The sequence below is a fragment of the Hermetia illucens genome, chromosome 1 (assembly GCF_905115235.1).
Source record: "Hermetia illucens chromosome 1, iHerIll2.2.curated.20191125, whole genome shotgun sequence".
Taxonomy (NCBI): Eukaryota; Metazoa; Arthropoda; class Insecta; order Diptera; family Stratiomyidae; genus Hermetia; species Hermetia illucens.
The window spans coordinates 88749767-88871662 of record NC_051849.1 but is presented as its reverse complement, the minus strand read 5'-3'; the positions used below and the strand labels follow the sequence as shown (position 1 = coordinate 88871662).

General features: G+C 40.9%; 2 protein-coding genes and 1 long non-coding RNA gene across 4 annotated transcripts; 2 read left to right on the top strand and 1 right to left on the bottom strand.

Annotated features, from left to right (window-relative positions):
• Window positions 1–953: 953 nt before the first annotated feature.
• On the bottom strand, window positions 954–121263 carry LOC119661124. 2 transcript variants are annotated; one of them, XR_005250555.1, is made up of 3 exons: window positions 120840–121263; window positions 1465–1636; window positions 954–1391 (listed from the first exon to the last, which is right to left on the bottom strand). It is a non-coding gene; the product is annotated as an uncharacterized LOC119661124 (long non-coding RNA). The 2 variants fall into 2 exon arrangements; XR_005250554.1 differs by lacking the exon at window positions 120840–121263 and adding an exon at window positions 1905–2044.
• Window positions 65802–99910, top strand: LOC119661121 (protein yellow-like). Its single transcript, XM_038070319.1, has 3 exons — window positions 65802–66275; window positions 84839–85342; window positions 98324–99910. The coding sequence occupies exons 2-3, from the start codon at window positions 84847–84849 to the stop codon at window positions 99370–99372; spliced, it is 1545 nt and encodes a 514-aa protein (XP_037926247.1). The 5' UTR covers window positions 65802–66275; window positions 84839–84846; the 3' UTR covers window positions 99373–99910.
• On the top strand, window positions 119378–120098 carry LOC119661123 (histidine triad nucleotide-binding protein 1-like). The gene has a single exon (XM_038070321.1). The coding sequence runs from the start codon at window positions 119533–119535 to the stop codon at window positions 120022–120024; it is 492 nt and encodes a 163-aa protein (XP_037926249.1). The 5' UTR covers window positions 119378–119532; the 3' UTR covers window positions 120025–120098.
• Window positions 121264–121896: the final 633 nt, after the last annotated feature.

The following is a 121896-nucleotide window of genomic DNA, read 5'->3' as shown; positions in this document are numbered from 1 at the left end:
AAGATTTATTTGGATTGCACTCAAATCATCAAACTTCGTGTTACCAGCAAAGTGAATGACTTTCTGTTTTCGAAATTTCCATTGCTTTTAATTTATAGTTCATAGAGATGTAGCAAATTACAGTAAATCTTTCTTTGCATTGTATCTTTTTGGAAATAAATGTGTGAATGATGTTGACACACAAAACAGCCTACCAAATGCGTTACAGCATGTTACATAATATTATTATTACATAGGAACTAAAATCTTTACAACTAAATCAATTTTCGCATAATTTTGCTTACTATTTTTTCCCATAGTCGATGCTGCCATTATTTACATAAACGGAACACAAAACGTTTCACTGGAGTGTGTAACGAGTAAAGCTAAGTATGCAAGTTGCTTTCAAGTATACTTTTAACTGCCTCGAGGTGCAAATGAAAACTTGGTTAAATAAAATTTATTGTCAACAACGTTTGTTGCGGAAACCAGTATAGTTTTTGACCATCCAATATGTTTATTGATACGTTGTGAATAGATCTACAAAGAATGGATCCAACCAGTGTTCCGAGATAGAAATTTGGTTACGTTATAAATGCTTTCATCTATTTGTGGTTGTCCTGCAGATGCAGGCCTATCACACATACAACATTAAGTGTAATGATAATGGAACTGAAGTAGGAAAACTTTAAAGATAAGCGAAAATTAATGAAAGCGATATGGTAACCTTGAGGCAAATAATGATGGCCAGCATATTCTGTCGAGTCGGATGAGAGATACGATATGGGATATCTACAAAGAGATGGGATGAAGCTCAAGGACTTTGGGATAAAATAATTTTCTTAATTGAAAAAACTGAAGAAATTTTAATGTGGTGAAAAGTCAATGTGGCAAAAGACAAGCAACCAAGAAGTGGCACCGCAGATGGTAAGGTGGCGGGAAAAAACCAGGCGGATTTCATGTCAATCGGGAATAAAAAAAAATGGGAAAAAGGGTCTGCTGTATTGTAACATTGTGATGCTAATGGCTACATTCCCAAACTACAATACGTAACTAGACAAGAGCTGTGGCTGGCAGTGGTAGGGAAATGCAAAGCAGCAAAAAGAAACGAATTCAGCGAACATGAGGTCTTGCAGAATTTTTTTATTTATAACTTTCACTCTTCAAATATACGCTAAAGCTACTCAATATGTGAATTACAATGAACATGTATACGTGATGCAATAATGTAATAATTTTACAATCACTGTTAGGCATTATTAGGATTTATTCTGTTTATTATTGATATGACATATTGGCCTTGAACTTGACTTTTAATACTCTTTCTGGTACTCGCTATAAACTCTATAACCTCTGATTGTTCGCGTAGACAATAACATCTAAACCACCCAGCCATGATGTTATTTTCGCTACTAGAATATAAAATCACGTCTTCATCATTATCTCTCCCATTCTTTTTGAAATAAACTCATTTAAATATCTTACTTATGTTCGAACACTTAAAACCAATTTTCCATTATTGTAGTCACTGTCATGTCACCAACCCTTTGCTGTTCAAAATGCTTTCAAATGGCGGCTTCCTAGTTTTTCCGCTGAGACGTGTTGCTGTTATTATAGCTGCGTGTCGCATAACTCGAACAATTTAAAAGGTACAGTACTGAAACAGAAACAAATCGATTAAGCATCACACAAATTCAACACTACGTAGGTTTTTTTTTAAAAATTTATTTATGCAGAAATGGCGTGTTTTCGAATAAAAGAATTGGGAAAAAAGCAAACAAATTCTATAGAGATCAATGAGAACAATAATTGTTCGAGATATCGAGTCGGCTGGCTCTTAATTTGCTGCTTTCGGAAAAACGAATTTTAATTTTTAAGTACTGAAAAAATATGGGTGAGTGCATCTTATATTTAATCTGCAATACCTGGTTTACACGAGTGGCTTTCTATATTACCGTCCCCTTGACTTTCCTTTCTTAACAGTTTCGAGTTTTGTAGCGTCGGACGAGTAACCTTCCGTTTTGCTTATGCGTTTTGAGTCAGCTTTATGTCCATTGTGTTCAATATTCGCATTATGGTCTCTAAACAAAATTTTATTTTCATTGATTGCGCAGTTGAATTGATGAAAACAATAGAAACAATTATATTAATGACCCACTTATTACAAAATAAAAGCTAAGAACCAATTTAGCACCACCCATAGAACAGAGGTGATCAAAGGGTAGTATAGGTCCCAGGGCGAAACGCCTGTTGAACACACCAACACCAACAACTCTACTACCGAACCCTATTTCAACCTGCATGTGGTCACAGCTAGGAGCTCTTTTTTAACGAAAAGCTGCAGACGGAGAAGGATGTAGGTGAGTCTCCCGCGCCTGAAAATGGGACAAATTGTACCAACCAGGCCTTCAGATTGGGGGTTGGGTAGGGCCACAACAGGAGCCTCGGACTGGACGGATAACACAACGACGAACCCGCCAACGGCAAAGGAATAACGATTTGCACATTTTCTCATGGAACGTGCGCTCCCGTGCCACCCTGAGCTGGCAACCAACTAGCCGATACCCTTTTTCAATATAGGGCTGATGTAACAGTGTTGGACAGGGACGGGTTTCCTGGAGAAGAGTTGCTACACCATATATTATAGCGGCTATCCAATAAAGCATGTGCTAGGAGCAGGTTCCTTAGTCAGCCAAAAAATTAAACCTGATGTTATCGACTTTGAAAAAATAAGCGAACGGCTCTGCACTTTGTGCTTGCGAGGTAAATTTAGAAATATAAGCCTCATTAACGTTCACGCCCCTACAGAGGAGACTGCAGAGTCGGAGAAGGATACCTTCTACGAGACAGAAGAACGAACCCTCGAACAACCTCTTGCCTCAGATATAATATCAAAATCATACTTAGAGATTTTAACAGCCAAATAGGGAAGGAGCCCGTATTGAGGCTATACGTTGGCTCTCAAAGCTTACATTGGGATATCAATGATAAAGGACTGCGGGTCATTCAATTAGCAGTGTCACATGAAATGGTTGTTGGAAGTACCTGGTTTGCGCGGTAATCGGTCCACAAATATACGTGGGCCTCTTCAGGCGGGACCACTTTCAACCAAATTGACCAATTGATCGAACGCCTCCATCTCTCAGCCTTGATGAATGTCAGAACATATAGGGGAGCCAATATAGACTCGGATCACTATCTCGTTGGCATGGTGCCCCGAGCTCAGATAACAACATCGCCCAGAACCTCCCCTGACAACCAGGTGAGAGTTAACACTGAAGTTATCCACAACACAGGCCTCCGCAACACCTATAAGAGGGAAATGGATGCCGCAATAACCGCAGTCAACAGAGATCTTGGCGATGAAGCACTAACAAATGATCTTCACAATCACCTGAAGAACGTTATCATAAATATGGTCACAACCATACTTAGCCCCAACCGTAAAAAGAGTCGAAACGACTGTTTTGACGATGAATGTAAGCTAGTAACAGAACGGAAGAATGCCGCATACCCTTGTCATGTTACATTCTCAAAGGACTCGAGCACGCGCGGAGACTTATCACGAACTCAGTCGTCGAGCGGAGAAGCGACTTCACAGACGGAAAAAGGAAGCGTGGGAGAACCAACAAGTCTGTGAACTAGAAAAGTACAGGGAGTAACTGCACTAGGCGCGGAAGTTTTACCAACAATTCAGCGGAATGAAGTCTTACACATCTCAATGTGTAAGTGGAAATTAATGCCTGACGACTGGCAAAGAGGCATTATCTGTCTCATAGATAAAAATGGAGATATCACGCAGTGCAGCAATTATAGAGGTGTCACGTTGCTGAGTACTATCTATAAGATATTCTCCGCTATCTTGCTGGATAGCCCATAATATGATTGGCCCATACCAAAGGGGCTTCGCTCCAGACTAATCACCAACCGATCAGATTTTTTGTTTGCGGCAAGCGATGGAAATTATTGGAATATGGACATCGGTTGCACCATCTTTTCATTGACTTTAAAGCCGTCTATGATACCATAGCCAGGGTAAAATTGTAGAGAATTCGGTATCCCGATGAAATTGGTAGGACTGACTAGGCTGACCCTGACCAACGTACGAGGCCAGATAAAAGCAGCAGGACCACTCTCAAGACCATTCGACATCAACAACGGTGTACGACAAGGGGATGCCCTATCATGTGTCCTCTTTAACCTGGCCCTCGATAAAGTGATCCGTAATGCTGAGGTAAATGCAAGAGGTATGATCATCTTTAACCACCCGAGACGTACAAACTGCCTTCATTCAAATCGAGCACGAGATCTTGGGCTGCACATCAATGAAAGCAAGACAAAGTATATGGTGAGAACGTCAGCAGCGAAAACCAACCAACCAACAATATCAAACCGCACTTGTCAAATGAAAACAATGAAGATAGGAGAATACAACTTTGAGACCGTTGATAATTTGTCCTATCTAGGGTCAAAAATCACAACCGATAACAGCTACAATGATGAAATCCGTGCACGGTAGTTGGCAGCCAACAGAGCCTATTTCAGCTTAAAACGGTTTCCCTCGAAATGTTCCACCATAGGGTCAAAGCTCTTACTATACAAGACAATGATCTTACCAGTCCTCATGTATTCCTCGGAGACTTGGGCTATTAACAAGAAAAATTGGGAACTCTTGTCCGCGTTCGAGAGAAGAATCCTTCGAAGAATTTTTGACCCCCCACATGAGGATGGACGATTCCGTAGCCTACATAATGACGAAACCTATCTATACCACGACCGGCTCAATAGGTTACGGTGGGCGGGTCACTTAATCCGTACGGATGAGGATGATCCCATCCGGAAAGCCTATAAGGGCAAAATCGATGGTAGAAAAAGAAGACGAGGAGACCCTGCCTAAGATGGAGCGATGGTGTAGGTCAGGACGCCAGACAGCTTTTAGGGATATCGAATTGGTGGTCCTCGGTGCAAACCGGGATGTTGAGAGTTCCTTATTAAGGCTGGCCTAGACCGGATACTGGTTGTTGCGACGTTGACGATGATCATGAATAGAACAGAGCAGACGTCCAATTCACGAAACCAGTTGCGGCACACTACACTACTACCTTAACCAAGTCGGAATACCAGAAACTGGGCGCTTCGATTATAAAGATTTTGTGTTCATCGTTTGTGACAGATTTCCTATGCACGCTTCTCCATTCGTACACAATTAAAAATTGAAACTGTTGCTTGATATATCCAACTTCACCGTTCACATGATTTCACTTTATATACTGATGACGTCATATGCGTGTTAGATTGCGATAAATTCATGTAAAATACAAAACTTTATCCTTCTATAATTTTGTTAATAATAGTTGGATTTCCTTCAAAATTTCCAAAATGTTGTATCATATTATATAATAACTTATTATAGTGTCAGGACTTTTGCAATACTTCTAGGATGAACTTAGAGGGAATTTTTGGATAAATTTCTAAAATATGCTATTATTAACTTCATTTGACCAGGTATGGGAATAGAATGTAATTTGAGGTTTAGATTTCGTATGCATGCGCCATTGTGAATTTTTTCAGGTTTTTCGATTGGATAGGTTCTGAGAATGAGATCGATTACACTTCTCGGGGCATACAGTTTTGTTAACAATTTTTGTTTTTTCGAACTTATGAAAAAACTTCATCTCCAAGGAATCATATTTTTAGATTTGTACAAAATTTCAAGAGAACTGGTTGAATAGTTTTCACGCTATCGTACACGCCAATTTCAAAAATGTTGATGCGGTTATTAAACAAAGATTTAGGTAACTGCCCTTCAAAATTAATAAGACTCGCCGCGGTAATTAACAGGTAATTAGGTTGATAGTTTAAGAATTTTTTTTAAAAGTAATTTAAGTAATTAGTGATTAAACATAAAATACACATATAATGGCAATTGTTTTTATTACCTTTGTACTGATGAATGGGGTAAGTTGCTCCCGAAATATATATACATTGAAAACTAAAAATTGTATTATAGTTTGGAGGAAGCTACTTGCCTATCAATTTTCGAAGATGTTTTAGTGTAACCGCACTTACAATTTCGGCTGATTTTGAGGGGTAGAAATGTGGGGTCTAGTTCCTAAGATACATGTCGCCTTCTTCGATGCTTAGGTTTGAATTAGATCCAAAATTGTCGAAAATGAGTTAAGCATGGTATTGGATAGTCCATTCCAAGCCGACTCGCATAAAAACTTTTTTCTACTTTGAAATAATAAAGCTTATTTTTTCTATTCGTTAGTGTAGAATTTTATTTTGCAAATACGGATATTTTGGGAACCACTTGTTCACATCATCAGTGCTAACAAGTCCCTTTGTTCTACGGTTCTCCTTCAGGGTGAAAATATCCTTCAAAGTCGACTTTAGAATTAGGCATTGTACTATCGGAGTTGCAATGTGTAAAGACTGCCCAAGAAAGAAGTGAAAATGCTATTAATCGAAGATTTCGGCGGCCCTTTTTACAAAATTGCAAAGCCGCGCCGATTCGGTGTTCAAGAGGAAGAGTTCTGCATAGATGGTAAAACGTATGAATTGGAAGAACTAATCGTTTAATTTAAGATGTCCAGTTACTTTATTCTATTCTTATGTAATGTAAGTGACATTATACATACATACATACATTTCTTTCGTATTTGCAAACGCGATGATAATGTAAACGATTTTTGGAAAAAATAACAGCCTTGGTATGGAAGCTCTTATGATACCGAATCCCCGTGGGGGTCGAAAACAAAAAGAAAATCTACAACAACTTTTTTGGTAAATTCAAACTGCAAATAGTTGCGCGTTTCCAACAATTTTTTTTGGTTTAAAGAAGTTTCGGGTTAGTTTGGTACACAGGAGTTTATCGCGTTTCCTGAAAAAAAGATGCTTTTGTAACATGTGAATTTTGGAGCTAGCCCCCTCAAATGTCTCTCTGACTACAGCGGATATATAAATCCAAACGTAGCTTTAATTCTTTGAAGTGCACAATTGCTTACGTTGGAAAAATACTCTTGAAGACTGGACTCTATTGGGGCCCAATAATCATTTCAAAAAGTCCCTCGCTGAGTGCGATGGTTGAACTGCAGTGTTCAAAGGGCTGTAACTTTTACAATTTTTCGAATTCCAGTTTGAAATCTTGGGAAAGATTCTTCAAATATAATACTATTGATAAAATTTGTTGATTTTTTGGAAAGTTCTAATTGTATATCTCTCCTTAAGGTTTTATGTGAAGTAAACAGGTTCATTGATGTCTGTCGTTCTGCCTGTCTGTCACACTTACTTTTCTCAGAAATGGTCGTACTCATTGACATGAATTTTGGTGTGAACGTTGGAACTTTGAACGCTCACGCATACAGTGAATAACATCATATACCTTGAGTTGATGGGGTGGGGGATACACATACATGCAAAAGGGGGAGTATTTTTTCTCATCGAATACAGTCATGTGGCTATCAAATGAAGGGTCTGGATTAGTATAACACGTTAATTGGAAATGCGAAGTGCGGGGCTGGAAAGTCTTAATTTTTTCACGCACCGATTCTCAGAAATTAAATATGAAAAATCTTTAAACTACCCCTAAATAATATCTACGCCGCAAAATACCACCATACCGACATCGGCAGAAACAAAGTTAAAGTTAAGTTTTCGGGAAATTGACTGGAAGTCTCCCTTAAGTTTATCCTAGAGTCATTATAGTGCTATAATGTATGCTTTAATATTAAGCATAATATCATCAAGTTTGGTGAAAATTGTGCTATTATTGACAAAGGTCAAAATGATTTCTTTTATGTAAATTTACTGCAACTCAAAGAAATGAATATCAATATCATACTAAAGTGAATTATTTGAAATACTAAACTAGTTAGCTATGTACAAATGAATCTACTGTGCATTCGAATTTTCTTCCGCAGAAATATACAAAACCTTTCATACCTGAAGCGCTGGCTTGAGGTTTTCGGCTTGTCTACAAACATAATTTATGTAAAAGAGTCGATTCGTTTAAAACGGCGACAATCTTTACAATATAAAACGAAATCGAAAGCTTTTCCCATAGTGGTATCAAACCCGTTGACTTCTTGTCGGAAAACGAGTCTAAAATATTGGAAATTTGGAATTTCCAAAAGCGATCCGAAATGTAATAATTTGTCGTGAATATTTTACTTAGTGTTGGTAGTAAGCTTATCGGTCGGTAGCTGCCACCGTCGGCAGCAGCCATGCTCCATAGATATACAAATTGATTGACGCTTTTGATGCGCTGCCCATTAAGGAGTCTTCTACCGTTGTGGTTTCAGCAAATCGATTCCTGCTTTTGCGCCCAGTGGCATGCAAGTGGCGTCAGGCTGAGACCCAAGGAACTTTCACAAATTTTCAGCATGACAGAATTCCTATCAATCCCAGCTTGCACAATTAATGAAGTCAACATACGAATTTTTGCCTCCTGATAATCTATTATTATAGAAAGGTGCTTGGGTCACACACTCAAAACAGCATCAAATCCCTCAAAAGCTGTATTTGGATTTTGGCTCTAAAACATTTGCATTAGGGCAAACGGTTGGTTGAAATTGCTACCCATTTAGCAGTAACGATCTTCAACGAAGGATTTTTGTCCGTTTTGCAAGTTATGGATATGTTGGTGATTACTTTGGGAGATAAGAAACGCATCGACTGTTCCGCGCGTAAGGTCAGTGACTCTACATAAAGGGCGCGGATTCAACACAGAGAGAGGAAAATGTAGCTAACCGAGAACATTTTTAATAAGGTAGAAGGACTCTACGGCCCTGTCAGTGCAGATTGAATCGTACGTTTCTGGAATCATGTTTTATACCATACTTTATCTTCAACTTTATCTTTCAACAGGTTTTTCCGAAAGTTGACTTTTTTGTTTGATTTTGACAGCGTCTAAAGGCTTAAAAAAGTGAAAAAAGCATTTTTTTTATAAAATGATGTATATCTTTGCCGAATTTCAAAGTAAAAAAAATACCACTCGGGAAAACATAGCCAACCACTTATTAATAAGAAAGATAATTTTTTGATTTCCGATAGATAAAATGACCCTTCAGGTGTCGCCTATAACATTTCGACAAGGACTATTGTAAGGACGTTTCGAGGAGATAAGAAAAACGATGGGTATTTTTCAAAAATATTTTTGAAAAGTAAAACATGTGCAAATTAAATAAAAGAAATTCAGATTATTTTCAGTGGTTGCTTTGAAATTAATTCCCAAAAATAGGCCTGAAATTTACGTTTGACGGTAGAAGACCATAGATAAGGAGAATGCGATGACCCGTCAGATTGACAAACTTGACATATATCGCTCTGATAATAACAATTAGTTTCTCCGGAATTCCCCTCTAGTGTAGGGGTAGGGTGACTGGTCATTTCACCTACAAAAGGCGGAACTTCACCGCATGTGAAACGGCTAAGAATCGTGGTGAAATGCTCTTTACACACAATCGTCCAATATCGTGGATCACGATTTGATCCTTGACGTCCTTCATATCATCGACCATCGAAAGGTTTGCGACCACATACCAGCTAATTTGTGATGAAGTATACACTTCTGAAAGTTTTGCGATTTGCAGCATCTTCCGCTTCTCTGATAAGCGCAATAGTAAACTCTTCTCGGGATTTCGCTCGGCATCGGAGTTCGATCGCGTTACAACCGCCATCACTCGTAGCAGTCAGTAGAGCCTTCAAACCCTTGCGTACATCGATCCGCTTCTACGATTCCGCAGTAAGCCAGATCTTATGAGGACCCTTCGTGGCTGACGACCTATGTAGCACCCGAGAAAAGAATGATTTCGATGGCTGCCCAATGCTCATCGCTATTCTCAGGCGGATTATTCAGTTTATCTGCCGTCTGATAAGATAAGATAAAATAAGATAATTCTCCCAATGTCAAGCGACAGCAGGGTTATACAGGTCGTCGATGTAGAACGTAAGCGACCATCAGATGGTGATCCCACGCATATCCAGGAGAAAATACCTAAATCTACTGCTGATCGCAAAGTATTCGATCTAATTTCTCATACAGTGTCGGTCAGTGGAAACCTAACTGACCTTATCGCAGGCTTTGTGCTCGAACAATGTGCCACCAATGATGGAGCGGTGGAAGTTACAGAGATTCACGAACCTCCCCCGAACTTTAATTGCTCGTAGAAAGCTTCCTTTTTCACTACATCAATAGTCTCCGTTGTTGCGTAGCATTGTACAATTGTGATGCTCCTTAACCTGTACCGGAATCTCGCAGTTAGAAGTCTGTCAGAAACTGGCACCCAGGTCAAGAGAGCACACTTTGCAGTAGCCATCCGAAGCAACCCGACATCGGATTCGCGTCTGCTGCCGCTTGGCTTTGCCGAGAACAAAAGCACATGGCCGCAAGAAAGAAAGGAGTACTCTCCAGAGTTAAACCATCTTACTTCGCTTAGGCCCAGAACCGCATCATTTTTAGGGAAAAGGGGAACGGCATAACCGACATATTGTAGGAAGTGGTAAATGCCCGGAATTTAGAAAGACGTCAACTGCAGTGAAAAATAACATTAATATAAATAAACGTTAATCATTGCAGAGTCGCACAGGTTTGCTTGCGCATACTACTTACGAATCCGCGATGGAGATTGCCATCATAAGTGAACCGTATAGAAACCTTAACGGTGGTGTATGGGTCACAGATTCCACTGGTGGAGCAGTGATATGGGCGTGCGGTCGTGTGGCTTTCTGTAGGCAAAAATAAGCGGTATATTGGTATACAGCCGCTACGCCCCACCGAGCTTCACATTGTCTTCGTTTGAAGACCTGTCAGACGACCTTGTTCTTAACGCAAGGGGACGAGGTCCAAAGCTGATAGCTGCTGATTTTAATGCGTAGATCATCGAATTAAGCAGCAAAGAGACTAACGCAAAGGGCCGGTGCTTATTAGAAGTAATCGCCCAGTTGGATTTAGTTCTGGCCAACGAAGGTGATGTATTAAACCTATCGGAAAGGAGGATCCGGTACGATTGTAGATTTGACTTTTATCAGCTCTGTGCTGGCATGTGAGCGTATCACCTTTGAACTAAGGACCTTTGAACTAAGGACGCAGGGCAGGAAGCCAAAATCAAAAAATGTCGCAAAACCGATGGATGAAAAAACATGCATGGAGGTGTGGCTAGCTTTCCACACAATCCATCTTTAAAGCATGTGGCGCATCGATGCCTACGAGATTCTTATTCCCCACTAGAAGGTCCAATTACTTGTGAAATAGTGAACTGGCCAGCCTTCGATCATTTGTCTCCCAGTCAGATGAACGTCTCAGAGGACATTAGGTAGAATAGATCAGGGGCAAAAAACATGCTCGTAGAGAAGCTCACAGGAACCTCAAAGTCTTTATTCAGCAAGAGGGAATGTTTTAAGAAGCTCTGTTCTGAGACGGACATAAACCTGTGGAGTAGCGCCGCTGAATGTGATCATCCAGTCAACAGGGAGGAGCTGCTGGAGATCTGCAGTCGAATAGGCGACAGAAAAGCCCCGAATCTGGGCGGCATACCGGAATAAGGCCCTCAAGCTTGCCATCAAATCTAGACCGGATGTGTTCGCGGGGCTGCCTGAAGAATGCATGTCTGAGGGTATCTTTCCTCGTGCGTGGTAGTGATCCTGGACGTGAGGAATGCATTCAACTCGGCCAATTGGAATCTTAATCGAAAGTCTCTGGTGACGATTGGTGTTTCGACTGACCGCGTTGCTATTGTCGATAGCTACTTACGAGAACGGACGCTCTTTTATAATATCGATGATAGACTCAAGGAGTATGTTGTCTCCGCGGATGTCCCACAGGGCTCTGTACTGGGCCCACTAGTGTGGAACATCATGTACAATGATGCACTGAACCTTCCGGTTCCGAAAGAGTCTACGGTGGTAGCACTGGTTGTAGTCACAAAGCATCTTGAAGGTGCTGGTTTGTACTCAAACAAAGCAATTGGTGCTGTTAAGGCTTAGTTCAGGAGCGGTGGACTGGCACCCGCGGAGGAAAAGGCGGAAGTAGTTTTCATCACTAAGCGTCGCCAGAGAAATTACGCCTGTATTAGAAATGGGTATTACATCATCACTTTCAAGCTGGCTATCAAATACTTAAGGGTAATGATAGACAGAAAATTCAATTTTAAGCAGCACATAGAGCATACTTGCGAAAAAGCATCCACCGCGAGTATGGTTCTGGTGAAGATAATGCTGCGGCATACTTATAGGCTGCTCATAGTCAGGGTGGTGCTGTATGCAGTCCCAATTTGGGGAAAAGAGCTGCATGTTTGAGACAATGCCCACGCCAGAATCTTTCGAAGATTTCCACCTCCTTAAAAAAAAGACAGACAGACTGACCGACGGACAGACAGACATCGAATTGATTCTAATAAGGTTTTGTTTTACACAGAACCTTACAAATGTTTCGAGGGTTGGATGATGTGCTGGCATAAATACGTTGCAGTTGATGATGATTTTGAATTTTAAATTTTCTGTATAAATTCCTAGAATTTTTGATCAAGGTAGTATATCGACGGCGACAATTGTTAAAAATTAAATTGGTTTAAGGTATATTTTCAGGAAAAAAAGTTCTATACTGTTCCCCAGAAAAAACATTGCGGTCTCTCAGCCCTGCATATATTAATTCGAATTTCGTAACTGCAAATAACTTGATTGCTATCATATTCTATGATAGCTGTCTGTCACTGTGCTCTTCCACTAAAATTTCAAAAAAAAATTATAAGACAAACTGGCAATAGCGCACCAAAATCCACTACTTTCCTTATTTCACAGAAATTAAAATTCCGCTGTTCATTAGAGTCCTGATTATGTTAAAGGTCAACAAACCTTGCTTTGAACATTCTCCCTGACGAATAATAATTTGCAGTCAATCGAGAAAGACGGATTGTTTGTTTTTTAGCATTCATGACCATTTTTGTGTGCTCCCCTATTGAATCTTTAAATTAGCGACAGTAATAACTCCATCATGGTTGATTGCTTTCAACACAAAACCCAAGTTTTAGCATGAATGCATTTTCTCAAAACAATCCGAAATAATGAGCTATTCGAATGCAAAAACCATCATAACAATAAAAGATTTATACTTTATGAGTACTCAACATAGCAGCGTTGTAGTAGTGTAGTAAGCAGAACATATCATTATTTGTTAAACCACTTTGTTCTCTCATGAATGACCCAGATACCTTCTATTTTTACTGACAGTGCTTACTAATTTTATTTTTTTGTTAAACAACAGAAGACTCATTGTTTAAGAGAAATCCATAAAATGAGGTCAGAGGACGAAAATTGTGGTCCATTCTTGTTAAATGGAATTAAAATAATATATGCGCTCGTAGAGAATATATAAAAATTATTCGTAGCTTTTTTTTAGTTTTTCAGTTTTCTATATTCATGGACATTATGATTATGATATAACAATACCTTTTTACAGAAAAGGAGACAAATACATAAATGATCGCCTATTTGAACTGTAGTAAAACCAAGAAAGAATTTTATCAGAAGGCACCAGCAGCTACAGGAAGGCAGGTATTCTCGACGAAGCAGAATAGAAGCGGCTCAAGTGAAGAGGTGGCTGAAATGGACCGGACGTAATATGTACGTATTCCAGAATGCAATAAAAATAAAATAAAACGTTGAAGAAAGTCCTAAAAGAAAAATTTTACTCAGAGAAATGCAATTCCAAAACGAATGGATTAGATTGAAAGGATTGTCTAGGGTATCGTAGGGCATGCTGCGAAGGTTCACGTTTCGGTAGAATGGGCTAAAAAACTCAGCCAGTAAAGGAAAACTCGATATACTATATTAGAATGTATTGTTTACTTGGAAATAAAGCTTCGAATAGTGGGTAAATTTTTCAAAACAATGTATTTCTGACGTGGTGTTATTCATTAGGTCGTTGTAAAATTTGGAGAGGACACACATCTTTGTATGTAGGTATGTAGGTACATAGCTGCAAATTTAAAATATTTCTTCATGTATTTCCAAACTTCAAGATATATGCGCCTATTAAAGATATAAATATTGCCTATTACGCATACTGACCATACATACACGAGTCTATACACATCTAAATTGATCATATGCATCTGACTATTTCGATTGGGAAGAACAACAACAAGAACAACAAGTCTTCTCGATCCCTGATGTTACCGAAGAGGAACTTTGGGAAATCTGCAGACGTATTGGGGACAGCAAGGCTCCGGGATTGGACGGAATTCCGAACAGAGCTCTGAAGGTGGCAGTCAAGGCCAGACCAAGGTGGTTCGCAAGCACATTCGAATCGTGCATGGCGGAAGGAGTGTTTCCCGCCCAGTGGAAGAGGCAGAAACTGGTCTTGCTACCGAAGCCTCGAAAACCACCCGGCGTGCCCTCTTCATATCGCCCTATTTGTCTCTTAGACACCATGGGGAAGATGTTGGAGAGGGTGATATACAACAGGCTGCTCCCGTTCATCGAGCTTGCGGGTGGTCTTTCAGAGCGGCAATATGGGTTTCGGCGAGCCCGTTCTACGGTCGATGCAGTAGCAAAGGTCGTGGAATTGGCTCGAAATGCGATGGCCATGGGCAAATGCTGTGCTCTGGTGACGCTGGACGTCAAAAATGCTTTTAACTCAGCCAACTGGGGCTGGATTAAGGGCGTTTTGGCCAAACTGGGTGTTCCTAGCTACTTGGCTCGGCTCATCGAGAGTTACTTTTCGGATAGACTTCTCTGGTACGAGACGGACGACGGGCCGAAGGAGTACATTGTGACAGCAGGTGTGCCTCAAGGTTCTGTACTGGGACCGCTGCTGTGGAACATAATGTACGACGGAGTGCTTGGCCTTCGCGTGCCGGAGGAGACAACGCTGATTGGTTTTGCGGACGACTTGGCGGTAATTGCAATTGCAAAGCATCCCGAGGACGTGGAGCTTTATGCAAATGAAGCCATTCATACCATCAAGTCATGGTTACGAATGGCCAAGCTGGACCTGGCGGACGAAAAGACGGAGGCGGTCCTCATTACCAACCGTAGGAAGAACAACACGGTTACCATTCGGGTTGGTAATCGTGAGGTCGTCTCAAAATCGGTTGTCAAATACCTGGGGGTGATGATCGATGCCAAGCTGAGTTTCAAGGGACACTTGGATTATGCGCGAGAAAAGGCAGCAAATGCCAGCTCATCCCTTGCAAGGATGATGCCTAACGTGGGAGGGCCGAAGTATAGTCGCAGACTACTCATCGCGGGAGTGGTGAGGTCGATCCTGCTATACGCGGCCCCTGTCTGGGCGGGAGCGTTGAACCACGCGGTCAACCGGAGGAAGATATGTTCGGCATACCGGCCAATTGCGCTAAAGGTGTGCAGCGCATTTAGGACGGCGTCGACGGAGGCAGTGTGTGTTATCGCAGGAATGATCCCTATAGATCTTCTAGCGAGCGAGGCACACTGGCTCTACGAAAAACGGAAGGCAAATCCAGCCGAGGTGAATGCGGATTTCCGAAAAGCCATCAGGAGAGAGTTGTGTGGCAAGTGGCAACAACGATGGGATAACTCCGACAAGGGCAGGTGGACCCATACATTGATCCCGTGCATCGAGAAATGGGTCAACCGAAAGCACGGAGAATTGAATTACCACCTGACACAGTTCCTTACGGGACACGGTGGCTATAGGAAGTACTTGCATCGCTTCGAGTTGGACGAGTCTCCCAACTGCCCTGAATGCGGTGCTACACTCGAGGACCCGGAGCACGTTATGTTCTATTGTCCCAGATTTCTACAGCAGAAAAGGAGGTTGAACAGCATCTTAAGGGCGGACATCGAGCCCTCCAACCTGGTGGAAGAGATGTTGAAGTCGGAGGAAAACTGGATGGCGGTAAATGAGACAGTAGCCGTGGTGCAGACAAAACTCCTGGAGTTGGATCGAGCTCGGAAGGCGGCGCGACGGAGACGTGACATGGACGAGCTGGTATAGCGAACCAGAGCCTCCCCCGCGAAGTAATACTTCACGGTGGTCCCGCGGGGAGGGGCGGAAGAGTGGGGGTGGTTTTAGTGGGTGTGAATCCCACACACTGCTGCAACCTGGCGCAGCAGCGTCTTTCTAAGATTTCCACCTCCATCCATAAAAAAAAAAAAAAAAAAAAAAAAAATATTGCCTATTACGCATACTGGCCATACATACACGAGTCTATACACATCTAAATTGATCATATGCATCTGACTATTTCGATTGGGAAGAACAACCCGAAATGTACAATCTACCTTCTTCCAGATGCAGTAGGCGTGCGAGATCTTGGGCTGCATTGAAGACACAATGAAATACATGGTGGCAACGTCAGCAAAATAAAAATAGAGAAGCAGCAACATCAAATCGCACTGGTCAAGTGAGGACAGTAAAAATAGGAGACTATAACTTTGAGTCTGTTGAAAATTGGGCTATCGAGGGTCGCAAATCAGTTACGATGATGAAATTCGAGCACGTGCGCTTATTTCAGCTTACAAAAACTGTTCCACTTGAAACGTCTCGCGGTAGGGTCAAATCTCTTACTAAACAAGACAATGGTCTTTCCAATCCTCGTGTATTCCTTGGAGACTCGGAGAAAAACTGTAAACCCTTGGCCGTGTTCACGAGAGGATAAACGGTTCCGTAGCCTGTATAGCAACGAAATTTGTGGGCGATAATAGGTTGTGGTGGGTAGTCAGTCAAAAAAACCCAGAAAGGAGAGGGATGGAGTGATGGCGCCGTCTAGGACGCCAGATAGCTTTTATGGATATTGAATTGGTTAATGTCTGGATTTCCTAACTAAGGCAGGCTTAGACTGGATACCCACTGTTGTGCTGTTCATGATGACGATGATGATTTCAATATTTCCGACTTCTCTTTCTGGAAAAGCATATGTACATACATACATATGTGTATGTACGTAAATTGAATTTCGCTTCCATACATATATCAATTTAAATTGAACACTACTCGCAAACTTCATTAGCATATACATGGAAACATATGTCAGTTTCGAGTAATTGACATTGATGAAATAGAGACCACTTTTTGGGGCACACATTCTGAACCCTCGCTACCTTATGTATCGTATGCAATATCGTTAACAAAGTAATTAGAAACTAGCTTCTTTACGATAGACGGTTTTGTAGGTTGGTTTACCATTCGCTTCTTCTTTTTCGCAGCTTTACAGCAGTTTGGGGCTTTGGTTCCTTTCCAACAGTCTCGATACATTGACTGCACTTTCCAATTTCTTGCATCTCAGCGTTAACGTTGACTGCATCTTCTCATCTTTTTCTTGGTTCGGGATTAACTTGTTTTCATTAATTTCTGCCCTGAATACCCTCCTGGGCATTTTCGTGTAAGCCATACGCTGTGGATAACCAGCCTAGTGAAATTTTTGCACTGGGATCATACTCGAGACTTCTGGTTCACTATAGATTTTGTACCCCTGACTTCCACGCGAACTGTTCTCAGCATTCTGGGTAGAATCTTCCCTGAAGGCATTCAGTACTTTTATTGCCTCCTGAAACAAAGCTTCGCCGCCATAACATAGATTGTAGATGTGTACCTTCGTCTTCGTGCTTATGCATTTTGACTTTAGAATTAGAACAACTGAGTAAGTTCTTTTCGTCAGCCGGATTCTTGTCTTTATTTCATCAATTTCATTTGCGATCTGTAGTGACCGCGGCTGCGCGACGGGAGCGGAATTTCATTCGGCTCTTTCTTAATCAATTTGCTTAAACAATGCATTTAATAGTGTGCAATTGCCTTAAAATTCGCCGCAGATTGCACATTATTCAATGTATTCAAGCGAATTGATCTTGACAGGAGGGGAATGATTTGCCGCATCCGCAGGCGCATGCGCATGTTGCCGCAACATTGCCTAGCGAGTGAGAAAGGCTATGTAGCGGGAATAGAAGCGGTGCACGAACAAAGGCAGCGAGAATGTTGCTGGGAGAAGGTTTTTGGCGGGAAGGAAAAACGGGGAGTTTGGTTGGAGAGCTGGTGGACAGCGGTTCGGAGAGCTTCTTGGTGGAGGACACAAGAAAGAATCGAGGAGGAGAAAAGAATCGAGGAGGAGAACGGGTTTGAATTTTGAGGAAAGTGAAGACGGAGAAAAAAGAAGAGGATCATTCATCCGAAGGTGTGAAGGTTTTCGCGAGCAAAATAAAAGAATTCGACCAAGAAAACTAACACCACATGGTGCTAACTGAAGTGTATTTTAAACGAAGATTCCGAGAATAAGTTAAAATCGTTTAATCGTTAACAAATGATCAATGTACAGAGTTTTAAAGCAAAAAGGAGAAAAACAATTGAAATAGGCGAAATAGCAACGGAAAGAAATTAATATTTAATTGCTGAAGTTTAGTGTCGAAATTTCCGCGCTGTGTATAAACAAAACAACCTCATAAAAGCATGAGGAACGAAATTATAGAGAAGAAGTGAACTAACGTTAGTTTTTTTTTGTAGGACTATATATTTGTTAGTTATAAATAGTTTGAATTTAAAGAAAAAAGAAATAGGTACCCGAAGGATCGGTCCGAGCTCGGAGTGACATCTGGGTAAGTGGTTTGTTTATTTTCTTTTCTTTTTTTTTTTTTTATGATTTTTAGTTTATTTCCATTCGCGTTGGTAAATTTTACATTTTGGTTATTTATTGTTTCTTTTTTTTCTCTTATTTTATTTTCATTTTCTTTTTCTTAAACTTACATTTTAGTTAACTTTATTTTAATTTCTCTTTGGTTGTAATAATTTTTTTTTTGTATTATGTTCTGAAGCTTGAAAAAGTACATTAATGTGTGAATAATCAAAGGTGGTTTGAGGACTTCCTCCCCTTAGTTCCTCCTTACTCCCGCGGAATTCTTACATAAGGGACATCCTCTAAAAGAATAACTGGCTGGAGGATGTCGAGGAAGGGTGGGAACCTCACCGGCCGCGCCTCGTTCAAGATCTGAGGCGGAAGGGACGGCAATCGGGAAGGTGATCCGTCGTGGATTTTCCACTACTTGATCGCGGCACTCGGGTCCGGAGACAAACGGCTCCACGCGCGCGGTCGAGCCGTTTTTTTTTATTATTTTTATTTTCCAATTTAGCTCGCGTTCTGGTTTTATTCGATAGGCCGTCGCGAATTCCTACGTAAAATTCGATTTTAAAATCCGGTGCGGACCCACGCACCGGTAAAGACACGTTGTTTTTAGTAATGAAACGTGAGGGATCAAAGCGCTCAAAGGACCCCCCCACATTCCCGAGCCTGGCTAGCACAGAGGCGTGCAAGAACGTGTCGACCGAGAGCTTTGATAGAGCTGCAATCTTCGTGGGCGGACCTTCACGGTCAAATTTTGCCAAATTGTTTAGCTTTTTGGGATAGCTCTGCCCTCTAGGTCGTTATCGGCCACTCAAGGAATCGACTTGATCTCCTATCTCCATATTTATCATTACAAATGGCGCCCAACGTGGGGCCCAACATATCCTATTTACAGGTTACTTGAATCATGTGGAAGATAGCCTATTCCGGCTCACAACTTCGTTTGGTGGTGTCGGATAGAGAATCAATAGATTCTCAATATTGTTCCCGGCTAGGCTCCACGTACACTTGTCTTCAGATTTCTAGTTTTAGGTTTCACGCCTTTTTCCCCAGAAGCAAGTGTTCCTAAGCCTCAATTTCCTTTCCCCCCCTTGTAACGTAGAGTTTCCTGCCCTATCCTTGGTAGAATACCAAAAGAGCTAGTCGTTTGTTGTGTTTGTCTTGAGACTTCACGTCTCGTAGGTGATTGCCTCCCAGAAGTCTCTGGATCTAGGGCCTTTGCGGCTATAAGCTGAAAGGTATTGCCGTCCGAGCTTCTGAGGAGTGTCCTTCCCTACCTTCTTGTGAAACGACTATCTCTTCGTTTCGGAATTTTAAAGAAAATTAAATGTTCTTTCTTCTTCGTAGGGATGAAGTGACGGGTGAGATGGATTCTTGATGGAATACGGAGGTAGTCGGCTATATGCTGTACCGTTCCGTCCTCAATGATTCATCTTCACTTTGTTCTCTGACTCCAGACGAGGAAGATTGAATTCTCGCGATTTCTTTTTGCTTGTGTTCTTTTATTTAATATTCTGCGACGGGGAGCAACTCGATTGTTGCCTTTTCTTGGAAAACACTGTGTGTGCAAGTTCTGCACACAGAGGAAAAAATTTATGAGGTTGGGATGGCATTTTAGTCATCCGAGAGTTCTGCGGGAGTTGACTATGGAGTCGACAAATTAGAGAGAGAGGGAGGAGTCCTCGGAATTCGTTTTTTTTTCGTTCTTCTTTTTTTTCACTATTTTCTTTCTTTTGCCTTGTTTTTTTTTTCTCTTTTCTTTTTCTTTTCGATTAATTAGATTATTTTAACTTTTCCTTTTTTTTTTAACTTCGTTTATATACTTCGTTTTTTTTTCTTTTCGCTTCTTTTTCTTTTTTTTTTTCTTGGACTTCCTTTTGGTCGCTTCCAATTTTATTTTTTTTTTTTTTAAATTTTAATAACGATATGTCCCATCAAAGAGATCACGGGTCTCGCGACCTTTATCGCCTTCCTTCCACGTTACCTCCAGGTCAGTGGAGCTCAGCTGAGCTTGACCTGCCAGCACGCCGTGACGACTGACGGTGGCATGAGGCGGCGAGGAGAGATCCTGTGGGTTGGGTTGATCCTTCCACGCGGGATGTTAGGGCGACGGACGCTTCACGAGTTGAAGGATTGGTTCGAGAGCAATGTGTTCCGCTTCGAGACTCGAACCAGAACACGCACTCAGTGCATCAGGCAGCTCAACACCAGCCTGCTCCAACTCGTGCAGTGCATTTTAAAGGCAGACGTGACTATGGACAGAATAAAGATAATTTTTACATACATGATCATAGACGTGACATTGATTTTTACGGACTAGACGACAGGTCCGGATCCGAGAACTTTCAACGACATGACGACAGATCCGGACCCGACTATATGTACGATTTTACTGTTTCTGACGATGACGATTCGCCGTATGGATGCCAGGCACGACCGCTTAGTACCATGTCAGCGGATCGTGTTTATTCAATTTTGGCATCCTGGGACTTGGTTTTTGATGGCACATCAAAAACTTTGCCCATCAACCAGTTCCTGTTCCGCGTGGAGGCTTTGACCAACACAACCTTACAGGGGGATTTTGGCCTGCTGTGTACCTATGTACACACCCTTTTCAGAGGCAGAGCAGCAGATTGGTACTGGGACTATCACCAGTCTGTCGAACGAATCGAGTGGACCTCTTTTCGTGAGGCTCTTCGCCATGAGTTTAAGGTTTCCCTAGATGACTGGGATATCCTTGAACTGATGCGAGACCGCATGCAAGGTCCATCCGAAGATTTCGACAGTTACTATAAAGCTGTGCGTTCGCTAGCCAATAGGCTAGAAAATTCCTTAACGGAAGACAAGTTGGTAGAGTTGCTACGTCGTGGTTTGAGACCCGATGTTCAGAGGCAACTTCTCTATTTTTCGGCTAGTACGGTTCGCGAGCTGCGTAAGTTAGTACAGCAAAGCGAAATTTTAGAGGAGCGTCTCTCAAGCAAGCTCTCTCACCAATTACACAGCTATTCTGCTGAATCTGAAGAGGGACATCTCAGGAAATCCTCAGTCTGAGATTCATGATCGAGATTTGGACTTGGTCTGCTGGAATTGTCGGCAGATTGGACATTTGTTTGAAGACTGTTGGGAGGATCCCAAAGTCTTTTGTTTCGGTTGCGGGCGCCCGAACACTCGTAAGCCCGTATGTCCAAATTGTCGAGTTCCAGAGCCCAGCCCCAGTCATCAGGGCGTTCCTACATTGGACGCACGTGACTGCGCAGGCGTTGCGACAACATCTTCCACAGTAACTCCGAAAGTTACCGTGTTGAAGCGGTCCGATAACTTAAACATGACCTACCCGGATTTGACCCCACCACCAATTGTTTCAAGGAAACCGATGCTTTCGGTTCTGAGGCCGTTGCACGTAAGACTGCAACAATACCAAGCGGCCAGAGAACGGATTTTCGGAGTAGCAGAGGTGGCGACGAAAAAACCGAAGCGCTCTACTCTTCGCTTACGGCACTATTGGATGCGAATAATGCGCAACCGTCGTCTTTACTACTCTGCCATTCTCACGAGTCGGTCCAATAATGATATTCGCCCGTATGCGGATGTCACAGTCTTGGGTGAGCGTGTTTCAGGACTGATTGATACCGGAGCCACTGTAAGTTGCTTAGCTTCGGATTTCGCCCGGAAAATTATTAACGACGGTCGGTACAAGTGGGAGAGATTACGCATCGATCTCAGGACAGCTGACGGGACTAGCCACTCGACAGTAGGCAGAGTGTCAGCTGACATCACGTTTCGTGATCGGACGGAATCGATGTCGTTCCTCCTTATCCCGTCGTTAACACAAAATCTTTACCTTGGAGCTGATTTTGTGCGCAAGTTCGATCTCGCACAGGACTTATTTGTACCTTCCATTTGTTCCATCGAAAATGTTGAGAACGTCAATCAACACCAGTTGACGACACACCAGCGAGCAAGGCTCGAGGCTGTCATTGGCAGTTTTCCATCTTTCGAGTCGGAGGGCTTAGGACGTACAAGTCTTACGACACACGTCATCGATGTCGGCGGTAACAAACCGATTAAACAGAGACACTTCTCAGTCTCTCCCGCCATCGAAAAGCTCCTCTACGAAGAGATTGATAGGATGCTGGCTTTGGGAGTCATCGAAGAATCGCAAAGCGCCTGGTCTTCGCCAGTTACCCTTGTGGTGAAACCTGGTAAAGTGCGACTTTGCCTTGATGCACGTGAAGTGAATAGCGTAACAGTGAAGGACGCTTATCCTTTACCTCTCATCGAGGGGATTTTCAGTCGTCTCCCGAAGGCTAGATTCATTACGAGTTTAGATCTGAAGGATGCGTTCTGGCAAATTCCTCTGGATGAGGCGTCCAAGGATAAGACTGCCTTCACCGTCCCAGGTCGGCCACTCTATCAGTTTGTGACCATGCCGTTTGGGCTCTGCAATGCACCTCAAACCATGCAACGACTGATGGATAAGGTCATCCCTGCTCACTTACGTCATCAAGTCTTTGTATATTTAGATGACTTGCTGCTTATTACAGAGACCTTCGACCAGCACCTGCTGCTCTTAAGCGAAGTGGCTCTCTGTATGAGACGCGCTGGCTTGACATTGAACATCCGGAAGAGCAAGTTTGTCATGAAGGAAGTTCGATACTTGGGGCACATCATCGGTAACGGGACGATTTGTACCGATCCCGACAAGGTACACGCCATCAAAGATTTTCCGCGGCCGAAAACCGTCAGGCAACTGCGGCGGTTTCTTGGGATGTGTGGGTGGTATCAGCGATTTGTGCCAAATTACGCTTCGCTGACTGCACCGTTGACAGACATGCTTCAGAAGAAGCGTCAGTTTTGCTGGTCTGAGGAAGCTATCTCGGCCTTCGACGCTCTGAAAACGAGTCTCTCCTCGGCTCCAGTTCTGCACAGCCCCGACTTCTTCAAGCCTTTCGCCATACATTGTGACGCAAGTCAACATGGCATAGGAGCGGTGCTGATGCAGAAGACAGAGGAGGGACATGAAGTTCCTATAGCGTATATGTCGAAGAAGCTTACACAGCCTCAGCGAAACTACACTGTCACTGAGCAAGAATGTCTGGCAGCGGTGGAGGCAGTGCGCAAATTCCGAGCGTATGTTGAAGGCACAACATTCGAAGTGGTAACTGACCACGCTTCGCTCAAATGGCTGATGAACCAGTCCGACCTTCACGGCAGACTGGCCAGATGGGCATTGAAGCTTCAAGGATTCTCGTTCATCATTAAGCACAGGAAGGGATCACAACATCTGGTCCCGGATTCTCTATCTCGAATGTATTCACCAGCGGAGGTGGATGCTTTGGAGAGAAGTGGGAACAACGCAGACGTGGATTTTAATTCACCACATTTTCGGTCTGCGAACTATTTGCAATTAATAGAGCGTATTAGGGAGAATTCCAACAAACTCCCTGATCTGCAGGTGTGCGATGGATTGGTATACAAACGAACCAATCATGCTTCAGGAGATGAGATGCAAGAACAACAGGCTTGGAGGCTTTGGATTCCGGAGGAGCTGACGATGGAGGTGATCACCCGTGCCCATGATCATCCTTTGAGTGCACATGGGGGGGTTGGTAAAACCTTGGGTAGACTGCGGTTGTGGTTTTATTGGCCTAAAATGGTTTCACAGGTCAAGGACTATATCCGCAATTGTGAAACGTCCAAGACGTCAAAAGCTCCCAACCAAACGCTCCAACCTCTAATGGGAAAAGCGCTCATCTCCGATCGGGTATTTCAACGTTTGTATATCGATTTGATCGGCCCATACCCCAGATCTCGCGCTGGAAATATCGGAGCAATAGTCGTTCTCGATTCTCTCTCAAAGTTTTCATTTGTGGAGCCGATTAAACGGTTTACCGCAAACGTGCTGACCGAATACTTGGAGAAGAGAATCTTTCATGTGTTTGGAATCCCTGAGTCGATCACATCTGATAATGGGGTACACTTCAAATCTGTGGCTTTCAACGATCTTCTGAACCAGTATGGCATTCAACACATTTACACCGCTTTATACTCCCCGCAGGCAAACGCCTCGGAGCGAGTGAATCGCTCACTGTTGGCTGCTATACGCGCTTATATCGGTCCTGATCAAAGAGATTGGGATAACAAGTTGTCATCCATCAACTGTGCCTTGCGTTCAGCGAAACACGTCTCGATAGGGACATCACCCTATCACGTCGTTTTTGGGCAAAGCATGGTCACCCATGGGAGTACCTATGCCCTCTTACGACGCCTGAACGCCTTGCCTGATGCTACCTTGGAGATCTGTTCTCAGGATAAACTTGCTATTCTGAGAGCAGAGGTTCAAGGGCGAATCCTCCAGGCAAGAGAGACACATGAAAGGGGTTACAACTTGCGATCCCGAGCTCGTGAATTTCAGGTCGGAGATATCGTGTATAAGCGGCTCTTCAACTTAAGCAGTGCAGCAAAACGATATAATGCCAAATTGGATCAGAAGTTCGTGAAGGCGAAGGTCATCGGTCGAGTCGGAACGGTTCAATACGAGCTGGAGGACATGGAGGGTCGTAACCTGGGCATCGCTCACGCGAAGGACCTCAAGGCCTAATGTGGGTTTGGATCTCGGTCTACCTTTCCTTGTAACCGCCAACACCCAGCCGCTATCAGCAGTGAGGCCCTCACTGGTCTTCAGCTTTCTTTCCTCGAGCGGGTCTCGAAAACCCAGCTGCCCTGTAGTGACCGCGGCTGCGCGACGGGAGCGGAATTTCATTCGGCTCTTTCTTAATCAATTTGCTTAAACAATGCATTTAATAGTGTGCAATTGCCTTAAAGTTCGCCGCAGATTGCACATTATTCAATGTATTCAAGCGAATTGATCTTGACAGGAGGGGAATGATTTGCCGCATCCGCAGGCGCATGCGCATGTTGCCGCAACATTGCCTAGCGAGTGAGAAAGGCTATGTAGCGGGAATAGAAGCGGTGCACGAACAAAGGCAGCGAGAATGTTGCTGGGAGAAGGTTTTTGGCGGGAAGGAAAAACGGGGAGTTTGGTTGGAGAGCTGGTGGACAGCGGTTCGGAGAGCTTCTTGGTGGAGGACACAAGAAAGAATCGAGGAGGAGAAAAGAATCGAGGAGGAGAACGGGTTTGAATTTTGAGGAAAGTGAAGACGGAGAAAAAAGAAGAGGATCATTCATCCGAAGGTGTGAAGGTTTTCGCGAGCAAAATAAAAGAATTCGACCAAGAAAACTAACACCACATGGTGCTAACTGAAGTGTATTTTAAACGAAGATTCCGAGAATAAGTTAAAATCGTTTAATCGTTAACAAATGATCAATGTACAGAGTTTTAAAGCAAAAAGGAGAAAAACAATTGAAATAGGCGAAATAGCAACGGAAAGAAATTAATATTTAATTGCTGAAGTTTAGTGTCGAAATTTCCGCGCTGTGTATAAACAAAACAACCTCATAAAAGCATGAGGAACGAAATTATAGAGAAGAAGTGAACTAACGTTAGTTTTTTTTTGTAGGACTATATATTTGTTAGTTATAAATAGTTTGAATTTAAAGAAAAAAGAAATAGGTACCCGAAGGATCGGTCCGAGCTCGGAGTGACATCTGGGTAAGTGGTTTGTTTATTTTCTTTTCTTTTTTTTTTTTTATGATTTTTAGTTTATTTCCATTCGCGTTGGTAAATTTTACATTTTGGTTATTTATTGTTTCTTTTTTTTCTCTTATTTTATTTTCATTTTCTTTTTCTTAAACTTACATTTTAGTTAACTTTATTTTAATTTCTCTTTGGTTGTAATAATTTTTTTTTGTATTATGTTCTGAAGCTTGAAAAAGTACATTAATGTGTGAATAATCAAAGGTGGTTTGAGGACTTCCTCCCCTTAGTTCCTCCTTACTCCCGCGGAATTCTTACATAAGGGATATCCTCTAAAAGAATAACTGGCCGGAGGATGTCGAGGAAGGGTGGGAACCTCACCGGCCGCGCCTCGTTCAAGATCTGAGGCGGAAGGGACGGCAATCGGGAAGGTGATCCGTCGTGGATTTTCCACTACTTGATCGCGGCACTCGGGTCCGGAGACAAACGGCTCCACGCGCGCGGTCGAGCCGTTTTTTTTTTATTATTTTTATTTTCCAATTTAGCTCGCGTTCTGGTTTTATTCGATAGGCCGTCGCGAATTCCTACGTAAAATTCGATTTTAAAATCCGGTGCGGACCCACGCACTGGTAAAGACACGTTGTTTTTAGTAATGAAGCGTGAGGGATCAAAGCGCTCAAAGGACCCCCCCACATTCCCGAGCCTGGCTAGCACAGAGGCGTGCAAGAACGTGTCGACCGAGAGCTTTGATAGAGCTGCAATCTTCGTGGGCGGACCTTCACGGTCAAATTTTGCCAAATTGTTTAGCTTTTTGGGATAGCTCTGCCCTCTAGGTCGTTATCGGCCACTCAAGGGATCGACTTGATCTCCTATCTCCATATTTATCATTACAGATCTTTCGTAGCTTACTTCCCAGGTACATACGAGTATGTAAAATTGTCAACATTTTCAAAATTGTGTTCACCAATAATGATATTCTGCTTGGATGGCGTCCTTTCTCTGGTTTGTATTATAACCCTCATATAGTTTTCATTTGTCCTAAGTTCGATTTTTTTTCGCTGCTATATTAAAACCTATCAACGTGCCTCTTGAAAAAGATCCAAACAAAATGGTATTCACGAATTAGATTTTCAGGGTAAGGTCTGAGTCACTTCTCCAAAAATGTTTGTGAATACTCTGTAGCAAGTGCAAAGTAGCGAGTTTTCATTGGTTTTGGTTTTTAAAAATCACTTTATTGAGAAAAAATAATTAACGACAATACACAGATTGGAAAATGAATAGAAAAACAATCTTATAGACTGTAGAAATATTATGGTCACTATGGGCTCTCAAAATTTTTAAATAATAGTTGGCTAACCATAATTGATATAAGAAGAAAGAAGAAGAAACCAGTAGATCTCCTAATACAATGAATTTTTTATTACGTATCATAGATAAAGGTACTTTCAAGCTAAAGCGAAAACAAATTTAAACTTAAGCTAATACAAAAATTCCTATATTTATTCATGAAGGACATACATACAAAGGATATACTGCGAAATTCCATGTATACAGTGAGGGGGATAAATTCAGGTGAAGGTTAGGGAGACGTTTTTCATACATGCGAAGGGTAAATATTTTTCTTAGTGTAAGGTCTAAGGTTTGTGCAAACTTGAAGACAGATAGGGCTCACTTTTGGAAATTACCCAATTCCCCAAAAAAATCAGTCAAAATGTATCTCATTCAGATATTTGCTCAAATAAACTAAATAATAGTACATTACCAGCCTTTCGAAATTGACTGAAACCCCTACTTAAGTTCATCCTAGGGATACCGAATTTTGCAGTAGCATAGAGGAAAGTATTTTGAATAATATTGGAAGGTTATGTGCAAATCCGGCAATTAGCATCAACGTTATCAATTTCGCACCAATTTACTGTTTCTTATGCCATAGAAATAAGATTCTGACGTCATACGTAATTAACAAGAATAATTGACTTACGAGTTAAATATTGAAGCTTCATATGCATATGAAAAAGCTACATTTCTACACTCATTTTCAAGGTGTTATAGAAGGGGTCTCCTTATATCCAAAAATGGAGTGTGCAATTTTTTCTTTAAAGATAGCCTTATGAAGTGAGAGATCTCGGCTAGAACTTTCGACTACCCTCCATGTCCCGTGGAACTAACTTTAGGAATTACATCACAGGGGAACGTGGTTTCACTTTAGTTAGATCTGGTTTCTTCAATGCGCAATTTTCATAGCCGCGAAGGGTTTTCAATAATGAAGTTTATCGTCATGCTTGCATTTCCCAGACAAAAGTATTTCACCTAAAGTTTTCACTATCTTTCTCCTTTCTCTTGCCTCATCGCAGTTTGAACAATCTAGTAAAATATCCAATTTAAACCTGTACAGTTGCTGGCGATATCCTCCTTGGCCCATGAGAAACTGGGTGAGATTATAATTGACCCCCCCCCCCCCCCCCCCACCCCCTTCCAGTCACGCCTCAATAGCAGGGACCAGCCGTTGCCCAACGACTCCATCGGTGTTGCCATCTACTTTAACAGCCCTTCAGTTGTTTTCATCTCCTAAGATGTCAGTCCCACAGTCCTAAGAGTAAAACTCACCTTTAGGGCTGTCTATGTGTAGACTGCACTTAGTTTATGTGCATTACACAAACTGGGCCTGCAAACAGCAAGATGGAACTCGTCATCTCGTCTATAAGCACCCTGTAAGTATGCCACGGCTCTCCTACATTTCGCATCATTCTTACTAGAACCATAGTCGTAGTGAATGCTTTCTCGCACGTATTCTGTACTTGCTACTTAAAATTGAGCTTTGCATCTATTATCTCTCCCTTGGCTTAGATCCCAATTCTAATGTGGATGTAATTTCTCTTACAGCGCTTGGTGATGAGAGCTACTTTTGTCTTTTCACCCCATAATAGCAGTTCAACTCGGTGTCGTCGTCAGCAGAAACCACGCTTCCTAGATGTATACATAAATTAATCAACGCTTTCGATGTTCTGCCCGCTAATACATAATGATAGTACAAAGACCCGTCAGATTGGGAAACTTGGTTTTATTGGTGTTAAACTTCAGTCCAAATCTGCCTACTACTTTTTCTAAATCCAGAACCATTTGGCTAAGGTTCTTGATCCGGTGAAAGAGCAAGCAGATGTTGTCATGGTACTCGAGGTGTTTAAGGAAAGATGTCATCGTTCCTTGAACTTCTCCACGTCCTCCGTGGCAGCATGAAGAACGTCGCCCGATAGCAAGAAGAAATTAATATCGATGGCAAGATGTAACCCTGATTGACTTCGATTTGGATTTTAAAGTCCTCTGAGATTTTATCTCGATGCACCGCATGAAATTTTGCTCTCTCATCTGTCGCTCTAATGTTAGCTATTAGAATGCTCTGCTTAGAGCACCCCAGATACACTTCCTGCAGCAGACCGGCGGTACCCGCAGGTACAGCGATAAATAGCTGTCTCTGTGGGGAGACTGTGCAGCTCAGTGGCTTTACTCCGTTTGAGTGCATTGATAGCCGAAATGATTTCTCTAGAGGAAGCGGTGAAGTTTCTTTTTTACTTCTTCAGTTCCTTGTCATTGTGGATGAGAAGTCGACCGTTAACGTTCTCAACAGAACCATCGATAGAGTCTTTAAACACTTAGTCACCGTAGTCAGTCAGATCTTATGATTCCCCTTCGGGATGTGGTTGACAATCTGTTAACATCCAAGAAAAGAGTATTTTTAACGACCGCCCAATGCTCATCGATGTTCTCAGGCGGGTTGTTCAGGCAATCTGTCACGCGATGAAAATGATAGCTCTCCCACTGTCGAGTGATAGCTGGATCATACAAGAAGTCGATGTTCAACTTGTGGGTATCATAGATAAAGGTACTTTCAAGCTAAAGCGAAAACAAATTTAAACTTAAGCTAATACAAAAATTCCTATATTTATTCATGAAGGACATACATACAAAGGATATACTGCGAAATTCCATGTATACAGTGAGGGGGATAAATTCAGGTGAAGGTTAGGGAGACGTTTTTCATACATGCGAAGGGTAAATATTTTTCTTAGTGTAAGGTCTAAGGTTTGTGCAAACTTGAAGACAGATAGGGCTCACTTTTGGAAATTACCCAATTCCCCAAAAAAATCAGTCAAAATGTATCTCATTCAGATATTTGCTCAAATAAACTAAATAATAGTACATTACCAGCCTTTCGAAATTGACTGAAACCCCTACTTAAGTTCATCCTAGGGATACCGAATTTTGCAGTAGCATAGAGGAAAGTATTTTGAATAATATTGGAAGGTTATGTGCAAATCCGGCAATTAGCATCAACGTTATCAATTTCGCACCAATTTACTGTTTCTTATGCCATAGAAATAAGATTCTGACGTCATACGTAATTAACAAGAATAATTGACTTACGAGTTAAATATTGAAGCTTCATATGCATATGAAAAAGCTACATTTCTACACTCATTTTCAAGGTGTTATAGAAGGGGTCTCCTTATATCCAAAAATGGAGTGTGCAATTTTTTCTTTAAAGATAGCCTTATGAAGTGAGAGATCTCGGCTAGAACTTTCGACTACCCTCCATGTCCCGTGGAACTAACTTTAGGAATTACATCACAGGGGAACGTGGTTTCACTTTAGTTAGATCTGGTTTCTTCAATGCGCAATTTTCATAGCCGCGAAGGGTTTTCAATAATGAAGTTTATCGTCATGCTTGCATTTCCCAGACAAAAGTATTTCACCTAAAGTTTTCACTATCTTTCTCCTTTCTCTTGCCTCATCGCAGTTTGAACAATCTAGTAAAATATCCAATTTAAACCTGTACAGTTGCTGGCGATATCCTCCTTGGCCCATGAGAAACTGGGTGAGATTATAATTGACCCCCCCCCCCCCCCCCCCCACCCCCTTCCAGTCACGCCTCAATAGCAGGGACCAGCCGTTGCCCAACGACTCCATCGGTGTTGCCATCTACTTTAACAGCCCTTCAGTTGTTTTCATCTCCTAAGATGTCAGTCCCACAGTCCTAAGAGTAAAACTCACCTTTAGGGCTGTCTATGTGTAGACTGCACTTAGTTTATGTGCATTACACAAACTGGGCCTGCAAACAGCAAGATGGAACTCGTCATCTCGTCTATAAGCACCCTGTAAGTATGCCACGGCTCTCCTACATTTCGCATCATTCTTACTAGAACCATAGTCGTAGTGAATGCTTTCTCGCACGTATTCTGTACTTGCTACTTAAAATTGAGCTTTGCATCTATTATCTCTCCCTTGGCTTAGATCCCAATTCTAATGTGGATGTAATTTCTCTTACAGCGCTTGGTGATGAGAGCTACTTTTGTCTTTTCACCCCATAATAGCAGTTCAACTCGGTGTCGTCGTCAGCAGAAACCACGCTTCCTAGATGTATACATAAATTAATCAACGCTTTCGATGTTCTGCCCGCTAATACATAATGATAGTACAAAGACCCGTCAGATTGGGAAACTTGGTTTTATTGGTGTTAAACTTCAGTCCAAATCTGCCTACTACTTTTTCTAAATCCAGAACCATTTGGCTAAGGTTCTTGATCCGGTGAAAGAGCAAGCAGATGTTGTCATGGTACTCGAGGTGTTTAAGGAAAGATGTCATCGTTCCTTGAACTTCTCCACGTCCTCCGTGGCAGCATGAAGAACGTCGCCCGATAGCAAGAAGAAATTAATATCGATGGCAAGATGTAACCCTGATTGACTTCGATTTGGATTTTAAAGTCCTCTGAGATTTTATCTCGATGCACCGCATGAAATTTTGCTCTCTCATCTGTCGCTCTAATGTTAGCTATTAGAATGCTCTGCTTAGAGCACCCCAGATACACTTCCTGCAGCAGACCGGCGGTACCCGCAGGTACAGCGATAAATAGCTGTCTCTGTGGGGAGACTGTGCAGCTCAGTGGCTTTACTCCGTTTGAGTGCATTGATAGCCGAAATGATTTCTCTAGAGGAAGCGGTGAAGTTTCTTTTTTACTTCTTCAGTTCCTTGTCATTGTGGATGAGAAGTCGACCGTTAACGTTCTCAACAGAACCATCGATAGAGTCTTTAAACACTTAGTCACCGTAGTCAGTCAGATCTTATGATTCCCCTTCGGGATGTGGTTGACAATCTGTTAACATCCAAGAAAAGAGTATTTTTAACGACCGCCCAATGCTCATCGATGTTCTCAGGCGGGTTGTTCAGGCAATCTGTCACGCGATGAAAATGATAGCTCTCCCACTGTCGAGTGATAGCTGGATCATACAAGAAGTCGATGTTCAACTTGTGGGGTCCCAGTTTTCCAAACCCGAGGGTAAGCTACTATCAGATGGTGATTGCTTTCGAGGCTGTTGAAATCTGCAAACTTACCACCATTACCATTATGGTCTCCAAGACCATGTTTCCTCAAGTGTTTTTCCAAGTAGGGTGTTGTCAAATTCTACCTTGGCATTCGGACCACTCATTACGATCACAATGTCACCTTTAGTAAGCCTACTCTGAACTGCGTGTAGTCGCTCGTAGAAAGGGTCTTTCTTCATTATATCGGAAGTCTCCGTTGGTACATAGCGCTGTACTATTGTGATGCTCTTTAACCTGGACCGGAATCTTGCAGCCAAAATCCTGTGAGAAAGCGGCACCCAGGTCGAAAAACAGGGGCTTGTGCTTAGAAACAACTCGACACCGCAGTTTGCTAGGACTTAGTTTTCTAGAGTACAAAGCATGGTGTCGCAAGAAGGAGAGGAGTACTTTCTAGAATCCCATCATCTTAATTCGCTTAGGCTTAGAATGTCCAGCTTATATCGTTGGAATTTTCACTCGAGTTGAAGATGTGAGCATTCTGGGGACCTTCGCTACCATTGTCGAAGAGAATGAGCACATTCCGGTAGCCAGAGCTCGTAGCCGTGAGGTCATCCCAGACTCCCCCTATCCCAGACATTGTTGACGTTTCGGTAGCAGTAGAGTTTCTAAATTTGTAAGTAAATTTTTATCCCTTTAGTCGCCTCTTACAATCTGCAGGGAAGACTGTGTTCTTAACTCCATCATCGGTCTGATATCAGAACCTCTGCCGTTGCAGTAGCGAATTGTCATGTTGAGTTCGACTCTTTGCAGCGTTACGACTTAAAATGTATCCTCATCCTCAAAACTTATCCAATCGAAAAATCTGAAAAAAAAATCACAAAGATGCATCTTCATAAAATCTAGGTGTCAAAATAGACCCCATATTGAATCTCGCAAATAAAGTTAATAATGGTGCACAGTGGAACCCCCATAATTCATACATTGACTCTGGACCAGTTACCCCCTTCCATAGTGAGTTTTAGTCCTGGAAATATTCGTATTTGATAAATAATTTTTTTTTCCCTTTTTTAAGAAAATTTAGTTCTTTTTGGTTTTTCTTCCATGACTTGTTATTTATTCATATACCCTACGCTTCATACATAAATATGTACGCACAAGTACCAATGCTGGAATTCCATGATTCGTGGTTAATTTCGGATAAATTCATCGCAGACTATTTCTGACAATAGAATTAAGGTTCATTTACCGATTATCTGTTCATTTAACTCCAATTGAAAACTTCAATCATTAAAATCGAGTACTTAATTGAGAATTAAACGGCGTGTTCTCAGGAGTAATTGCAGGAAAGATTAAATGTGTCTGGAACAAGCGAATTATGAAAATTATAGGTGTGTTTTGGAACCCTCTATTAGGGGCTATCATTCTGGTTAGTAATACTTTCTGGATTGTTTTCAATGGAATTTCCGAAAAAGATTACAGCCCCGTCTGTTGACTGCTGACCGCACGGTCACATCTCACCTTGAATCGTTTACTGCATGTGTCGATTTGTTGTTCACAAGTGACTAACAATTTGTCGTCCAATGTTTGTTCTTGATACGACGTCCAAAGCATCCATTGTCAATGGGAAAACTCATACGCATTCAGACGTGTGGAGTCTGAACGAAATGAGTGTCAATTTGAGCGTTCGCTAATTTGAGTACTTCCATTTATTACAATGGGGCTAATTGTTGGTTTAATGTTTCCTAACAATAAAGAAAAACATCTCATACCCCTCGAGGCGAACGGATAAAATCCATTATAGCATCGCAACCTGATAGTGTCTGTTGACGATTTTTCGAGAATATCACAATGACCTGGACGTGATCGGATTTTCAAATGAACTTGTTGGGGACAGTTAGGATACATTATTCTCGTACGATATTCCTACAATGAGCATTGAATGCGGCTGGTACTTGGATTTGCAATTAGCGGTGATGCCAAACAACCAAACGTGGAGCGTATGTGGAAATTGTGAGTACTTTATGAAGGTTATAGTTGAGTGAAACTCCAGGTATGCATTCGAAAATATTGTATAATTCAACACAAGGGCGCATAGATATCTTTGAGTTTCCCAAAATGAATGGTTTCCTACAATCCTATCTGATAGCTTCAATACTGTTCTATTGAACTTGAACATATCTTAAAGTACTTTACGTGTTGATTCGAATCCAAAAGATTATGCGTTGTGAGCCTTAACTACTCACGTAAATCTTAAAATTATAGACACTTACTGCGCGCATAATAATTGCATTTGTGAAATAACTTTCCAAATACGCTACCGAGCTAAGCCGAAAAGGAGTAAGGAAGATACTAGAATAGGCATGAATGACAAATCCTAGGTAAATCTCGGTTTTATAACTATGAAAGGATTTGTGTATTTCTTATATAATATACGAAACTTTGAATGCATTTAGTGAACCCTAAAAATTTAATCTCTAGATAGTGTTGGAACTTGTCTTGGGTTCTTTTTAGTTCCGCGTCAAAGGTATTTTTCTCCGACTGCAATCTCCTCTGCAGGGGCGTGAGTATTAATGATGGTTATTTTGACATTTGGCTCGCAAGCGTAGAGTGCATAACAATTTGTTTATGTTTTCAAAGTCGATAAGAGCAGGTTTCATTGTTTGGCTGAATAGGAAGTATGGTTCGAGCACATGGCGTACAGTGGATCTTCTCCATTAAACCGGTCCCTGTCCAGCGCATTTCTTACAATGCAGTTTTCGGTCTGTGCAGGGAGTGCAAATCGTTTGTTCTTTTTGTTGGGTCCGTTGTTTGTAATAATGATTCGTAATAATGATATTCCTCCTCCCCCTACCTGGAGACCATTTATAGCATAGCTTATCCAGTTTTTAGCCGCGGGAGACTCACCTTGGTCCTTCTCCTTGTGTAGTTTCTGGTCACGAAAAATTCCTAGCTACAGTGAAGCCTGGTTAAATGCAATCAATTGTGCGTTTAGCTCGAACTCAGATAAATGCGGTATTGTGCTATCAACCGTTTTTTAAGGTTTTGTTTGCAAAACAAAATCGGTTCAATGTCTCTCTGTGTGTTTCGTTGCTGGCGTTCTGCTCACTAAAACCACCTCCTTCTCATTCCTCTCGTCCCATGGAATTCCCTATAAAGTATTACGTTGTGGGGTTGAATCGACTTTTAACAGCGGCTCATTTTGGTTCTCTCCCGTTATTTTTTTCGTCGTAGATTTTCTTACCTAAGCTGTTGGTTAATAGCTTGCAGTTCCTTTACAACCTGGTTCCAAGCATCCATTGACTCCAGCATGAACGTTACAGTATTTTCGGATATTAAACGCCTGTCTGCGACCGCTTTCATTCTTGTTCGGTGTGCGGTAAACCTGAGACAATATGACATGCTCCACATGCTAAGCCACGTTACCACTTCTTGGGCAGCATGGTGACTCGTCGTGACAAAATCTTATACCGAAGTACGATAATGTCCATGTCCACCTAATAATTGCATTAACTCGTAGCTTATTTCCTCTGGGCTTCGTTCAAACCATCTCCGAATATCCGGAATGATGCGGTATGTCCAACGACTAGTTTGTGATTCCTCCCATCTTTTCGATAGATTCCCACCGTGCCAGCTGCCGTCGAAATAGGCTAGACTCCTCAACTGCATATGTTTTTTCATAGAGTCGCCGACCTTATTTGCCAAGATGTCCATGGGGAACATCCCCTAGTACAGATGCTGCTTCTACTGATGTTGTCCGATACGCCTTGCATAACCGGACTGCTCTTGGCCGATATGGCAGTCCCAATTTTCGGCAATTTACTTTGCTATCCAGAACAGTTGCCCAAATTAGAACTGCGTAGAGTAGCGCGGAACTGACTACTCTAGAAAGCAGAAGACGACGATTTTGTCTTGGCCCACCAATGTTCGGTGGTATCCTCGAGATCGTTCCAGCGATGGAAGATGCTTTAGTTGTGGCGCATTCAATGTGTATTTTGAAGTTGAGCCTTCCCTGAATCATTACTTCCAAGTATTTGAGCGATGGTTGGGAGTGAGTTATAGGTTCACCAACTTTGATTTTCACGGTTGTACTCTTTCTTCTCTTACTGATGAGAGCTGCTTCTGTTTTATGTTCAGAAAGTGAAAGGCTAGAATTTCTCAACCAGGAATTGATTTCCCATGTTATGTTATGTTATTCCGAAATTATCGGCGAACCCAATGGTAGTAGCTTGTCGAGTGCCTCGAGGATTTTTTTCTATTTTGTAGTATTGAACGCAATTTTAAATGGAAAGTTATTACTGTACAGCATTTTCTTTCTTGTATTGTAGCCTGAGCCAACCCAGTCACCGTGCTGATTGCGTCGACAGTTGATTTCACCTTACGAAATCAAAATTGTTTGTCGGAAAGGCCTCCTTCCTTTTCCGCTCAAATAGTTTGCCAATGGAATTGACCAGACATATCGGTCTATATGAGGAGGGTTTACCCAATGGTTCATCTACCTTTGGAATGAGTATGAACTTTTGTAGGTTCCATTGCTTGGGGAATTCTCCTTCACTAAGGCATGCCGTGAAAATGTCCCTGGCACTGTCATTGCGCTTACCCTGGAGTCTTCTTTTCAGTGAATCTTTTTGCTCCGTCCAGAACCTCCTCATTTAGCACTACCGGAACATCGTCGGGATTTAAATGTACTGCAGGAGGACTTGTATAGTTCACATCTGCTGGGAACAGAGTGCTCACTATATTCTGCAACAAATCTGGATAAGTAATCGGAAGGGAGCGCTTGCTTTTTAGTGATGATATTACCGACCTGTATGCGCCAACCCATGGGTCAGAGTCAGCTTCGGTACACATCCGCTTGAATTTTTCGGATTTGCTCTTCGTGATAGCTACTTGTAATTTTTTCCTTGCATTTTTATATTGCACGTGTAGCTCCTCGAACTCAGGTCGGTTTCTTCCGCGCTGGGAGCGTCTCCTAGCTATGAGGTATTTTTTCCGGCATTTCTCAATTTCTCACAGTGAAGCTGCATTGAGGGCGTTGAGCATTCCTTTGATCACTTCAAAAATCGCTCAGGAATGTAGAAATCAATTAAACTCTGTTTCTAGATTCAATATAGTGAAACTACTCTGGGTACCTGGTCATTGTGGTGTAGAGGGAAATACAATCTCGGATGCTTTAGCAAAAGAGGGTTCAATTTCCCCCATGCCTGGACCGGAACCAGCAGTTGGGATGGGAAACAAGCTTCACATAATGACAGGTAGCTGAGCTTTAATGCTGCTAAACACACCAAATTCTTCCTGTCAGAATCAAACAAACATATGGAAAGTTATCCCGTCGAAAAGCAGGAAGACTTGCAGAAGTATTGTGAGCATTCTGACAGACCATAATTCACTAGCTGGGCGTATGTTCAGAATAGGAATTTTCCAAGATGATACGTGCCCATCCTGTAGCGGAGGAAGCCGAATCCTCGGAACATTTTCTATGTTAGTGTCCCGCCTATGGACCGATCAGACATCAGATTTTTTGTGCTGATGTGCTACAACTGCAGCGGCATCACATGCACTAATGAAATCCTGGGATACATAAACGAAACCGGGATATTAGTCGAGGGAATCCAGTCTGGGTGCTCAGAGGCTTTGCAAGTCATTACGAGTCTTTTGGGATTACAGACTTAATACACTTCACCGAAGGTTTCCTCTTGGAAGTCGAATGGATCGAATTCAGAGGCGTTTTGGGAACGTGAATATGGAATTGGCCCGACCTTTCGCCATGTAACGACTACATTTTAGTCTGTTTCGATAGTCAGACAGGGTTTTCAACATTAAGTACTAAAACAATATCAAGCCTGCAGGTATGGAGTTGGCACCCGTTGTTGCTAAAACTGACTGACTGAGCGAAATTGATGTTAACTGATATAGATGCCAGTGTCGGTAAGTAAATATCTTTGTGAAACCGATGAAAACCGGTGGCTCCAGAGCGGCGTGGCTTGGACAATAGGTGGCCAATATGAGGGAGAGGGATGACGATCCTGCATTTCATACGCTGCTCCCCGGCCTTCTCAGGACTTAGATGAAAATATCTTGGAAAGATTTTCCTTTCCACAGATAGTCAGAGACCTGAGCAGGTCGCAGGCGGAAAACCGTTGTATAGACCTTTTTACGGCGGAGTGTAATGGGCTTAATAAAGGGACTAAGTGCTTAGAGCTCCAGTCTCGCACTTACTCCCACCAACCTATTTCAAAGATCCATGCTGTACTTATTAGGGGAAAGTTCAAAGCACATTGTCCACTATTATGATAAGAAAGGAAGATCGGTATAAATGAAGTATAAAATTAGTAAAGTCGAGTAGCTTCGAAACAATAGGCCAATATTATACAAGGTTATGTTGCTTTTTTACTTCGAGGTAGATACAGTGCGTGTTCAATCAGCCATTAGGGGTATCTCAGGGATTTAGTAGCAAGAGGAAGGGAATAAAATTATTCTGGTGCCTTTTGTGATTGACGTTTCAAAGAACGTCCAAAGGCTGAAATGTACAGCAGTGTAGTTTATTCTGTTGCATTCTACAGTTTCGAGTGCTGATTGGTTACTAAGATAATGAATGCCCGCGGTAATTAAGACGAAAAGATAATGTTGGATCAATGGCTTAACACGTTGTGATCACGTCCAAAATGAGGACATTCATGATCGATATGGGGTTGCAACCATCGTAGAAAATTGTTACAGTCACCTGACGCTCGTCGACGAGAACCCACTAAGTTTGGTCTGAATATTGAAGTCAAATAGAAACGATCAAAATCTAGAGCGATAAAATAAAGTCTCGATACAGTAAATGGAGATTTGAGAGCTCATTCACTTCACCTGAACCAAGTCTATACCAGAGGAAAGTGGCGAATTCGATCTTGATGATCCAACCTTGCTACCGTGTGGGATGAAGGCTAAAAAAAGAAGATGTGAGGTTTTCTCACTTGTTAACGAAATAATATTCATGATTCTTATTGAAGCTTATGCTGAGAGGATAGGAGATGTGATGTTTGATCTTTAGTAGACAAAGTTAAGAATACTTTGTTTGAGGATTGAGGGATCTTAAGTCCGCATCCACTTGATGTCGGATCGGACCAAATGGGGAGCAACTTATTCCTCCTTTTTCGGTCCAAGTATTATATTTTTGGAAGTATTTTGCTCGTTTGGGCTTAGCAACCCAAGCTTCAAAAATAAAAAGCGATGCGGGCAAAGGTGAGGCAGCGTCTGAGGAGTTGCCTCAGGCATCAAATCATCGACGATGAACTCAACAAAATCGCAATATAGTTTTGACAAGTTGGCAATAGCGAATGAGGAAGATGTGAATATGAGACCACTATGAGACCAATTTTTAGAAAACAGGTTTCTTATGCTCCTGACGTATTTCAGGCATTAATTATCCACATGGCCCGTGAGAACAGAATTTATAAAGGTGTTGGCAGATTTATTAATGGAATACTTGGATTGGTTTTGACTTTGAAATTTAAAGCAACTTGTCTTCAAACCAGAATTTTGATAAAAAGTAGTGAGTTTTATAACTAAAAACGTTTTAATAACGTTGCAAACAAAGCATTCATTAAAAATTCATCACAGAAAATATAGTGTATTCCAACTTTTCAACCCCGAGGTATCACCCCCTTGTTATCAAAATTTGGAATGATGCAATTAAAGATCTATAACGATGTATTGTATAGTTTATTATTTATAGGTACTTTTCAACCATTAACTACTAGAAGTTGCAAAATTGTTGACAAAGTATTATTTTTGTGATAAACTTATGAAGCATTTGATTTGTTTGTAATAGTGATATTTTTACTAAAAGTTATAATAAATCTTATTTGCGGGTTTACAATTTAAGATATGTTGCATTATAAAGTATGGAAAAATACAGATAAAAGTTAGATGATACATTTTTTAATTTTCACGAGACAAACTGTCATCGCTGTTCGCTCCGCCTCGTCTTTCTCTATAATTATAGCATTATTTTTAGTGCTGTCTCCGGAACATGTGTTGCACAGTATTGCAAAACAAGCTAATGTGTCGCCAACGACACATCCGTAAATTGCCTTTTCATCCTCCCTTACATAAGAATTTACACGCCCGCTGTACGGTTTCCCAAAATTGATTAAGACCTGTTGGATTAACATTAGCAACTATTTCCTTCACGTCGCACTACAAGATTAAGATCTGGAGACTGTGCACATCATTCTATGACCACAACCTCTTTGTGTTATTCCCTTTACATACAGTAAGTGGCGCCATTCGTATTAGGTTTAATTGAGGCCATGTGTGAAATCAAATGAAAGGGCTCAATTAGTATTTTTTGAAATTGGTGACACGTTGGATATCGTTTGGTACATAGGAGAGTGAAGGCTCAAAATATGACCCCCAAAAAAGTGGAACAGGTCCCGTTCTCAGAACCTATCCAACCGAAAGATCTGAAAACAATCACAGTGGTGTATCTAAACGAAATCTAGGTCTCAAAATATATCCCGTTCCGAAATCTGGACCAATAAAGTTAATAATAGTATTTTAGCATATTTTATAAATTTAGCCGGAAACCCCTCTTAAGTGAATGTTATAACCACAAAATTTGACACTTCCATAAGGGATAGCATAAGGCATAACTTTGCGAAGTTTGAAGGAAATCCATCTATTATTAACAAAGCTATATAAGGTGAAACTTTTACATTTTGCGTGAATTTGGTGCATTTTAAAACGTGTATGACGTCATCATAACATATCAATTCGCCAATACCACAACAAAGGGAGCTCACATGAATGGGAGGTCGAAGTGAAACATTTCGTTTTAGTTTTCTAATCATTTATATATCAATCACTTGAGTATATATTTATATGAATATGTAAATGTAATTCGGATAAATACATTTGCACAATGAACAAGGGTATTGAATATACGTACTTTATATGTATGTATGCATATTTTATGTATTCTAGCCAATAGGCAATCTTTGTTTGTTAAGGGTGTCTGTAATATGTACGTATCTCTTTTAGTTTGGAAAAGATATGAAGGAATATTTTGGGTTTTTAGCCATATACGAATGGAAAAATGTGTGTAGAAAGTTCCTCACATAAGATGAACACAAAACCTTTGTACCCGAAGCACCAGCTTCCGGTATTCCGACTTCTTTTTGACCACTGCTCGATCACCTTCCTTGTATGCATTTGGTCATTACTGTGTTGGAAGGCAGCATTTCTTTGCGGTCATTTGGTAGCATGATATCCTCCATAATTTGAACATACCAATTATAATCCATGGTTTTCTTTATCCAGTACATCGGTTAAACAGCATAAAATGAAAAACATGATTAAATTATAATAGTGGATTGCGCATGTTTAATAGTTTTTGTTGCGTAGTTTGGCTGGAGTTAGTTGGTCTTTTGACGTATAGCTGAGATCCTTTTACACCATGCAGCATGAATCTAAATTCATCTGTCCATAAACTACATTTCAATTCTCGAAAGACCAACTCAAGTGTTCTTTCGCGAACTTTAGTGTTGGGCCCATATGTCTTTTTGTTAGTAATGGGCCCTCTTCTTGGAATAAATCTCCCGCAAATGCTTGCAAATATTTTCAACGCTTACGTCGTTTCAGTTTCCTTTTTAATTTAGTGGCAGCTGTGAAGGATTCTTCTTCGAGTATCTGAGTACACTCAATAAATGTAGTTTTAAGGTTTCGTTGCACCCTTCGTTGGTGTATAGATGGTAGATATGAAATTTACTTCTAAATGCAACAATCGTGAAATTGGAAAATTTTACATTTTGACAACCAAAATTGATGACTTTCGTGTGTTAGTTTCTGCTGTCTGTTAAGATTTACTTTTATTTATTGGTCATGAAAAACTGAAACGAATTCTGAAAAATGGAATTTGTGCTAGAATGCTACCTGAAGTCGCCAAAAAGAATAAACTCAAGCTTATAAATAAATATTTCAAAATATCGTTTCAATTGTTGTTGTGACCCATTTTCACCGTAGCTCTGGTCCCATTCAAGTTTACTTTATTTACTTCGAGAATACTTTTGGTAAGGTCTGCAGCAAGTACGTCTCGAGTTTAGATTTGTAAAGTTACCCAAATTGCCTTTGGTTGCTCTTTATTATTTAGAACTATTGACTTTAGGCGGACCACTTTGAAAAGAAAAGGAGAGCTCCACCATACTATTAACATAGTACCTATGCTGGTCCCAAGCCCCGGTAAAAGAGGACGGTTTGATGCAATGTACTTTGTACTATCCTCAGTAAAACAAAAATAAAATGCTGAGATCAGGGAAAGTGGTAAATAAAGTATAGTTGGAGTTATTCCACTATGCTAAATCCTACCTTTCTCTTGGTGCCAGGTCCCACGACAGGCTGACCGAGAAAATCCATCCAATTTTGTTTGAAACAAAAGTATCAAATCGAGTAATAAGCCTCGGAAAAATGCTAGGGCATCCAATTCAGTCGACGCGGCGGGATGGGCCCCAGTTCTGTCAAGAAATGGGCAAGGGTTCTTGACGCATGGATGGCGTCAGGGCGTAAGTAAGTTAGTCCTTACAAAACAAATACGTGTCTGCACGCTGAAAAGACCGAGGAACTCGCAAAAGCCCTTCGGAAAAGCGCATTGATATCTGCAAGAAACTCGATGCTCTGGTGCCAAAAGCTGCGGCATAGAATGCGAACGCGGGAAAAGTCGCTATAAACTTCTCTATTTTGGTAGCCCATATACTGAAAACGTTGGCGACGTTGCCATCTCACAGGGCAGGTGTCATCGGGTAAAAGGGTTTAGAGCGCGCAATCAGGGTGGCGAGGGTATAGTGGATTTTGCGGACACCTATGACCTTGCATTTATGAATACATGGTTCATCAAACGGTTGTCTCATCTTCCTGTATTTTATAGTGGGAACAGTAAAAAGCAAATCAACCATATCCTCATAAGACGCCGACATTTTACCACCGTCACTGATTGCAAAACCGTTCCCTATGAGAACATCAGTCATTGATTGCCATCCTGCGAATTAAGCCTCCGCTAAAACAGCGTGAGGAACGCACTGCCTCCGCGCATTAAATGGTGACGGTTTGGTGAGATGAAAAAAGAAGTGCTAACATTTACGCGATTACCAACCATTATGAATGATGAATGATGCCAAGAGCCGAAACAAACACACACAAGATATCGAACACTTCTGTTGCGTTAATGACAAGAACGGTACTTTGCTTACCAACCGTCGAGCCGCAACGGATAGATGCCGAGAATATTTCAAATTTGCTTATCCTCCACTTCCACAACATTTGAACCAGTTCCACCTGTCAGCGCAATTCGTCCCCACGTACTCGAGGAGGGCGATCAGACCCAAGTCTGCGAGGGACTCATCTGAAGTGGGTCTGGCCACGAAGCCTCACTGGCGGTTATCTGGTACCATGGGAACCGGGACGGCCCTTTGAGAGCATATGCTCCAGGAGAATTCCTGGAGGATGTGCTCACGGCCCGGTTATTTGCAGTTGGCCCCTTGTGGGAATTAGGAGGGGGGGGGGGGGGAATTGCGCTGTATAACTCGGGTGCCATGCCCCTTAGTTACGGCAGAGCTGTTAGATAGGCCTTGCATCCACTGGTATAAATGCTGAGCCTGCACTCAGTATAAAGCAGTACCGCTGCGCTAGTCATGGCGGGGCTCTGATTGTGGTCTCCACATCAATCAAGGTTATTGACTGGCGAGAAAGTACCGAAGTTCCAATATGGAAAAAGAAAAGTAGTCCAGCATTCGATGCGAGTCCGATGCGGTTACTTTCCCATACCATGAAGATTTTTGAACGCATCGACCTCTTCACATTGCACTTCTGGATCTGGAGAAAACATTTGGAACTCATCTGGTATGTTTTACGACAACACTTAGTGCCGGAAAAACTCGTGCGCTCGCTTCGTGTCTCTGTTGGTGTTCATCAAGGAAGTTCCCTCTTACCGCTCCTCTTTGTTCTTGTTATGAACACCGTCACACGGGACATCCAACGCCCAGCGCCCTATACACTGCTTAATATAGATGATATTTTGGTTGGGTCTAATAGCAAAAATGATCTCGAGCAACTTATCCAAAAATGGAATGATCGCCTCATGCAACACGGTCTCAGATTGAATCTAAATAAAACTGGGTTTTTGACGATCGATCCCCATGAAGCAGGAACAATCACTGTCAGCGGCAGTGACCTGACCAGAACTAAGCGATTTAAATATCTCGGATCAATGCTATCAGCCAATGGAGAACTGCGTTATGAAAGTGTTTCATGCACTAACCCAACCTGGATGAAGTGGCGTTTCACAACTGGTGTTCTTTGTGATCGACATATCAATGAACGTCTTGAATCTAAAATTTACCGCAATGTCGTTCGTCCTGTCTTTCTCTACGGTTCTCAGTGTTGGGCGACTATAAAAGCAACAATGCATAGCATCTTGCGGTAATGGAGAAGAAGTGCGTTGGACTAGTGGCGTCACACGTTTTGATCACATCCGAAATGAGTATATCCGCGGTCGATATGGGGTTGCACCGATCGTGCAGAGGCGTCTTCGACGGTATGGTCACGTAATTCGCGCTAACGAGAATTAACTTACCAAGTTTGATGATAAGCGACCAAAAGACCGGCCGAAACAACGGTGGCTTGATACGCCGATGGGGATTTAAAAGTCTCGCGATTGCAACAGATCAGGCACTTTAAAGAAAAGGAGGTTTAAAGATAAAAGGCGAAAATGCAGCTGTCTTCATTCACTCCGTTTTCCCCCTTCTCGACGGTGATATTATAAACGATGATTAAAATATAATATATCGTCCTATCTTCAACTTATCGAGAAATAATTAGGTTGTTGGGCTGAGATTATTAGGACCTAATGATTCGGTTGTAACTCAAAAGCAAGCTAGAAGAAAGGACGACAGCCTAATAAAATTATTTAAAAAAATCGTGCACACTTTTCAAATTTTCTGAATCTGCACGCAAACGCTACAGCGAGTTGGTTAAATTAGTTGACCCTCGACCTTTGGGTCTCGTTGTCCCGGGGTCGAATCTGCATTCGTTTTTGTATTTACCTCATGCATCACTTGTAAAAATTACTAATTGGGAAAAAATTACTAATCTTGTAGACTCTTACGCTACTAAGTACATCCACCGAGAGATTGTTTATAAACTCTCCTATATTTGACGTATGTATCCTCTGAGAAGAATACGACTACAGCCAACAGAGACTGAACTTTTCGAAAGACTCTTCAACGGAAAGATAGTTTGAGTGAACAAAATATATTCAAATGAAAAGTTCTGAAAAGAAAGAGGATTAAGGAAAAGCGGGACAACTTATTCCCTTCATCGATGCTGGGAATGAATTGGAATTTTCGCTTTTATTTGAACCTTGAATAACATTTTAAACCATACAACCGGAAAACTGGATTAGTATTTTGGCAGTATTTTGAAGTGAGCTAGATATATTGAAATAATGACATTACGTCCTGCTTAAAGAACGCCGGCATCTCACAGAACATAAGACGGAAGTAGTACTTATCACAAATCGAAGAAAATACACGTCTATGAATATTAAAATGGGAACAAAAAGCAATACATTTCCAGCTTGCTCTCATGTATTTAGCTGTAATGGTCGACCAGAGGCTAAACTTCAGTATTAATTCTGATCCAGCCCCGGGGCGTAATTCCATATGGGAATCACTCTGGGAGATTGGAACGATAAGGGAGTGGTTTTAGTGGATAAAATTCCCACATAACCGTCTGGTAAGAGCCAACGGTAGTTTGTGACGCTTTCCACCCATCACCCAAAGAAAAAGACAGACAGACAGATGGACAGGTAGACGAACAGACCAATATCGCCCTAATATGGGTTTTAATTTGGAGCAGCATACTAGAAAGTTTGATGGAAATCCTACCATTATTAACAAAGTTACAGTAAGTCCAAGTTGCCTCTTTTTTCAACTTATTAGGCCCTAAGAGATACAATTTCAGTACCACATCGAATTGAATATCAGGTATATTCAACGTATATACACTAGATGTAGATAGAACCATCATGTACCCAAACATTCTTATATAAAAAATCACCAAAACCTTTCATACTCGGAACGCCGAGCTTGTTTTATATGAGCTTCTGAACCCTTGCTAAATAATGTTCAGATCTTAATGTAAAGCCAGATATTATGGAAGTGGACTATTAGCAATACAGTAATTTTAAGAACAAGGTAGTTGTTCAAATAGTTTTCGAAAAATGTACACAATCGGGTTTTAGCTATGTATGTACAGTACAGAACCGCTTTGGGAGCCCAGCCTAAATTAATAGGAACTTACTCAACTTTATCCCAGAATTAGAAAATGTTATGATAATGTGAGCCCTTATATAATACTATTTTGCGAAATTTGTTGAAAATACGACTATTATTTACAAAGTTGTATATTGTTATCTGCAACCTGTTACCTCTAAATATGGCATAGTGGTCAGTCTCGCCTCCACGTCACCGTTGACGCTATGACAAAATGTGTCTCAGCTGCTCCCAGCACTTCCCGAGAAGTTTGCACTATTCGTCCACCGTTCTGCGCATTCCGATAGTAAATTGAATGGAGTGGGCAATTGAGTTATCATCATCATCATCATAATAAACGGCGCAACAACCGTTATCCGGTCTTGGCTTGCCTTAATAAGGAACTCCAGACATCCCGGTTTTGCGCCGAGGTCCACCAATTCGACATCCGTAAAAGCTGTCTAGCATCCTGACCTACGTCATCGCTCCATCTCAGGCAGGGCCTACTTCGCCTTCTTTTTCTACCATAGATATTGCCCTTATAGACTTTCCGGGCTGGATCATCCTCATCCATACGGATTAAGTGACCTGCCCACCACAAACTATTCAGCCGACAGATTTCATCGTTATGTAGGCTACGGAATCAGCCGAAAATTCTTTAGGGGATTCTTCTGTCGAACTCAGCCAAGAGTTCGCAATTTTTCCTGCTAATAGTCTAGACTTAGAGCCTATGCTTTTGCTTCCCTGTTCTTCAAATACAGGGCCATTTGCCCAAGGCCTCCACCACAGGGCAAATATATAGATGGAGGTGTTTGAAAGAAGTTATCTGTTCATCGAATCCTTCCAAGTCTTTTGGACAAGATAAAGAAAAAATAATACCAATGGGAGACTGCCGTCCTGATGGACTCTACTTGCACTTCAAATTCCTTGGAGATTTTACCTCGATAATCTGCGTCATGTGCATTATTTTTTGCTCTTATAATAACTATAGCTTCCCCGGAAGGCTCCTTTTGCATACAGTGTTTCAGATACATATCGTGTTTACGTTGCCGAAAGCGGTCTCGAAATTGATAAAGAGCAGGTTAAGTAGAGATCTGAAGTCCACACATTGCTCCAAAATGCGCTGCAAGTTGTTGATGGGCTGGAGGATCCAGAACGAAAAAGGGAAACTGTTCTCCGTCGATCAAACTTTTGAGGTGTTCTTTGTTGCGTTCCAGGATAATATTAACAATTATTTTCGCGATGGCAGATAGCACGTAGTGCTCACGTGAATTCGATTAGCAATGCAATATGGGAATATTTAGATCAGTAGAAAACATGTGCAATTTTGGTTCTTTTACCAAACTATTTTCCTTTTCTATTGTTTTCAAACTTTTCTAAATTATTATTATCCCGAGTTATCACTATCTCGGCAGATGCCGGATTTTACCTAATACTAGCACTAAGTGCCAAGCATTTAGGCTCGGACGATCCTACCTACTTAAAAACTAAAGGGGCGCTGGTGGTGGTGGTACTCCCCGCAACATCGAGCACGTATCCAGAATGGTGTACTTCTGCATGGTTTGAACCAGACTGTGCGAAAGTCCCAGGACATCAAGGGAAGCCGTCAAGGATTTAGGTACAATACCTGTAGCTGACAATATTATGGGAACTACAACCACCCGCTCGAGACGCCAAATTTCTTTGATTTCACGAGCCAATGGCTCATAGTTCACCTTCTTCTCCACGTATTTCCGTTCAATGTTGCTATTATGGGGGATAGCAACATCAATAATATACGCGGGGCGACCCGTCTTGTCAACTAGCAATACGTCAGGCTTGTTGTGTGCGGTATGGCGATCAGTCAGAACTTGCCGGTCCCAATACATGCTGTAAGCAGAACTATCAAGTACTGCTTGCGGCTCATGTCGGTAAACCGGACATGTTCCTGTGATCAGCCCATGCTTATATGCAAGGTTTTGATGGATAACCTTACATACAGCATTATGCCTGGTGATGTATTGCACCGGTGCCATAACAGTACAGCCAGAAATGAGATGGTCCAACGTCTCTAATGCCGAACCACACATTCTGCACTGGTCGTTCTCCACCCGTTCTTTCATGATGAGCTTTTTATAAGCTCGGGTGGCGACCACGCCATCCTGAATGGAACACATGAACCCCTCCGTCTCCGCAAAGAGCTCCCCAGCACACAGCCATCTGTTCGACAGATGCAAATCGACAAATGGCTGCCAAAGACAATTCACGTGTTTACCGTGCATTGCCTTCGACTTCCATTCCTCGATCCGCTCCTGGTCCGACTTCACCCCACTCAGAGGATTGAAAGATCGATCCTTCAAGTTAAATGGAGTCAGTCCACAGTCTGCCTTACAGACAGCCGCACGCAAGGAGCTCGTCTGCTCTTTACTGTAAAAATAAGCGCGCAGCGAGTCGACTTGGCGATGATGTTGTGCCGCCACGTCAACCACGCCCCTACCTCCGATGTTACGAGGCAGGTTCATCCGCTCCACGGCAGACTTTGGGTGATGCATTCGGAATTTGGACATAGTTGTCCGTATCCGCCGCTGGACGTTTTCCAGGTCGGTCTTCGTCCACGGCAATATTCCGAATGCATAAGCCAGTGAAGGGATAGCGAATACATTCAACGCGCTTATTTTATTCTTCCCCGAGAGATGCGATTTCAGCACCAGCTTTACACGTCGCAGGAATTCGGACAGCAGAACTTCCTTCAGATCACCAACTCGAGCATGGGTTCCTTGCAGAATTCCTAGGTACTTGTAGAAGTCTGTCTCGGTCGATGTGGAGGTCACCAATGCTATGTCCGGCATGCGGCTCGTGATGACCTTTGCGGATGGCTTGGATTCGACATTTGTCTAATCCAAACTCCATCCGAATATCACGGCTGAACATGTCTATTATTCGCAACAGACTTCTAAGATGGTTGTCAGTACCAGCATACAGCTCGATGTCATCTAAGTACATCAAGTGTGTCAGTTCGCACTTAGCACGTAGGCCATATTTTATTGCAAAACCATGCCCTCTAGCATCATTCAGTAGCCATGAAAGGGGGTTCAGTGCCATACAAAACCAAAGAGGACTCAATGAATCCCCCTGGAAGATGCCCCTCCGTATACGGATGGGCTCTGAGGTATTAGCACCCTCAGATGTACGGACTGATACGGTATGCCACCCTTCCATGACTGTCGCCAAAACTTTATTAGTTTCGGATCAATGCGATACAGATGTAGGATGTCGATTAGCCAGGTATGCGGAACGCTATCAAAAGCCTTGGCATAATCGATATAGCAACTGAAGAGGTTTCTTTGGCCTCTAGTTGCTTGTCCTACAACTACCGAGTCGATAATGAGTTGCTCTTTGCAACCCCTTGACCCAACTCGGCAGCCCTTCTGCTCCTCGGACAGAACGTTGTTGGTCTCGAGGTGCGCATTGATCCTTCCACTAATAATGGACGTGATGAATTTGTAGAGGGTTGGTAAGCAAGTGATCGGTCTTGTGTCTGCGGGGTCCTGCACCGTGTCCTTCTTAGGGATAAGGTAGGTAATCCCCGCGGTGAGGAAAGGTGGAAATTCCTCCGGCCGACTCCTGACCTCATTTATACTGCGTGCCAACCGACTGTGTACGCTGGTAAATTTCTTATACCTGAAATTCTGCACCCGATCCAGACCTGGGCCCCTCCAGTTCTTCGAGCTGTTTATGGCTCGTCGAACTTCCTCTTCGGTAACATCCGCGAAATTCATGCCAGGTGTATTGGCATGGCGGGTGCCTTCGGCGGTGATCCACTCAGCATGCTCAGTATGCTGGGCAGGTAACCCCCAAAGTCCACCCCAATACTCTTTCGCTTCCGTCACCGAGAACTGTATTGTCTGGGCGCTCTGTTGGGATTCGTTGAGAGATCTGAAAAAGCTCCGCTGGTTCCTCGCGTATGTTGCATTCTGGACACGTCTGGAATAACTTTCGCCATACCGTCGTAACCGACTGCATATGACAGAAAGTTTCTGTTTTAGTGTGTCCAGAATTTCAACTACGGGTGTCTCACAGGGGATGGCATAGTTCCGGTAAACCCTCTGCACTTTATTTCTCATCCGTCGGCTGGCATTGCCAGTGCTGATCTGAATCAGTCTAGCAATGTCCTGCCTTAGTGAGTCCCGCCGACGTTCCAGACGAATTTTCCATGGTGGATCTCTTTTGTCACTCAAACCAATAACGCGAAAGCGAATCTTCTGACCGTGCAATCTGATAGCCGCAACTGCACCACAATACACAAGTGATTGTAGTTGCAGCAGCGACATATCAGCACACAGCCGAGACGCAATCTCATCATTGATTTGAGATAGAATTCCCGGAGTTGCTGGAGATGCATAGAGCCTGGGAGTACCTGGTCTATACAAAGGATCCATATCTGAGAATTCTATACACGCTCTTTGGAATTCGTCCCGAACTTCAGCGGAAACGTCAGCTGGACGGTGGAGAAGAGTGCTTCGGCGAGTACTGAACCTGTTGCCTGCAGTGCGGCGTGGTGTTGTTGATGCCGCCGCCTCTGCCCCCATCGACTCTCGGTCACCAGTTTCCCCGATGACTTCAAGTCGAACACGTTCCCTGATGGTGGCCGGGATTGTGTCGCTGCGAGTGATGAAGCGGTACTGGTCTGCGACTCGCTGCATAGTCACGTGCGCGAATTGCGGGAAACGCTCGACGAATCTCTGATGCAACAAGGGGCGGTAAGATGTTGTACCCGCCCCCGCCGTTATTTCGTAGTAGAAGCGGATGATGAAGAGGTTCATTTCTTCAGTCCATTTCATCCGCTTCCTACGCGAACCTGCTGAAGTGGTCGCCACAGATTGTGGCGAAACAGCTGTGCTGCTGGTCGTCGTGGCGCCTAGACGTCGAACCGCCCCACGACTAGCGGTTTCGACGCCGTGCTGTCTATTACGAGAGCCCGACCCAGTCACCAAGTCAGACGACTCCCGCCGGTTATCCGTACCGGACCTTAAATTTCTCCTTCTTCTCATTTTTTGGTGGTGCATTTTATCCCTAGCTGCCAGGTGTGTAGATAACTTCCTTAGTGAGTAATCTGCAAGACTGCAAAGTTCCTGCACTTTCCTCACCTACCCCCTGAGACGCTGCGGTGGTGTACAGCCATTCAGACTGAAGCTATCCATCCCTCCTCCTTTCACAACCGGGCTTGGGACCGGCTTCGGCGGAGTTATTATTATACCTATTATTATTATTTTCTAAACTATTCTATTCTAAATTATCACTGTGCATCTGCATTGTCGAATTACTTATGTGATGTCTGCCTATTAAATTTCGAACTTTAAACTCTTTTTTGGTGATAGCGAAAAATTGTATTCGTTACAGAGAAACTAAAAATAAGGACTAACATCTCTTTATAGTTATATGGCTTAGCAAATGAGTCTCATGTCATAAAATTTTGTCCTTGAGTAGCAGTTGTTATGAAACGCTCATATTTATCTATCTAGTCCTCATTTCCAACTTCGACACTTGTGTACCAAATAATTATTATTCTAAGATAACTCTCATAAATTATAAATAAAAGGTTACACTCTAAAGGGTAATTTATGTTGGTAGTGTAAAAACCAGGAGAAAGTCTATGTTATTTCATGAAAAACTCTGCTACCAAAAGAATGGTATTCTATGATGTTTATATGACACTCTTATATATATGCATTAAAGCTACCTCATGGTTGGAAAACCAGTTTATGTAAATCGCAACTTCCTTATCAGTCACGAACACTTCCTATACTACGAAAACAAAAAATGGGTAGAACATTATTTGTGAAGAAAGTTTGATGAAAATCAGTTAAACCATGCTAGATTGTTGTTGCAGTATTTGCATTGTTCCTTTTCTTTGTCACATTTTCTACGTTATAGAAAATGAAATATTGATCCTTTTTCCAAAGTCAGACTTGGCGTTTATTGAGTTATTTATCCACCTCGTACAGAATAGTTTGTTACGACACGGAATAATGCATAAATCACTTTAATGGCCACATGCTTATGGGCTATGGCGGCTAAAGTTTATTCTTCTATACTAATTTATACGAGTGATCACGATTCGCTCGAATACTCAGAAGATACAACATTTTATATCTCATTCAATTAGTCGACAAATTGATAGTTCAGTCCATGTGAAACGTATGTAAATTCTGTGTTTAGCTGCCAAGAAGAAATATTAAATTGCATAATTTCATGTTTTAGTGTGTATCTATATTTTGCATAAAAACTACATTGAGTCACGTTAAATTAATTACATGGAATTTAGCAGTTTTTGTAACGAAAACTAGAGGATGTGGAATGAGGCAAAATTTTCCATTTATAGCACTGTTTTTGTGCACTTACAAGACATCGGGAAGCGAACTCACACTTTTGATTTGATGATGTTTCATTGAAATATGGATTACTCAAGTTTCCCATATGTAAACACGCAGCGTTCTGTGATATGGTCATTTATTAATTTTAACGTCAAAAATCAAGGCTGGAAACGTGGTCATGAACAAAGTGATTAAATTCATCTTTTTCAGGTATTGTACACATTAGCTTTAAAATCAGTTTATTTTGCATGGGAAAATTGTTTTCCGCGAAAATGATATCAGATTTAAGCAGAACATAGATACGTAGAGTCACAAAATGACTAAATTTAAGAATTTTGCATTGTATCATTCCGGTAGAAGGAAAGTACGAAAATACCATGGAAATAATGTTATTAATTAAAAAACATAATACAAATATTTAAAGTGCAGCGAAGTCGGTGATATGTTAACTTATTGATATGCATCTGTGTATTTTAGATTTTCTATTTATATGTATGGCCTAATCTGTGTATACGATGTTATAACATTTGGTAACTACTTACTGCATTTTTGGAAGCAAAGTATGTCCTGCATATTCCGATGTTTGCCTTTGATTCTTCCAAGTCTTTCCTATCCATTCTATTCTTTCATCGATAATTGGCACATTATTGATCTTCAAGGTTTAACTCGGCAGACTCCATTCTACCCAAATATTTTCAAATATTCGAAATTTTCCAGCGGATAGTATATGCATGTTCATATTTCTAATGTTGCAATATTTTATTGCTACGGTACTAAAGGCTTAATGTCTTTGGATAAATGTCATGTCATTGGAATACATATGTTAACAGTAAAATGTTGATTGAATCCCAATCATCCTCACATGCAAGGTTTCCTTGCCCAAAATATTCTGGTTTCACTCTTTTTCCCGTCTACAAATCTTAGACTGCCGAAGGATACGTGCTCCATCGTATTTTGGACAATGGGATGAAGTGCCCAATTCGAACTTACAGAGGTAGTCGCGATATCTTTCATGCATCGAGAGAAACTGAGATTATAATTGATATTCCTATCCTGTCTTTGCAGCTAGTCTTTGATTCCAGGGATCAGCTTGTAGATCAAACAATTTTTCTTTGAAGGTTCCCATAGCAGTTGTCGTCTGTCTATAGTCTATTTTGGAGAGGTCATTTCATTTGGTACAATCTAAATTGACATCATTCCTGAAATGGCGAATCATCATTTGTATCATTTGAGATGGCTCTGAAGCCAGGAAATATCCTTAGAGCAATTAATTATGCGCAATGTATATTTAAACAATGTTATGCGCTTCCCCAAACTGGAATTGCATAGAAAAAGATGTCTGTCTGTCAGTCCCGCCTATGCGTATTACTCGCAATTTATTTGAACATTTCTCTAAGCCTGCTATTAAATATCTGATTGGTAATTAATTAAGATTGCATTTCATCATCATCAACGGCGCAAAAACCGGTACCCGGTCTAGGTCTGCTTTAATAAGGAACTCCGGACATCCCGGTTTTACGCCGAAGTCCACCAATTCGATGTCCCTAAAAGCTGTCTGGCGCCCTGACCTACGCCATGGCTCCATCTCAGGCTGCCTCGTCTTCTTTTCCTACCATAAATATTGCCTTTATAGACTTTCCGGGCGAGATCATCCTTATCCATACGGATTAAGTGACCCGCTCACCGTAACCTATTTAGCCGGATTTTATCCACAACTTGACGGTCATGGTATCGCTCATAGATTTCGTCGTTATGTAGGCTACGGAATCGTCCATCCTTATGTAGGGGGCCAAAAATTTGCAATTCTTCTTGCTAAGAACCCAAGTTTCCGAGGAATACATGCTTTGACCCTAATTCATAGTGACATGTTTCGGGCGAAACAGTTTTTGTAAGCTGAAATAGGCTCTGTTGGCTGCCAACAACCGTGCACGGATTTCATCATTATAGCTGTTATCGGTTGTGATTTTCGACCCTAGATAGAAGAAATTATCAACGGTTTCAAAGTTGTAGTCTCCTATCTTTATTCTTCCCGTTTGATCAGTGCGGTTTGATGTTGTTGGTTGGTTAGGTTTTGGCGCTGACATTACCACCATATATTTTGTCTTGCCTTCATTGATGTGCAGCGCAAGATCTCGTGGTAATCGCCGCCTAGCTATGGGAACCAACGTATCGCCTGAATACGGGCTCCTTCCCTACTTGGCTGTTAAAATCCCAAAGTAAGATTTTGATATCATATCTGGGGCAGACTTCGAGGGTTCGTTCTACTGCCTCGTAGAAGGTATCCTTCTCCAAATCTGCAGTCTCCTCTGTAGGGGCGTGAACGTTAATGAGACTTATATTTCTAAATTTACCTCGCAAGCGCGGAGTGCATAGCCGTTCGCTTATACTTTCAAAGCCGATAACAGCAGGTTTCATTTTTTGGCTGACTAAGAAACCTACTCCGAACACATGGTTTACTGGATGGCCACTATAATGGTGTAGCGATTCTTCTCTAGGAAACCGGTTCCTGTCCAACGCATCTCCTGTAACGCTGTTACATCAGCCCTATATTGGGACAGGGTATCGGTTAGTTGCTCAGCAGCTTCATCTCTGCACAGGGAGCGCACGTTCCATGAGAAAATATGCAAATCATTATTCCCTTGTCGTTGCCGGGTTCGTCGTTGTGTTATCTATCCAGTCCGAGGCTCCCCTTGTGGCTTCGTAATTTCGGTTGTCCGTGTAGGATTGTCAGCCCTACCCAACCCCCAACCTGGAGGACAATAGCATTGATAGCAACTCATAGCAAAAAAATGTGTATTGACAATTGATTTCTAATTGTTAATTGCTTACTTGTGGAGAAAATGTGTGCTATAATTTAATCGTACGCAGGTGGTTGATTGACCTGAGGAAACAATGACGAGGTCACATATTTTCCTCACCTTGTTCAGCTTCTGAACAGATTGGGCCCCGGGCAGCAAGAATCTTGTTGAACCATTCCTGAAGTGATGTTTGGTGGGCTTCTTGTAATCGTTTCCTACCTTCCCTGAGTTTCACCTCTTCCTATCTCACCATAATGTTATCATTCTTCTACCCTGAAGCAATAACAATGTGTTTCTTGATTTTGTCAAGAGATATTAAGGGAATTGCAACATTACCTGAAAAATTGGCAAATGGTTGTTCGAAGACATTTGCTATTGTTTGGCTTCTTCCTGGAGCTGGAGAGCCTACTTGTAACCCCTGGAGGGAAATTTCCTTCGTGAAATCGGCGACTGTTTTTTTGCGAATCCTCTAAGGATGCTCGTAATGGGAACTTCCAAAGATCTGTATGATGCCAATGTCTTGTATCAGCAGCCCCTCTCTGCTGTCTAGTTGAGAGGAGCTAGTTGATTGCCAACATTAGCTCCTTCTATATTATCTGTTCATTTGTTCCCCCACCGACATGATTTCCTCTTGTGCCTTTTTGGGTTGGTCATCATGTTGTTCACCACGCCTGGAATGCAATGAATGAAATTTACAACTATCGTCGAGGAATTTTGCATTATTATATAAAAAAAATCTTCCCTGGTCGGTTTTATATTGGCCCGTTTTTTGAAGTGGAAGCCCAGTTTTGTTGAAACTTCGTTCAGCGTCTTATTGATGCTGTCTGTAGAAGGGGAAGTCGAGGACACTGCCATGCTCTGAACGTACTCTTGTAAATCTGGAGTATCATAGAGATTCACCTTAACTCCAAATTGCTTGAGTTTGTCATTTATAATAAGGTTGGATGTGCTATACGCCAGTTTATGGCTTGCTAAGTTGTCGCTTGCAAGATGTTTTGTGGATTATTTTTTAAGACGTCGATGTCTCCTACGTCGTTAACGCCGAAAACATTTGTGAGTAGTTTTCCAAAGAGTCCTCTAGGTTGCCTGGAAGCTGTTATGTCTTCAAGTAATAACTCTTGCATTTGCTGAAGAAGATAGTCGCGCTTAATTTTCAAGTAGCGGAGTAGCATTTCGCAATCTGGTCCCAAGTTTTGAGAATGTTGTTGCTATATTCTAGAATGTCCTTCGTAGAAAGACACACTGCTAGCCTCAAATTGCCTTTTATGACCTGAGCACGTCCCAGTTTTTCAACGTAGAAACCCCGGTTTGATTTAAAAATTTTGTAATTGGCATCTGAAGCTCTGAAAAGCAAGAATAACATTGCTATGTTTACCAGATTTCGTAGGTGGATCCACTTTTAATTTAATGTCTTATGACCCTTTTGTGGTGGTTTCGAATCAGGGGGATTCCCTATGGAAGCTTGTTTCTCCAAAATTCTTGAGATGCATGAAGTTATTTCCACGTTTGTTGTTGCATTGCTTTCAAGAGGGATATCTTCCGGGAGCTGGCATAAATTGGTTACAGTAGTTTGTTTGAGTATATTACATTGTCTTCTTGTGTGCATCTCTTATGATCAGAAATGTAACGTGATGGTATTGCCGAAAGAGAATAGGATATTTCGCGTCTTCCGAGATGTTTGCATTTCGGAGTTTCCAACTCAACTCGCAGTATCCGTTTTTCGTCTAAAAAAGGGAGGTGTTATTTTAGCCTGCCCTTAGAAGGCTTACCTTTTTTCAACAGATCGATTTCCTTGTTGAATCCTGTTGATTGGAGCAGCCAGATGATTCTGTTAAAAGCTTAATTTATCCTGAGGTTAGCCTAATCGTTTTCCTCTGTTCTCGAGGAAGTCTCAAATTATTCGAGATTTAAAGTCGGAATAGCGTTCCAAAATTTGTGGTTCAGCTATGGACATGGCAAGAGTGTTGACATTTTCTGTAGTGAATGACGGTGTTGTTATTATCGGTGAGACATCTACTATTTGCGTCATCCATTTTTGGCAAGTCCACTAAAGTTTATGGTTTAGCAATTCTCAAGGGGTGATGCATTTGAAGGCGCAATCAGCAGGATTATCCTTAGATTTGACGTGATTCCATTTCTAATTTCTGCTTATTTTCTGGGTCTTGGACACCTATTAGCGGTTTTCATTGAAGAGGGTTCTTTAGTTAGACATCCTAGAATAGAGAGCAACCTGTGTCTAACGATGAATTTGCTTGATACATCAGTTCGGCTAGTAACAAGATTCCAGTTAGTTCGAGTTTGGGAAGCGATATTCTTGCCTTTAACCAGGTGACTTTTGTTTTTGCGCAGATCATTGTAGTTTTGGGGTTGATGTCATTAGTAATGACTCTAGTATATATGCCGCTGCGTAAGCTTATTCTGAGGAGTTACAAAATCCATATAGTTCTATTTTGCAGTTATTAGTGTGGAATCCTAATGTTTTCTAGTGTCAGGTGATCTGCCTCCAAATGCTCTCAATCATGCAGGATTTTATCTGCTGAAGATTCGTCCCAATCTGCTCTAGCTTTCCAGATTAGCAGCTTAGCTTTGACGGTTACGGGGGCTAGCCATTGAAGTGGATAATATTATAAATCGTCGCCATGTTAGACGGCAACCGCCTCTTTGTTAATTTCCTTGACTTGCCGAAATCCGGTATCTTAAACTGGAACTCGTCTCTGCTTGGTTTCCAAATTACACCCAAAGTCTTAGTCTGTATGTATCTCGAGAGATCCAAATAAATAGCACCCGTACTTTAGTCGTGGTACTGTTTTGTTAAAAGACAGGTAAATAGAAAACATTTCTTTCGTCTCCAACGTACGGCAATGCCTTTTCCATATGACCCAGCTCGAGATATTCTTCCAGAAATTCGTGATAGGTTTAAGCCTGCTCTTTATCTTTTTAAGCCGTTTTTCCAGCTGTTTGTTTCTGAATACCGCCGTGTCTCTAGAATTTTCTAACGGTTTTTGAACCTGTTCGTTCCGTAAATGATTGCTTGACTTCATATTGTCCATTTTGTTTTCGTTAGGCAAATGTCTGATAAAGCTTCTTTTTTCTTCTTCCGCGTCTTTTTCGAAAAAATGTTCCATTTGTTTGTTTGTCATGGACATCATAGATGTTATTTTAGTTAATTAGGCTTGTTCGGGACTCATAGTATTTTCGGATATTATCCAACCCAGTTTAGTTTTTTGAGCCAATAAAGGATAACATTTCCTCAGCCTTTCTTTAAGAATTTCTTCAAAAGTTTCGACTCCCAGAATCAACTCATTACCTACCGGTTCGTTGAAGTGGGGATCTGCAAGATCTAATAACCAAATTATTAAGATTATTCACAAAAATGGTTTTTTTGGGCTGAAGTCAGTTTTGGCATAATCAAAGTTTTAACGAGAAGATTGCGCCTTAAAGGGAACCTTGAAGTGATTCGGATTCTATTAAGGATTGAAAATACATTCGTTTTTAAACGAAAAACGTCTTGAACAATTTTGAGCATGTTTTTTTTCACTACTGTACATATACAGCGGTGAACAAAGAAACAGCGCACTAGTTCGGTTCATAATAAAATCGTATACAAATATAAGGTAAACATCAAACTTCCATTTTTTTTAAAATTAATATTCAATTCGTTTTATATAATAACAAGTCGGGAAACCGGAAGCTGGCCGCTTCAGGCGCGAAATGTTTTGTGTATTTCTTAGTACGTGGCACATAGTATATTCATATATTATGTGAGAGTATCGACTTTCGGGCGATATTGACATTCATAGTCTTGAATTTGCAAAGAAGCAATAACTTTGACTTATTATAATTTTGTTAGTGATAGTGCGATATCCACCAGACTTGGTAAAATCAATCAATCAATTATAGCCTGTATCGCTGCAAAATTTTGTGGTGCTAGGATGAATTTAAGCTGCCGCTTACGGTGATTGTGCCTGTTTCATGGGGATTAATCGTCAAGAACTCAGTTTTATTCCCATAGTTGCATTCCCTGATTTTATACAAACCAGCGAAGTAGGAGGAGCGATTAATGTCTCCAACAATATCAATTTCGCAGGCGAGTGACTAGGCCGGATGGTCCAGGATATCATAGGTCCGTACCAAAAGAGCTTTACTCCAAGTAAATCAGCAATAAATCAGATTCCTCTGCTTCAGTTACACTATCTTTCCATCGATTTCGATTTCGGCCTATGATAGTATAAGAGAGTAAATTGTACAATGCCAAGAGGGAATTAGGAATCCCAAAAACAAGATAGACCCTGACCAATGAACGCGGCCACATTCATGATGATCGCTCCCGATTCCTTTCACCATCAATAACGGTTTAAGGCATATCCTCGCCCTATCATGTGGTAGACACTATCCATTTTAACTCCACCCAACTGCCCTGTGGTGACGATATTAAGATAATGGGAAAAACAGCCGGACATGTACAATTTGCAAAACAATAACTATCTAGGATCGAAAACCACAGCCTTAACAATCCTGACTGCGAAATCTGTGGATTTGTCGTTAGCAGTCAAAAAAGCCTATTTCGGTTTACGAAAACTGTTTCGCTTGAAGCATAGCTACTTCTGTATAAGACTATGACTATGACCGTATACTTCTGAGACTTGAGGTCTTAGCAATAAGAATTACGAACTCAATATAGTGAAGAATTTTATGAGCGATGGCGATAGGCTGCGGTGAGCGGGTCCATAGGGATAATATCTATAGTAGAGAAAAAATGCGACAAACCCTGTCTCAAATGAAGTGATAGCGAAGGTTAGGACATTGCGCAGCTATTGTGAAGTGAAACCAAAAGTATTATAATTTAGGCTTGCGTAGTATGTTTCGAAGAGTGTCGGGATATTTACACTTTCGGATGTCTATTATAATCTAGAAACTATAAATAAATTATTACTTCTTTCTTAAATCTTGTGTTATGTATATATTTATATACGAGTATAACCTGTAACTTTAAGTGATTCGCCATTCCAATTTATTCTCTTCAATTCATATTGCAGTTTAAAACATAATTTTGCAATCGTGTTATATCTTATTATAAATTGGAAGATTGTTTGATACTCTTAAATTGAAAATGGACTGAGATATAATCAAAATAAGGAAATTATATTTGTATAGGTTATTTAAACTACAGAGGAAGATTTATGAAGCTACTATATGACATTTCAGAAATGTAAATATTCTGAGCGATTCTCATGATAATTTCGAGTTTTTTATTTCAAATTTACGTTAAATGACCTTAAATTGGTTGGCTCATATTTGCCACCAGACTTTCGCGGTAATCATGGGTATTTCGATTTCCTTGCATGTTACGGAAATTAGTTGCTACTGACCAGAAAATAACTACAATTATTTGTTCATGGCAGCCAGTGGTAATTGGATACTCTGATGATTGCAAAGATAAATAAGCGACAGTTGAATGTGAAAATTCCTCAAGAATTAGAATTGTTAAAGTATTGAATTGCATAAACAAATATAATACATAAGTATATATATTTTCAAGATTTACGTGAGTCATTTTCATATGATCGTTGTGTTTTTTAATATCAGTTGATATTTTTTAATAAAATCTCTTCTTTGCCAATTTACTGATTCTTACAAGTCGCATCTTCATCAACGGCGCAACAACCGGTATCCGGTCTAGGCCTGCCTTAATAAGGAGCTCCAGGGTCTGCCTCGTCTTCTTTTTCTACCATAGATATTGCCCTACCATAGATATTGACTTTCCGGGCTGGATCATCCTCATCCATATGGATTAAGTGACCCGCCCACCGTAACCTATTGAGCCGGATTTTATCCACAACCGAACGGTCATGGTATCGCTCATAGATTTTGTCATTAGGAAGGCTACGGAATCGTCCGTCCTCATTTAGGGGGCAAAAAATTCTTCGAAGGATTCTTTTCTCGAACGCGACCAAGAGAACGCAATTCTTCTTGCTAAGAACCCAAGTTTCCGAGGAATACATGAGGACTGGTAAGATCATTGTCTTGTACAGTAAGAGCTTTGACCCTATGCTGAGACGTTTCGAGTGGAACAGTTGTTGTAAGCTGAAATAGGCTCTGTTGGCTGACAACAACCGTGCACGGATGTCATCATTGTAGCTGCTATCGGTTGTGATTTTCGACCCTAGATAGGAGAAATTATCAACGGTCTCAAAGTAGTAGTCTCCTATCTTTATTCTTTCCGTTTGACCAGTGCGATTTGATGTTGTTGGTTGGTTGGTTTTCGGTGCTGATGTTGCCACCATATATTTTGTCTTGGCTTCATTGATGTGCAGCCCAAGATCTCGCGCCGCCTGCTCGATCTGGATGAAGGCAGTTTGTACGGCTCGGGTCGTTCTTGCCATGATGTCGATATCGTTAGCATGCGCCAGTAGTTGGGTGGACTTAAAGAAGATCGTACCTCAGTTTTACCCTGGCTATGTTATCATAAGCGGCTTTAAAATCGATGAATAGATGGTGCAACTTATGTCCATATTCCAACAGTTTTTCCATCGCTTGCCGCACAGAGAAAATCTGATCTGTTGCTAATTTGCCTGGAATCAAGTCTCTTTGGGATGGGCCAATGATGTTCTGGGTGTATGGGGCTATCCGGCCTAGTAAGATAAAGGAGAATATTTTATAGATGGTACTCAGCAACGTGATACCTCTATAATTGCTGCACTGTGAGATATCTCTCTTTTTATGTATGAGGCAGATAATGCCTCGTTACCAATCGTCAGGCATTGATTTGCTTTCCCACACCTTGAACACAAGTTGATGAACCACTTGGTGTAACTAGTCGCCTCCATATTTAACTAATTCGGCTGTAATTCTATCGGCTCCTGGCGACTTATGATTTTTAAGCCAATGAATTGCACAGATTGTTTCTTCTATGCTTGGTGATGGCAGTATATGTCCGTCGTCTTCAGTTGGCGGGACCTCCAACTCGCCGATGTTCTGGTTGTTCAGTAGCTCATCAAAGTACTCAATCCACCGCTCCAATATACCCATTCTGTCGGAAATCAGATTTGCCTCTTTATTTCGGCAGGATCAGCATCGAGGGGTGTAAGACTTCATCCTGCTGACTTGTTGGTGAAACTTGCGCGCCTGGTGCGGTTGCTCCCTATAATTTTCTAGTTGACATGAATGGTATAAGCTTCTTCGACTATGTGCGTTGCAACCGATGATCTTATGCTTTCTTGATGTGTTCAAAAAAGTGAAGCGATGGCGGCTTTACGGTTTCTTACCAGGGCAGAGACAAATCGTCAGACGCTGCCTCACCTCTGCCCTGGGAGCAGCGTGACCGTAGCGGCTCGCAGATGTTGAGTGCTCCTTTATATAATTCGTAGAACACGACATGACTACAAATTATATTGAGCGCAAATCCGCCTTATTGACCAGAGCTTGGCCAGAGCTGAAATATTCGTTTTGAGAATGATGGGGTCCTAAGTCCGCATCAACTTAATGCTGGACCGTAGTCATGTCGTGTTCTACGAATTATATAAAGGAGCACTCAACATTTGCGAGCCGCTACGGTCACGCTGCTCCCAGCGCAGAGGTGAGGCAGCGTCTGATGATTTGCCTCTGCCCTGGTAAGAAACCGTAAAGCCGCCATCGCTTCACTTTTTTGAAAAGTTTGGGTGCAAGCCCTAAGCGAGGGGTCCGTGGACCAGGAAAGAGGGAGTAAGTTGCTTCCCATTTGGTCTGGTCCAGCATTAAGTTGATGCGGACTTAGGACCCCATCATTCTCAAAACGAATGAAACGTTTTGTTTGTTTCTTCTGTGAGTATATTTGAGTGTAGAATTATCCCATTTGTACGCAGCCCGTTATGTTTATGCATTTAGGATGTCAGAATTGGTACTTCGGGTTGTAAATTTACACGGTAAAGTCAATTTCGAGCTACTGTAACTTTGTTACTAATAGTATGATTTTGATCAAACTTGGAGATAATATGCTTCATGTTATATTTTATACTACTACCAACCTTTATAATTCTGGGATAAACTTAAGGGGGGTTTTACTCAATTTTCCCAAAAATATGATAATATACTATTATTAACTTAATTTGAACAGATATCGATATGGAGAGTATTTTGAGGCCTGGGCACCATATAGAGGCAGCTTCATGATTTTTTTCAGATTTTTCGGTTGGGTCCGTTAAAGAAATCATCACTTTCCACCTCTCTCACTCCCCGCCTTTTTAACAAATCTCCAAACTAAGAGAAGCTTCGAAAAGTACTAATCGAGACCTTTCATTTGATACCCCATATGACTATGTTCGGTGAAAAAACAAAACCTTAAAAACGGAACTAAATACACATTTAATGGTGAAAAATGTGGTAAGGTACATGGTGAAATTTAATACAGGCACAGTAGTTGTAGTGGTAAAACGGATCCCCCATAGCTAAAAGAAGCAGAATCGCAGCGGAAGCATAGAAAGGTGGCTACTGTAATTGAAGTGAACAGTTAAGAACTGAACAGCCCCGCAAAGCAATACCAGAACGGTGCTCCCATGGAGAGAGTGTGGTGGATATGGGAGGTTTTAGTAGCTAAGATTCCGGCATGCGTGTCCTAAATTCCAGATGCGTATCCATGGTGGATTTTCCACAGCTAAAAAATATAGAGAGACAGACAAACATTGAATCGATTTTAATAAGACTTCGTTTCACACAAAACCTTAAAAACCAATCCTTTCTCTTTTTAAATATTTCGGTAACTCAGAAGTTCAACACTGAACCACGAATCTAGCTTGCGCTGTTCGACGAGTCCGTTAGAAACGCCGGCTTTGCGCAGGTAGTGCATATTCCGGGTTTCAAAGTCTCAGATCAGAAGTGCAATTTCCGGTTCCAAAACAATATTATGCCTTGAGCAGGTTCTGAAGGATCGGTGGTCATCCACTCTTTCGCAAGCCCCCTTAAAAAACTACTCAATTTAAATCTCACAAAAATCCCACAAATCGTCTTATGTTGACGAAAGCCTATTGGTGTGATTCTCTGGCCAGATAATTCGCTTTTGGCATCGTTATGTAAATTAGTAAATCAGAGAGTAATTTTCTTGGGTTAAACTTTGGTAATTGCTGTCGGATTTGGTAAATACGTACATTAAGTGTGTATCTGCAAAAGAATTTCTGAATTCGACGGAATTGCTATAGATTGGTGGAAAGACCACAGGACCGATTCCAGAATGCTCAAATTGATGTGTTAAAAAATAGGAGAAGCACTTTATTCTTGGTTATTTACCAAACGCGAATTCGAATGGTGTCATCAACTATTTTCGAGATATAGTCTGTGTAGGTTTAGGTGTGCAAATCTGAGGCTTTATAACAAATTAAACCCGGAATAATCTGATACCTACCAACTTGGATAAATTTCAGTTTTCTGTTTCATAGGAATTGTCCTGCTCATGTCTTCCCTTTGCTGAAAAACCAGACCTTTCTCGAAATCGGACCCAACTGAAAATTCATTTGTATTTCATTCGGAAGTTTGTTATTTTTGGAGACCTTGAATTCCGAGAAACTCAATGGCATGAAGAGCGCAATGAACACCTCCCACATGAGGTAATTTCTAAATATTGTTTAGTTTATTAACCCTCTGATCATTACATAATTCGTGTGTAGTTTTTCGTGCATTTTCCACCTATTGCTTCTCAGGCTCTGAGCGCACTTACCCTAACTACTTACGCATTCCATTTAACTCAGCAGTAATGTACGAAAAAAAGTCTCCATTGTCCGCGATGTTGTCTCTGTTTACAACTCAAAATGTAGCAACAGTCAACAGTCGATTCATCACATCTTATTGTCGGCAAATATGTAATTCTCGCGGGGAGTCTTATTTGTTTTCACCTGTTGTCGTCTTAAGTGACTACATCTTAAGGTTCAAACCGCGATCGTATCTTATAAATGGGTAGTCAACGCTAGTATCTAGTTATTTCGTTTTTGCACTCATCCGACTTACTGCTCCGTCCACGCTTGGGTTTACTATATTTCTTAAATCTGGGTGGTGTCATAAATCCGCGTAATTTATGTTATCGGGATCTTGGTGATCTGCTTTGCGTCCAAGCGCGTTCTTTGATTACTGATTAGGTGAGTGGATAATGGTGATTTCCGTAGAAAGTGAAATTTCGATATGACGCCCCGGTGAAGGCCTCATTGTGGTAAACTTAGAAATTGGTTTCTTTGGTTCATTTGAGTGACTTGCTGAAATCAGTGGTGTCCTTAGAACTTGATTGCATAATTTGGAACTAAAACTTTCAAAAGTGAGCAGAAGTTAATCCATTTATCGTACGGAGGGGTGGCCCTTCTCATCATTTGGATAAATCAATCGTGCTTTCGACTTATGTAAGTAACATGCATTTTGTCTTTTCACCACCCATCCCTTCCTCGCCGCGTAATATTCTCATGATCCAAATCTCACAAACAGAAATTGTATTATATTTTCCAAGATGATTTCCATAAGCTGACGTAAGTCCGCTTGTTGCTGTTCAAAATCATCCATTGTGTAATAAATAGCTTAAGCTCGGAAACGTGTTAATTTCTAATTTACGTGCGTTATTCTTGTCTTCTCGTTATTTTTTTCTTGAATTTTTATTTTGTACGTAGATACATGGCTGCTATATGAGCACTGGCAGCAAGTGGCCACGATAATGTGAATTATGTGATTTTTGGGCAGACAAACAAACAAATTATTGCTTTTCATAAAGTGTCCGTGCTCATTTGGTGGAACCAAGAGTCTTTTGGGTTTTTTCTGTTTCCCCTAAATCCACTTCTAGAATATTTTCGCAATTGTGAATATTACAGCTTTTACTTTGGGTGACTTCTTTCTGATATATTTGTAATTCGTAGACATCTTAGATATGAATGACGGGTTTTTCTATGTAGGCTCATCTTCGCTATTGTCTTGAAGAGATGGTGCTGTAACAATGGAAATGGCCAGACTTAATTAGATTTAAATTTGCTTAAATTCTTTCTGATGGCGCAACGATGGAGATAATTTCATAATGTTTTCTAGTTATTTCCTTATTTGTGACTTGGTGAGACTTATGTCACTATAAATGGTCTTTAGAATATAAGAATTGGTAATAGAAATGGAAGTTCTCTTTGAACTTCTGTGGAATTTTTGCCCGATCGCTGAGGGTAAAGATTTTGTGTGGAATTATGACGAGTATAACCTATTTTTAAATTATTAGTGTACATTTTGAACTAACTCTAATTTGTTTGTTGTGGATGTTGATGATGTGTTCACACGTGGGTTTTCTGGACTCTGTAGAACGCAGATTAATCTTGACTGAACTGAACTGGTTACTATTTTTTTGCCATTCTTCTGCTATATCCATCTTTCGCACATACATTACTGGAAGCGCGGAACAGAAGTGTTTCTATGAATGGTAATAAGATGAAATAATCTAGAATCTTGAGCTCTTCAAACCAAAGTCTACACTATATACTCGTATATCTCGTCCCCATTCAATTGGTGCTCAGGACTCACAACCTTTTTTCTTAGCGTTATTTTTCATCAATTTCGTTTTGGATCACAGACAGTGTTGTGCAAGTGATAAGCGCGCGCTAAGATCTCTTTTTTATGATGAGGTGTCATACTATTGTTCTAATGCAGACTACCGGCTAAAAGATTTTCCTCGGATACTGCCATGGAATTTTGTATTACAGTACGTCGAGTTGAACCTATTCAGTTTGGAAGAGCACAACCCGTGATTGGAAAAACTTCGGTTTCCTACTTAAGAAGTAAGCTGTGCTGCCCAGTATCACATGTTCTCCCTTTACAACTTAGCTTCAATTAAGGTGCCTGGAAACATAGAGTTGACCTTCAGCAAAGATCATTGACGACAGTGCTTCTAGTTTTTACTGAAGAATTAGTGTAGCTGACATGCAGTAAATACAATCAGGCTTTCGAACGGTAATTCATCGATTTTGTTCAGATAAGCACTAAAATATTCGCGCCCATTGATCAGCTGCGTCAATCAATTTCCTCGTAAGTTCGACTCAATCATCATCGTACCTTTGATGAGTTGTACGTTATATCTATCACTCGATCCGCTCTTTCAGGATTACTATCATTCTTTGAAAGTGTGAGTTCTTTCTTCCCAACTGGTAGTTTGTGAGCCAATGGCAAATATTCCAGTTGCAGGGTTGGTCGGGGCGCAGGCACTCCGAATTTGCGTCAAGGAACTCACATTCGAATCTATCATTATGTTGAGAGATTTTCCCATCAGGTTTGCCTAGACCGTGGCCCCATCAACTGATTCAGCATTTTTTGGGGACTCTTCCTTTGATCAAGACGAATACTTCGGATTTTCTGAGAACTAGAGTGAATCAGTGTGCAGTCATCCATCTACTGGCTTGTCGTATTGCGATTACTAGTATTCATACTAAGTGCGCGACGAGTTGTGACACAATATCTAATTCTAATTCACAGCGAACTATTATATTAGGCGCTCTAGACATCTCGACCAAATATACATTTATGAGTCGTACCTTATATGACTCATTCGATGTCGTCCTTCCCCGCCTCCTGGAGTAGTAGCGAGTTGAGATAATATTGCTTAATTGACAGATCTTTTATTCACGTCCTTGCAGTTTATTTTCTCCTTAACATCACGCTAGGCATAGCGTCCTTGCCACCAAAGTTCTATCGATGTTTAAGGCAAGGAACCAAAGACTGGGATTTCATTCTCATTAAGTCATACCCTTCTCAATAGCTATGGACTTTAAGTCTGCTCCATTTAGGATTTTAGATATCTTTCTCTCTCTTCTAAGGTCCCATAATTTTTCCGAAGGTAGGTATTATTTAATTCGGTATAAGGTAAATGCCGAAAAAATGTTTTTTAAGAATAGCAACCCCAGATGAAGTTATTCTCTCGATCATGGCTTCAAACTGGTAAGTTCATAGTATCTCGAACCCAGATTTCAGCAGTGGCACTTGTGCTGGTTTCTTTGCTTTCCTTTGTACATTCGCATGCAGGATATGGCAACAAACACGTTTCATTTTCCGTTTGCTAGGCTTATAGTCCGGTTTCGCTTTCTGACATTGGTTACAAAAACCTCCACTTAGAATTATAAGGAGATTTCCCAACCAGAGCACTGTTTTCCAATTAGTATGGCACGGATTGTATAGGTTCGTCGAGTGTTATTAAATTCCTCCTTCTTTGGAGATTTTCTATACCATTTAAACGACGAATTTCCTATTCATCAAATTAAATTAATGCTTTGATAACTGAAATTAACTATTTAGCCAATGAAGTTAACTCTTTAACAAATGAAATTAACACTTTAACAAATTAAAATAATTTCATACGCTTCAAAACAAATTAACAATTTTCAAGACAAATCAGAACGGCTGGATGTCGATAGCAAAAGCTGACGATTGAAGTTTTAATAGAACTTGAAGCGAGTCTATAAAGAAACTCGCCAATTTCAATTAAGGAAGTTTCTCTAACAGGTTTCAACATAAGTATGACGACAATGAACACCTTATGAAGCTCCTAAATTATTTTTGCGGTCGTGTCAGCTTTGCTCTTGATACAGAACACATTTCCAATGAACGGAAAATAGGTATACATTTCCTCAAAAGCACAAACTTCACAAAACAACTTTCCTTAATCAGATGCTCGAATTCTCCCGCTTTTTAGATCGTTAGTATAAAGTCGATTCAAATTGTGGCTTCAATTTGCTTAGTGGGTAGGACAACCTGTATTTGCGGGTGTGGCCTTCGAAGATAAAATAAATCTCTGTCTGACTGTGATCATTCTAGCGTTTTGTTCGATTCCTGGATAGATGTCTAAAGCCTTCTTTCCTTTAGGAAAAGCCGGTGTGCCTTGTCGACTGTTTTGAGTATCGACATTAGGATGGCTCTCAGATTTGGAACAAAAAGCCCATTCTCGCTGCAAGTTGTACTTTCGATGATTCATTTCGCTTTATCCGAGACGATAGCGTTGCTGCCAAGCTTCAGTCCAGAGGCTTTTTCCAATGTGCGGTCGTTTTCGAAGTTGTTGCTTGCTATTGCATTTAGGATCCCGCCTATTGTATCTAAGAGATACGCATTTTCCTTTGAGTATTTTTTCAGTATTATTTCCAAAACTTGTTAAATTTATTCAGTTTTCAAGGATCCAAATGCAGTTTGTGGAATAGTCCTTCAAAATTTTTGCCTTCCTTTTTATCTTGACCTCAAATGAATCTGAAATTATCAAAGCTACTGTGAAGGCTATAAAGTTGTATAATTGTTGATAAATCTCTACCCATCGACTCAAATTTGAATGAAACGGAACTAGGAACAAACCTAGAGTATTCAATCGCAGGTATCGCTATTTCGGGAGCCAGTTCCTTCCTTCCTCATTGGTTACAAAAAAATAAATACGTTAGGGTAGTCCCAAATTAAAAAACAATCTGCTCGTTTCATTCAAGCACTGAGGACAACCAAAAAGTTCGACACCAAAAACCATGTCTGGAGTTTATTTAAGGCGTCAATTGTAAAGATGATCTCTGATGTCATCACTGTTGCTCATTTTGAGATAAATCGGATCCACACATTTGTCAAACCTCAATAAGACGCCCCAAATTAAAACATGTGGATAGAGTGTGTAGGTTTATAAGCGGTGCTTGCAGCTGATCCGATCGAGTGTCAGTTTTTTGACACAAATCACAGGAAATTTCCTTGTTTGCTCAGAAAACACTAACGCACTTGCAAGCGTGGAGATGGCGTTGTTTGGTTGCCGAAATCAAGCTAAACGTTTGCGTATGTTTGGTGTTTGCGGCATGTAGAGCTGGCATTAGATAAGTCGTTTGAAGCAATTAGCCTCAGGCAGGAACTTTCCACGCCTAAACAGATTACAGTTTGTCCCACATTCGCTTTGAGGCTAAGGCTATCCAGCATAGAGAAGAGACATAGAAGAGATGCAGACCATTTGATGAAAACCTGATTCGTGAATATTGAGGTGGCTTTAGAGTTGGCCGATCTATAATAGATGAACTATTTACGGTGAAGCAGATTCACAAGTTCTGTACAATACATAACTGCAATTTGACATTCCAGCGAAACTGGTCCAGTTCACGTATGTGTTCAGAATGTGCTAACTGCCACTCTAACAGGTTTAAAGCAAGGAGACGCGCTGGCCACTATGCTTTTCAATTTAGCATTCACATACGGAAACTACTATTTGAGTCCGACTAGATAGTAGCATACTCAAACCTTGATGGAAACGGAGGAAAGCGAACTTCGGACAAATGAAGACAAAATGAAGATCATTATGCAACCAGAAAAATTATCTTGACAAAATATTATTATTGGAGATTATAGTTTCGCAAATTTTACCGATTTTATATATGGAAGTATGCTAGTAAAAGTCAAGTGGTACAAACAAGAATCCAAAGGGCGAATAAAACTTGCTACTCAAAATGGATAAGCAGGAGGAAGGAGTCATGCATTTACAAGAAGATCATCACACCTATGCTAATAGCGAAGCTCGGTCCTTAACTCAGTCGGCAATTCAAATAATGAATACCTGTGTCAGAATGATCCTGCGCTGAATATTCAGTGCAATTCGCTTGGGACATGAGTCAGGTATCAGGTTCAGCAACGATTAGACCGACCTATTATTCCTAGTATTCAAGGGAAAAATTGACTGAAGGACGACAACGGTAAAATGCTATTATGTTTAAGAAATTTTGCGAACGCGGTTACTGAACCGAGACAGTTGGAGGCAAATGTTGAAGAAAAACAAGGCTGGAGACGAGCTGTAGAGCAGCAAAGAAGAAGGAGCTATTATGAAAATCAACCTGATATACCTGTACCTGTCAGATTCTATGTTAAACAATTTGTTTATCATGGAAAGAAATGGCGAACAAAACAAAATAAAATGGCGCACTAAATTATTATTTTTTTCGGTTTTGAGGTATTATATTTTTGGAGGCATGATGTGTACACTCCGTTTTTGGGAACAGCTGCGTCTCTGGAGTTTTGTTGTTTGACAAAAAGATTGAAAAAAATCTGAATTCCTTCCTCAATTATTTACTACTATAGGTCCTAGAATTGACTAAAATCAAAAGTTTAGAACCGTTTTTAATACAAATTGAAAGGATTGAAACCAAACCTCGGCGGTAAGAATATTTCGTTACACAATAATTCCATTTATAGCTCAGAGTGTAGTCACCTACTAAATGGCCTCATTTTTAGAAACTACGCGACCCTCAAATCTAAAAAAAACTTGAAACCGCTTCCATACGAAACCAAGGCCTCAAAATGCCTTTTATATCAATAACTGCTCAAATAAAGTTAATAATAATATTTTAGAACAAGCATATTGCCAACAAGCAGACGACTCCCTTTGAGTTCATCCTAGCAGCAACATAGCCTATAAAATAAAGAATGTTGCTACTAAATTCTAAAATTTCACTACACATTACTTGTAGTAGTATTATTTTCGCTGTTCTATTTTACCTGTTTTGTGTTGCACAAAAGATCTTTGAAACGCGGTTTAAACAAATTGCTCAGGGGGTTGTGACGCTGCATCTGATGCAGTGGTAAATTCAGTTATGGATTTGATAACGATAGCTTGCGGGGCTTCTAGGCCCAGAAGCGGTCGAAAGGAGGCATGGGGCACAATTAGCCACAGGGAGACTCTTTTCCGAGAACAGATATTTTTTTTGGTGTTTTGATATAATAAAAATCAATAAAAGTTTTATCCGAATGAAAATTCTTCCATTATCGTTAGAATTAGAAAAATGATGAGATGTTCATCTCATCAGTAAGAATTGTTATGAAAAATCTATTATTAAAACTGTAAACTCTAAAACGATGCATTTTAAAAATGTCGGGTAAGCACTCACACACGTTACGCTGTTCCACTGCCTTAACGACATTCTTGGGTCGAAATGTGGGTGTCAGAACGACATGAACCCAGAGAATAGATGCACTTTAAAAACAAGTCGGGAAACCAGAAGCTGGACGCTTCAGGTATGAAAGGTTTTGTGTATTTCTTTTATAAAAAGATTTGAGTGTGCATTTGTCCCATTAGTATGTAGTACGTAATATATGCATACATTATGTGAGAGTATCCACTTTCAAATGATATTGACGTTTATAGTCTTGAATTTGCACAGAAGCAACAACTTTGACCTAGTATAACTTTGTTAGTAATAGTGCAATTTTCACCAAATTAAGTTTCTATGGTGAACTTAAGGGAGGTTTTCCTGTCAATTACTAAAAATGAAGCATGTTCTATCTTTCTTCCATTTGAAGCATGTTCTATCTTTCTTCCATTTCCTGTATTCTTCTCGTCTAATCCGAAGATTTTGCATACAGTATTGGAATCAAAGTTATCGTATAATAAGCTCGATACGATTCTAAGAATTTTCTGTTTGTGTGAAAGTGTTTTGAAAAAGATTTTCTTCCTTTGCTTCTTGACTGCGATGGAGATTCTCATTGGTATGCTGAATAATAATCTCAACATCTTTGGAGTAAATGATAGGGATCAACTTGTCAAGGATGTTGTAATATTCTTAACTTCACCATTCGCTGATGGAAAGCAAACTCGAAATAAACGGTGCGCCTTAACTTTAGTTCCGTTTCTCCACCAGCAGAAATTATCCTCCCTTTGATAATGGGTCGTTGACGACCCTATGCACCCTTTGGCTACTTCTTTAGGAATTTCTTCCCCATCGAATTCTTAAGTCATTGCGGATCACACCAACTGGCTGTGGCTGTACTCTAGACTGTTGAGAGAGAGCCAGGAGATTAAGATTTCTAGTGCTCCATCAGAAGCCCAATATACGTAGGAAATTTAAGGCGTGAAAAGTTGTGAGAATAAATGAAGATTTGAATTGGCTGCAATTTGTGCAGCAAAGTGCCCTAAAAAGACAATTTGACAGCTGACAATTTAGGGCTATTTAAAATATACATAGAACAAGGTGTCTTTATTATTGTACATCATCTCAAAAATAATGGAAGCGGAATAGTGTTTTGACTTCGTCAACTGTGAAGAGATTATTTAGAAAACTCAGGGAGACTGGATCAGTTGGAGATACTGACCGCACTGGTGGTCCGAAAACAAGCCGTTCAAATGCCAATATCGAAGGAGTGCGTGAGAGTGTTGTAAGAATGTTGGAATATCACTTTCGCGTTATGGACAAGAATTGTAACTTTCAAGAAGTTCTCCAAAGTGTTTATTCACTGAAGATCTTGGTCTCCGTGCTTACACAATTTAGTTAACACACCAATTGTAAACTAATGACCATACACACGCCACTTTTAGGCAAGCATAGGAGGAAGGAAAGTTAGTCCACGCGATCTTTTTGAATATTATCTATAATATTTCACTTGTCATCAAAGTTCGCTGTTTTTTTTGTGGATTTTTATTTCAATTTACCAGTGCACGTAAATATCTATATATCCTATTTAACTTTGTTAACGATAACTGGAAATGCACCGAACATTCCGGTGAATGAATTACGGATATATGAGAGCCGCTTCTCCAGTTTTCGTTGTAGTATCATAGAGGTTTTTTACTCACCGTAACAGCAACACGTCTTTATCATTATACTAGACATAGGTTTATGTTACTTCTCCAAAAATATCTACATTCTGTTCGAATTGTTCTTGTAATATACAGAGATTCACGAGGCCATAGATGAAATACCTTATGAGCCGAATTCCATGGACCTTGACCCATTTTAAGTTGAGAAACGCAAAAGTTTATATTACCTTTTCGACGGAAGTATCAGACGGTAGGTGGGCTAATTGGCCGAGACTTATAGCGTTGATGATAGGCACACACTGGTCTAATGCTATTAATTTAAGCTTTCAGTCAGTTTTTGTCCTTAAGTTATATAAGTCACTCACGAAGTTGGTTGAAGTCATCAAGAGTTAAATGCGGAACTGTGAAATTAACAATGCAACACCTACCCGTGATGCACCAAAATGTAATTCAATTGGAAGCTACAAATTTCGGAACTTCCAGAAAAAAATAAAGTTGTATATAACCAGACTCTGACTCACCTGAATGATCTAAACTGTAAACAAAAATAGATAAATATTTACTTTCCTCTGCAGCCTCTCGCCAAGACCTATCAGCTCACCTGTACCATTCTGAGATCTTTTCGATCCAACGATCACGTAAGGCGACTTACTGTGTTAAAGCAGTAAATACAGTCACAGATTTCGTTGATCGTTCGAACGATTAGTCTTGGCCAAAAGCATGGGAATTTGAATTTAAATGTTATTCTATGCGCGTGTTCCCTTGCTTCTTATTACGTCTGCTTACCTTGTGTGGTTGTGTTTTGGCGGCGCTATTCACCTAATGATGGTTGTAATTCACTTACAGAAAGACATTGTCTTCGTAACCGCTAATTTTCACAAAATTTGTTCGGAATGTAATGAAAGGGTGAATTTTCTGCGAGGAAATTATGAGTTTCCAGTAAGTACGTAGGTAGTTAGGCTTCCGGTGTTATGTGGACGTGAAGATATTCAGTTGATGGTCGTTTTTGTGGAGAAAAGTTGAGATCAGGTTGATTTCTTTGATTAATCAAAGTGAGAAAGGTGGAAGTAATCACGTGGGCAAGATGAGCGAAAGTGATTACTTTACAACGTTGCATTGGTTGTAAACTAGGCATTGAAGCATGTAATGAGCACCATTTCGAATCGGTTGCAGATGGTGATAGAATTTGGAAACGATGGTTGTGTGGCTTTGAATAAACCTGAAATTGGGAAGTGTTTGCGGAAAGTACTTATCTTAGTTAATGGGCGTAAAAGAGGTTTAAAAAACGTCTTCGTGTCTATTTATTTCCATTTTGAAGGTTTTGTTTGCAAAACAAAACCTTATTAAAATCGATTCAATGCCTGTCGGCCTGTCTGCCTGTCTGTCTGTCATATGCACGACTATATCGATTTGCAAGAAATTTGGTGAGAAGGTGAGGACTTTGAATGTTCACACATGCAGTAAGTTACATCGTTCTACGTTGAGTTTAAGGAGGGGTATCAAATGAAAGGTCTTGATTATTACTTTTTGAAGCCAGTACTGTATTGGAAATGCGGGGAGTGCCGAGGGTCGAAAGTGATGAATTCTTTAACGGATCCATTTTCACAAATTACCCAACCGAAAGATCTGAAAAAATCATGAAGCTGTCTCTATACTGCGTCCAGGCTTCAAAATACTTTCTATATCGACATCTAATCAAATTTAGTCAATAATAGTATATGACTATACTTTTAGGGAAATTCACTAGAAACCCCCCCCCCCCTTAAGTTTATCCTAGGGTTGTGGTAATGTTGACTATAGTATGAATCATGATATCCCTAATTTTGATCAAAATCGTGCTATTACTAATAAAGTTACACCATCTGAAATTTGTCTTCTCCGTGTAAATTTACTAAACTAAATATAATTACATCACATTAAAGTGAGTAGTTTAACATGCTAAATATACATATACATTATGGGCTGCGTACTAATGGGGTAGTTCTGCACCCAAATATACTTGCATAATAAGCAAACAAAACCTTTCATACCTGAAGCGTATAGTTTCTGGTTTCCCTACTTGTTTCCATTTGTTTGAAATAGATTGGAAATATTGTCTATTCGTTTTCCGTTTTCCGAAAAACAAATTATTCTTTATTTAGCTCAAGTGTAATTGCTACACAGCTATACAGCTGGATGCAAATAAATTCCAGTTTGACGCTCTGTGGAAGGTCATTTCTGTGTTGACAACATCGTCGTTTCAGATTGAAAGGTTTTGTGCATTTAAGTAAACGGTTCTATTTGTACTTATCCCGTAGTGTATATGCATTTATAGTAGTATCTGACACTATTCCCTTTGAGGGTAGTACTGTACGTATTTATGGTATCTCAGGGTGTAAAAACACCTTGCACTAGATGCCATATTTCCGTTGGACTGCTTTTGAAAAAGGATCTCTGTATCAAACTTGCATTTCCCAATGGCATCACTTTCCTCTTTGCGAACTGACGAAAAACTAACACTAGTTTCAAAACCTAGAATGCATTACAACAATTTAAAATTTCAAAAGGTTGAGTGGAGGAGGTTGTTCAAGACTATGAAGGGAAGCGTGCCAATTCTAAAATCTTCCGTTTTCTCAAATATGTAAAAATATAAGGTCCAGCGAAGTTCAATTAATGCCTTAAAAGGTGAAGAGATGATGATACTGCTACATAAGGCTTATACGAGCTCTCTACAATCCTAAGTGGGCGGAGACAACCAAGAGGGAAACGCTATCCTAAAAAAAAGTTTTGCGTTTTGCGGCTCTGCTCGCGCGGTCGAGTCTTTATTTTTTTGTATGTTGAACTTTTTCGGGTTTAGCCAGCAAGTTGATCTTTCGTCCGATTCGTCAGATTTTTTCTGACATTTGCATATATGGTTGCTGCTCTCCACCTAACTCGTTTACGATACAAAGTCTTGGTTCCAGACGGAAGAAAATGAAACTCCAAAAACCTAACCGTGGGTTTGAAAGTTGGGGCCATGGAATGGAATAATCGAACTACAGCACCAGGAAATTCTGGGAATATCAAATTAATCTGAGAAAGCATTCAGTTAGTTACGTTCATAAAGGTAATATTGGGAGGTCATAGTCTCAAAGGCGTGACTACAGAAAAAGCGGCATAAATAACAAGACGCATATCGCACACAGGATATCGAACACTTCTGTTGCATTAATGACCGATCGACGAGCCGCCACGGATAGATGACTGGAGTATTTTGAGCAGATTTCAACGAAAGGATTTTTCATCTATCAATTCTACAAAGACTGCCTACATTTGGAGCAGTCCCACCTGTCAGCGCTACGCAAGTCGAAGTAGTAATAAAACGAATGAAATCAGGGAAAGCAATAGGACTTGACGGGATCGTATCTAAACCCTGGAAAGCGTAGAGCTTGAACCGAACACTGTGGCTCAGTGAGTTACTTCAATCAGGTTATTGAGGAAGGTAGAATAAAATTGTTGACCGACTATAAAAGACAATGAATGGCTTTTCGCGGTAAGAACAAGATTTTGCGTTGGACTAATACCGTAGGGCGCCATGATCAGATTCGAAATGAGGATTTCCCTGATCGAAATGGAGTTGCACCGATTGTGAAAAAATTGCGAAGGAGGCGTCTTTCATAGTCTGGTCATGTAATTTGCGAGATTTTCTGAACATCGAAGTCGATGGAAAATGATCAAAAAGCAGGCCGAAACAACGGTGGCTTGATATGCTGGATGGGAATTTCAAAGCATCGTGATAGTATCCATATCAGGCTGACGAACCAAATGGCATAATCGATCACGACGAACTGACCCCGTTTCCGAAGCGGTCAAAGGTTGAAGAAGGAGCAGAATTTCAAAAACCACTGACTGTGACTTTATGTTGGGTAGCATACATTGGACATTTCGTACTTATTGTGTAGGAAAAGGCTGTAATTATTATTATTTTTTGATGACTTGCATGAGATGAGACTATCATTGCTTCAACATATTGTAAGGTTGATAGAGCCTGAGATGACTACATAGTAATTGGAGTCGTTCCTATATGCTTTTATACGCAATATAAACTGGCCAGGCAACAATAGCATGTAAAAGTAATGGTAGGAAGGTTAATGCGGTGATAGGTATACAGCGCTTTAAATATTTTCTATAGGTATAGTAGCGTAATATGCGAAAAAGGTACATAAAGCTCAAAAGCGCCAAGACCATTTCCATCCATCCAATCCATAAACAAGTCGAAGTTGTTCGTTTTGAGAATGAAGGGGGTCCTAAGTCCGCATCAACTTGATGCAGGACCGGACCAATTGGGGAGCAACTTACTCCCTCTTTTCTGGTCCACGGACCCCTCGCTTAGGGCTTGCACCCAAACTTTTGCCTCTGCCCTGCTAAGAAACCGTAAAGCCGTCGTCGCTTGACTTTTTTTAAGTCGAAGTTGGCCAATTTAGTTATAAAGGTTTTGTGTCATCTTATCCGATAGACTTTTTGTAAATGTTTTTCCATTCTAAAAATTGAAAACATCCCTTCATATATTTCATTTAGGATTAATGACAATTGATCTTAATGAAATCTGTGAGCGAATAGTGCTTCAAAACTCCTCTAAAGGAAGCTTGGTGCAAATACATGGACATATATATTTTTATTCTTTTGTTTATGTTTTCCCACATGAGCTTTTTGGAGAATTGTTGATTGATCTAAGTCACTTACTGAAGGGCAGTGAAACGATAAAAATTTTATGTACAGCAGTGCAGTGTTATAAATACAAACTTCATTCGGTAAGGGAAAGTATTATATTTTACAGTTTCATTCTTAAAGCAAGTAAGCAAAGTATTGTTTTTAACCACGCACAGTAAAAGTATTCTTGTTGCATTCTATTCCTGCTAGGTTCGTTCATAAACGGCATTTCACACCGCTCTTTCAGGTCGCACACACACACACACACACGTATATACCCTTTGATTTTTGCCAAACTCTCTTTTGCCTTACAATTGTTTGCTGAGGCTTGGCAAGGGTGTGAACGCGCCACATCGCCAGCCAGTATTAGCAACCCCGGCAAACACTGTGGTCACACGCTTGCGCTTGAAACTTTTTGTTAAGGGGGTCATCCTGTGTGTCGGGTTGGAGAAATCGATTTTTTTTTACATGAATTGTATCTATATATAGTAGAGAATATGTGGGCAAAGGGATTTTCCGATATTCCGGGTCGTTCAGAAATTACAGGGTTAAACAGGTAAGGAGTTTGCAGCCGCGGCTTTTTTACCTGTTAGTTTTTTACCTGAGCCTTATAAATTCGAACACAGGTATAAATATAAAAAGATGAAAAACCAATCAATTGTCTAAACTTATTTGCTGTTTGGAATAAAAAGGATAATCCAAAATCGATACTTATCAAAGAAGAAAAAGGACTTCGCATCAACATCAGCAAAGAAACTTTTAGCAAGCATGAACATGGATGTTCCAATTGCGACAAGTTTTGTATATTGTTTATTGGATTTTGCTGGAGTTTTCTTCGGTATTTCTGCGAATTTCTGCAAATAATAAAATATACGTAGTAGTAAAAAAGGAATCTTTAGGACATGTCGAGAAAAGAATGGGAACGCGGCTTAGAACTGCAAAGAAGAATCACAAAGGCATTGGTGGAAAAGGGGCTGGAAAACTTACTGATAAGGTTATTAACGACCTCACTACATTTTTTGGGCTTGCTATTCGTCGACACGCAAATTCGATAGAAGGAATGAAGCAAGAAATTTGGGCAACTAAATATAAAATAAATGTCCTACAGACGAAAGTCCTCAGCATCAAAATTGTCCAGCAGGCGAGGACAGTTGGTGCAAATGACGCAAAGCGGAAGCTAAAGGAGAACTGGATAGTTTCCACCACGAGAAGGCACGTTTGACTGAAGAAGTTCAAACAGTCATTAAACCAATCTACGAAGATTTGTCACGAGATGATCTCTTGAACAGATGTTTAGGAGCAGAGACCCGGAATAACAATGAGTCGTTAAATGCATTGATCTGGACTTTCGCTCCTAAACACCTTCATTCTGGGGCCAAGGTCGTAGAAATAGCCATTTTTCTGGCTGTAATTATTTTCAATGAAGGCTTCATTCTCAAAATCTTAGTGACAATGGGATGTCAAGTTGGTCACATATGTCAGGTTTATGTCGACCGCTGTAATGAAGCGCGAATTTGGCGGTCCGAACGACGATCGACTGACCTCGCTAAAAGAGCCAGAATTGAAACCAGAGAGCAACAATCGGCCTAATAAGACTTTTTTGAAGAAACGGAGGGTGCTCTCTATGGACCAGGTATCGCAAATTAATAGTGAGTTAAAATTTTACTGTTGATAATCACATTTAAATTTTCAAATGCGTTTTGCATCTTGCATCTTGAAAATCGACTGCCACCATAGCTCAAAATCTATCCAACCAAATTCTTTGAAATTTTCACGGCTTCTTTAATACATATTTCTACGGGCCGCAAACTAGGATAATTGCAATCGGACGGGTCGTTTTTTGTTTATTCATAAAAAAAGCCGGGAAAAAACACCAAAATACAAAAAATTACGTTTAAAAGCACACCAAAAATTTACCTTTTAATATTTTCTAATTATCCTAGTTTGCAGACCGTGGAATATTGTCCACATTAAAATGCCGTTTAGTTTTTTTTCCTTAAATAAACGTAGCGCCCTCCAGCGTGGCAGCAGAACACATTTTATGGAGATGGGTGCATAAATTGACACGTATTCCGAAAACTAGCTACGATATTAAGCTGAAAAGTTTATCACATATACTAGAGATATCAATAAACATATGGTGAGAAATCACGTTTCTATCTTTATCCAGTCCTTCAAAATAATTTTTCAAAAAAAGGCAAAAAAATGGCCTTCACACGGGATGACCCCCTTAAAGTTCGGCAAATATGAGCACGCCGCTTTATGCTCACCCTAAACAAACAACCATTGTCCATTATCAAATATTGTACATATACATGTAAGCATGAATACTCCGCACGAAAAAACATCCATAAATATATATGTGTGTTTACTGAATCTGAATTTGAAAGTAACTGCAAACTTCATTAGCATATACATACATACGTACATATGTCTGTCTCGGTTAATTGATACTTATACGCGAAAGATAAAAGAACTAAAAAAGGAAAAATAAGATATTCCCATGCTTCCCAGAAGTATGCCCTCTAGTAGCTTTTGTACTGATTTTGTACTCCTTGTAGTAGTAGCAAAAAACAATTATTTTCTTATAGGACAAACGGTTTCGTCCAGGGCAGAGGCAACTCGTCAGACGCTGCCTCACTTCTGCCCTGGGAGCAGCGTGACCGAAACGAGGGATCCGTGCACCAAAAAGACGTGAGAGTAAGTTGCTCTCCATTTGGTCCGGTCCAACAGCAAGTGGTTGTGGACTTAGGATCCCTCACTTATCCTAAACAATAATTATTAACTTTTTTTTGCAAATATCAGAGTGGGATGTATTTTGAGGCAAGATTTCTAATAGATTTTCCGTTGGTTAGGCTCTGAGAACGAGACCTATTTCCCTTTTCGAGGCCCACATTTGAGTCCCCACTACCCCTCACCCAATGCCACAAATAGGACTAGTTTCGCAAAGTACAAATTGAGCCATTTTATTTGATACCGGACATGACCGCCTTCTGTAGAAAAAAATTACTCCCCCCTTTAAAATGTATGGGGACGTAATCCCCCTTTAACTCAACAGAAAATGGCGACACTTATTATATGTAAAGGGATTCATAGGTCAGACGTCCTCACAAAATTTCGTGACAACAGGTTCAGCCGTTTCCGACTAAATCGTTTGTGACAAACAGACATTGAATCTATTTTAATAGTGTTTTTTCATACGAAACCTTAAAAAGTGACGAGCATCTCTAAACTCACACTGATTCGCTGCATTGAGGAATGGATTCATCTTCGGCATAACGAAAGGTACTACAACTTGGTCCAAACCCTAACAAATCATATTAGTTACAGAAAGTATTTATGGATATGTGGAAACTATAAAACCCCAACCATGTAGTGAATGACCTCTCTATGAAATTTTACCGCAGTTTACCTGGTATCAGGCTAGGAACTTAATGCAGGAAGTTGCAGGTTTAAGGGGTTATCCCGTGTGAAAGCTGTTTTCGGTTTTCTTCTGAATTTTTTTTTAAAAACTAAATAAAGATTCAAATTTGAATTTTTCACCTTATATTTATTAACATCTGTTTTAACAATTTTGCACACTGATATCGTCACTCATTATTGAAGTATGCGGCAACTCATCCACCCATATTCAAAAAAAATATTTTTCGGGAGACTTTCTCAAGGATACCTTGCTAATCTGAATGAAAAAAATTAACGACATTTTAACGTGTGGTGTATACCATGGTTCGCAAACTTGGATTATTAAAAAAAATCAAAAATTCAAATTGTTGGTGGTTTATTAAATTTTTTTTTTGTAAATTTTGGTGCTTTTTCCCGCCTTGTTTAATATATAGAGAAGAAAAACGGCAGGTATCCCCAATTGAGGTGGCTGCTTCCGAAAACACCCAAAATATCCTAAAAATCGTCATGTTCGATAGTAGAGCGAGGTTGGAGGAGGTAAGGAGGTAAGATCCTGAAGATATCAAAGGGCACTGCATCCAAAATTGGGTATGGCAATTTGGATATGAAAAAATGTTGTTCCAAGTGGGTGCGACGTTTGCTCACAGTGGAGCAAGCAGAACAGCGAATTGATGATTCAGAGCACTGTTTATTGCTGTTTACGCGGATAGAATGGATTTATTGAGTCGGTACATAGCAATGGATGTATTCATTATTATATTCCCGAGTCAAAAAGAGCGTCAGCCGAATACAGACGAAAGGGCGAAAGCTGGCCAAAACTGTTCGAAGACACAACAACTAGCAAACAATGTCGTGGCCTCTGTGTTTTGGAACATCTGCGGAATTTTGCTTTTAGATTTTCTTCGGAAGGGCCAGACGATCAACAGCGACTACTATATTGAATTATTGGACCGATTGGTTGACGCAATTAAGCAGAGAAGGACTCACATGACAAAGAAGAAACCGCTGCTTCACCAGGAGAATGCGCCGATTCACAAGTCGATGAAAACGATGCAGAAATTGTACGATTTGTGATTCAAATTTGCTCCCCCATGCCCACATTCAACAGGTGTGGCCCCATCTGACTTCTACTTGTTCGCAGATCTAAAAAGGGAGCTCCAGGGAAAGAGATTCGTCTTCGATGGTGAAGTTATAGCCGCAACTGAGGCCAATTTTCAGGTTAAAGACGCAATATTTTATAAAAAAGGAATGATTGTATCGCTAGGGAATTTTGCAAAAAAAAGCGTTTCTATTTGTTAGCGTCGGGACTTAATGACCCATGTGTTAGCTAAACACACCTTCCCATGTTCACTGGTATAAATGCTAAATCGGCACCTATATATGTCGATTGAACATTGGCAAAAGTCTTTGAAGAGGATCGTGGGAGGGGCTCAAAATAATCTCTTTGAATTTTATTTTCTGCACATATATGCAAAGCGCCCCTATTGCCTTGTCTTTCTTGAATTCACTCCGTTACTCTTTTCTTTATTTCTTCTATCTATCATCTTCCTTTGTTCAATTTGCCAGTTTATTCCTCTTTCTTCTTTTCGGCTGCAATATTAGCTTTTGTATATACGTCTCCAACATACAGCATGGATAATTGTGAAATTCGGGCTTTTTTTTTCAATTATTCCACTCGCTATATTTTCACTTCCCACTGAGGACAATATTGATTTGGATATTTTGACTCGATAACATCATTTGCTCCATAAATAAATAATTAGATAATTTGGGCACTTAGGCGTAGTGGTGTTCGTTACATCGCCCATAAATATCTACAAATGTCATTCAGTGATAGAGGTACATTCGAGGCGCTTTCTAGTCCTTTTATACACACGTAGCTTTAATGGTTAGTTCTTTTTCTACTTTCAGGGCCAGGATTAACATAGGTAACTTAAGAGGCTTCGCTCTTCTAACCAGTTAACTTTAATTTTTGTTGCAAGGAGTGAAGCAAATTAAAGTTAATGGATAAAAGTTACTGTTTGATTGATTGGCAAGCTTGACAGTGATTTAATAATAAATACCAACAAAAGTTTATTCCAAATGATTGATTAAATAAGTGCAGAGTGCTGTGCGATGTGTTTAAGAAACGATAATTAGAAAAGCAACTTATGATATAATTTCAGCATGTAGCTCTGGCATTAATTGAACTGCACAATCGCTCTCGATCGTGACATCTCATTTTAATTCACTTAACGTGCCTATGTCAATTTGCAAGTGCTAATTATCACCACCCCGCCTTGACTTTAGAGACCACGAATTCACTGGAACTCAAATCAATTAACGTGAACTATGTTTATTCCATTTCAGATTGAAAGATGGGAACGAGTAGAGGCCACATTCGAGGCGCAATAGCAATATTGGTATTGAACTACTTGGCCGCCATAGCGTCAGGTCAAGCGAATCCACTATTCCCGCGACCAGAGAGTGTTTCACCGAGTGACCGGCAATTCCGTGTTGCTTACGAATGGAATGTTATCGACTATGCATATCCTTCGGAAATTCATCGATCCAGGGCGCTTCAGGTTGGCGATTATATTCCGACAAATGTCTTGATATCAGACGTGAAAGCATTCGCTAATCGACTCTATGTGACAATGCCACGGATGTTACCCGGAGTACCCGCAACTTTGGGTTGGATTATTTCACCGGATAACAATGGACCAACAAATCCGCGGGTGGAACCGTTCCCCAATTGGGAGATGAATCAACGCACTAACTGTTCAGCTTTGCAATTCGTGCAGGGAATCGCTATTGACGCTGACGGGATTATGTGGGTGGTAGACTCTGGAAGATTGGATACCTTAAGACCAGGTAAGAGAGAACTTTCTTATGTATTGTGTATTGTGTATGAGTTTAATATTTCCAAGAAATGAATGATAATAGTTGGAAGATTTTTATATGTACATATATCGGCATATTTATCTCGGAGGTTTTCTTTGTATGAACGGGAACTTTGTGCTATAAGTGATTCAGTTTCGTGAAAAAGGGGAGATGGGAAACAATTGGAATTTGTTCCAGTTCTGATGGCTCGACCCTTTAAGAAGGTGTGCGATATTCCTTTAGTAGGTGATTGAAAGCTTGGGATTAAGCAGGGGTCGTAAGTATCTCAATTGACAGAGAATTGATACCGATCATAATTGAAAAAAGTAATGTTCACAGCACAAACAAAACAGATTTACTTGGTAAAAAATTCACATTAAAAAGAAACATCACAATCATATCAGGCAATCACGAAAACCTAAACTTTGAGAAAAATAAGATCATCAACAAGAAACACAAATCCAACTTTATTCTTGACGAACCAACCGTGAGGGGCAGAGTAATCGTGACCTCGTTGATAAAGATCCCGAGTCTCAACTCAGATTCTCCAATTATGACCTGACCGTTAATAATGGCCTGGCCTCTGATCAAAGCCTTACCCATCGATAAGCATTGGCCCTCGGCAGAAAGGCATTGCTTCCGTGTAAAACAACGCCTTCGGGCAAATTGCATTCGGAAGAAACGCTTTTGCGCAAATTTTCTCAGTTCAAATCACAACTATTGGATTTTACTGAGATTGAAGACAAAGCATAAGGACACCTGTGACTAAGTTCAAATCGAAGCATCAGCAGTCTTCTATCGATCCCAACTCGTGAATCCAAATGACTGCACGACTAATTCTTCATTTACAGCAAAAGCTATCAGTGCTAATGGTTGGGTTTTGTCGACGACACCAATCCATCAGTTTAGGATAACGGACGGTGCCAACAGCTTGGAAAGATATTCCTCCTAGCAATGACTCCACCATCAAAAGACGGATGCTACCGTCAAACTTTGCTAGCAGCAGGAATGATTGGTTCAACCAGTATTACTAATCTCTCAATGAGGGCTATTGGACTGCCTAAGTGCTTTGGTTGATTTCCAGAAGAGAAAGGGAGTGGAATCAAGGTTCTGAAAAAAACTTGGGATCCAGAGAAATTCAACACCAACAGTAGAACAGAAGAAATAACTAATAAGTCGGGAATTTTCCTGATTAACGGCGTAGCTGAAGCAGATGAAGGCTCCGAAACAAACATCTAATGCACACTTAATCCATCATTTTACAAAAAAAGTTGTAACATTGCTAAAGGACCAATGCAATAATCAGCCGTGGGATGATTTTAGTATACCAGCGTAAGTGTCTCAAAAGACCGCCAGGCAACGACCTATGTGATGTAATGTCCGACACTACAACTCAGTTGACCAGAGAGGATGTACGCAGAAAACCATGGGAAAACGATAAACCATGTGTTTTAGATGAATTTGCAATGCAGCAACCGAAATTTCATCTCTGTGCAGACTGCATATGCAGTCCTCAATTTAGAGACTGAATTTTGCCATTTTAAATTGTATCATTTGGACAGACTAAATGGGCAAATTCATGTTGTGGTGTGTATGGTGTGTGCACATTTGCGAATTATCTAGGCGTAATAATCGTTGACACGTTCGCGAGCATATTATGAGGAACAAAACTTTGCGAGTGTACCATAATTGGTGCTTCTATAAAGGAGTGACGATAAGTGATAGAAATGCTGCACTTCTTTTGTTCATTAAGAAAGTTAATCGGGCATGAAAATCCAGTTAGTACAAGTAGTCAGCTACTTAGGAGTGCATTTCAACTTCAAACCAATGGTTCAAATCTCACTGGTGGCAGTGGGATTTGTATCGTAATTTGACGTCGGATACCAGTCGACTCAGCTGTGAATTAGTACCTGAGTTAAATCAGGGTAATAATGTCGAGCGAGCGCAGTGCTGACCACATTGCCTCCTTCAATGTTCTGTAGTGTACCGTTACAGCATTGAATGAAGTGCTCTAACACACCTCAAGGCCCTGATCCAATATGGATTGTTGCGCCAACGATTATTATTATTATCAGTAATATAGGCCATTACATACTAGCGAGATAGTACTATCCATCTACCTATAAGCATTAAATAGTACCACCATATCAAGCCAATTGGTATGGAGGTACCACAGTTTCTGCTTGACTTAGATGAAAAACTCGGAGGCAGAGTACTTCAGCAGCTTCGCCCCCTCCTCAAAGCTCAGGCGAAGGTACCCTGGAAAGAGTTCCTGCAAAGACGAATTTGCAAACTCTTTACCATTATGAGACATTCTCAGGTTCGCAAAACCCTGCGAACGTCGCAGGAAAGAGGCCTAATATATGAGACCTGAATGGGTGAAGTTGCGGTCATTCTTTCGAGGGTACCCAAAAGTACTTTAGGTTGCAAAAAACAGGACCGACCTCCTTTCATTTCTTTCTGTCTCATTATGGCGTAATACATCCGGAACGGGCTCTGGTTTCTGACCTACGCAACCGCTCCATCTCAGGTAGGGTCTACTCGTCTTCTTTTTCTACCATAGATATTGCTCTTATAGACTTTCCCAGCTGGATCATCCTCATCCATCCCGATTAGATGCCGCCCACCCTAACCCGCTGAGCTGGATTTGATCCACAACCAGACGGTGTTGGAGATAGATTTCGTGGTTATGTAGGCTACGGGATCGTTCATCCTAATGTAGGGGACCAAAAATTCTTCAGAGGATTCTTATTTCGAACGCGGCCAAGAGTTCATAATTTATCTTGCTGAGAACCCAAATCTCCGAGCAATACATGAAGACTGGCAAGATTATTGTCTTATAAAGTAAGTGCTTTGACCCCATGGTGAGACGTTTCGAACAGAAGAGTTTTTGTAAGCTGAAATAGGCTCTGTTGGCTACCAACAACCGTGCGCGGATTGCATCGTCATAGACGTTATCGACTTGATTTTCGACCCTGAATAAGAGAAATTATCAACGGTCTCAAAGTTGCAATCTCCTATCTTCGTTCATCCCGTTTGACCAGTACGGTTTGATGTTGTTGGTTGATTGGTTTTTGGTACTGACGTTTCCACCACATATTTTACATACCTTCAAAGATCTCGCGCCGCTTGGTCGATCTGGATGAAAGTAGACTGTACATCTCGGGTTGTTCTTCCATAATGTCAATATTGTCAGCGCAGGCCAATAGTTGGGTGGGCTTGAAGAGAATGGTGCCTTTTGCATTAACATCTGCATCGTGGATCATTTCTTCCAGGGCCAGGTTAAAGAGGACGCATGATAGGGCATCCACTTGTCTTAGATCGTTGTTTATGTTGAATGGCCTCGAGACTGACTTTGCTGTTTTTATCTGGCCTCGCACATTGGTCAGGGTCAGCATAGTCAGTCTTATCAATTTCCGACTAAAAAGAAAAAAACAGGCCTACTACAAAGAAATCTGAAGTTAATGGAGTAACGAGGTAAGGGATATGTTTAAAGGGACTCTTATCAAAGACGAAAATACTCGTAGGATTGTGGTGAGTCTCTAGAGGGTTGCGAATCGTGGATATGGAGTGGTAAAGCGTAAGGACCGGAAGTTAAACCTAATAAGGTCCTTAAGCTCGTGTTAAAGACAGCACCCAAAATGTTTACTGGGAGATCCAGGGACGTTAATGAATAACAGCAAAGTATCGCTGTTGAAAAATACCGTGAGGATGTCGAGTTATACTATACTTATTGGAAGAAAAATTTGCGGAGCAGAAAAAGAAAACAATTCTTATAAATATGAGGCACTGTGGAAAATTAACTTCAACTTCATTTACTACCATTGGCAGTTACATCATCTATTTTAAGAGGTGGGAGTGATGATATGGGCAAACTTAAATTTCAAATGGCTCCTGAATTATACTCATTACAAAATATGCAGCGACACTATATTTATAAACCTTAAGGAGAGAAAACGAGAAGGAGCAATTTCTCTCAACCCCAGAATTTTCTCAGAGATCCGAAAAAGGGAGACAATGAAATCATTAAAGAGATAATACAGATAATAATTTTCAATCCGGGTCCAGACTTCCTCTCTACGGCCTGGTTGCTTTATTACATATATTCTTGTCAAATTTCGTAAGATAAGCGTAGCTTTCTCAGAACTAGGTGAAGATCTTTCTGTTTTTCAAAAGGTTCCTGTGGGTTATAAAGTAGCTTCAGCGTTCTAACTTTTCACTGATATTTATTGAAAAAAATCCGACACAAATATACGAGCTCTCGATAACAATGGCTAAAGAGAAGAGAAGATGTAAATAATAAATGGGTCCAGACTTTGCTTCAGGACTGATTAGTATTATATGGTGTATATATTATAGGTGTTACCAAAATGGTATATCAGGTTAATCTTCACCTGAGTTGCAAACGCAGACCTACATGTAGCCAGATGGATGACACGATTTGGGGATAATGATATCAAATCAGCTGCGAATATCACAAATTAATCTTGTAAAGTAGCCACCGACAAACCTTTGTGTTCGTATACCTAAACCTATTTTCCTTTCTGGGAGAGTAAACCTCCTTAAAATTGATGAATTGCAGTGACGTTACATTGTATTTCAGCGGCTCCCCTCCAAGCACCTTCCCTACTTTTGGTGGTAACCATGGGGCACTGTAACATTCAGGCCCTGTCGCAGGGTTGACAATTTCTCCGTTACGTGTAAGAAAAAAAACACTTTTAATGGAACCTGAGAGACACGAAGATCGCCCTTAGTTATTTTGACGGCTATGTCGTCAAGCACCAGTGACGGAAGATCCAGAGTTTGTATGGTTTGAACGAATCATCTCAACGAATTTATCGTCCGCGTCTATTGTCACGGAAAGACATCGAGTCCATGATGCGTTTGTAACCCGTTTCCTGAAACTAACTTATGTTCCGGAACTGAACGTTGCCAATCGATATCTGATGATATTGAAAAATAATTGAGTTGCCCTTCCAACTAAACAACAAGTTTTTTAAGAAGCTCCACTTAAGTTTGCTGTGGAATCGTCAATTTACCGGGGAGATCAAACGAACAACTCAAATACTCCACTTGTAAGGCACTTCATGCGTCCAGTAGTCAGAAGAAGCTAAGTAACTGGAGAGCCTAGTAATGGCGGATACAACAATTCACAATGAGGTTTCTATCGCATTTCACATCCCATTCACAGAATATGCTGAGATTCCCCTAGACGCTGGCGCAAAGATCTTAAAATGAAAGTTTACTTCGGCAAGTGTTCGGATGGCTCAAGTGGTTAGAGCGCTGGGCTGTCGTAGCGGAAGGTCGCGATTCAAATTTCACTGGTTGCAAAGAGATTTGTTATTGTGACTAGATGTCGGATACCAGTCGACTCAGCTGTGAATAACTACCTGAGTCAATTCAGGGTAATAATCTCGGGCAAATGCAATGCTGACCACATTGCCTCCTACAGGGTACTGTAATCCTGTAGTGTCCCGTTACGGTCTCAGACGAAGTCTCTAATGCACTTCAAGGTTTGGAATGCTGCGCTGACGAAAAACCCAAAGAGGATTTTATAAAAATCTCACTAAGGTCGGGTATCAGGCAGCATACTTTTGAGCAAACAGTTCTCCAAAATCTAGCCACTGCAATTTAAAATCATGGTGGCTGTCATACCTTATCTGGTTATACAAGATCTCATCGAAATGACCACGTCTCACAAGACTGAAGTTGATACTGCAACAGCCCTCTTAGAGAGGCAAGTTGAGTTAATAAGACTCACAACTTCTAGCTAAAGCGGTTCAAGGGCACTCACCGGGTACTGGGAAATCATTTTAATCAGATGATTGCCAATCCGAATTTAGTTCCACTTTTTTTTTTAGCAAGGAGATAACTTATCTAATGCCCGAGGAATAGGGCGCTTGTTACAATTCCAGATGTCGACTAATTACTTGTCTTACCATCATCTACAAGGTTTTCACTCCATTTGTCTGCGCAAACATCACGAAACGTCTCTGTATTCAAAAACTGATTACTGAAAAGCACAAATGAAGGGTAAAGGGCTTAAAGAACAGCTTATAATCGATATAGTAGCTGTAAAGTAGACTGTTCACTGAAAGCGAAATATCTCAGCCTCCAACGATTTTAAATCAGCTTTTGACTCCATATCACATTCGTTATTACTACAAATGTTACGCTTGTACAGAACCAACCCGAATCCCGTTCGTCGCATAAAGCTATCGGCATCCTTACAAACATCAGGAGAGGCATGGAATCTACCAAGGCCACTTGGTTTTGTTTGGCCTCGAATCCGTTATCCTCTTTTGCATGGAAACAAAAATGGGTTCCAAGTCAAACGTGACATACTATCAAAATGTACATTGAATCATTTAATGTATATTGACGACACCAAACTGTATGCCAAAGATGAAAATCAACTTCGCTCCCTGCTGAATGGCATGCATTTGGGTTTAGAGATATTTCGGATTAGAAAAATTGTTTGGGGAAAACACAATGACAGTGAAGGATACAGTTAAATATTGTCTACAAATACCTCGGCATATTGCAATGAACCTTTTGTCGAATGTAACTTCAGTCCAGAATAAGATCGACATGTGGAAAGAAAAGCCCATTTACGGAGATCATATCAAAAATTTGTTGTTCCTAAGCATTGACATCGAAGCTTCTAATAAATGGTTGGCTAATGATTTACTATTTTACGATACAGAAGCATTCCTCACTTCGATTCAAGAGGCTTCGTTCCTAATAAAAAATTCCAAACGGTACATCTTCCATCACTCCTCAATCACACTCAATCCTTCACTTGTAGATTATGGAATTGTGAAGAAGAGATCATCCAGGGCATAACATTTGCTTGCACGATGCAGAGTAGTACCGATTACACCAGTCGTCATAATCCCGTTTGCAAGATTCTCCACCAAAACCTTGCGTTGAAGAATAACTTACGGGTAGACTACCATCCCTTCTATAAGTATATCGAGCAAGAAATATTGGATCGGACCGTTCTATTGTGGAATCACGCAATTGTCACCGATAATACTATTGCGATCAGGCCCGATCGAGTTCTGCTTCTCAAAGAAGAACGAGCGTACTTCATAGTCCATGCAGCCCTACCATTCTACCGGAACATTATTGCATAAGCGCAAGAAAAAAATCCGGAACTACGACCCCTTGACGGACGATATGGAACAGATATAGAGCCTACAAAATATCGAACTATTGGGAATCGGAACAGAGGTCCTGGAGATGAAGTATCAACAAATGATCTTCACAATCACCCGAAGAACGTTATCATCAATACGGCCACAAAAATACTTGGTTCCAGCCGGAAAAAGAGTCGGAACAGCCGGTTCGGAAATGAATGTAAACTGGCAATGGAACGGACGAATGCCGGATACCGAGTGATGTTGCATTCTCATAAGACACGGGCACGCGAGGAGACCTATTATAAACTCTGGCGAGTGGAGAAGCGACTTCAAAGACGGAAAAAGAACCAACAGGTCTGTGAACTCGAAAAGTATAGCGAGCAACCGCACCAGGCGGGCAAGTTTTACCAACAAGTCAGCAGGATGAGGCCTTATACACTTCGATGTTGATCCTGCCGAAATAAAGAGAGAGATCTGATTTCCAACTGAATGGGCATATTGGAGCGATGGGTTGAGTACATTGATGAACTACTGAACAACCAAAGTATGGGTGAATTGGAGGTCCCGCCAACTGAAGACGAACAAATACTGCCATCACCAAGCATGGAAAAACAATCCGTGTAATTCATCGGCATAAAAATCATAAGTCGCCAAGAGCCGATGGAATTAAAGTCGGATTGGTTAAATATCGAGGCGACCAATTACACCAAGCGGCTCATCAACTAATGCTCACGGTGTGGGACAGCAAGTCAATGCCTAACGACTTGCAAGGAGCGATTATCTGTTCCATACATAAAAAGGGGGATATCACGCAGTGCAGCAATTATAGAAGCAACGTGATATGCGAGGTGCCATTTATAAGATATTCTCCGCTATCTTGCTAGGCCGGATAGCCCCATATGCCCAGAACATCAATGTCCCATACCAAAGAGGCTTCACTCCAGGCAAATCAGCAACAGATCAGATTTTCTCTCTGTGGCAAGCGATGGGAAAACTGTTAGAATATGGACTCCAGTTGCGCCATAATTCATCGACTTTAAAGCGGCCTATGATAGTATAGCCAGTTTAAAACTATACACTTCCATGAAACAATTCGATATCTCGACGAAATTGATAAGACTGACTAGGCTGGCTCTGACCAATGTGCGAGGCCAGATTAAAACAGCGGAGTTACTCTCAAGACCATTCGACATCAACAACGGTCTACGACAAGGGGATGCCCTATCATGCGTCCTCTCTAACCTGGCCCTGGAAAAGTGATTTACGTTGCAGATGTTAATGCAAGAAGCACCATCCTCTCCAAGCCCACCCTACTATTGGCCTGCGCTGACGATATTGACATTATGGGAAGAACAACCCGAGATGTACAGTCTAGCTTCATTCAGATTGACCAGGCGGTGCGAGATCTTTGGCTGCACATCAATGAAGGCAAGACAAAATATATGGTGGCAACGTCGGCACGAAGAACCAACCAACCAACAACATTAAACCGCACTAGTCAAACGGGAAGAACAAAGATAGGAGATTACAACTTTGAGACCGTTGATAATTTTTCCCATCTGGGATCGAAAATGAAATCGATAAAAAGCTACGACGGTGAAATTCTCGCACGTTTTTTGGCAGCCAACAGAGCCTATTTCAGCTTACAAAAACTGTTTCGCTCGAAACGTCTCACCACCGTAGGGTCAAAGCTCTTACTGTTCAAGACAATGATCTTGCCAATCCTCATGTATTGCTCGGTGCCTTGGGTTCTTAGCAAGAAACATTGAAAAGAAAAAAAAAGTTTCACACGCATGTGGTATGTTGCAGAATGTTTTGTCCCCTGCAGGAGGATGAACGATTCCGTAGGCTAGATAACGACGAAATGTATGAGCGATACCATGGCCGTCAGGTTGTGGAAAAAACCGGCTCAAGCACGGTGGGCGATCCAGCCCGGAAAGTCTGTCAGGACAATATCTATGGTGGAAAAAAGAAGACGAGGCAGACCCTGCTTCAGATGGAATGATGGCGTGGGCCAAGACAGCTAGACAGCTATTAAGGATGTCGAATTGATAGACCTCGGTGCAAAACCGGGATGTCTGGAGTTCCTTATTAAGGCAGGCCTACACCGGATACAGGTTGTTGCGTCGTTGATGATGATGATGAGATTCGTAATTATACATATTTACATAAAGCGTTGCAAACGCTCGGTCTAAAGACCGGACTATATATGGAAATGCGAAAAGCTACCATCCATGCATCCAGTGGTATAGTTCGAAGAGTCTGGTAACAGTGTAGTCTAGTGATCTCTGCAATAAATTTACATTGTCGTCTATTAACCATCTTTGTATATGCCACTATTGGCAGTTAAAAACCTCCGCGTCACTACTCGAAGCTTTCGCGGCAATCGGAAATGTAGGAATTCATTTTCGCATTGTGGCAAACACTTTGCGTTAAAATGCATCATCGCTGTGGTGTAGACCTTTGGACGTTACCTTCAGCCCATCCTTAGGTTAGTCGCCTCCGCTGCTATATATATAACATTTCGATTGAAAGCGTATTTAGGTGCGCAGTTTCACTGAACCCAGACCTTAAATACCATTCAACGTGTAGGCGTTAAGGCTTTCATTTCCATAGTCACTCACTTGTCAGACTTCAGAGTACCAGATAAACAAACAAGTGGGGATACTGGAAGCTGAGCGCTTTGGGTATGAAGTCGGTCTTATGTGAGAAACTCTCTATGCACGATTTTCCATCCGTACATAGCTAAGAATACAAAATATTTCGTCATATTTTGCCAAACTCCAAGATACATATATGTACATACATATCAATGACATAAATACTGTGTTCACCCTAAATAAACAAACATTCGTTATTACTGCAGGACGATCCATACATATATATGTATGTGTCCAGCTCAATTGATCCAACTCATCTTCCCGCATTTTCACTTTACTCCGCCCACAAAAGCATATACCTATATATGTTATGTAGGGTAGGTGGCCGCTCCGAGAAGCCCAATTAGCGTTTTGGTGCGCCGTTTTGATTCCACAAACTCCTAAGACCGTGACTATTATTATGGGAGCAGGGAGGCAGAGTCTAGCCGGCTCCAATCTTCAGAGCCAGCCCGTAGCATTCACGAAGGAAAGCAGCTCTCCCACCCTGCAGCTGGAAATCTCTCTAAGGTCCCCAAAGAATGGTTTACCTAGTGTCCGCAGCATGACTCTAGCCAGAGCTGGGCAATCGCAGAGAAAGTGCATGAGGGTTTCCCTTCCTTCTCCGCAGCTTCGGCAATGCGAGTTGTAGGGTATGCCGAGCCTAGCGGCATGGTCCCCTATGGGCCAGTGCCCCGTGCAGACCACCGTAATTTTGAATGCATTTGCAGCTCTCGTGATCGGGCTATGTTATAAGCGGGCCAAATTCTCCTTGACTTGGCATAGCTTCGCCATCTCAGGTCCGCGACTGCTAGGTAGTGCGAGTAGACTCGGCCCCCGACAGCCGCCAGCAGAACACCGACTGTATTCGCCGAGGGACTGCCAAGAGCAGAGCCTTGCCTGGCCAATCCGTCAGCCCGCTCATTCCCCCCTATATTCCTATGCCCGGGAACCCAGAGGAGAATGACCTTGAGCGTGCCGCCCAGACAATTAAGCGCGTCTCTGCACTGCCCTGTACAAGGCTTTGATGGCGGCTTGGCTGTCGGTCAGAATGGCTGTATGCTATGTACGTAAAATAAAAACCGCTGGCAACCAGGTACACACAAGTCTATTATATTAATTACTACCCGAAAGCTTTATCAGCGCATACAAATACATGGAGTAATTGACACTGATATGCAAATAACCAAAAAAGCCAAAAAAGGGGAAATTAAAACGTCCATGTAGACCCTTTTGATCATATATGTAAGTTCACTTTATATGAAGATGACGTCATACACATCTTACGGTGTCATAAATTTATCTGAAATGGGAAACTTTGACCTTCTATAACCCTGTTGAAAATAGTCGGATTGCTTTTCAGAATTTGCCCCTATATTATCGCCTATGCTGATGTCGAATTTCGTACTTCCGGGATGAACTTAAGGGGGGTTGTCCGGTAAATTTCAAAAACCGAGTAATATACTAGCCCCTCTTCAAACTCAACACAAAATGGCGCCACTCAGTGCAAGTAAAGGGCCACACAGACCACATCTTCTCACCAAACACAGACAGACAGAAGCACAGACGGACATTGAACCGATATTAATAAGGTTTTGTTTCATACGCTTGTGGTATGTAGCACCTTTCGTTTATTTTCACGTTGTACGTGAGGTCTTTCAACATTAAGCCACAAAAGAACATGTGCCAGTATCTTCTTTCTTATTAATTTAAGGAGACGTTGCTCCAGTTTTTTAAGGTTTTGTGTTCACAAATCGATTCAATGTCTGTCTGTCACATGTGATTTACTCGAAAACGAGTAAACCAATTGTCAAGAAATTTGGTAAGAAGGTAGATATAGCCAGTGGTTCCGGTTCCAATATCTGCACAGTTAAGTTAATAGAAGTATATTTTCATATTTTAGAAATTTACCCGGAAACCCCCTTAAGTTCATCCTAGGAGTACAGAATTTAGCATTTGCATGATAATATAAAGCAAGTCAATTTTGAAGTAAATTCAACTAACATTAAGGAAGTTATAGAGGGTGAAACTTTGCCATTTTTGTGAATTTCGTGCTTTCTACAACGTGTATGACGTCATCCGACATATCAATTCGTCAATACCACAACAAACTTAGCTCATATGAATGGGGAGTCGCAAAGAAATATTCCTCCAGCAGACATATGTGTGTATATAGGTATACGAGCTAATGAAGTTTGCGGGTAGTGTCTAAATCTGATAGATGTATTAAACCAGCGGTATTCAATATACGTACTACATATGTACATATGTATGCTTTTGTATCGGAAATATGTATGCACAATATTCGGTAATAGCCAATTTGTTTGTATACTAACCTTAGTATATGATATTATCTACGTATTTCTGTTTGGAAAAATATGAAGGAACATGCTGGATCAGTGTACACAGACTAGATTGTCTGTGTACACTGATATTGGATTTGTAGCTATATACGGATGGAAAAATGTGCGTAGAAGTTTCTCACATAATATGAACGCAAATCCTGTATTACCGAAGCGCGAGCTTCCGGTATTCCAACGTGTTTATCATCCTACGTAGTGCTATGGAAGTGGAAATCTTGCAGCGGGGAGATAAGACCCGAAATGGGGCTATGAATTAAACCCGGGGTTACTGAATCGACTTTGAAGATTTCCACGAGCTATCGTGAGCCAGATCATTATCTTTTATTCAAAGCCACCAGCTCAAGGGATAATAATTGACTTAAGTTAGGGTAGTAATAACCAGTAGTAATACCAGCCTGAGTGTTCTGAAGATCGAAACATGATCATATCAAAAGTGATCACAGATTTTGTGTGTGCGAAAATTAAGGCGAATGGTTACCAATGCTTACACCCCGGAAGCAACATTAAAATGACTATTTTCGTTCTATTAGATCTTTGCAAATTTCGAATATATCAAGTTATGATTTAAACGTAATTGTTAATACGATGTCCTTGAGAATATTTGCATCGGTCGACTATTGTGTTCTTTTAATTCGCTTCGAGAATATCAATCTGATATATTATGTCATTTACATTGTTTACTTGACTACGCTACGGGAATTTTAATGAGCAAAACATGGCTTTCAAAAGATTTATCACAACCCATAATAAATTAATGACTTTCCAAAGTACTTTTGTTGACTCAAGTTTTATTTTGTGGTTAATTCTTATTTATATTTTCTTTTACAGAGCGTCCAGTGTTTACATGCCCACCTAAGCTGCTGCTGCTCGACCTGAAGCGGAATGGAACAATTCTCCATCGACATGAGTTTCCCGAGGAGGTTGTGGCACGTGGTACCAATTATTTGAACAAAGTCGTTGTGGATGATGCATTCGGTGGGTTCGCCTATATCACTGACAACAGCGGCTCAGACCCAGGAATCGTTGTCTTCTCCAGGAAGCTGAACAGATCATGGAAAGTACGAGAGAATAATTCCATGCGAGCTGCATTGAACGCAATTCAGTTCACTGTCAACGGAACCAATTTACAATTCTCAATTCACATCGATGGAATTGCCTTGGGGCCGTACTACAACCCAAACACCGGGGACACTTTAACGCTTAACTCTCCGAAATTTAGCAATGAAAATTTTGAACGAAATGTTTACTACTGTCCCCTATCAAGTTATCACCTGTATTCTATACCTGCATCATTTTTACGCGACCCAGAATTCACAAGAAGATCAACTCCACGGGAAATTTTCGAATCTGTAACTGATTACGGTTTGAAAGTCTCCCAAACCGATGGCATGATCATGGACAATCAAGGCATATTGTACTATGGGCTCCTGAAGGAACACGCGATCGCCCAATGGGACTCCTTCCAGCCTTTCACAGTTAACAACCAGCGCATAGTCGCCAGAGACGACGATTTCATTCAATGGGTGGATGGCATGTCCTTCGATGAACTAGGAAACCTTTTCGTGGTGGTGAATCGATTGCATAACTTCGTTGCTGGTCGTCTGAATCCTAATGAAATCAACTTTAGAATCCTTCGGTCGAAAACGGGTAGTTTGAGCTATGTATATACTAATAGTTTTGGAGCCGGCAATATAGGGACCGACCCTAACAGTTATCCCCATGAGGGAGCTGCTTTCTTCGACAACGGGCTGTCTTCAACGACACCAATTTACAATCTTTTGGAGGGTCGAATCCCATATTATAATTCAGCTAAGAAAAACGCTTTCGTTTACTTCCATTTGATCCTTATGTTAGTTTTCACGTTAGCCTTACGTTAGTGTTTAGTTTCCTTAACTGTATACCCTAAATAATTCTAAGAGCCAAATCGACTTAATATTTTTTAGCTATAAATATTCGATTTGTATGTGTTGTGATGGACTATTTAGACAGATTAGCAACAAATATCCGCTATGCAGCATACACCAGTCAATTATTTAACAGAACATGCAGCCCTTCAAGCTCCTTGAGTTGAAGTTGGAGTACATTTAACATTACCATTGCTAATTTCCATTGCAGCATCAGATAGCTGACAAACAGAATTACTTCTAATTCAAATTTAATAATTATCCCCCATCTTCGTTATGTATTTATATTGCAGATTGCGCATGTTACCATGTAACTTGTTGAATATTGTGAGAGTGCTACCAAATAAACGTCTACGTACTGTACTACCATCCAAATATACTATATATTCGATATTTAAGGATTCGTTACGTAGTTTTTATTTTAATCTGACCCTGTTGCTACTGAAAGTATGTACATAGCTCCTTTTTAATGTAAACTTACTTCCTGAAATAAATTTATATTTTGAAACTACTCCTAGAAAGAATTTTATTTATTTAATCAATATTGGAGAAGAGCATGCTATTTATATCAATATTTTGTAGAGAGAAATAATATTTATTTTTCGAAACAACATTTCTTGTTAATAAATATGAACATCGCAATTTAAAAAATACCTAATTTAACAGGAACCTAGCTAACTTAGTCTAAGGTTAAAACTAACTTAGTCTAAGGTTAAAACTACGGGACTTAACCTAATAAAATTGTATTATATTGTTGATTGTAGGTAAATTGGTAGCTGGAGGAAAGTTTACAAAAACCTCGAATCGTGATTGCCGGTAATTCTTAAATAAGGAGAAATAGGAGGATAAGGATGGGAGAGGAATTAGGAGAGAGAGGAAGGTAGGTTTTGAACGGTATGAGCTGTTTTGTTTGGGTGGAGGAACGTATTGGGCATAGGAGTGGCGACCTGTGTAGAAAAGACCTGTCGAAAAGACGGTTATCACTTCTGTAGGAAAGGAAAATTCGTGAAAATTGGTTCGAGCCGAGGAGGGTTTCCTTGCCGATATCAATCCCGAGACACTCAGCAACTAATGGGTTTGGGTGTAACAGATATCTTTCAAGGAATTTGACCGCGTATCTGGCCAGGTCGCGGCGGCGTGATGGTTAAAGGGGTAGAGCGTCAGTCTCCAGTCTCGCTATTTTGGGTTCGAATCCCAGTCATCTTAGTTCGTCTTCTCTCACTGTTGTGAGTTTATCACTTGCATAACGTTAAGTGTGGTGATTGTGAAACTGAAGCAATCTTTGTGGATGCCCTGTACCCTGAAGGAGTGAACAGGAAACACTAATCTGGCCAGAAGGGCATCGATGCATGACGTTTTGGAGGCTTCGTAGAGGATCGGGTTGGATATATACTTTGTACCGTCGTCGTTTTTCAATATGCTGGTACAATGGCGGAGGATATAGCTCTCTTTAATGCGCAGCCTCTCCATCTGAGAAGGAGAGGTCTGGGTCCAGATGTTGAACCCGAAAGTGATTAGGGGTCGTATTAAATGTTTACAGCGAAAAATCTTGACTTTTGGTGGGGTGGGCGTCTCAAGGTGAAGTACGGGGTATAATGATCTGAAGTCGTCGCTTGCACGGTTTAGAACTTTATTGATATGGGGAATTTTGCATACGATTGAGTTTATAGTGACATATATAACATAGTTTATAGTGATATATAACATCATCCACTGTGGGGATGGGCGATGTTTGGATTTTTAAGGACAGATTTTTGATATCAGAAACCACTTTCTGAGTCATCTTCATATTTCAGTTCAAGACGATTGTTTGACATTTCTGCGGGGTGGGGACTAGTTTCCACATAGCGAAGTATCGGTGAAGCTCATCTTAATATGACGATCATGGTATCGCTCATAGATTTCGTCGTTATGTTGCCTACGGAACCGTCCATCCTCCATCGGTTGCGATTTTCGACCTTAGATAGGATAAATTTTCAACGGTCTCAAAGTTATAGTCTCCTATCTTTATTGCTTTTATTTGACCAGTGCGATTCGATGTTGTTCGTTCTTTGGTTTGGCTTGAAGGGTGTCGTCCGGGAGAGAGATAAGGTTACAGAAGTTAAGGGTGAGTGTTGGTAAGAATTCGTCACATACAATCTGAACTATTTTAGTAGATTGACGAACCACACTGTCAATGGTATCGTTAGAACCTCTCTTACTCAGAGTGAGTTGGAGCTAGGAGAGCATGGCTTTGAGGGATTGGCTTATTAGCTGCCAGTTGGCGTTCCTGAACCTGTTAACCGCGGTAGGCGAATGGCCCAATCGGGGAGATGAATGTCGAGGGATTCACGCTGATGTTGCTGTCTGTCAGGAAGTGGCCGACGAATGAGTGGCTGTTCCTTACATTGCAGCGCGAGCGTGGTCAACCAACGATGCAGTTTGTAACCATTATTACTGATATAGCAGTCCAGTTAGGAGTCGTGTCTGGCATTTAAGTCGCCTTTTAAAATCAGAGACATCGATTTTTGCGGGATTGGCGGTCGTTCCGATCAAAGAGTTGATTGGGAAAATAAATGGAAACGACATATATGAAGCTGGAGGTGATATCAATTGAGGCGATGGTAATCTCTAGGTATTTAAAATCATTGGCGAGAAGAACGAGCTCCGTTACAAGGAATTTGTTGGGGACCGGTCTTGCAGTGCCTCCGGCAAAGTATGAGGGGGTCTGGCTAGGATGATGTCTGACTTTGCGGAATAGGCCGAAATTTGAAAAGTTGGGTTTGTACCTATAGTGTAACCTGGTTTCAAAAGGTACACTATTTGCGGATTATGTTCACCGACCGACTAAAGAGTTCATATTCAACGCATTGATCCTAACATTTATGATTTGGTGCCCTAAGATTGATAACCGTATCGAACATCATCCTGAACTGCCGGCATGGCTCAACGACAGGAGATCCGGAATGGCTTGGTTAGAAGATAGATGTGTGGCCGGATGCCTTGGGTTGCCGCTGCGTAATGCATCAGCAAAAGACAAAGAATGCCGATAGAAATAAGGCTTCAAAATCACGTACGTTCTGTTGGGTGGGATTGAGGTGGCCCAAGTTCCCCCTTGCTATCACCTTTTCCAAAGCAGTAGTTGGCGGGGTGGTCGCTTCCCCACAGTTTAGAACTTTCGTCCAGAGTCTTGGACCACTCCTCTGGCATGACAGACTTGCTGGCAAGTCTTGCATTGTGCATTCTGTTTATTAATAATCCGCTCGAAGCAGACTAAAGTGCATGCTCCAATTTGGAAGAGTTGTCAAAAGTGACTAGCCACAGGTTCAGACTATGACTCTCTTACTTCTCCTTCAGATTTCACAGCAGAAGTGGTACAAGGTGGCGTTGAAGTTGCGCAGTTGGTCTACTTGGCCTCTAGTGAGACAATGATCGACTACAGACTCCGGATTAAGTTCCCCAGGGACTTGTGTTTAGACGGCGCTTGCTCCAACTTGATCTGTAGGTCTCCAGTTGCAGTTACCAATTGAAATACGTCCATCATTCTCGAGTTTTTTTCCACATCGATTCGACATTTTCCGGGTGGCTGTCTTTGTTTTGCCAACTTTACTAGGCGGCGCCAGTTTATTAACTTCCAGGCAAGATGAAACTATTTCGTGTGAAAACAACGGCACTAAAATATGTTTGCTATATTTTATTGGTTTAGTACTTTACGACAGTTCGTTACGCAGGGTGGCAACCTGAATTTTAGCTAACTAGAGCGTGAACACTTTTCTGGCCGCACTTGCACTTATTGAAAGCAAGCGAGTTAGGAAATTATTTCCCGTTGGTCAATCTGACGTTTTTGGACATTACCGACTGAGAAAGATTCCATCCAAGCTTGTGAAGATAAGATGTTAGATTCAAGAACATTCAAAATTAATTTCAAAGAAATAAATATATTCTGCATGTCATTCGTCAGAATTCAATCCAATTTATTGGTTGAAAATAGGGTTCAAAAATCGAGCGAGGAATATAATAGGATTCACATCCTCCAAGTAAATTTAGTAGGAGTGCAACTAACTACATCTTAATCAAGTAGATGGCATTCGCATTCAACGCCCTTCGTAGTGCAGAGGACTTTTGAGTGCGGTTCTATACCGCAGGACTGCAAATGACCTTTTCTAGCCAGTATATGCTCTCGACTTTCCAAGGTAAGGTTGCTGCCACGGAAGACACAGACAGTGCAGAAAGATATACCTTGATGTTTTGGCATTCTTGCATATTGTTTGCAAAGAAGTTATTTCTATCGACATTTGATAAACCGATTCATAATAATGAATGGCCCGCGACCGACCCCCCTTTAAGATATTTAGAGTGTTTCGCAAGTAGAAAGAAACGGGAGCAATTGCAAAGTTCAGTGAGGATTACAACAATATGCTTTACTATGCCAGTTTGGGGTACTGAATGGGAACATGACACCCTCACAAAAATGCCGCGGCATACTATTATTGCCATAAGCCCAAATATTGTACAGGGATGCTGCCGCACCCTTCCACTTCCTTTTTTCAAAACTCAATAAAAACTATTGTATGCATCGGAAAATATTTATTTATTTTTTATAATGTAGGTACATGTCTAAAGTTTTTATTATATTTACATTGTTTTGAAGATCAAATCTGTTAGGTGACGTCCCCCATACTCCATACATTGCGTAAACCAATTTCTGGCGTTTGTCATGACTCTTGTTAGCATAGCAGGTGTTATGTTGGCAATTTCTTCTTGGATGTTGGTCTTCAAATCTTGTAGGGTTCTTGGACGGTTCACATAAACACGACATCAAGAAGAAGCTCACACGCGTTCATCCGAGAATTGAAGTCACGTTCTGAAAATTCCTGCACTATCGCCTTATAGGGATGAAAATGAAGATCATCACGAAGAATTCTTCTCACAGAACGATCGGATAGTCCAAGGGCAGATGCGTGTTTGCGCGCAGAACGCCGTGGCGATCGCAACATTGACGTTCTCACTGCTTCAATGTTCTCAGGTGATCTAACGGGCCGAGCGACTCCAGTTCTTCCTTTTGTCGCACTTGCAGTTTGTCTAATGTAGTGACCCATGTAACAATTGACTTGCGGTCTGGGACGGGAGCCAACGGGGCTAAATGAAAGCGATTCCGAAATGCACGCTGTGTTGCAATAACCGAACATCCGCTTGAAAAGTAACCCTCAACGGCAAAGGCGCGCTCCTCACTATTCCAACGCATGATGGCGACTGAACAGTGTCGGGACAAAACTTTACAGTATCCCCTCTTGAACGAGACCACTAGCGCTCCGCTATGACATCAACTAACTAAGTGGCGCGCATTTTAAAAAAGGAAGTTATGCTGCCGCACCCTGTATATTGTACTCTTCCACTACTGTTCCGCTTTACGCAGCTGTATAGCGACCCAGCCGTCGATAATTTTGGGATAGTGGCTTCCATTGCATAAAATACTATCATTTTATCATCGTTACTGGCTTGTGAATTTCGTGAGACAAGAAAAGAAATGATTTCACTTATGCGATTACTAACCATTACAAATGTCGAAGAATTGTGGAATCAAGCTAAAAAATCTAACAAAGATCTAAATATCGTCTTACGCAACCCTGGGGGTCACCAAGCCAGGCAAGCGGATCATTAACTGAGATACTTGGGTTTGAAATCACGATATCCAAATGAAGCATCTTGACGACAAATTACTGGCCAATTGGCAAAATTTACAAAAATATCTATCGGGAAGCAGAAAAAGCGATCGCTTTTGCCCGAGCGGTCCATTACAAAGAAATTTACGAGAAACTGGACATTCGTGATGGCGAAAGAGCTCTCTATCGACTTGTCAAGACGCACACAAAATATCGAGCACTTTTCTTTTGCGTTAATGAAAGAACGTTATTTTACTGATCAGGTGCCGCGACCGATAAAATAGATAGAATTTGTTCATCCTCCACTTCCACAAGCACTACAGACATTTGGAGCAATTCCATCTATCAGCACGACTAATGTCAGGAAAGCAATAAAACGAACAAAATCAGGGAATATACAGGACCTGACGGTATCGTATCTGGGCGCTGGAAGGCGGAGAGGTGGGAGCCAACCCTGTGGGCCAGTGAGTTATTCAATCAGAGGGAACTAGAACACCACCTAAAGACAGTCCAGCAGAGTGTTCAAATTACCATCCGATCCGTTTGCTGCCCCATACTATAAAGATTTTTGAATGTATTCTTGCCAACTGAGACATCGTTCAAAAAACGTGAATCAAGCGGAACTGCCGTCGAAATACACGCTGCGCTGTTACTTATGGAGAAACACCGTGTGAAATATCGCCTCCTTTACATTGCATTTCCAGATCTGGAGAAGGCGTTTGTCCGTGTACCTTTCACCACTCCACTGTGTTACTGTTATGAACATTGTCTAACGTCCAGCGCCCTATACACGCCTCATGAAACACGATCTCATATTGAATTGAATTGAATAAAACAGAAATTTTGACGACCGATCCTAATGAAACACGCACTATCACTGTCAGTGGTAGTGATCTACCCAGAATTGAGCGGTTTAAGGGGATCATCCCGTGTGTCAGTTTGGAGAAATCGATTTTTTTTGCATGAATTGTATCTATATATAGTGGAGAATATGTGGGCAAAGGGATTTTCCGATATTCCGAGTTGTTCAGAAATTACAGGGTTAAACAGGTAACGAGTTTGCAGCCGCGGCTAGAGTAGTCGATGAGAAAGAGCATCGAATCTTTTTTTACCTGTTAGTTTTTTACCTGAGCCTTATAAATTCGCACACAGGTATAAATATAAAAAGGTGGAAAACCAGTCAATTGTCTAAACTTATTTGGTGTTTGGAATAAAAAGGATAATCCAGTCTAGAGTAAGCATTAAAAGGCTTTCAAGCTATACTCAGTTATATTTTGTTGTAAGTATTGTGCTGTTTGTGTGTTCAGTGATTTTTTTAAATGGATCGTACGAAGGGAGATCGCTTTAACGTTCAACGTCATGCTCGCACTAAACAACGAGTATTTCATGGGAATCGATAGTTAGTTCTTCCATAAATTTTTTACAAACGAAAATCCTCAGCATCAAAATTGTCCAGCAGTCGAGGACAGTTGGTGCAAATGACGCAAAGCGGAAGCTAAAGGAGAACTGGATAGTTTCCACCACGAGAAGGCACGTTTGACTGAAGAAGTTCAAACAGTCATTAAACCAATCTACGAAGATTTGTCACGAGATGATCTCTTGAACAGATGTTTAGGAGCAGAGACCCGGAATAACAATGAGTCGTTAAATGCATTGATCTGGACTTTCGCTCCTAAACACCTTCATTCTGGGGCCAAGGTCGTAGAAATAGCCATTTTTCTGGCTGTAATTATTTTCAATGAAGGATTCATTCTCAAAATCCTAGTGACAATGGGATGTCAAGTTGGTCACATATGTCAGGTTTATGTCGACCGCTGTAATGAAGCGCGAATTTGGCGGTCCGAACGACGATCGACTGACCTCGCTAAAAGAGCCAGAATTGAAACCAGAGAGCAACAATCGGTCTAATAAGACTTTTTTGAAGAAACGGAGGGTGCTCTATGGACCAGGTATAGCAAATTAATAGTAAGTTAAAATTTTACTGTTGATAATCACATTTAAATTTTCAAATGCGTTTTTCTCGAAACTGCATCTTGAAAATCGGCTGCCACCATAGCTCAAAATCTATCCAACAAAATTCTTTGAAATTTTCACGACTTCTTTGATACATATTTCCACGGTCCGCAAACTAGGATAATTGTAATCGGACGGGTAGTTTTTTTTTATTCATAAAAAAAGCCGTAAAAAAACACCTTTTAATATTTTCTAATTATCCTAGTTTGCGGACCGTGGAATATTGTCCACACTAAAATGCCGTTTAGTTTTTTTTCCTCAGATGAATACAGCGCCCTCCAGCGTGGCAGCAGAAAAACACCTTTTTTTGGAGATGGGTGCATAAACTGACACGTATTCCGAAAACTAGCTACGATATCTAGCTAAAAAATTTATCACATATACTAGAGATATCAGTAAACATATGGTGAAAATATCACGTTTCTATCTTTAACCGGTCCTTCAAAATAATTTTTCAAAGAAAGGCAAAAAAAAATGGCCTTCACACGGGATGACCCCCTTAAATATCTCGGATCAATGCTATCAATCACGGAGGCGAGAATGATCACATGAGGATATTTGCGTCCGATATGGATATGGTTCGTCAAAAAATTTACGAGAGAGGCTTCGTCGAGAGTACGGCCACGCATTCCATACTAACGAGGTATAACTTGCCAAAATTGATCTAAATGTCAAAGTCGATGAGAAAAGACCAAAAGGCTGATAACAGCGGAGGCTTAATATGTTGAAAGGTGATCTGAAAGCTTCGCAACTGCATCCAGATCAGGCTTTTGACAGAACAAAATCGTGCACAAAATGACAAGCCGACCCCGTTTCTGAATGGGTTCACTTTATATGATGACGCCCATATACGTCTAGGGTGCAATAAATTCAAGTGAAGTTATTATTATTAATAATAACCCAATATAAAAAATAACATCAGTGTAAGTGTACCATTGCGATTTTTTTCAGACTGTTGGGTTGAATAGGTTCTGAAAACGAGACTCGTTTCGCATTTCGTGACCTCCCCTCCCATGTTTCACCTAATAACTATAACTAATTGCCCCCTTTGATATAACTCCCCACATCGGGCCACATGTTATGAAAAAGACGTTACAACCCCTTTGGGGAGTCCCCCCTTTAAACCCAACAGAAAATGGCGCCATTCGCTGTATGTGTGTTCATAGATCAGACGTTCTCAACAAATTTACTGAAAATAAGTTCAACCGTTTTCGGGTAAATCAGGTATGACAGACAGACAGACAAATATTGAGTCGATTTTAATAAGGTTTTGTTTCACTTAGAGAGTGTCCGGATAGCTGAGTGGTTAGAGCGCAAGGCTGCCGTACGGAAGGTCGCGGTTCAAATCTCACTGGTGGCAGTGGAATTTGTATCGTGATTTGACGTCGGATACCAGTCGACTCAACTATGAATGAGTAATCTGGGGCGACTGCAATGCTGACCACATTGCCTCCTAGTGTACCGTTACGGTCTTGAATGAAGTGCTCTAACACACTTCAAGGCCCTGATCCAACATGGATTGTTGCGCCAACGATTATTATTATTATTATTATTAGAGAGAGATAAAAGAAATTGATAAGAAGAAGAAAAGTTGCGCGTGATATGGGGTCAGACAGTCAATAAATTTTGTAATTTCATTGGGTTCTGTTCTATTCCTCTCAGTCTCTCCCTTAAGCGTTCGCAATTACCCCACTTTCCCATATATAATAATTTAAGGCTAGTCACATGATGTACTGTACATGTGGGCTTTTAATATATTTTACTTATCACTTTATTTTTATACTGGCATTCAGTAAATTCACATGAAAATTATAACTTTGACCTACTATAACTTTGTCACTAGTAGTAGAACTTATATCACCATATTGGCAGCGTCATTTCTGTAGCCTAAAAAACTAGGAAATCTATGAGCCATATCACGACCGTTTGGTTGTGGATAAAATCCGGCTCAACAGGTTGTGATGGGCGGTTCATATAATCCGTATGGATGAGGATGATCCAGCCCGGAAGGTTATATGGGTATTATCTATGGTAGAAAAAGAAGAAGGCTGACCTTGCCTGAGATGGAGCGACGGCGTAGGTCAGAACGCCAGACAAGTTTTAGGGATATTGAATTGGTGGACCTCAGCGCAAAGTCAACCGGGGTGCCTAGAGTTCCTTATTAAGGCAGGTCTAGACCGGATATCGGTTGTTGTGCCGTTGATGATGACGGTGATTGGCAGTTTCATAGTTGAGGAAGGACAGCCTGTGTTTGTCTCAATGCTGCAAGATTATCGCTTACACAGTGTGATTATAATGGGGTTAACACAATTTCATTGAAAATGTAAAAAAAAGTAAAAAGAAATAATAACAGCAAAGTGTTGAAGCGCTATACTTAAAAAGGAGGGAATAGGAAACGTGCAATCAGCCTTATGCCCTATATACGAGTATTTATAAGCAATAATCCACATGTTAAAATTACTTCGGCCTAACAGCTCTCGCGATCTGGGTCTTGTGTAGTAAGGCCAGATCCTCTTTGGCTTAGCGCAGTTGCCCGTCGGCCTTCATTTCCCTCCCATTTCCCCGACGGGCTTCCAGTATCGCCAGTACCCCAGCTTAAAATGCACTGACGAATCCCAGAAGACCGTACGATGCAGCTTCTTTGTGCTTGTCCGAGAATACTTAGACATTGACCTTGTAGACCATCTTTGGTCCACCGTAAGGAATACTGTGTCATATCATGCTACATATTGTCGGTCTTGTTTTCCTGGTTGGAACGCGTACAGCGAAATTCCTCCCAAAATTTCTTGGGAATGGCCATAGTTCCCGAGGTAGTTCTAGGATGTTACTGTGACCGCAGCGCTTCACTGTCCAGTATCAATTAATATATATAGCCCAATTTAATCGAGAGTTTGCGCCATCATATGTAACTCTGATAATTGCTATTAGTTCCTGGAATCCTCTCCCTCGTAAAGCATTCCAGAAGAAAACCGTTTGCAAAGTCGATGAAGGGTAGTTTGGTATCAAAGTGGAAGTTTTTAAATGAGAACATATTTCATGGTCAATCATGTTGAAGCCCTAGTTACCGTGCGTCAGGATATAGGCTAGACACCAGTGAACAGTGTGACTAATCAGGACTGGATCTCTACAGCAAGGATATTATTTGCTTTAATTGCAATTTTTTGCTGGCTGCTTCTCGTTAGGGCACACACCTTCATTACCCTAATTTTGAAAAGCGTGTGAATTGAATGAATAAGTTTTTTACTCTCTACAGATAATTTATGCTCTATTGTAAAATTGTAAGAAACTTTTGTTTATGGACGCGCTATTGAATGGAGTGGACTCTGGACGTAATTGCTTGTCTGAAAACAAGCCAGCAATTTTGATGTTATGGGAAGCGTGATTCTGTGATCAATTTTAATTACTCTGAATCAATTTCTGTGGAAATAATTAAGAAGCAAGAGAAGCAATGATTAACCAACTTTGTTCAACTTTAAAAGCGATGACTAATATTAATGCAAAGTTCTTTATTATTTATTCCGATTGGAGCAAACGAATTGTTTCGAAAAATGTTGCGTAGTTGAAATGTGTTCTAAAAATATTGCACTATTAACCGGTTTCCGTGTCAAAGGTCATTTGTATGTTTTAGTGACAACAAAACCACCAATAGTGAATACTCAAAGACATTGTGCTATGCATATCACAAGCAAACAATGTTTCTATTGTGAGAAAAGCATTAGAGGCTCATTTGCATACCGAATACGTGCGAATGATTAAGTAGACATGGACGCAATCTCGCAAATGAAATGAATGCAATCATCGCGCTTGTCTTAGCACTAGGAATTGACAGATAATTCTTAATTTGAATTCATATTGAATTTAAGTAAAATGCAACGAACAAATGATTTAGCTAACGGACGGATGACGGAATTTTGTTAAAAATTAAATTGATGATTAATCATGATTAGACTTGATTAATCATGTTTAGACTTGAAGTGTCAAGCGAGCTTTTTATTTCTCTAAATTTACTGGTACACATGGGGTTCAGTCTTTAGGCGTTCGTCCTTATAGGAGAATTAAATACTTTTTCAATAAGTTCTGCGGTTCGATAAGAGAAGGTGATTATATTATATTATACTAGCCTACATTTTTCTGTGATCTTGGTACACTCTTCATATGAACGTATGTATAGTTTCATTTCAATCTGTCGATACATTCTTTGTTTGTAAGCCATTTAATATCTACGTGTCACAGTATTTTTTTACAATGGAAGAATCAAGTATCGTGCAGTGATTGAATTTTTATTTTTGAAGCAAAGGAAATTTATAACCGAATATTGAAAGTGTGTAAGAACTCTTCGCCTTCAATTAGTACAGTAGAAAGATGGGTTGCTAAATTTAAAGGTGGTCCTACAAGCCTTGAAGACGATCCACCTCAATAACGTCCAACAACAGCAACAACGTCAGAAATCGTAGAAAATATATAGGATACGGTATTGGAAAATCGGCGAGTGACTGAATGAGATTTAGTAGAAGCCCTACGCATCTCATTGGGTAGTGTAAGCAATATTTTGATTGAAATATTGAGTTTCAGGAAGCTTTGTGCACAATGGGTGCCGCACTGGCTAACAATGGAATAAAAACATGTTCGAATGCGACTTTCTCAGCAACATTTAGAGCGTTTTTGAAAGTTTTTTTTTCGGGTCCAAAAAGCTGTTAATATCAGCTTTTTGGGATACGAAAGGAATTTTGTTTGTGGATTACTTGCAAACTGGTAAAACAATAAATTCTAAATATTATTGTAACCTTTTAAACTTTTCTCAACTGTGAAGGAAAAAATCGTGAAAAAGACTTGGGTTGCAGAAAAAAAAAAATGCTTTTTCATTAGGATAATGCACCGTGTCACAAGAGCATTTTGACAATGGCTAAATTGCATGAATTCAATTTCGAATTGTTGAAGCATTCACCAGATTTGATCCTTAGTGATTTCCATCTGTTTCCAAACCTAAAGAGAACATGCATGAAAAGCGTTTTTCGATGATGAGATGAAGTCGTAACAGCTCGGGAAGCGTATTTTGCAGCCCTTCCAGATTCTCACTTCCGGAATGGAATTCATAAATTGGAATCTCGTTGGAGTAAGCGGTTTGATGTTCGCGGCGACTATACTGAATAATAACGTGTATTTCAAACCATAAAATTGTGTTTTTCTTATCGAACCACAAAACTTGTTGAACAACCTAGTAACTCCAAAAGTTGAAACAAGCCGTGAAAACGGAGCGGGGCACTTTAGATATCAAAGGCTCTGTGTTTTCTTATGTGGAGAACATTGGGTATAAATCTACCCCATTTGTAATCCAAAATAATCCCTCCTGTATTCAAATATGTATGCTTCCTTTTCACTACTTTGTGGAGTTTGAGGGTATTTTAAGGTTTTGTGTAAAACAAAATCAGGATCAGTAAAGGCGGATAGAATTTTCTACGATGAAAGATCCACAAGGCTAAGAGCTTGCGCATTGATATCAAAGGAAAAGTAACAATGCTGAAATAATTCTAGACTCAGGGCCTAGTTACATTCATCTTAAAATCATCATCATTAACAACTGGTATCCGGTCCAGGCCTGCCTTAATAAGGAGGTCCAGGCCTGCCTTAATAAGGAGCTCCAGACATCTTGGTTTTGCGCCGAAATCCACCAAATCGATACAGCTGCCTGGCGTCCTGGCCCACGCCATCATTCTATCTGAAGCAGGGTCTGCCTCGTGCTCGGACTTCATCGTCATAGCTGCTATTGGTTTTTCGACCTTAGATATGAGAAATTTCCAATGGTCTCAAATTTGTAGTCTCCTATCTTTATTCTTCTCGTTTGACCAGTGCGATTTGTCTTGCCTTCGTAGATGTACAGCCCAATATCTCGCACCGCCTGCTCGATCTAAATGAAGGCAGTTTGTACGTCTCGGGTTGTTCTTCCCATGATGTCGATATCGCCAGCGTAGACCAGTAATTGGGTGGACTTAAAGAGGATGGTTCCCCTCGCATTTACTTTAGCATCACGGATCACTTTTTCCAGGGCCACATTAAAGAAGACGCATGATAGGGCATCCCCTTAACTTAGATCCTTGTTGATGTCGAATGGTCTCGAGAGTGATCCTGCTGCTTTTATCTATCCTCGCACTTTGGTCAGGGTCAGCCTAGTCAATCTTATCAATTTCGTCGGGATACCGAATTCTCTCATGGAAGTGTACAGTTTTACCCTGGCTATGCTATCATAGGCGGCCTTAAAGTTGATGAAAAGATGGTGCAACTGATGTCCATATTCCAACAGTTTTTTCATCGCTTACCGCATAGAGAAAATCTGATCTGTTGCTGATTTCCCCGGAGTGAAGCCTCTTGAGTATGGGCCAATGATGCTCTGAGCGTATGGGGTTATCCGGCCTAGCAAGATAGCGGAGAATATCTTATAGATGGTTCTCAGCAATATGATGCTTCTATAATTGCTGCACTGCGTGATATCCCCCTTTTATGTATGGAACAGATAATACCTCGTTGCAAGTCGTCAGGCATTGACTCGCTGTTCCACACCTTGAGCATAAGTTGATGAACCAATTGGGCTGTAATTCCATCGGCTCTTGGCGACTTATGATTTTTTAGCCGATGAATTGCACGGATTGTTTCTTCTATGCTTGGTGATGGCAGTATTTGCCCATTATCTTCAGTTGAGGACCTCCAACTCGCCGATGTTCTGGTTGTTCAGTAGTTCATCAAAGTACTCAACCCATTGCTCCAATATGCCCATTCAGTTGGAAATCAGATTTCCCTCTTTATTTCGGCAGGATCAGCATCGAGATGTGTAAGGCTTCATCGTGTTAATTTGTTGGTAAAACTTCCGCGCCTGGTACGGTTGCTTCCGGTACTTTTCGAGTTCACAGACCTGTTGGTTCTCCTAGGCTTCCTTTTTCCGTCTGTGAAGTCGCTTCTCCGCTCGCCGGAGGTCATGGTAAGTCTCTGCGCATGACCGCGTTTGAGAATGCAACATTACTCGGTATGCGGCATTTCATCGTCGAACCAACCGTTTTGACTTTTCTTCCGACTGGAACTAAATATGTTTTTGGCCGCATCAATGATAAAGCTCGTCAAGTGATTGTGAAGATCATTTGTTGATGCTTCATCTCCAGGAGATCTGTTAGTTGCGGTTGCGGCATCCATCTCTGCCCTATAAGTGTTACGGAGGACTGCGTTGTGAACGGATTCAGTATTCATTCTCACCTGATTGTCAGAGGCGATTATAAGTGGTGTCCTAATTCGAGCTTGGAGCACTATGCCAACGAGATAGCGATCCGAGTTTATATTGGCCCCCTATATATTCTAACATTCATCAAGGTTTAGACGTGGCGCGTTCAAGCAACGCGTGGTTAATATGGTTGAAAGTGGTACCGTATGGAGAGGCCCACGTATGTTTGTGGATCGCTTTCCGTGCAAACTAGGTACTTCCAACAACAATTTCGTGCGATACTGCAAACTGAATAACCCGCAGTCCATTATCATTGGTATCCCTATGTAAGCTATGGGAGCCGATATATCGCCTGAATATGGGCTGCATCTCCACTTGACTTTTGAAATCTCCAAGTTTACTTTTGATGGCATACTTAGGACATGCTTCAAGGGTTCGCTCAACTGCCTCGTAGAAGATATACTTCCCCGAGTCTGCAGTCTCCTCTGTAAAGGCGTGAACGTTTATGAGGCTTACATTTCTAAATTTACCTCGCAGCGCAGAGTACATAGCCGTTCGCTTATGTTTTCAAAACCGATAACAGAAGATTTAATTTTGTGTCTGATTAAGAAACATACTCCGAGCACATGGTTCACTGGATAACCACTATAATATATGGTGTAGTGACTCTTCTCCGGGAAACCCGTCCCTGTCGAACGCATCTCCTGCAACGCTGTTACATCAGCCCTATATTGAGAATTGAGGCAGGATATCAGCCAACTGCTTAGCAGCTCCATCTCGACACAGGGAGCGCACGTTCCACGAGGAAATGGGCAAATCGTTATTCCGTTGTCATGGCTGGGTTCGTTGTAGTCAGTCCAGTCCGAGGCTTCATCTTACAATACTAGTCATACCCTATGATTCTGTGTCCTCCACCTGCGCAAGAGCTAAGGGATATGTGGGCGTATGCGTAGGCAATTGGTCTCTTAATAAGTTGTGATCCGAGCACTCAAGATCTTCGTTGAGGATGTAGCAAATGTAATCTTAGAGACGAAAAGCTTGTTGATTTTACCTCTTCAGCTGGTCCCATGATGGTGTATGTTCCAACGGTCATGGGACGAGAAAGAAATGTAGTAACAATTTGAACTTTAAAAATGTCGAGAGAAACTGTTGTTACTTGACGATGCCCCCTTCAAAACCACCGCTACTTAAAATTCATTTTGACTAATACAGATGAACAGACTGTAATGCAAAGACTTTAACTCTATTCATTATTAATAGCAGCGGGTGTGCTCAGCACACGACATTGCTAGAAGCCAAGAAGACCATGTATGGTAAAAGAAAATTATTGCGGCTCTATGCCGGTCCGCTGTGTAGATCATGCACTAATTCATTTAGGTTTATGGGAAATAGCGGACGAGAGGGGCAGATAGAATTGGAAGAGATGTGCAGAAGAACTGAATCCAAGGCTGATTCCCATACATCTGTTCGATTTGGAAGATATAAACTTAGCAGGAAGCTCAAAGAACACACCAGAAGAATACATGGGAGAGTATAATTAGGTCCTTCTGGAGCAAGGGTCTAAAAGAAGTTGTATTTATTTCTTTTATTGTTACAAGAACGTTCTATACACACTTTTGGATACAACGCCAGGAAGATTAGTGAAATAAAACCCTTACTCAGGGCGAATTACAAAAGAAAATTGTGATAATGGCATCTAAAACTCAAACAAGTCGGAATATTGAAAACCGGACGCCTCGGGTGTAACGGTTTTGTGTTCATCTTGTGTGGAAATGTACGTTTTTCCATTCATCATCACTCAGCTAGAGTTTCAAAATATTCCATCTTATATTTCCAAACTCCGAGACATATGTATGATACATATGTATCAAAGACATAATTATTATTCTGATCCTAAACGAACAGAATGGCCCATTACTGCTTACTGTTGTGTACAGTACATACATACGTACATATTGATCGTATGCATCTTAATATTTCCACTTTATTCTACACGTAAAGGCATCCATACATAAACTTAAATATAGGTAAATTAAATTTGGCAGTACCCTCAAACTTCATTAGTATGTACGTATATATCTATTTCCAATAATTGATACTCATATGCAAATTACTATGATAACATAAGAAAACGCTAAAAACGAAAAAATTAAATTTACTCGTACGTGATGTTGATGAATTCATATAATACATATGATGACGAAACAAAGAAATTTGCTTTCTTTAATTTTGTTAATAATAGCTGCTTGTCCTTCGTACTTCTCAAAATTATGCCCTTTATATTGATGCCATGAGTTTTTGGGTAAATTTCGAAAATATGGTGTTATAACATTTTTAACTCCGCCATGTTATTTCTATACCATGCTGGTCCTAAGCCCAGGTGGCCTGGTGTCAAAAGCTGGGACATATAACGCGAACGCGGTAAGAATGGCTTCAAACTTCCCGATTTTGGTAGCCTTCACACGCATTGCCATATCTGAGAGTTTCCGTGAAGCCAAGTCGATCGATTTAATGACTGGCTGATGAAAGTTACCATTATATCAGCTGATCACACTATTCACTTCTTCACCGCGTACACACTACTACAGGTAGGTCGACATGCCGGCTGACGGCTATATCATCATTGCAGGCGAGAATATTTCGTGCATGTGATGAATTTGTTCATCCTACACTTCCACAAGCTTTGCCGACATTTGGTGCATTCTCACCTGTCAGTGCTACTGAAATTGAGGACGCAATAAAACGAATAAAAATGGAGAAAGCAACATCGCATCTGAGCTCTGGAAAGCGAACAATAGGGACAACACTGTGGCTCAGTGAGTTCTTCAACCGAGTTATTCATAAGGTAAAACACCATTCGACTGGTAAGAAAATCCCACATTTCCAATATAGAGGAATGCTCAAAATATCGTCCAATACGGTTGCTGTCCCATACCATGAGTATTTTTGAATGCATTCTGGGCAACCGTAACCGCAAAATCGTTGAAGTAACCGTTTGAAGTTGTTTGACGACTTTCAATGATCATCAATCATCAATGATCCAAAGATCAACCTTGAATTCTCAAGCCTATCCCGTGAGGGGGAGAGGATGGCGAGGAAATGTAGTAGAAAGGGAAAGGTAACTTCTTTCTGATCTCGTTTAAGGATTGCGGCGGTCACCTCTCCTAAAAATGCCATGGCTCCTCAAACTGGAGCTTTTTTCAACTCAAAACATTATGGTTTAAAATTGAACCCTATCACGGAGAGGTAAAAGAGATTATGAAGGGAGAAGTAGGAGGCCCTTTCTCTCAAATCACGATGAAAAATCGTGTGGCATTTTTTAAGGGGTAACGAGTTTCCGAATACATGTGATGTGTTTGTTCATCCTACACTTCCACAAGCTTTGCCGACATTTGGTGCATTCTCACCTGTCAGTGCTACTGAAATTGAGGACGCAATAAAACGAATAAAAATGGAGAAAGCAACATCGCATCTGAGCTCTGGAAAGCGAACAATAGGGACAACACTGTGGCTCAGTGAGTTCTTCAACCGAGTTATTCATAAGGTAAGGGTGCAAAATTTTTTTCACAGAATGTGGCTATGTGGGGTATCAAACGATGGGGCTCAATTAGTACTTTTCGAAACTAGTTCCATAATTGATATCGGGTGAAACATAGGGAAGCGAGAGCTCAAAATGTGACCATCAAAAGGTGTAACAGGTCTCGTTCTCAGAACCAATCCAGCCGAAAAATTTGAAAAAAATCACAGCGGTGCATCTCTACGAAATCTAGGCCTCAAAATACATCCGGTTCCGATATCTGCACAAATAACGTTATTAATAGTATATTTCCACATTTTAAATTTACCCGGCAACAACATAACATACTGCACATTTATGTCAAGTTTCAATAAAATCCAACTATTATTAACAAAGTTATAGGGGGTGAAACTTTGCCATTTTTTGTGAATTTCATGCACTCTAAAACCTGTATGACGTCATCATCACATATCAATTCGTCAATACCTCAACGAAATGAGTTCTTATACGATCAATTTATATATATATGTACAGTATTCGGAAATAGGCAGTTTGTTTGTTTAGAGTGAGGATAATATCTATGGCTGTAATATGTACGTATGCCTTGTAGTTTGGAAGAATATGAAGGAATATGCTGGATTTATAGCTATATACAGATAGAAAAATATGCGTTGAAGTTTCTTACATAAGATGAACACAAAACCGTTATACCCGAAGCGCTAGCTTCCGGTATTCCGACTTGTTTCAATATTGACCTGTCATGGAAAGATTACTTCCTCTTACTAAACTGAACCATTCGAAAATAGCTTTATTCACTGACAATTTTTCCATAATCGGTTTCTTTTAATACTTTCACTAGAACTATAATAGCATTTTCAAATTTGCAATTATCTGGCCAAATCTACCACCTATCCCAATTTCCTCAGTCGTGTTTTCCAAAAAGATCCAAATTATTCAATCCCGAAAAACTAAAATGGAGATTGTGTGTGGATAAAACCATTATAAATAAATACTTTATCCATAAATATCGTACACTGGGAGACTCATGACGATAAAGATATACGGTTCGGAATGAAATTTATGTGGGAACGACTATTATAACTTTTTTCACTGAAATTTCTATTTTCCACTTTGATTTATGAATATATACATAAATATTGAAAGATTTGCTTTGTGGATTCGCCTCACCGATTTCGACTTAGAGGAATTGCGATGTATGAAATTAGAATTACAAAATATGCTTCGACTAAGAGGAATTCAACTTATAGATTGAATTATGTATAGGCAATTGGCGGGAGCGCAAATGAAGCGAAGCGAAGATTAATTTCACTTAGAGGACTTTCGACTTACATAGATTCGGCTGAAAACACACATATGTAAACGAATGCACCGTAAAAATTCCCGATTATAATCGTAATCATAATCTAAATTGCGATTTTGCCCAACTCTGTTTATGTGGTTATGATCTAAAGTGTTAATATTCCGGCATTTTATGGGGATTCCCCAATTGTCAATAAATAACAATGTCCTTCCTTCGTTAATTTTCCGTATTTTTATCACTATTTAACGAATGTCACCACAGACACAAACCCTCAGTTGATGCTCTTATCAGAAAATCAGCTGTCAATCGCAAGTTGCTATTCGGTAGCCGGTGGTGCTTGTTCGCCTGTAATTTCTCGAAAAGTGCGATTGCTTTGAAAATCATCGCCACCACCAGCGACCTGTTTGCAACAAAGTAGAATGAACACTATAACGTGATGGCGCTACTGTTACGCAACACTGTGCATTCGCTGAGGAACCAAATCAAGTTTGCCGCGACTGCCCGGTCAACATTGTCCACGACTCCTGTGAATTGCAATGAAGAGCTGAAGGCGCAGGAAGCAGTTACTGCTGGAAAACCCAGGTCCCGCGGCGAGCCAACGCTCTTCGATAAGATCATCGCCAAGGAGATTCCCGCCGACATATTCTATGAGGATGAGAAGTGTCTGGCCTTCAACGACATCGCGCCCCAAGCCCCAGTGCATTTCCTCATCATACCCAAGCTGCGGATTCCCATGCTGGAGGTGAGTGAGCCCAGCGACAGTGAAGTTCTGGGACACCTGATGATTGTTGCGGGAAAACTAGGGAAAGAAAAGGCACCCAAAGGATTCCGCATGGTGGTCAATAACGGCCTGCATGGATGCCAAAGTGTCTACCACCTGCATCTGCACGTCTTGGGCGGACGACAGCTGAAATGGCCTCCAGGCTAAGTGCAATTGTTTTCAATTGTAAACTGCTTCGTGAATGATAGTTTGTTTTTAATAAATTTCACTTGTTTCCTAATCCCATGCCTATTTTATTGAAGGCGTACCGCGTCCTAAGTAAACAATGACGGAAGTGAGTTTAGTACGGATTGCATTTTGAAATGCGCGAAATTGGTCGTCAGCCCTGAGATGAAATGCGAACAGGTCATTGGATGGAGGTATAACGATCCAGAAAATAGAACGCGTAGGCAAGGAAATTATGGTGGTAGGGCAGCGCAGAATTCTAAAAAGAAGATTCCTCGGAATGAACCATCTCCAATGACAATGTTGGTCGAGGATGGTGGGTATGACTATCCGAGTTGATTACTATCAACACATCAATGTCAATCACAAACGGTTATTTATCCCGAAAATTGGCAAGTTGAGAATAATGACCGTGAAGTCCGCCGACACCTAAGTCGAACACTGACGTGTTCCATTTTTATTGCCAGGACCAAGTATCTTGGAGCACCACATCTTTGTCGCCAACTGTGCTTACTTACAGAAAGGTTATTATGAAAGAACTGGTGAGGAACCATCAGCATACACTACGTGGAAACCTACTTGATTTACCACTATGAACTGCAGACAGCCTTTGGTAGTTCTGTTTAGGGCATATATTGGGACCGTAAAGCTTAAACTGATCGCCATAGGGCTTCGTATTCTTGTAGCGCTGCGCTCTATAGCGTTTTACTGTGGAGGTACAGACTATCGTAGAAAACCTACTTAACCCTCAAATTAATGCTTGATCTCTAATTAATTTAACTTAGCATCCAGGTTACCTTTTTTGGGAGGGGGTTGTACCTTCCTTTTTGGCAAATACCATCAGCTCCTTTTTGGTTGGATTTTCCTTTCTAACATAACCTCCATTTCAATCATAACCGAGGGAAACATCCCTAACATCAATAGCACTAAGGAGCCGCTATATGACACCACTTCCACCCCGCTTGTTACATGCGCGTGCAAGTATTATTATCCGCTTGAGCACAAGTATTCCTTATATTAAGCACTTCTTTTGGTTTTACAGTAATGTTATCTCTTTGAGTTGTGCAAAATGGGATACACAAATTAATCACAACAAATTTATAGTACAAGATATTCTCCGCACTTTGTTAACTGACGCAACACGGACAAAAGGAAAGCTTAAATCTATTGAACCTTTATTTAGAGCCTTTAGTTGCTTAGTTTGCTATTGACACTTGCACTTATTCGTTTGTTATGACAAACTTATTGTATTGTAACCATTAAGAACTGTAATGAGAAACTTAATGTTTATGATTCTTTGTCATGGGAAGATGGTGCAATTAATATGTGGGAACCTAATTTTCCCACAGTGGTAATGTATGCGCCTAACACGCTCTTGTTCAATATCCGTAGAATTTCATCCGTCACTATCAATCAGAACACTGGAGAGATTGTGTCACCTTGGGTTGCCCCTATGCTCGCTCGCTCTGGTCTAGTGGGTCCCTACCAGATACTATAATCCGTAAAACACTCCGCCAATCCGATTCTGGTTAGTCTCTTTGATGACTTTGATGTTAAAGTTTTTCGATGCTGCCTCTATGTCTAGGCATTTATTGTATGTTTCTTATAGGCTGTGTACATCTCTACAAGCAACGGCACAGCTCTTTCTTGGTGTTGTTGGTGAATGAATGGGGAGGATCATCTTCATCCATACCGATTAAATGATCCGCCCACCGCAACCTATTGAGCCAGATTTTATCCACAATCAGACGCTCATAAATTTCGTCGTTATGTAGACTCCGGAATCGTCAATCCTCATGTATGGGGCCACAGATTTTTCGGAGGATTCTTCTCTCGATCGCAACCGCAGTTTTT

What these genes read in the sequence shown, in the direction of transcription:
- LOC119661121 (XM_038070319.1), top strand. Translation starts at nt 84,847, where the DNA reads ATGGGAACGAGTAGAGGCCACATTCGAGGCGCAATAGCAATATTGGTA. An exon ending in ATTGGATACCTTAAGACCAG is followed by an intron (nt 85,343 to 98,323) that starts GTAAGAGAGAAC and finishes TTTCTTTTACAG; the next exon opens with AGCGTCCAGTGTTTACATGC.
- LOC119661123 (XM_038070321.1), top strand. Translation starts at nt 119,533, where the DNA reads ATGGCGCTACTGTTACGCAACACTGTGCATTCGCTGAGGAACCAAATC.